Below are 114,041 nucleotides of genomic sequence, written 5' to 3'. Positions count from 1 at the left end.
TGGGTGGATCACCTGAGGTCAGGAGTTTGAGACCAGCCTGGAAAGCATGATGAAACCTCATCTATACTAAAAATACAAAAATTCACTGGGCATGGTGGTGGCGGGTGCCTGTGATCACAACTACTTGGGAGGCTGAGTCAGAAGGATCACTTGAACCTGGGAGACAGAGGTTGCAGTAAGCCAAGATTGCCCCACTGCACTCCAGCCTGGGTGACAGAGCAAGCCTCTGTCTCAAAAAAAGAAAAAAACAAGCACATATGAATTTTCCTTTGAACCAGCTAATAATTCCTGCTGTGAATAAACTTGTAAATATATGCAAAGATGTGAGTAAAATGTCTGCAGTATTGTTTATGATAGCAAAAACTGGAAACACTCATCCACCATCCATAGGGACTAGTTAGATAGATGAAGTTATGCTATACTGTAATCTATAAATTGCTATTTGATCTTTAAGGAGGTAGATACATTTGTGCTCATGTAAAAAACAAACTTCAGGATAAAAAGAGGAAGCAAAGACGGCGCGCAGTGGCTCACTCCTGTAATCCCAGCACTTTGGGAGGCCGAGGCGGGTGGATCACCGGAGGTCAGGAGTTCAAGACCAGCCCCTGGCCAACATGGTGAGATGCCGTCTCTACTAAAAATACAAAAAATATATATTGGCCGGGCGCGGTGGCTCAAGCCTGTAATCCCAGCACTTAGGGAGGCCGAGATGGGCGGATCACGAGGTCAGGAGATCGAGACCATCCTGGCTAACACGGTGAAACCCCGTCTCTACTAAAAAATACAAAAAAAAAAAAAACTAGCCGGGCGAGGTGGCGGGCGTCTGTAGTCCCAGCTACTTGGGAGGCTGAGGCAGGAGAATGGCGTGAACCCGGCAGGCGGAGCTTGCAGTGAGCTGAGATCTGGCCACTGCACTCCGGCCTGGGCGACAGAGCGAGACTCCGTCTCCAAAAAAAAAAAAATATATATATATATATATATATATCTGGCCGTGGTGGTGGGTGCCTGTAATCCCAGCTACTCGGGAGGCTGAGGCAGGAGAATCACCACTGCACTCCAGCCTGGGCGACACAGCGAGACTTCATCTCAAAAAAAAAAAAAAAGAGGAAGCAATATATAAAATGGCATATATTGTAGGAACCAATTTGTGTACATCTTTAATAGCACATAGATATGCAGATATATGCAAATCATTTCCTGGAAAGAAAGAATCAGAAACTGTTAATGAGGAATGCTTTGGAAAGAAGGCACCAAGAAAGGAAAGATTATTTTTGGACATGAATTAATATATAATATGCATTTATGTAATATATGTGAGATGTAACATATAAATATATTTCTTGGCTGGGCACTGTGGCTCATGCCTATAATCCCAGCACTTTGGGAGGCCAAGGCAGAAGAGTTTCTTGAGCCTAGGAGTTCAAGACCAGACGAGGCAACGTCATTGAGACCCCATCACTACACACAAAAAATTGCTGGGTGTGGTAATGTACGCCTGTAGTCCCAGCTACCTGGGAGGCTGAGGTGGGAGGATTGCCTGAGCCCAGGAGGTAAGGCTGCAGTGAGCTATGATTGTACCATTCCACTCTGGCCTGGGTGACAGAGCAAAAACCCTGTCTCTGAAAAAGAAAGAGGCTGGGCACAGTGGCTCACGTCTGTAATCCCAGCACTTTGGGAGGCTGGAAGGCAGCAGATGGCTCCGAGGCTGAGTACTAAGATTGCTTTAATGAGCTGGGAGCTTGCTGTTTGGGGTTTGGGAGGCCGAGACGGGCAGATCAGAGGTCAGAACGGTGACCATCCTGCTAACACGGTGAAACCCCGCTCTACTAAAAATAATGGAAAAATCCAGTCGGGCGAGGTGAGGCACCTGTAGTCCTGAAGTACTGGAGGCTGAGACAGAGAATGGCGTGAACTGGGAAAGGAGCTTGCAGTGAGCTGATCCAGCCACTGCACTCCATCCAGCCTGGGCGACACAGAGCGAGACTGCTCAAAGCAGCATCAGCCTGGCAAACATGGTGAAAAACCCATCTCTATTAAAATACAAAAATTACGGTATATACATGGGGTCTGTAATCCCAGCTACTCAGGAGGCTGAGGTGGGGAGAGAAACTTTGGGAGCCCGAGGTGGAGGCTGCAATGAGCAAAGTGTGTGTGCTGGGTTCAGGGCAGGTGTGAGCCACTATGTCTCGCCACACTGGAACAGTTTGGGTACAAGAGTACATCTGGTTATAGATTACAGAAGCATAATACCCTAACCCCATTAGATGTTATTTTATATGTAGGAAAAGGCTTAGGCCAGGTCCTTTTTTTTTTTTTTTTTTTTTTTTCCCGAGATGGGGTCTTGCTCTGTCACCCAGGCTGGAGTGCAGTGGCGCAATCTTAGCTCACTGCAACCTCTGCCTCCGGGGTTCAAGCAATTCTCCCACCTCAGCCTCCTGAGTAGCTGGGATTACAGTCATGCGCCACCATGCCCAGCTAATTTTGTGTTTTTAGTAGAGACAGGGTTTCTCCATATTGGTCAGGCTGATCTCGAACTCCTGACTTCAGGTGATCCACCCGCCTCGGCCTCCCAAAGTGCTGGGATTACAGGCGTGAGCCACCGCGCCCGGCACACCTCTTTTTTTTTCCTTTTTTTTTTGGGACAGGGTCTTGCTCTATCACCCAGGCTGGAGTGCAGTGGCGCGATCACAGCTCACTGCAGCCTCAACCTCCCCAGGCTAAGGTGATACTCTTGCCCTAGTCTCCCAAAATGCTGGGATCACAGGCATGAGCCACTGTGCCCAGACTCACTTAAGGAATATAGTGATTTGGGCAAGAGACATGGGGTGCCCTGTGCTCTATACTGTTTTGTCTTCAAAGCCTCATTCTGTAGAGCTGTGCAGACATGTCCCAGAGTCAGGGGCTTTGTGAAGTTATGCCAGAAAACAGAAATGAGCAAACCCAGCTTAACATTAGTTACTTTCTCTCATATTGCCACGACGAAATACCACAGACTGGGGGGCTTAAACAGCACACATTTATTTTCTCAATTCTGGAGGCTGGAAGTCCAAGATCACAGTGTCAGCAGGGTTGGTTTCTTCTGAGGTGGTGGCACCTTCTCCGTATGTCCTCACATGGCCTCCTCTGTGTGTATCTATGTCCCAATCTCTTCTTCTAAGGACATCAGTCTTACTGGATTAGGGCCCACCTTAATGACCTCATTTAAACTTAATTCTTTTTTTTTTAAATTGTTTTTTTAAGGTGAAGTCTTACTCTGTAGCCCAGGCTGGAGTGCAGTGGTGCAATCTCAGCTAATGGCAACCTCCGCCTCCTGGGTTCCAGTGATTCTCCTGCCTCAGCCTCCTGAGTAGCTGTGACTACAGGCATGTGCCACCACACCCAGCTAATGTTTGTATTTCTAGTAGAGACAGGGTTTCACCAAGTTGGCAAGGCTGGTCTTGAACTCCTGACCTCATGATCTGCCTGCCTCGGCCTCCCAACATGCTGGGATTAAAGGCATGAGCCACCGCGCTTGGCCTTAATTTTCTCTCTAAAGGCCCTATTTCTGCTGGGCGCAGTGGATCACGTCTGTAATCCCAGCACGTTGGGAGACCCAGACAGGCAGATCCCCTGAGGTCAGGAGTTCGAGACCAGCCTGGCCAACATAGCGAAACCCCATGTCTACTAAAAATACAAAAATTAGCCAGGTGTGGTGGCAGGCATCTGTAATCCCAGCTACTCGGGAGGCTGAGGCATGACAATCTCTTGAACCCGAGAGGCGGAGGTTGCCGTGAACCGATATCGTACCACATCCTCCAGCCTGGGTGATGGAGAGAGACTCCTTTTTTTTTTTTTTTTTGGAGATGGAGTTTTGCTCTTGTTGTCCAGGCTGGAGTGCAATGGCATGATCTCGGCTCACCACAACCTCTACCTCCCGGGTTTAGGCTATTCTGCCTCAGCTTCCCTAGTAGCTGGGATTACAGGCATGCTCCACCATGCCCATCTAATTTTGTATTTTTAGTAGAGACAGGGTTTCTCCATGTTGGCCAGGCTAGTCTTGAACTCCAAACTCAGGTGATCTGCCTGCCTTGGCCTCCGAAAGTGCTGGGATTATAGGCGTGAGCCGCCATGCCCGGCCAAGACTCTTTCTAAAAAGAAATAAAAATAGGCCATGTGCGGTGGCTCACATCTGTAATCCCAGCACTTTGGAAGGTCGAAGTGGGAGGATCACTTGAGGTCAAGAGTTCGAGACAAGCCTGGCCAACATGATGAAACCCCATCTCTACTAAAAATACAAAAATCAGCTGGGTATGGCCAGGAGTTGGAGACCAGCCTGGCCAACATGGTGAGCTGAGATCCTGCCATTGCACTCCAGCCTGGGCAACAAGAAGGTAACTCTGTTTCAAAAAAAAAAAAATCAGCTGGGTGTGGTGGTGCATGCCTGTTATTCAGGAGGCTGAGGCAGGAGAATCACTTGAACCCAGGAGGCAGAGGTTGCTGTTGCAATGAACCAAGATTGCACCACTGCACTCCAGCCTGGGTGACAGACTCCATCTCAAAAAAAAAAAAAAAAAAAAAGTAAATAGAAATAAAAAGAAGGAAATACTACATTGATGGGACATGCAGATGTGGTAACAGTCAAAAAATAGGGCAGAAAGGAGACATGGCAATGTCCTTACTGTGGTTTTTCTAGGGAAGTAGATGGGCACGTCAGCAGTGCCTTACATGTTTATTTCATTAAAATAAAACAGCCTTCCACTATGAACTATGGTATGGTGGTTCCTCAAAAAATTAAAAATAGAACTACCAAATGACCCAGCGCTTCCACATCTGCTTTATACTTACAAGAATGGAAATCACTGGAGACCAGCCTGGGCAATACAGCAAGACCCCATCTTTACAAAAAATAATAATACATTAAAAGGAAAAAAAAAAAGAAGCCAGGCACGGTGGCTTACACTTGTAATCCCAGCACTTTGGGAGGCTGAGGAGGGAAGATCACTGGAGCCCAGGAGTTTGAAACCAGCCTGGGCAACATGGCAAGAACTCATCTTTACTAAAAATAAAAATAAAAATGAGTTAGGCATACTGGTACATACCTGTAGTCCCAGCTACTCCAGAGACTGAGCGGGGAGGATCTCTGGAGCCAAGGAGTTCGAGGCTGCAGTGAGCTATGATCGCATCACTGCAGTCCAGTCTGGGTGAAAGAATAAGACCCTGTCTCTCAAAAGACAAGACAATGGCTTCTAATTCTTACACCAAAGTACATCCTCAAGTTGTCTTTGGTGAAGGATTGTATACTTCAGACTGTGACAACTGAAAAAGTGGGATTAAAAACAAGGAAATTCAGGCCAGGTGTGATGGCTCACACCTGTAATCCCAGCACTTTGGGAGGCTGAGGTGGGCGGATCACCTGAGGTCAGGAGTTGGAGACCAGCCTGGCCAACATGGTGAAACCCCTTCTCTACTAAAAATACAAAAATTCGCTGGGCGTGATGGCCTATGCCTGTAATCCCAGCTACTCAGAAGGCTGAGGCAGGAGAATCCCTTGAACCTGAAGGTGGAGGTTGCAGTGAGCAGAGATCACGCCACTGCACTGGGTGACAGAGCGAGACTCCATCTCCAAAAAAAAAAGGAATTCAACAAGTTGGTTAGGTTCAAAAACCAATTTACAAAATCACAGCCAATACAAATGGAGCATCTCTCCATAGGCAAAGGACCACAGTTTAGAAAACAAGAAAACATCCCCGTTTATATTAGTAATGAAGGGACTAAATACTTAGGAATCCAGTTATGAAGTCTGCAAGATCTGGATGAAAAGCTGTGGACACAAAGGAATTCCTGAACAAACAGGACAAACCCTGTTCTTAGAAAGGAAGGCTTGGCCGGGCGCGGTGGCTCACGCCTGTAATCCCAGCACTTTGGGAGGCCAAGGCGGGCGGATCACGAGGTCAGGAGATCGAGACCATTCTGGCGAACACGGTGAAACCCTGTCTCTACTAAAAATACAAAAAAATTAGCCGGGTGTGGTGGCGGGTGCCTGTAGTCCCAGCTTCTAGGGAGGCTGAGGCAGGAGAATGGCATGAACCTGGGAGGCGGCGGAGCTTACAGTGAGTGGAGATCATGCCACTACACTCCAACCTGGGCGACAGAGCGAGATTCCGTCTCAAAAAAAAAAAAAAAAAAAAAAAAGGAAGGCTTGTCATTAACATGTCAATTCTTCCAGAAGTCTGCAAAGTTAATGCAATCCCTATAAAACACCTGCTCGATTTTTAGCAGATGTGCCAGTTCTAAAGTTTCAACCCAGTCATTCAACTCCTAGAAAAGTAGACTATATGTGGATACACATATGTATACAAATCTACGTCCAGCCATCTCTCAGTATCCCCAGGGGACTGGTTCTAGGATCCCATGTGGTACCAAAATCAGAATGTGCTCAAATCCCTGATAGAAAATAGCATAGGCTGGGCGTGGTGGCTCACACCTGTAGTTCCAGCACTTTGGGAGGCCAAGACGGGTGGATCATTTGAGGCCAGGAGTTCAAGACCACCCTGACCAACATGGCGAAACCCCGTCTCTACTAAAAATACAAAAAAATTAGCCGGGTGTGGTGGCGCATGCCTGTAATCTCAGTTACTTGGGAGGCTGAGGCAGAAGAATCGCTTGACCCCGGGAAGCAGAGGTTGCAGTGAGCCGAAATTGTGCTACTGTATTCCAGCCTGGGCGACAGAGTGAGACTCTGTCTCAAATATAAAATAAAATAAAATAAAATGGCATAGTATTTGCATATACACTACACACATTCCCCTGTGTACATTATTTTTTTTTTTTTTTTGAGACGGAGTTTCGCTCTATCGCCCAGGCTGGAGTGCAGTGGCCAGATCTCAGCTCACTACAAGCTCTGCCTCCCGGGTTCACGCCATTCTCCTGCCTCAGCCTCCCAAGTAGCTGGGACTACAGGCGCCCGCCACCTTGCCCGGCTAGTTTTTTTTTTGTACTTTTTAGTAGAGACGGGGTTTCACCATATTAACCAGGATGGTCTCGATCTCCTGACCTCGTGATCCGCCCGTCTCGGCCTCCCAAAGTGCTGGGATTACAGGCTTGAGCCACCGCGCCCGGCCTGTACATTACTTTTTGACAGAGTCTTGCTTTGTCACCCAGGCTAGCGCAATCTCAGCTCAATGTAACCTCCACCTGCTGGGCTCAAGTGATCCTTCCATCGCAGCCTCTGGAGTAGCTGGGACTACAGGTGTGTGCCACCATGCTCAGCACATTTTTGTATTTTTTGTAGAGAGGGTGTTTCGCCATGTTGGCCAGGCTGGTCTTGAACTCTGGCCTCCAGTGTTCCTCCTGCCTTGGCCTCCCAAAGTGCTGGGATTACAGGCGTGAGCCACTGCACCCAGCCTCTCTTATGTACTTTATATCATCTCTAGATTACTTGTAATACCTGACATAATGTCTACACATTGCTTTCTTCTTATGGATTCCATGTAGCACTTCATGAGCAGCAAATACAAGTTTCGCTTTTTGGAACTTTATGGACTTTTTCTGGATATTTTATTTTATTTTATTTATTTATTTTTTTTTTTTGAGACGGAGTCTCGCTCTGTCGCCCAGGCTGGAGTGCAGTGGCGGATCTACCGGCTCACTGCAAGCTCCGCGCCTCCCGGAGTTCCGCGCCATTCTCCTGCCTCAGCCTCGGTAGCTGGGACTACAGGCACCACGCCACCTGCAGTTTTTGTATTTTTACTAGTAGAGATGGGGTTTCACACGTGTTAGCATGCGGATGGTCGATCTCTGACCTGCGTGATCCACCCATCTCGGCCTCCCAAAGTGCTGGGATTACAGGCTTGAGCCACCGCGCCCGGCCTTACTGGATATTTTAAATCCGTGGTTGGTTGAATGGCAGAGGTGGAATCCTTGGATATGGAGGGCTGACCTGCATCACAATTCAATCTACTGCTCTTGAGACTGTAGTTGTTTCCAAACAATATAAAGAAAAAAAGTTCAAATAAAGGCATTCTAAGATACTTATTGTATAACATAGTGAGTATAGTTAATATATTATATTCTTGTCCAGGCGCAGTGGCTAATGCCTATAATCCCAGCATTTGGGGACGCCAAGGCAGGCAGATCGCTTGAGCCCAGGAGTGTGAGACCAGCCTGGGCAACAAAGCGAGACCCCGTCTCTACAGAAAATATAAAAATCAGCTGCCGGGCACGGTAGCTCGTGTCTGTAATCCAAGCACTTTGGAAGGCTGAGGCAGGCAGATCACTTGAGACCAGGAGATCGAGACCAGCCTGGCCAACATGGGGAAACCCCGTCTCTACTAAAAACATAAAAATTAGCCGGGCCTGGTGGCGGGCCTGTAATCCCAGCTACTCGGGAGGCTGAGGCATGAGAATAGCTTGAACCCAGGAGGCAGAGGTTGCAGTGAGCCGAGATCGCACCACTGCACTCCAGCCTGGAGACAGAGTGAGACTCTGTCTCAAAAATAAAGAAATAAAATAAATAAATAAATAATAATTAATAAATAATAATATATTTATAATAATAAATAATAATTAGAAATAAAATAAATAAATAAATAAATAATAATGTGGCGGCACATACCTGTGGTCCCAGCTACTACAGAAGCTGAGGTGGGAGGATCACGTGAGGCCAGGAGTTTTAGACCACCCTGAGCAACACAGTGAGACCCCATCTCCATAAAAAAAATGTAAAACTTAGCTGGGCATGGTGGCATGCGCCTATAGCTCCAGCTACTCAGGAGGCTGAGGCAGGAGGATCACTTGAGCCCAGGAGATCAAGGCTGCAGTAGAGCATCACTGCACTCCAGCCTGGGCAACAGAGCAAGATCCTGCCTCTAAAATATATATATATATATATATATATATGGACAAAACTGATACACATATTAATGGCATGGATGAATCCCAAAGGCATTTATGCTGAAAGATCCCAAACACAAGAGCTCATGCTGGCCTGAACAGGCAAATGTCATCTGTGGAGACAAAACTGGATGGGAGGCTGCCCAGGGACCGGGAAGGGGAAGATCAAGTGGGAAGAGGTACGAGGTGACCTGAGGTGACAGAGACATTCTCTATCTCGATAAGGACGTAGTCTACAGTGCTATATTCACTTCTCGAAATTTAAGCTGAACATTTAGGAGTTGCATATTTTATATTCTACCCCAATTTTCAAAAACAGAGGAACAAGCGAGATTCCTAGGTAAGACAACCTTCGAGGTGCGAGACAGTTTTTTTTTTTGTTTTTTTTTTTTTGAGACAGTCTCACTTTGTCGCCCAGGCTGGAGTGTAGTGGTGTGATCGTGGCTCACTGCAGCCACCGCCTCCCAGGTTCAAGTGATTCTGCCTCAATCTCCCGAGTAGCTGGGATTACAGGCATATTCCACCATGCCTAGTTGATTTTTGTATCTATACTAGAGATGGGGTTTCACCCTATTGGCCAGGGTGGTCTTGAACTCCTGACCTCAGGTGATCCACCTGCCTGGGCCTCCCAAAGTGCTGGAATTACAGGCGTGAGCCACCGCACCTGGCCCAAAGCAGTTTATTTTTGAGACAGGGTGTCGCTGTGTTACCCAGGCTGGAGTGCAATGGCACAATCTCGGTTGCAGTAAGCCGAGATTGCTACTGCAAACTCCACCTCCTGGGCTCAAGCGATTCTCCTGCTTCATTCTCCTGAGTAACTGGGACTACAGGCATGTGCCACCATGTCCCACTAAGTTTTGTAAAGGCAGTCTTAATAGACACTATCATAGGGCGCGGTGGCTCACGCCTGTAATCCCAACACTTTTAGAGGCCAAGGTGGGTGGATCACCTGAGGTCAGGGGTTCAAGACCAGCCTGGCCAACATGGTGAAACCCCGTCTCTACTAAAATATGAAAATTAGCTGGGCGTGGTGGTAGGCGCCTGTAATCTCAGCTACTCGGGAGGCTGAGGCAGGAGAATCACTTGAACCCAGGAGGCGGAGGTTGCAGTGAGCCAAGATCATGCCATTGCATTCCAGCCTGGGCAACAAGACCAAAACTCCGTCTCATTAAAAAAAAAAAAAAAAAAGACACTATTGGCTGGGTATGGTGGCACATACCTGTAATCTAGCACTTTAGGAGGCCAAGTGGGAGGATCGCTTGAGGCCAGGAGTTTGAGACCAGCCTGGGCAACACAGTGAGACTGCATCTCTACAAAAGCAAAAATTAGGCCTGGTGTGGTGGCTCACGCCTGTAATCCTGACACTTTGGGAGGCTGAGGTGGGCTGATCACTTGAGATCACTTGAGGTCATGGGCAACATGGTGAAACTCTGTCTCTACCAAAAATACAAAAATTAGCTGGGCACATGCCTTTAATCCCAGCTACTTGGGAGGCTGGGGCAGGAGGATCCATGAACCTGGGAGGTAGAGGCTGCAGTGAGCTGAGATTGTGCCATTGCACTCCAGCCTGGGCAACAAGAGTGAAACTCCATCTTAAAAAAACAAACAAAAAATTAGCCACATGTGATGATATACTCCTGTAGTCCCAGTTACATGGAAGCAGGGGATCACTTGAACCCAGGAGGTGGAGGTTGCCATGCGCCGAGATCAGGCCACTGCACTCCAGCCTGGGTGACAGACCGAGATCCTGTCTCAAAAAAATAGAAAATAGGCCAGGCGCGGTGGCTCACGCCTGTAATCCCAGCACTTTGGGAGGCCGAGATGGGCGGATCACGAGGTCAGGAGATCGAGACCATCCTGGCTAACACGGTGAAACCCCGTCTCTTCTAAAAAATACAAAAAAAAATTAGCCGGGCGAGGTGGCAGGCACCTGTAGTCCCAGCTACTCGAGAGGCTGAGGCAGGAGAATGGCATGAACCCGGGAGGCAGAGCTTGCAGTGAGCTGAGATCCGGCCACTGCACTCCAGCCTGGGTGACAGAGCGAGACTCTGTCTCAAAAAAAAAAAAAAAAAAAGAAAATAAAAGATCATAGGTACATGGGCAAAATGCATAGTGTGACCTTGTGAGAAAACAAGGATTCGGTTGTCTTGCTCAAGGTGCCTCGGAATCCAGAAAAAGAAAACTCATTATACTCATTATATACTTTAAAATGATTTTTTTTTTTAGCTCAAAATAGCAGCAGAAAGTATATTAAAAAAAAATCTTGGATGGGGGAACTTTACCATATGTCAGGCTGAGCTGTTGTACTTTGCTGTGTGCATTTGCTATCAGTCTTATTCAAAAAATAAGCTGAGATTCCCATTTTTAGTCCTTACAAAAGTGATTCATGTGTTAAAATGGGAATGTCAGAAATGTGGAAGAAGATACATGTTTAAGATCTCTTGGTGGAGGGAGGGAAGGCATTTCTAAATAGGCTACAAAGGCCGGGTGTGGTGGCTTATGCTTGTAATGCCAGCACTTTGGGAGGCCAAGGCGGGAGGATCACTTGAGGTTAGGAGTTTGAGACTAGCCTGGCCAACATAGCAAAACCCTGTCTCTACTAAATTAACAAAAATTAGTCGGATGTGGTGGCAGGCGCCTGTAATCCCAGCTACTCAATCCTCGCTACTTGGGAGGCTGAGGAAGGAGGGTTAAACCCGGGAGGTGGAGGTTGCAGTGAGCCGAGATCATGCCACTGCACTCCAGCCTGGGCGACAGAGTGAGAATCCATCTCAAAAATAAACAGGCTACAAAAAACTAAGAATGACAAATATAAATAAATTGACTTCCTAAAACTGGGAGGTCTCTGTATGGCACAGACACGAACCAGGATGACTGAGCAGGGGCAGTCATCCCAAACGCCCGGGGATCTCCCAGCAAAGACGGTCATGTGGCCACCACAGAGAAGGGGTACTTCCAGTGGCCACTGGACACACAGAAGTGTTATGTCACTATTAAAAAATGCTGGCCAGGCACGGTGGCTCACACCTACAATCACAGCACTTTGGGAGGCCGAGGCAGGCAGATCACCTGAGGTCGGGAGTTTGAGATCACCCTGACCAACATGGAGAAATCCTATCTCTACCAAAAATATAAAATTAGCTGGGTGTGGTGGCGCACACCTGTAACCCCAGCTACTTGGGAGGCTGAGGCAGGAGAATCATGAACCTGGGAGGTGGAGGTTGCAGTGAGCAGAGATCGTGCCACCGCACTCCAGCCTAGGTAACAAGAATGAAACTGTCTCAAAAAAAAAAAAAAAAAAAAAAGCTGCCAGGCGCGGTGGCTCATGCCTATAATCCCAGCACTTTGGGAGGCCGAGGCTGGTGGATCACGAGGTCAGGAGATCGAGACCATCATGGCTAACATGGTGAAACCCCGTCTCTACTGAAAATACAAAAAAATTAGCCAGGCGTGGTGGTGGGCGCCTGTAGTCCCAGCTACTCGGGAGGCTGAGGCAGGAGAATGGCGTGAACCCGGGAGGCAGAGCTTGCAGTGAGCCAAGATCTGGCCACTGCACTCCAGCCTGGGCGACAGAGCAAGACTCCGTCTCCAAAAAAAAAAAAAAAAAAAAAAAAAAAAAAAGCTAATGGGAGGCTGGGTGCAGTGGGTCACACCTGTAACACAGCACTTTAGGAGGCCCAGGTGGGCGGATCATATCAGGATTTCAAGACCAGCCTGGCCAACATGGTGAAACATCATCTCTACTAAAAGTACAAAAATTAGCTGGGCGTGGTGATGGGCGGCTGCAACCCCAGCTACTCAGGAGGCTGAGGCAAGACAATTTCTTGAATCCAGGAGGCAGAGGTTACGCTGAACCAAGACTGCCCCACTACACTACAGTCTGAGCAACAGAGCAAGACCCTGTCTCAAAAAAAAAAAAAAGAAAAAAGAAAAAAAAACCTTTGAAAAGAAAAAAACCCAACTAAAGAAGGGGTTTTGCTTCGGGATAGGGAGGCCGGAGCTCCAAGGGCAGCTCAGTGGTGACTTCTCTCTCCTTGTTCCACCAGTCGCTGCACAGAGCTCTGCCTCATGGTCACAGGATGGCTGCTCTACTGCCAGGCATCACAACCTACTCCAGACCAAAGAAGGGCTACCAGCCATGGGGAAGGCTAGCCAAGACTTCCGTCAAAAGGCTTTCCTGGAAGCTACACTAGCAAGTTCCATTTGCATGTCATGGGGATCAACTCATGTGACTCAGTTCTGAACAAACAGACACACGGAGTGTCTAGCTTCAAACATGTGCTAGCTTCAAACTCCATGTGGGTCGTCTTCAGTGTGGAGGAGCTTGTTCCTGTCTGGCCTCAGCCAGAAGCCCCGTGCAAATCACGAGTCCCCACCCAGGGTGGTTTATAGGAGAGATTTATTTGAAGAAATATTACAACATATAAAAACTACATAAAGTCTTAATTTCCACTCATACAGTGGCAGATTTGATATAATGCATAATAAAAAACTTTTAAAATCCAGAATGCACAAAGTACTGCACAATTTGATCACTAAATCATTAGTTGATAAGCGAACCTCACACAACAGCTTCATGTCAGCCAAGGCCACAAACACCATGTACCACACATGTGAACGGACAGATTGACATGTTAAAAACACAACATCAGTGCATGTTGGGGATTCCTGGTGCCAGAAACAGGGGTGACGGGAGGGCAGAACTAGTCCTTAGCAGCTTCCTCCTCCTTTATTTTAGCTGAAGGGAAATAAAAGGAGAAGTCACTCTGGGGAACACGCACGGTATCACGCTACATGACAGGTGAGGAACAGACATGGACCATCAGGAAATGTTAACGTACTGATGTAACAGCTGACCCAGTAAGCGGCAGAGTGCTAAAGGAACATTCATGGAGACTGAACACTCCTCAAAAGGTCCCAGGGGGTTCTAGACCCAGAGGCTCGAGTGAACAGCTGAGGCAGGCGCCTGCTGAGCCAGACTCACTGAACAGGAGTGAGGGAAATGGCCCCAGGGCCAGCCCAGCAGCCAACCTGACCAAAGGCCTGCTGTGTGCAGTGCGCCTGCTCTAAGCACTCGACACGTGCAACTCAATCCTCACAGCAGCCCCTTCAGAAAGATGGGTGACCCACATGAGGCCCAGAGTCCAGAGCGGTGGCCGGCAGCTGCCCCTGCATGTACCCCCAGAGGGTGCTCAGGCCCCAGAGGAAGCCCAGCCCACCCCACCATACCTGAGGCACTCTCTCGGGCTTTGGCCAACATACAGAGCTTGATCTCCAAGCCAATGGCTTTGGCCAGGGGCGGCGGCACAGCATTGCCCACCTGCGGGAGGGGAGAAGGGCAATGCCTGGTGTGGATGGCCAGGCCTGAGGCCCGGGGTCAGGTGTACTGCCGCCCCTGCTCAGACGGAGGACACCCTGGGCATCGCGCCCCTTGGGGAGGGGTTCTGGTCCTGCTCACATGGGCCCAAAGCCCTTCCAGCACAAGGTCCTCGGATCCTCCAACTGGCCCATCGTCCCACCCCACAGCCATAGTTCACTGGGCCTTTGAAGAGCTTCAGAAAGACTTGAGACAAAGACACATGGGGCTGGGCGCGGTGGCTCACGCCTGTAATCCCAGCACTTTGGGAAGCCAAGGCAGGTGGGTTAGCTGAGGCCAGGAGTTCAAGACCAGCCTGGCCAACATGGCGAAACCTCGTCTACTAAAAGTACAAAAACTAGCCGGGCATGGTGGCACATGTCTGTAATCCCAGCTACTCGGGAGGCTGAGACAGCAGAATGGCTTGAACCCGGGAGGTGGAGGTTGCAGTGAGCAGAGATGATGTCACTGCACTCCAGCCTGGGTGACAGAGTGAGACTGTCTCAGGAAAAAAAAAAGACAAATGGGCTACCTAGACACGTTTCGCTCCCAGCTAAGAGTGGCTGCTTCCCTGGCCGGCGCGGAGGCGCATGCCTATAATCCCAGCACTTTGGGAGGCCGAGGCAGGTGGATCACCTGAGGTCAAGAGTTCGGGACCAGCCTGGCCAACATGGTGAAACCCCGTCTCTACTAAAAATACAAAAATTAGCCCGGTGTGTTGGCACACAACTGTAATCCCAGCTACTCGGGAGTCTGAGGCAGGAGAATCACTTGAAACCAGGGGGGTGTAGGTTGTGGTGAGCTGAGATCATGCCACTTCACTCCAGCATGGGCGAAAGAGCAAAGCTTCATCTTAAAAAAAAAAAAAAAAGTGGCTGCTTCCTGAGAACCAGATTCGGCGGGAGGGGCGAAACATGGTTTTTCACAAGAACCCTGGACACTGGTTTTTAAGCTATGCATGTGCCCTGTGTTGATGAAAATACACTTAACTAAGACTAACTTATAGACTAACTCGTCAAGTCAACCTGACACCTGAGAAGCAGGTAGGAATTAAGGTGCTAGTTCATTTGAACCTACAGTGAGTGAGCTGTCGCCACCGTGGGTTTTAGCCTGCTCCCTTAGTGTGACGGACTGTCCTTCTGGCTCAGTCTCTGACTCAAAGACAAACAGTAAGGAACCAGCGTAGGGATACAGCCTGACTCGGATGTCTCAGCCCTGTCCCTCCTGTGGGCCATCGTCCTACTGCGAGTGCTGGGGCTACCCGGCAGCCAACAGGTGTCCTCTCGGAAGTGACTGTGCTGGCCTCAGTCCCACCCAATGACAGGCACAGAAGCCTCCTTCCTGTCCAGACCCAGTGGGCGCCGCCCCACTGACCTGCCGGTGCTTGTCCAGGATGTTGCCGAAGAGCCGGTAGGTGTCGGGGAAGCCCTGGGAGCGGGCGCACTCCCGCACGCTCACCACGCGGTGCTGCTCGGGGTGGAGCACGCGGCCCTGGGGCAAGAGGCGCAGTGGGTGAGGGTAGTAGCACCCAGGCCAGGTCACCGTGGGGGACAGGGAGGGAAATGGCAACCTGGCAGCGTCCGGCCGTGGCCTTGGCCTTGGCCTACGAGCCTGTCCCATGGACACGGAGCGGGCAGGAGGCAGAGGAGGCCAGGTGCCTGGGGTCCTGGGGTGCTGTCCTCCAGTTGGCTAAGCCCACACCTCCACCCAGTTAGGCCTCCAAGTACAGGGCCTGACACAGGCCCTTGGACACCCCCTCCCCACCTACCTGCTTGCCCATGGGCTCGGGGTTGGTGACGGTTGTGCTGAAGAAGCCATCCCACTCGAGCCTTCCATAGAGGCCAGCCCAGTGGTTGTGCCGGTTCCCGGTGTGGGGCAGGCACCAGGGGATGAGGGTGTTGAACTGCCTGGCTGCGGGGTCGCAGGCTTTGCCGGCTGGAAGAGAGGACAGTGATGAGGCTGCAGTTACGGGATGGGGTATAGGCTTGGGACGGGGGACAGTGGCTCTTAGAGCTTTGGGAGGCAGAGATGGCACCTCCTGTGCAAGGGGACCCCTGGGGTGGAACAGCCAACAATCCTCATTCTCTGGGCACTGTGTTTGTTATTATTACTATATATTTTTTTGAGACAGAGTCTGGCTCTGTTGCCCAGGCTGGAGTGCAATGGCATGATCTTGGCTCACTGCAACCTCTGCCTATGGAGTTCAAGCGATTCTCCTGCCTCAGCCTCCCAAATAGCTGGGATTACAGGCGTGTGATACCACGCCCAGCTAATTTGTGTAATTTTAGTAAAGATGGGGTTTCACCATGTTGGCCAGGCTGATCTCGAGCTCCTGACCTCAACTGATCTGCCTGCCTCGGCCTCCCAAAGTGCTGGGATTACAGAGGTTGAGCCACTGTGCCTGACCTGTTTTATTTATTTTATTATTTTATCTATCTATCCATTCATTCATTCATTCATTCATTCATTTTAGAGACAAGGTCTCACTCTGTCTCCCAGGCTGGAGTGCAATGGCACAATCACAGCTCTCTACAGCCTCAACCTCCCAGGCTCAAGTGATCCTCCCGCCTTAAAGTGCTTCCCAAAGTGCTGGGATTACAGGTGTGGCCACCAACCCAGCCTGCTTTTACTACTTAACATGGTCAGCAGCTACCTTCTCTGGGACACCCAGGTTTGGTGTGTCTGTGCCCTGCCCTGGCCTCCAGGTTCACAGGTCAAAGCCCCAGGGCTCTGCCTTCCTTCCCCTCGGCCCATCGGGAACCACGACCTACAGGCCCCACCTTCCACGCAGGAGCAGACCCCACGGAGGGCCCCAGAGCTGCTGCGGCCGTTCTTCCTGTCATGGTGGGTATACCGCAGCTTCCTGGCCATGGTGCCGTCCGAGAGCCGCACCTCGATGTTCGGCAGATCGCGCCAGTCTGAGCCAGGGGCCAAGGGGATGTGCCGCATGCGGGCGGCCACCAATGCACTCATGTCCTGAAAGAGTGTGGGGGACCCAGCTGTCACCTCGTGTAAGCAGCATCCGAGCATCCATGGTGGGCTGGGTGCTGGGAACACCATGGTGACCAGGAAGCCCCCTGGGGCTCACGCCCATCGGGAAAGAGACAGTCGGGGATGTTGTACTTGGCTCAAGGCCATAGCAGAGACCTGAGGCAGCGCAGGGGCGGGACAGCGTGGGAATCTAAGCTGAGTCTTTAGGGTGGGGGAAGGGGAGGGGTGCCAGGGGATGGTGAAAGGGCTGGTCTTGGCATCCTGGGAAAATATGCAGGAAGAGGCAGCGAGGGGGAAGGCAGTGGTGGGTGGGCAGTGGCTTGACACCATTCCAGACCGAGTCTGAGTCCAGGAGTGCGGGAGCTCTGACACTTCCCATGACCATGGGAGAGAGACCAGGGGTCACGCAAGGGCTGAGGACTCAGGAAGAGGAGCCTGGGATCAGATTCCATGTCCCCCCTGAGCCTTGGGCAGCCTCTGACTGTTCCCATGAGGCTGCTAGGCTGGGCCTCCGGGGGAGCTGCTCTGTCAGGGTGACGTTACCTTACAGATGTGGTCCCTGAGGATGGGCTGGTACTGTGCGCCCCGGAGCTGCCTCTGGAACCAGGACTGAGGCTCCCCATTGTAGGAGATCTCCAGTGCTGAAGCTCCATTCCGCACCTCTGGCAGGTCGGACATTGTGTCTCGCACCGTGATGGTCCGAAAAGGACCTGAGCTCAACCTGCAACAGGAGGTCGACACCTCTGGGCATGCACGCAGCAGCTGTCCCCTCGTCACAGGTGCTGCCCCCTGCCTGCTCACATGGCCTTCTCGAGAGGTCACAGCACACTGCCTGAGGTCACATGAGTGGCAGTGTGCCTGGATGCCATCTGGAAGAGGGGATGGGGTTATGGCATGGACTTTGTGGATGACCACAGCCAAGCATGCGGCCAGCCGCTCTACATGCGCTATCTACTAGGGAAGCAGATGACGCGGGGTCAGAATTGGAGAAGGGGGGTGACAGAGCGCTGTGTTGCAGGCTGGATGCCGTACCATCCTCTCCTCCCTAAATCTCACCAGGGAGCACTCACGGGCCCTAGGAGCTACTGAGGCCCGCTCTGCAGTGTGTGGAGGAGTGACCGGGGCCACCTACCTGGTTATGTTGCTCACGAACTTCTTGTCGTCCACCACCACACTCAGCTGGCAGGCCCGGGGTGCAAACACGTGCAGCGGCTCCGGGAACAGGGGAAGTTTCTCTCCAGGGGCTGCGGCCAGGATGATGGCCCGCCTCCGCGTCTGGGCCACGCCGTACTGACCAGCCTGTGGGGGAGAAGGACAGACACCCCCATCAGTGGGACACTCCCAACTGGACAGGCCAGACCCAGGCCTGGGGTCAGCAGCCTGACTTGGGAGCAGCTGGCCGATGCAGAGTGCACTTGCAGAATCCCCAGTTACCCCAGCAGGCACGCTCCTGGTCAGAGGAGGTTGGAGCAGATAAAGAACAAAAGCAGCTGAGCGCAGGGGACAACCACTGGGGAAGGTGGGAGCGAACCTTGTGGGCAAGTCCAGCCAGCTCTGAAAGCACTGCAAGGGCCCCGAGGTCTTAGCACTCAGGGAGAACAACACTGGAGACCAGGAGCCCTGCCACTTCCCTAATGGCTGTGGTTACAAGGACAGAGAACGTGGCTGTGACAAGTCTTGCCTGCTGAGCCTGAGTCACCCTGAGGCTGAACTAGGGGACCGGGTAGCCAAGTGCTTGCCCACTTAGGCAGACATCCTGTGCTAGCATCTGAATAGCTGCTTCATTTTTAGTTATACCCTCAATCGCTGAGCTGATAGAGGACGAGGGATGCTTTTCAGATAAGGCCTGGGCCCCACAGACCATGTCCATCCCTGTCCCTGCAGACACAGCCACCTGGAGTGCAACCCTCGGCCATCTGTGGGGGTTTGTATGCGCAGTTACCCAGAGCAAAACTGTCTTTTAAATCGATCGAACAGCAGCTGCCTACACATGTCTCTGCACACCTCACTTCCCCTCCCTCATGCAGACTCAACCGCTCCGTGGTGCTCCGTGGTGGGCTGCTCACCCTTCTCCATCGAGGGAAAGGAACCGGGAGCTACCTGGTGAGAAGCCCCTGGTAGCCAGCCCTCCCGGGCATGTTCGAGAACACAGCTCAAGAGACGCTAGAGGTGGACTTGCTGGGGGCTGGCTGAGCATGCATCTCCCCTGACCCCACCAGTGGGACAGAGCACCACGCCAGCCTCTGCCGCCTGAATGGCAGGCCTGTGCCATTGAACCCTGCTTTCAGTAAGGGACGGTTGGCTGCTGGCCGGGTCATGTGCTGGCCACATCCATCTGCCCGCCCCGGCCCCGGGGCCCACCTGCAGCACGCCGAAGGTGCACTGATAGCCCATGCGGACCAGGCAGCGGAGGGTGAGCTTCAGGACCATGGAACGCTTGAAGGAGACAAAGTTCCTGACATTCTCCAGGAGGAAGAACCGGGGCCGGTAGTAGTCGCAGTAGCTGTAGGGGGCAGGAGAGACTGCAGGAGTCACCTCCACAGACAGAGGGGAGAAACGACCCACTGTGCCAGAAGCCCCTCGTGAATGTTATCAAAGTCTCTCCCTACTGAAAGCTGAGCTGTGAGTTTCCAGCGGGCAGAAGCCTCAGTGCAGGGTGAATGACCACTGCTGACACGCGGCACAGCCCCAGGCCATCTGTCAACATGGGGGGGCTTCTACCTGTTTACCTGAGGAAGGAGACCACCAGCGAGTTTTTGAACTTGGAGTAGGTGCGTGAGTTGAAGCGGTTCATGCCACTGAAGCCCTGGCAGGGTGGCCCACCGCACAGCATCTCCACGTCTCCCTTCTGGGGCAGCCGCTGGCCGCGGGAGTTGGTGGTCTCCCCGGCCATGACCAGCTTCAGCAGTATGTTGCAGTCCTCTGTGAACACCGTGGAGCCAGGGTTGTTCAGTCGGAACGCCTGGGCCGCGGGGTCCCACATCTCGATGGCCCACAGCGTGTCAGAGATGCCTGGCGGATCAAGAAGGAAGCCATGCTTTCAACTCCCCAGAAGGAGATTTTTTTTTTTTTTTTTTGAGATGGAGTCTCGCTCTGTCACCTAGGCTGGAGTGCAGTGGCACGATCTCGGCTCACTGCAAGCCTCCCAGGTTCAAGCGATTCTCCCACCTCAGCCTCCCGAGAAGCTGGGACACTACAGGTGCCCGCCACCACGCCCGGCTAATTTTTGTATTCTTATTAGAGACAGGGTTTCACCATGTTGGTCAGGATGGTCTCGAACTCCTGACCTCGTGATCCTCCCACCTTGGCCTCCCAAAGTGCTGGGATTACAGGCGTGCGCCACCGTGCCTGGCCTCGGAAGGAGATTCTTGAGTCAGGAAGGTGACCTGGGTTGGAAGTCGTTTCAGGTAGCACCTGCCCAGTCTGGGCTCACCAGGTGTTCAGAGATGGAGCCTACGGGCACTCACCTGCTTGGTGGAATCCCTCCGACAACCCCCCGCAGCCAGAAAACACATCCAGGGTCCGCAGCTTGGGCAGCTTGATCTCCTTCTCTGGCTCGCTCGGCTCACAGGCTTGGGACTTGGGCTTGCCCTTCCCTGGGGGAGAGAGGCCAGAGGCTAAACCTGATCCTCAGAGTCCAAGCCCCACCTTGCTCTCAAGCACCTTGTTAATTCAGGCAGCCTCGCTATCCCAGAGTTGGTAACACCAAAGGTGGTTTTACACTGAGGGATTCACAGGCAGCCTCCAAGTTACAGAAGAATGACTTGAAAAGAAACTCATACAATGACGTACCTTTTCCCTTGCCCTTCCCTTTGTTTCCAGGGCTACGGGCATGGTTGGGAGGATCTTCAAAGCTTTTACTCTTCGCATTATAGGCCTGAAAAGGAGAGAACTGCCATCGTTTGGGAGAGAAGCGCACTGGTCCCCTCTCTAACACAGACTAGTAAGAAGGCAATTTCATAGCCACTTAATTTCTCCCTCAGTGGGGCATGGTCAGTTAGCCACCAATAAGAGTAGTGTGACTTTGCTACAATGGAAACTTAAAACAATCCATCTTATTAATACTAACATTTGATCTGGCTGACACTGAAATGCCTATTATAAGCACTTGGGAGTACTCATTCTAGAACAGGAAAAAGTGCTATACAGAATCTGCTGTCCAATTGAGCTATCCTCATCCAAGCCTGGGAAAACGTGGATGTATCGTTTTAAGATAACAACACGGAAAGGCCAAGCCCCAACAATTTACAAGTCATGAGCTTGATCAGCTGACTACCGGGCCCTCTCCATAACCAGGGCCACCTGCACGGGCATGTGGGCTGGGCCTGGACGTGGGTGCCTGGCCCAAGGGACCCAGGAGCAGGGGTACCTTCTCCAACTCATACTAAGACACCAGTCAGGCTGGTGGAGGCTGCCTCACGGTCCTCAACGTTCAGTTGCACCAAGACACTAAAATGTTATGTTCTCTAATGACACGCTTTTTAAAAACCAGGAGTGTTAAACTCCGGAACTACTTGAATCTCATACAACTTGTGCTCCGGAGAACCCTGCCCAGACCCCCGTAAAGCTCCTGCAGAACAGCTTCACGTCAGCCAACCACCCACTTCTTACAAAAGCTGAAACCCTGCAGCCAAGCCGCCTTGTGCATAACCCGACATCAGACTCCTTCTGGACAACTTTGACCCCGAAGCCTTCCCTCTAGCAAGCAGGGGCACCACCTCGAGGAAGTAGAAGCGGTTGGGGCCGCCCATGGAGTACACCTGGACGCACTCGGGCAGGTCCTCCCCATACTCCACGGTGCAGCGGCCCTGCACGGCCTTGAAGTCCACCACAGCCTCCTCGTCGCTCCAGTAGAGCAGGTTGATGTCTGCGTGGTAGCTCGCCGGGGTGGACTTGTGGGTGTTCTCAGGCCTGCGAGCGGGAGAGGCCTCGTTAGGAGCTCTCCTTCGTGGTGAGCTTATGCAGAATTAAACAGCACCATGTTCCTGGGGTGCTCAGGGAACTGCTGGGTAAAGACCACCCCCCGCCAGTAGGCAACCACCAGGTAAAGACACCCCCAGTTAGGGAGACCAGGTAAAGACCCCCCGAGTTAGGGAACCGCAGGGTAAGGAACCCCTGCCAATTAGGGAACCGCAGGGTAAAGATATCCCCTCCCCACACTGGGGAACTGCAAGGTAGACAGACTCCCCCCATTTAGGGAACCGCAGGGTAAAGACCTACTCCCAGTTAGGGAACCGCAGGGTAAAGACCCACCCCCAGTTAGGGAACCGCAGGGCAAAGACCCACCCCCAGTTAGGGAACAACAGGGTAAAGACCCACCCCCAGTTAGGGAACAACAGGGTAAAGACCCACCCCCAGTTAGGGAACAACAGGGTAAAGACCTACCCCCAGTTAGGGAACTGTAGGGTAAAGATATCCCCTTCCCACATTAGGGAACTGCAAGGTAGACTCCCCCACAATTAGGGAACCGCCGGATAATGACCCCCCACCCCAATTAGGGAACCACAGGGTAAAGGCCCCCTCAGTTAGGGAATCATAGGGTAAAGACCCCCCCCCAATATTTAGGGAACCGCAGGTAAAGATATCCCCTCCCCACATGAGGGAACTGTAAGGTAGACTCGCCCCCAATTAGGGAACTGCCAGGTAAAGACTCCCCAACCGTTAGGTCAGGTTGGCTGCTTGCTCTGCACACCTGGCCCTGCCCTGTGTGGCCACCTGCCGGTAGCAGCCTCTCCAGAGTGTGTTTCTCTCACCTGTACCCCTCAGAACCCTTGTTTTATTTCCCGTTATTACAAAGGCTTCAGGAAATCTTTGATCTATGTTAGCTAAGAGGTGAGGCAAGTGTATACCTTCCTGTACAGGCTAGTTTCAGGTTAATGCCCAATCACCAGTTACTGGTCTTGTGAAAGAAGGAGGCTGGAAGTTCAAGTCAAAGATTTTGGGAGTGTCGGCGGCGAACAGGAGACAGAGACTATCCTAACATGAGAACCCTGCTCAGCCAGGTCAGGGCACTCAGGCCGGCGCGGAGGCGAGTGCCAGTCCCAGTTATTGGGGAGGCTGAGGCGGAGACTGGTGAACTGGCGTTGCAGTGAGCCGAGATCGCCACTGCACTCCAGCCTGGAGACAGGAGACCGCCTCAAAAAAAAAAAGAAAAGAAAAGAAAAAGAAAAACTTAATAGGCCAAAAAGCTTAGGAAAGAGAAAACTCAGAGACAGAAAAGGAGGACCTGGGAAGAGGTGGGGACAGTGGGACAGAACCTGGACAGTCATAGATGCAGCTCTGGGATGCGGGTGCCCAGACACTCTAAATTTTTTTCTTTTTTTGAGACGGACCACTCTGTCGCCTTCAGACTGGAGTGCAGTGGCCGGATCTCAGCTCACTGCAAGCCTCACCCGGCTTCACGCTTATTCTCCTGCCTCAGCCTCCCAGTAGCTGGGACTACAGGCGCCAGCCACCTCACTCGCTAGTTTTTTGTATTTTTAGTAGAGACGGGTTTCACCGTTAGGCCAGGATGGTCTCGATCTCCTGACCTCGCGGATCCCGCCTGGGCCTCGCCTCCCAAAGTGCTAGGATTACAGGCTTGAGCCACCACGCCCGGCCCCTTTTTTTCTTTTGAGACAGGGTTTGGCTGTCACCCAGGCTGGAGTGCAGTGGTGGGATCATGGCTCACCACAGCCTCAAATTCCTGGGTTTGAATGATCCCTCCAGCCTCAGCCTCCCAAGTACCTGGGACTACAGGCATGTGCCACCACACCCAGCTGGTCTTTTTTTTTTTTTTTGGTAGGGTCAGGGTCTCACTACATTTCCTCAGGCTGGTCTCGAACTCCTGGACTCAAGTGATCTTCCTGCCTCAGCCTCCCGAAGTGCTAGGATTAGAGGCGTGAGCTACAGCGCCCAGACAGCTTAAGGATTTCTTTTGGAAAAAGGGCTCTGCAACATTAAAATAAGGACCTAAAAGTGAGGGCTGGGAACTTGGAAAAACAGCTAACTCAACCTAACTCTTAGAACAACCGTGGGTGCTATGTCATAACCCTGTTTCAGGCAGAGCCTTCTAGAAGAGTCTGCGGCCTCGTGGAAGAATAGAGGCCTCCACTGACCTGTAGAACTTGTTGACCCGGATCTTGATATCAGTCTCGTTGGGCCTGCCGTTGCTCTTCTTGGGACAGAAGATCTCTTTGATCCGGCCAATTCGGTAGGGCTCAGGGGCATCCAGGTTGCTGCCTTTGATGTAGTCGGAGTATTTCCGGTAGTGCTCTGGGTACAGGTCCTCGTCCACAGGCTCCTTCCGTGGGCGTTTCACGGGACTGGACAGCTTGATGCTGCAGAGAAGCACCCACTTAGCATCAATGAACTTTCCACCTTGCAGTGGTCAGTCAGACATGACTGACCCGTGACAATAGCCATTTAAAGTCAAACACCTGATAAATTAAGGTAGGTGTGTACCTTAAGAAATGATTTAGGCTGGGCATTGTGGCTCACGCCTGTAATCCCAGCACTTTGGGAGATCGAGGCAGGTAGACTACAAGGTCAGAAGTTCGAGACCAGCCTGGCCAACATAGTGAAACCCTGTCTCTACTAAAAATACAAAAATTGGCTGGGCGCGGTGGTACACGCCTGTAATTCCAGCTACTCAGGAGGCTGAGGCAGGAGAATTGCTTGAACCCAGGAGGCAGAGGTGGCAGTGAGCTGACATTGTGCCACTGCACTGAAGCCTGGGTGACAGAGCAAGACTCCATCTTGAAGAATAAAAAAATATTTAGCTGGAAATTCAGTCTCACGGTTTGAAGCAGGCATTCACCCTCTGTGCGTTACTGGCTACGGTGGTGGCCAGCACTGCTTAAATACCCCAGGCTCCTGCCTCCCGACCACTTGGCATCTTGTGTTTCCTGGCCTGTGACGTGAGCAGAAATGACCTAAGAGCACGTCACTGCCTGGGGAATGTCCTGTGTGCTTTCCCTTGGGCTCAGAGACTGGCAACTTCTGACTCCAGCAGCCCAGATATCCAAGGGACACAACAGGTGGAGTTCTCTGCTGACCTGTGATGGGCACCTCGTATGAGCAAGACAGTGGCTACTGTGGTTTTTGTTGAGACACTTTCACTCTGTCACCCAGGTTAGAGTGCAGTGGCATGATCTCGGCTCACTGCAACTCCTCCTCCCGGGTTCAAGCGATTCTCGTGCCTCGGCCTCCCAAGTAGCTGGGATTACAGGCACCCGCCACCACGCCCAGCTAACCGTGGCTAATTTATTTTTAGTAGAGACAGGTATGTTGGCCAGGCTGGTCTTGAACTCCTGACAGGCACGAGCCACCATGCCCAGTCCAGTTTCTGTGGTTTTAAGTCACTGTGATTTGGGGTTGTTGCTATGATACAACCTACACTACCCTGACTAAGGCTCTGATCTAGAAGAGACACTGGAGAAGGCCAATCTAAGGCGACACGGGGGCCTGGGGCAATGGGAATGAGGTCTGACTAGTGGGGAAAAGCTGTTCTTTGGAGAGGGCCTGCCGTTAGGGAAGGCGGCTGCCATGTTCTCCCCACTAGGCCCCCCAGGAGTCTGACAGGCTCCAAAGGCACCTCTGTGCTGAGTCTCCCACTCTGCCAGGAGCACCTGGCAGAAAATACTACAGGGAGGTGTCCCCTTCCAATCAAGGACAACCAGAGGGGGCAATGCACCCTAACTGTGCCAAGGCTGGAGGGACCCTATTTCTCCAGGTCTCATAATTCACAGTAACTGAACTAAGGGAGCTGGGGCTCTAGGGAAATGGAACTGTGAGCTGGGAAAGCATCTGGAAAATGTGGGCTGTAAATCCAACCACGCACTTATTCTTAGCAAAAACACAGAATGCATCAGTGTGGAAACGATCTGTGGCTTTAGGTTTTTCCTGAAAGAGCCTCGATCCTCCGACACAGATAAGTCATCTGATGTAATTCCCTCTTACCAAGAAGTAATTCATGTTCATTAAGCCTTTACTTTAAGCCAGGTACTGTACGGAGCACTTTCAACTCACTCAACCCTTCGAGCCCCAGCAGCCAAGATCCCACTCTCCCACTTCACAGCAGGGGACGGAGAGGAGGTGTCCTTGGGCAGAGGCAGAACTGGGGAGGGCCCCCAGCTGTCCCTCGCGCTTTAGCCAGTAAGCTCCTTTTTGCTTTTTTTATTTTGAGACGGAGTCACACTCTGTCGCCCAGGCTGGAGTGCAGTGGCATGATCTTGGCTCACTGCAACCTCTGCCTCCCAGGTTCAAGTGATTCTCCTGTCTCTGCCTCCCGAGTAGCTGGGACTACAGGTGTGGTGGCACACCCGGCTAATTTTTGTATTTTTAGTAGAGACGAGGTTTCACCATGTTGGCCAGGCTGGTTTCGGACTCCTGACCTCAGATGATTCCCCACTGCCTCAGCCTCCCAAAGCGCTGGGATTACAGGTGTGAGAAATCACACCCAGCCAAACCAGCGAGTTCTGACTTTTACAGTCAGCTTTGCTCTGCAATAGCATCACAGTCAGTCTACACTCCATGCTTTATGTTGTCTGTTTGCCACCTATGCCAAAGTGACGGCTGGGATAACAGCTGGTGCAGAGGGGTTGGGGATGTCTGTGAGGAGGGGGACACCACAAAGCCAGCCTGGCTCGGCCTGGAGCGCCCTGGCCCCGGCTGCTCCAAAGGGGGCACTCACTTGAACGTGAAGGCCTCAGGGGGCAGGTAAACGCCATCACCGACTCGGTATGGGATGCCGTTCTTGGTGGCTGAGTAGTAGAGGACCCGGCTGTCCAGGTCCTCGAGCTGCTCCAGGACCCTGGGGATTTCTTTTTGCCTCATCTCAGCCAGACGGGCACAGCTCGCACAGAACCTGAAGGAAACAAAGGGACAGAAGCGTAAGGCCCTGAGGTGGCCGGCGGTGGCCGCAGCAGCTACTGCCAGCTTAATCCAGAGACTCTGGCGACCAAGAGAAAACATTTGCAGATGATAGAAGGAAGGAAGTGGCTTTCTTGTGCTTTGTGTTCACATTTTGAAGGCACTTATTTGAGACCAAAGTCCAGAGAGAATATAGCAAGAAAATCAAGCCACTTTTGAGTCATTGATACAAAACCCCTAAGATATCAATGAAGAGAGTCTAGAATGCGGTTAAGAACACACCACCAGCAAGAGTCCCGAGCGGCTCAGTGAGGAACTCAATCCAGCAGAGACTCTTACTGTTCTCTCTATAAAGGCCCAACAGGTATTTGAGGAAATTCAACATTATTCTTGACTAGTAAGCCCTTAAAGGAGACCTGAAGACAGCCTTAAAAATAGAGATCAAGGCCCAGCATGGTGGCTCATGTCTGTAATCCCAGCCCTTTGGGAGGCCAAGGCAGGAGGATCACTTGAGTCCAGAAGTTTGAGACTAGCCTGGTCAACACGGTGAGACCCCGTCTCTACAAAAAAAAATTTTTTTAATTAACCAGGCAGAGTGGTGCACGCCTGCAGTCCCAGGTACTCAGGAGGCTGAGGCAGGAAGATCACTTGAGCCCAGCAGGTCGAGGCTGCAGTGAGCTGTGACCACACAACTGCACTCCAGCCTGGGTGACAGAGTGAGATCCTGTCTCAAATAAATAAATAAATAAATAAATGGGGTTGGGTGATAATAAATAAATAAATGGGGTTGGGTGCGGTAGCTCACGCCTGTAATCCCAGCACTTTGGGAGCCTGAAGGGAGCAGATCGCCTAAGGTCAGGAGTTCCAGACCAGCCTGGCCAACATGGTGAAACCCTGTCTCTACTAAAAATACAAAAATTAGTCGGGCATGGTAGCAGGCACCTGTAGTCTCAGCTACTTGGGAAGCTGAGGCAGGAGAATTGCTTGAACCCAGGAGGCAGAGGTTGTAATGAGCCAAGATCGTGCACTCCAGCCTGGGTGACAAGAGTGAAACTCCATCTCGAACAAATAAAAATAAAATAAATAAAAAATAAAATGAAAATAGAGATCAAGCTGAAGTCAGCATGAGACTTATGGGAGAAGCACAGATACCCCCAGGGGAGCCCTCTTGGCCTCCCTGGGTCTCCCTGGTTGCCACCTGCTCCTCTGGGGGTGCTGGCTGCTGCTTTTAGTTGAAAAAAGTGAGGTACGGAGGTTAAAAAGAAGGCATGTGGCATTGGACATTAACAAATAAAAGCTGGTCAGGCACAGTGGCTCACGCCTGTAATCTCAGCACTCTGGGAGGTCAAGGCGGGCGGATCACCTGAGGTCGGGAGTTCGAGACTAGCCTGACCAACATGGAGAAACCCCGTTTCTACTAAAAATACAAAAAAATTAGCCGGGCATGGTGGCACATGCTTGTAGTCCCAGCTACTCGGGAGGCTGAGGCAGGAGAATCACCTGAACCCAGGAGGCGGCGGTTGCGGTGGGCCAAGATTGAGCCGTTGTACTCCAGCCTGGGCAACAAAAGTGAAACTCTGTCTCAAAAACAAAATAAAAAATAAAAGCTTCCCTAAAAGCAGTCACCCAGTTAGAAAAGAATCCAATAAAGGTCTCATTTACAGGAAAAAAATATCTAAGAAACAGCCAAAAACATGCCAGAGCTGGGCACACACTGAAGAACACACGGGAAGTCTTGAAATGGGAAGACGAACCCTGATCCTGGGTAGAGAACCCTCTTACAAAGCCAATGCCAGGTCATCCACACACTTAAAGCAACTCCAGGCCATCTATACCCTTGAGCATCATCCATCGTCAGGCTGGCCTTTGGTGAGCAAGAAACACAAACTGGGGGGCCACTGGGGGAAGCCAACCAGACAGAAGCACACAGGAAACGGGAGCGATGTGGGCTGAAAGTGCCTGTTGACCCCGAGCCTGGCCCCAATGCTCACTTGAACTTGTTGTCCTCCGTTGGCTGGGTTTTTGGAGGGGACTCGAATCTCGCGTAGTCTTGATCGTACCACAGCTGGTAGAAGTAGGTCTTCCCGTCGTCCCCCTCCAGCAGAGACTCGGGATCCATGCCTCCCTTGGGAGATAAGAATACGTTGTCAGGCCAGGCGTGGTGGCTCATGCCTGTAATCCCAGCACTATGGGAGGCCGAGGCGGGTGGATCACCTGGCCTTCCAGGCTGGTCAGGAGTTCGAGACCAGCCTGGCCAACATGGTGAAATCCTGTGTCTACTAAAAATACAAAAAAAAATTAGCCAGGCGTGGTGGCGGGTGCCTATAATCCCAGCTACTCAGGAGACTGAGGCAGGAGAATCACTTGAACCTGGGAGGCAGAGGTTGCAGTGAGCTGAGATCATGCCATTGCACTCCAGCCTAGGCAACAAGAGTGAAATTCTGTCTCAAAACACACACACACACACACACACACACACACACACACACACAAGATAATACAAATAAAAACAAAACAGAACACATGTCAGCAGTTGACCCTCCATGGCAAGGCGGGGGCTCGCGAGGGGCACCAGGCACTCACCTCCATGGCCCAGTTTTCGGATGGGGATTTGTAGATGACTTTCACTTTGCTGTGGATATATGAAAGCTGCATGTCCTCACATTCATCCACCAAGAACAACTCCAGAGGGTCCGACGTGGCCCCGAGGACTGTGTCTGTCCCAGCGCAGAACCAGTGGGCGTGAAACATCTGCCCGTTGATGCTGTCCTCCCACAGCGCCGTGACCCTGGAATCAAGACGGGCATGGGGAGAAGTTCTGACCTGGCCAGCAGATATGTGACCGAGTCTGGGCAGCGGCACTCGTCCTTTTCGGTTTTCATCTAGGGCAAAAAGCTGCTGGTGCTATTTTGGCAAAACAGGCATCTCCTACTTGATGAGAAAGTACGTGCAGAAGTCAAGCAAAAAGAAAGATGCAAACCTTGCTAGATACAGCGGTTTTGAGGAATCATCTGGAATAACAGAGACACAATCCCCAACTTCCAGGGTTTCCGCATCAATGCACACCTTCTTATAGTAACTCTTCTTCCCGTCAGTCTGAAAATGAGAGCAGATGTTCAGGGAGGATCATTTTGAGGGTCTTTGCTGGCCTTGACCTGCATGGTTCTCTGTTACTTAATGTAAGACATGACTCCATTTCATCAAGAAGTCAATGAAGAGTTGCTGCTAAAGAGAACATCCTGTTCTACAAGGGCTTCAATAATAAAAAAGAAGAGAACATCCACCCTCCTCGGCCGGATGCTGTAACCAAGGGAACTCGCGTCCCTCCCACTTCCGCTCTGCCACTCGGGTCCCAGGATTTGATTTTAACAGCATAGCTCCCAACACCTCACCATTGTCTGTAAGGCCACAGCCTGAACCCTGGCCCCTGTCCTGCCTGTCACCCCCTGGCTCAAGCCAATCCAACTGCAGGGGCCTCCTTCCTTTTCTCCACCAAGGTAAGCTGACTGCCACCTCAGTGCAGCTCTCCCCCAGGTCTTGGTGTGGCTAGGTCCTACCTGACCTTCTCCATCTCAGCCCACGTGTCACCTCTGCAAGGCCTCGCGGCCCTAGCCTCCTCCCAGCCCCCTACCCTGCAGAGGTACTCATGCCATGCAACAGTACCCATGTCTGTCCTCCTGCAGGGGCTCAGCCACGGCCCAGGCAGCCAGCAGGCGGCAAGCCTCATGCTTAAGTGAACTGATTGCATCTTTAATTTACGGACATCAGAGAGGCAACACAGAGGATACTCACTCCTTTCTCTCATACTGTGGTAAAGGAACTGACCCTCAGTGAAGCCGATGACCACAGAACAACTGGGAGGCCATCTGTTGGTGCCCCCAAAAGACCCACCCCACGCCAGAGGGGGCTGTGACGGCTCTCTTGAAAACAAGCTATGAGGGGCCAGGCGCGGTGGCTCCCGCCTGTAATCCCAGCACTTTGGGAGGCTGAGGTAGGTGGATCACTTGAGGCTAGGAGTTTGAGAATGGTCTGGGCAACATGATGAAACCCCGTCTCTACTAAAAACACAAAAAAAGTTAGCCTGGCATGGTGGTGCATGCCTGTAATCTCAGCTACTCAGGAGGCTGGGGTAGGAGAACTGCTTGAACCTGGGAGGCAGAGGTTGCAGCGAGCTGAGATCATGTCACCACACTCCAGCCTGGGTGACAGAGCAAGACTCTGTCCCAAACAAAACAAAACAGAAAAACAAGCTATGAGGGCTCACCTGCCTGACGCCCCTAGAACTGTGTCAAATGCCCATTTTGGGACATTAGGAGAACTGAGCCTTGTGGCCACACAAAAATGCCTTGCTGGTACTGAGCCACAGAACATGGTCTCTCGGCCAGTCCTGCTCCTCTCAGGGGCAAACAGGCAGGTTTCTTGGTGCTGGGGCTCAGGTTGACCAAGAGGTCAGGTTGGCAAGATACTAGGGGAACCTGCTTATCGGGAACATGGCAGTGAGCCGAACGAGGGGCTCCAAGGGTTACCTTGACGGCTTCTCCAACCCAAGAGATGCGATTCTTGTTCTGTTTCTTTTTCTTCCCCTGGTGCATTTTTTTGGGTGACGGCATCTCTGGGATGTTATCATCGACTTCCTCATCGTCATCTGCCTCCTTCATGGCCATATTGGGACACCTGCAATGTCACTGGTTATACCTAAGGCCCCTTTTCTAAGTAAGACCAACCAAGGCTGTTTTCGTCCTAACAGGGACAGGCCCTGAGACAATGCCTAACGAAGGAATCCTGGTGCTATCCCACACACATGGGCCCTTCTCCACAGTGCATCCGCCACCAGCTGGCAAGTCCTTTGCCACAGGAGGAGGACTCGGCCCGACCTACCTCCGCTCTTGGCAAGCCTGCTTGCTCCGTCCACTGCCACCAAATTTAACCATGTCCTTGCAGGCTTTACATTTCCCACACTCAGGCTGCTGACACACCTAAAAAATGGTATTAAAAAGGCATATCAGGGCCGGGCACAGTGGCTCATGCCTGTAATCCCAGCATTTCAGAAGGCCAAGGCAGGCAGATCACTTAAGGTCAGGAATTCCAGACCAGCCTGGCCAACGTGGTGAAACCCCGTCTCTACTAAAAATACAAAGATTAGCCAGGCATGGTAGGGTGTGCCTGTAATCACAGCTACTTGGGAGGCTGAGGCAGGAGAATTGCTTGAACCTGGGAGGTGGAGATTGCAGCGAGCCAAGATCACACCACTGCATTCCAATCTGGACAAGAGTGAAACTCCATCTCTCTTTTTTTTTTTTTTTCTTTTTGAGACGGAGTCTCGCTCTGTCGCCCAGGCTGGAGTGCAGTGGCCGGATCTCAGCTCACTGCAAGCTCCACCTCCCGGGTCTACACCATTCTCCTGCCTCAGCCTCCCGAGTAGCTGGGACTACAGGTGCCTGCCACCTCGCCCGGCTAGTTTTTTGTATTTTTTTAGTAGAGACGGGGTTTCACTGTGTTAGCCAGGTTGGTCTCCATCTCCTGACCTCATGATCTGCCTGTCTCGGCCTCCCAAAGTGCTGGGATTACAGGCTTGAGCTACCGTGCCCGGCCGAAACTCCATCTCAAAGAAAAAAAAAAGGGGAAATCATACAGCCCTTAGTAACAATGAGACAAATGATGAATTAAGACTTTTAGGTCTCAAAAAATTTAAAAAATAAACAAAAAAGGTGAATCGTGGCCGGGCACGGTGGCTCATGCCTGTAATCCCAGCACTTTGGGAGGCCAAGGTGGGCAGATCATGAGGTCAGGAGATTGAGACCATCCTGGCTAACATGGTGAAACCCCGTCTCTACTAAAAATACAAAAAAAAATTAGCTGGGCGTGGTGGCGGGCGCCTGTAGTCCCAGCTACTAGGGAGGCTGAGGCCAGAGAATGGCATGAACCCAGGAGGCAGAGCTTGCAGTGAGCCGAGGTCACGCCACTGCACTCCAGCCTGGGCGACTGGGCAAGATTCCATCTCAAAAAAAAAAAAGGTGAATCACAAGCCCTTAGTGACAATCAAACAGTGAATTAAGACTTTTAGGCTAGGCATGGTGGCTCATGCCTGAACCGGTATATTGGGAGGCTGAAGCATATGTAGATGGATCACTTGAGTCCAAGAGTTCAAGACCAGCCTGGGCAACATATTAAGACCCCCATCTCTACAAAAAATTAAAAATTCACCAGGCGTGGTGACAAATTCCTGCAGTCCCAGCAATTCAGGATGCTAAGGAGGGAGGACTGCTTAAGTTCAGGCATTTAAGACCAGCCTAGGCAACATGGCAAAATCCCATCTACAATATGTTTTTTTTTTTTTTAATTAGCTGGGCATGGTGGCATATACCTGTGGTCCCAGCTACTTGGGAGGCTAAGGTGGGAGGATCACTTGAGCCCAGGAGGTTGAGAATGTAGTGAGCTGCAGCCATGCCACTGCACTCCAGACTGGGTGACAGAGCAAGACCCATCTCAACAACAACAATAACAAACAAGAAGACTTTTAAAAATGTGCCTGTTTGGCCAGGTGCAGTGCCTCATGCCTCTAATCCCGGCAGTTTGGGAGGCTGAGACAGGAGGACCACTTGAAGCCAGGAGTTTGAGACCAGACAAGGCAACACAGCAGGGCCCTGTCTCTACAAAAAAAAAAAAAAAAAAAAAAAAAAAATCAACCTTATTAGAAGTACGGTAAGTGAGAGAAAAAGTTCCCTTCCCATTCTCCAGATGGGTAAAGGTTAAGAAGCCAGAGAGGTGGTGTGAGGAAACAAGAACGCACACTACTCAAATAAGTTGATAGAACCATTTTGGAGCGCAATCTTCTAGATCAAACTTAAGAATACACACCCACAGCCTGGCAACGCTATTTCTAAGCAGATACACTTGCAAGAAGCTTTGCTCAAGGATGCTGCCTTATATTTATAATACTGAAGAGGTGCCTATCATTGAGAAGTTAGGATGTTCATTTAATGAAATACTACAGAATATTTAAAATGAAATTACTAGATCTACCTGTATCAACATATAACAGTTGCATAAATAAAAACAAAAGATTTTAGGGCTAGGCACAGCAGCTCACACCTGTAATCCCAGCACTTTGGGAGGCCAAGGTGGGCAGATCACTTGAGGTCAGAAATTCAAGACAAGCATGGCCAACATGGTGCAACCCCGTTTCTACTAAAAATACAAAAAAATTAGCTGGGTATGGTGGCAGGTGCCTATAATCCCAGCCACTCGGGAGGCTGAGGCAGGAGAACTGCTTCAACCCGGGAGGCAGAGATTATGGAGAGCTGAGATCGTGCCACTGAACTCTAGCCTGGGTGACAGAGCGAGACTGTCTCAAAAAAATTAAAATTTTTTTTAGAAATTATAAAACATTGGACACACGTGTGTTAACCAAGAAAAATAAAATAAAACCAAAGTAACAATGGTGACGACATGCAGGCTCCTGTTAAGGGATGCCAGTGGGGATCAAAGACAAAGCCCTGAAGCCAGTGTTTATCCAAAAGAAAGTCAGGTAATAGGTATCAAAATATACCTGGTCTTTGGGTCATAGAACGAGGAGGTTGGTTCCTCCTGAGTGAAGTAAACATGTATTTTCAAAACCCACAGAAAGGAAGGCCTCCTAAGGGCCTCAAATCTAAGTTGGACAAAGTGCCCACTTAGATGTGAATACTCCCTTAGCACTCCAACGGGGGCCTCCAGACAGTGAGATGCAGGCAGAGCAGAGTCACCCAGAAGCCAGGTTCGTCAGTTAAGGACTGTGGCATTATCAGCAAAGCACCCAAGCACGCCTCTGTGGACATCTGTCCTATTGATGTTCAATGAAGCATGCAGGGTCCTCCTAGAACACTAACTAATTTCTGTCTCAGGGGTCACATTTGAGCAGCCAGAGTCTTAAGCCATAGAGAGAAAGATGGAGCAGTCCTCAGATCAGGCCAGAAGCTGGGCCACCTCAGGGGAGTGGGAGCCCCTACAGGCGAGGTTACCTCGCACACGCCACATCGCCGGCGCTTAAAGGCGTTCTCCTTGTCTTCTCTGTCATCCTTTTCAATTTGCTCTGCGAAGAAAGTGTCGAAGATCTGGTAGACCAACTTGGTGGTGGTGGCTTTCGTGGGTCCCCTGTCCTTCTCCCTGGTAGAATGCCTGATGGCCTGCCGCCTCGCCTGGGCTCGCCTACGGGAGAGGGTCCAGCATCTCAGAGGACTGGCACAGAGGATGTGCACCATGCTCTAACCTCCTCAGTCTCCAGTCTTCACTCTCGTCTCCGCCGCATCCTTACCTCTGTCCCAGCGTGACCCCGGCCAGCTTGATCAGGTCCCGCATGCAGGGCGTCAGGAAGATGGGCTGCTCGTCACTGTCCCCGGCCTCGTCATAACTCTCCACCTGCTCCACCACAAACTGCGCGTGTCGCAGGAGGGAGTCCTCCGTGAAGCGGTTCAAGTTGAGGCCAGAAGGAGGAACTGTGGTCTTGAAAGAGAACAGGTTTCTCTCATGCTTAAGCCAAACTGGCCTAAATTCAACTGAAGAACAATGTCTGCTGGTTCTGAAGGCAAGTTTCCGGTGGAAATCCCAGATGCTGAGGCCCCTCGATCTCTTACCTCGATCTTGTTGATCAGGTCCTCGTAGGTCGAGTCGGAATTGCTCTGCAGGAACTCCACCACAATCTTGCTGATGTAGATCTTCTCCTGCATCAGCCCAAATATGGGCGCATACTCCGGGCTAGGATCCATCAGAATGTATTCGGCAAACGCTGGGGTGAACAGAGCAGGTGTGAAAAAGGGGTTGGAATCTGATGGCACCTACGGTGGCCACAGGGCAGGGAGGAGTCTAGCAAACTCACCCAACAGTCTAAAAGTCATCCTGTACCCAAATGTCAGAAACACAGGGCACAACACATCATAGCTGGCTTGTTCTGAAGAAGCCTGTCTGAGTCAGCCAGAGAGCGAAGACTAGCTGAGTAGGCCTTCATTGAGCTCATCTCTGGTTTTTGGAATTCAGTCTGGGTTTGGGTTGCAAGAATAAGACCTGCTTTTTTTTTTTTTGTGGAGGAGGATGGAGTCTTGCTCCATCGCCCAGGCTGGAGTGCAGTGGCATGATCTCGGCTCACTGCAACCTCTGCCTCCTGGGTTCACGTGATTCTCCTGCCATAGCCTCCCACGTAGCTGGGATTACAGGTGTGCACCATCACACGTGGCTATTGTTTGCGTTTTTGGTAGATGGGGTTTCACCATGTTGGCCAGGCTCAGCAAATTCCTGGCCTCAAGTGATCCCCCGACCTCGGCCTCCCAAAGTGCTGGGATTACAGGTGTGAGCCACCACATCCGGCCAAGACCTGCTCTTACAACTGGAGAGTCAGTTCCAGAGCCGGTCATAACTAACACAACAGGCTACCCCAACTGAACCTGCTAAGCTTCCCACAGTCACATGGCCTTCTGCAAGCCTGCTGAGAATTCCCACCAGAGCCCCACCAGCCCCCAGGAAGGAGAACATGAAGGCCCCCTTTCAGACCCCCGGCCAGCCTTTGATGGGCCACACACTTACAGGTGCTGAAGCCGATGAGGGCCTTTTCACCTCCGTCAAAGCCAGTGATCCACCATTCATTTATGGGGCCAAGATTTTTGCCATTAACACCACCTAGAGCAGAAAAAGGAAATGGACTAAGGGCTCTGACTCATATCCCAAACCCAGGAGGGCTAAGAGGTGCTCCAAGCGCCCAGCTCAGCAGACATCCCATCAGCCAGGTCGGGTGCTCCTCAGTCACCACAGTGACTTGGCCTACAGCTGTTCCCAACACAAAATCTCATGCCCTAACTTTAAGAGGCAGCAGCTCCAGTTGAATATTGCTTTATAAGTATATTTCTATTTATACGTATATATAAGTATGTGTGCGTATGTGTATATATAAATATATGTGTATACATGTGTATATGTATATGTGTATATATACATATATATACACACACATATTTATAATTTTTTAAATAGAAGCAGGCTCTTGCTATGTTGCCCAGGCTGGCCTCAAACTCCTGAGCTCAGGTGATCCTCTGGCCTCAGACCCCCAAAGTGCTAGGATTATAGATGTGAACCACCCTGCCTGGCTGTTTTTAAAGTGTGCCCCAAACAATCCTGGACTCCTCCTTACCTTCAAGAGATGGGTCATCATCATAGATTGGTTTTGCTGAACCAGAAAAGAAGAGTTCGATATTCTTCTCGATGAGGCCGGTGTCGATGGGACACAGGTGGCCATGTTTACAGTACACGCTGGACAGGAAACAAAGCATACGCTTACCAGCTAAGCCATGAAGGTGGGTCTTGGTGCAGACTTCAGATCAGGCACGAAGCAATGAGACAATGTACAAGTCCAACACTCTTTTTTTGTTTTTGAAACAGTCTTGCTCTGTCCCCTAGGCTGGAGTGCAATGGCGTGATCTCGGCTCACTGCAACCTATCCGCCTCCCGGGTTCAAGTAATTCTCCTGCCTCAGTCTCCCGAGTAGCTGGGATTACAGGCCTGCACCACCATGCCGAGCTAATTTTTGTATTTTTAGTAGGGACGGTGTTTCACTACATTGGCCAGGCTAGTCTTGAACTCCTGACCTCCAGTGATCTACCTGCCTCGGCCTCCCAAAATGCTGGGATTACAGACTGAGCCACCACGCCCAGCCCCAACATTCATTTTTTTGGTTGCGGGAACACTAAATTAAGACAGTGTTCTATCACCCGGAGTGTCTACCTTATTCTCCCACCTAAGCATCAAGAGTATGTGTGTCTGCAAGAGCAACACCAAAAGATCAGTCAGACTTACAGTGTGGGAAATACCGGTTTCTAGAACAGTTTCCACTATGCAGTGTAGCCACCATATCTATTCAGCTGTAGAACATTTCCATCACTCAAATGTTAATAAAGCCTCATTCCCATCAAGTAGCAGTCACTCTCCAGTCTCCTCCCAACCGGCCCTCAGCCCCCGCAACCACCTGCTTTCTATATCTATGAATTCACCTATTCAAATACCTCATATGGTTAATTTTATATTACACGAGTCAGACCTCAATTTAAAAAAGTAATAAAGCAGGTTATAGAACAGTGTGAAAAGGGATGTGGGAGAGAAGGACTTCTGCCTCCTTTTGGGCATAAATCTCAAACACAGGGAGGGCACCTGTGACCCCACTGTCCAGATGCCCCTTGACATTTGGGAGCAGGTTCCTTATTGAAGACAGAGAGGCAAGATGTCAAACTTAAGGAAAAAGACATGAACTAGGGGTTCTGCTTATGAACCTGCTCATCTAGGCACAAGGATCACCCTTCCCCGGCCAGAGGTGCTGGGCTATCCTCAGAGCCCCCATATGGAGCCTGCACAGGTCTCTGGAGAGCACCCCTCCACCACACTCACCAGGCTTAGTGCCTTGAAAACCAGAAATGCTCAAACAAAAAACTGAACACCTCCTGCGGAGCTCCCCTACCGCGTGCCAGGCATGGCAGACAGAATAGGTGGCAGCCCTGCCCTCAGGATGTAAGGCCCAGAAGAAGAGACAGATAGATGAAGACAGCGTGGATCAAGGGAGATCAAGGGAGGGCCTACAGAAGAGGGGGTCCCGCTCCCCGCTGCACAGGTGAGCTGGAGGCTCTCTCCATGGGGAGACATGGGAGAGAAGTTCTAAGTCCTAGGCAGTGGCAGGACCCACTGATTCGCAGGCCAGACCCCACCCATGAGTGGCTTCTATCCGCCACTTTCAGGCCAAGTACAGCAGCATGGAGAGTCCCTAAATAACCCAGGCAGCCCAGCTCCAGTGGACAGAAGGCATGCGACTCCTGTAAAGTGTCCTCCAGGCCACCATCCCACGCTCCAGGAACAAATCTATGATAGATCTCAATTCAGGGAGGAAGCTGAGACATCAGGACTCTGGCAGCCCCAGCCCCAGGCTCCCCTGAGCCTTTGTCCTGATGAAGGCCAGAGTGAGGCCCTGGGGCATGGTAGCCAGCTCTGCCCACCACAGCACACCTCACTCACACCAGCAGGCAGAGGTGTGTGGCCCTGCTTTGGGCAAGGCCTGGGGGGCTAGCAGTTGCTGGTGGGTGCAACAGCATCTTGGTCTGGATCGGGATCCCATAGAAGGAGAGGGAGGGGAACAACCATCAGCCAAGCACAGGGAGCATGTGGGTGCCCTCCCAGTGGGCGCAGGAACCGTGCCTGTGGGTGTTTCCAACAGGGGTCCCCAAGGCACTTCCCCCTCCTCTTCACAGAGAGGGAAAACACCACCCAGGCCTAAAAGGAGGCAGGGCTGTTCCTGGAGCTGAGGCATTTCCCACGAAGAACAAGGTGAAGCCCTGTAGGGTGATTGCACCCGCAGGGAGAGGGAGCAAAATGGGGCTGGGGATGCCTGAGAGCACGGGCCCTCTGCCCACTCAAGAGCTGACGTAAGCCTCGGTGAAGGTAGAGGCCGGACGCCAGGCACGTTCCCTCAGAGGACACGAGAGTCAATGCTGAGGTCTGCAAGGCCCTGTGTGGCCCAGCCCCAACCCACCACCACATCAGGCTCGCCATTCACCTTCCACAGCTGGCACAGGCCCCTCCGAGCCCTGGTAATCACGCCCCCTTCTACCTAGGGTGCCCCACCCTGGCCATCCCCTTGGCCTCTTCTCTCGCAAGGTCTTTACTGAAATCATTGCCTCTCGCATCTTCACAGACCTTCCTCCTCACACTCTTTCTCTCTACATGCAACCAGGCTTTTTAAAAATCTGTCATGGCTGTGACTACCCGACAGGTATCACCCATTTTTGGCTCCGTGAAGGCAGGATCTGAGCAGCTACATCGACACCCAGATCACTGGTACCTAGCACAGAGCAGGCCTTCATCTAAGCGTGTGACTCTCAGGATGTAGGCAGAATGGAGCAGCAATATGTGCAGTGTAAAAACCCAAAACCCAAACCAAAAATCAGCAAAGCTCTACTGTCCCTTCACCGGTTTTCCATGGTGGCTCTTTGAGATGGAGTCTTGCTCTGTCGCCCAGGCTGGAGTGCAGTGGCACCATCTCAGCTCACTGCAACCTCTGCCTCCAGAGTTCAAGAAATTCTCCTGCCTAAGCCTCTCGAGTAGTTGGGATTACAGTCGCGTACCACCACACCTGGCTACTTTTTGTATTTTCAGTAGGTTTCGCCATGTTGGCCAGGCTGGTCTCAAACTCCTGACCTGAAGTGATCTGCTCACCTTGGCCTCCCAAAATGCTAGGATTACAGGCATGAGCCACCGCGCCCAGCCCTCCAAGGTGGCTCTTATCCACGAAGTGTTAGCTTAAGACATGTTGCAGGTCAGGCCCTAAAAACCATAATCTTGAGCCTGTAGACGCCTCTGGGGAAGCGCCTCCTTCCACGAAACACACACACACACACAAAAGTACACTTACCTGAAGCAAGTCAGTTTGTGCTGGGGAAGCGCCTCATAGCTCTCAAAGCCAGACTCGTTGGCATCAAAGATGGACAGCTTCTCATTTGTCAGCATCTGTGGCTCATCCACCTGAAGGACACGGGGCCGGTGAGCAGAGGGACGAGGGACGAGCAGAGGAAGGCTGGGAAGAGAGCTGCACGTACCGCGTCTGGTGGGTGCTGCCCATATTTGAGGTCGGGGTCGTCCAGGTACTGCCCGCACTGAATGCACTTGGGAGGGTGGGTCTGTGGGAGCAAGAACACAGATGATGGCGCTCAGAGAGCCGCTCCCAGCCGCCTCATGAGCACCGCCACCAGCTTTATTCCCAGCAGACATTTACCTTGGAGTTCACGACTGTTTTGGCGCGAGCCATTTTTTTCTCCGTTCTGGGGGGAAAAGCACAGCATCGTTTAATTGTTTCAGAAAATATCAAAATTGCCCCTGTGAGGTTTCTGCCTGAGGCGCCTGTGGCACATGGAGGCACCGGTTGCGGCAGTGAGGCCCAGGCGCGAGGTCACAGTGGCTCTTCACCGCAGGGGCGTCCTGCCTGACGCATCTTGGTCCTATGTTCACCAACCCAATCCAAAATGAGCCTAAGGTTGCTCTGGCAATTACTAAAACCTTTCCCTTTTGTTCTAGAACCATCATTTTAACATTAGCATCTGCTTTGGATAATGCCAAGAATAAATTCTTACGGTTCTTTGGGGGTCGTTTTCCGTCTCTTCTCCTCCTACACAGGGAAAACAAAAGAGGATTAAAGGGTAAGAGTGTTTCACACCCAGATAGTGCTTCGGTGTTAAGAACTTTGTATAAGTGATTATCATAAAACAGAAGGGGGAGGGAGGGAATGAGAGGGCCAGCAGGTGAGTTCTGATTCACTCTATCATCTAAAGTCATATAATCAAAAATCTAGGCCGGGTGCGGTGGCTCAAGCCTGTAATCCCAGCACTTTGGGAGGCCGAGGCAGACAGATCACTGGAGGTCAGGAGTTCCAGACTAGCCTGGCCAAAGCGGCGAAATCATTTCTCTACTAAAAATACTAAGATTGACCAGGCGCGGTGGCTCAAGCCTGTAATCCCAGCACTTTGGGAGGCTGAGGCAGGAGAATGGCATAAACCTGGGAGGCAGAGTTGCAGTGAGCTGAGATCCGGCCACTGCACTCCAGCCTGAGTGACAGAGCGAGACTCCGTCTCAAAAAAAAAAAAAAAAAAAAATCTTATAGCCAGGCCCGGTACAGTGGCTCATGCCTGTAATCCCAGCACTTTGGGAGGCCAAGGCACACAGATCACTGGAGGTCAGGAGTTCCAGACTAGCCTGGCCAAAGCGGCGAAATCATTTCTCTACTAAAAATACTAAGATTGACCAGGCGCGGTGGCTCAAGCCTGTAATCCCAGCACTTTGGGAGGCCGAGACGGGCGGATCACGAGGTCAGGAGATCAAGACCATCCTGGCTAACACGGTGAAACCCCGTCTCTACTAAAAAATACAAAAAACCTAGCCAGGCGAGGTGGCAGGCGCCTGTAGTCCCAGCTACTCGGGAGGCTGAGGCAGGAGAATGGCATAAACCCGGGAGGCGGAGCTTGTAGTGAGCCGAGATCCGGCCACTGCACTCCAGCCTCAGTGACAAAGACTCCGTCTCAAAAAAAAAAAAAAAGAAAAAAAAAATACTAAGATTAAGCCAGGCGGGCACTTGTAATTCCAGATACTCAGGAGGCTGAGGCAGAAGAATTGCTTGAACCCGGGACATAGAGGTTGCAGTGAGCAGAGATCACGCCAGTGCACTCCAGCCTGGGCGACAGTGAGAGTTCATCTCAAAATAAATGAATAAATAAATCTCATAACCAAAAACTTCCTGAAAAGATTCAGAGGGGAAGCCAATTTTTTAAAACCTGAGCTTTCCTGTATAAGTGACACCTCAAGGTAAACAAGTAACTGGCCAGGCACAGGACCAGGCATGGTGGCTCACGCCTGTAATCCCAGCACTTTGGGAGGCCAAGGCAGATGGATCACGAGGTCAAGAGATTGAGACCATCCTGGCCAAGATGGTGAAACCCCGTCTCTACTAAAATTACAAAAATTAGCTGGGTGTGGTGGCGAGTGCCTGTAGTCCCAGCTACTCGGGCGGCTGAGGCAAGAGAATTGCTTGAACCAGGGTGACGGAGGTTGCAGTGAGCCGAGATCGCACCACTGCACTCCAGTCTGGTGACAGAGCGAGACTCTGTCTCAATAAATAAATAAATAAATAAATAACTGGCCAGGCACAGTGGCCCATGCCTGTAATCCTAGCACTTTAAGTAGCCCAGGTGGGAGGACTGCTTGAGCCCAGGAGCTCAAGACCAGCCTGGGCAACACAGTAAAACCCTGTCTCCACAAAAATAGAAAGTTAGCTGGGTGTAGTGGCATCGCCTATAGTCCCAGCTACCTTGAAGGCCCAGGTGGGAGGATTGCTTCAGCCCAGGAGTCCGAGGCTATGGTAGCTATAACTGTACCACTGCACTCTAGCCTCGACAACAGAATGAGACCCTGTCTCAAAAATAAATACTAAAATGTAAAGGTAAGCAAACAATTGATGAGGGGGTATACAGACTGAGTCATGTCCCCTACAAAATTCATACATTAAGACTAACCTGCTATGTGACTGTATTTGGATATAGAATCTTTAAGGAGACAATTATGGTTAAAAGAGGTAATAAAGGTGGGGCCTCACCCAATAAGACCAATGTCCTTGTATTTTTTGTTGTTGTTTTTGAGAAGGAGTCTTGCTGTGTCCCCAGCCTGGAGTGCAATGGCATGATCTTGGCTCACTGCAACCTCTGCCTCCTGGGTTCAAGCGATTCTCCTGCCTCAGCTTTCCAAGTAGCTGAGAGATTACAGGCCCCTACCACCACAACTGACTAACTTTTGTATTTTTAGCAGAGATGGGGTTTCACCATGTTGTCCAGGCTGGTTTCAAACTCCTGACTTCAGGTGATGCGCCTGCCTTGGCCTCCCAAAGTGCTGGGAAGACAGGCGTGAGCCACTGTACCCAGCCCTTTTTTTTTTTTTTTTTGAGACAGTCTTGCTCTGTTGTCCAGGCAGGAGTACAGTGGCACAATCTCAGCTCACAGCAACCTCCACCTCCTGGGTGCAAGCAATTCTCGTGCCTTCCAAGCAGCTGGGACTACAGGCATATGCCACTGCACCCAGCTAATTTTGCTGTGTCCCCAGCCTACAGTGCAATGGTGAGATCTCGCTTACTGCAACCTCCACCTCCCGTGCTCAAGTGATTCTCCTGTCTCAGCCTCCCGAGTAGCTGGGACTATGGGTGCGCACCACAGCCTGCTAATTTTTCTATTTTTAGTAGAGACAGGGTTTCACCATATTGGTCAGGCTGGTCTTGAACTCCTGATTCACCTGCCTCAGCCTCTTAAAGTGCTGGGATTACAGGCGTGAGCCACCACGCCCAGTCTTCTTTTTCCCAAGACCAGTCTGGGCAACATGGCGAAATCCCGTCTTGAAAAAAAAAAAAAAGAAAGAAAAGTGAGACCTTTACCTTTTCATCCTCGTCTTTTTCATCAGAAATCTGTGGATTTGCTTTTTCAGGTTCTTTTTCTTCAGGCCTCCGTTTGGCAGCTCTGCAGGGTGAACAGATACATAGCAAGTAGCAGCTTAGGAACACCACATCGCCAACTCGCACGGAAAATGACAAACTAATGCCTCCCCAGGGGAAAGCAAGATACCCGTGGGAGCTTTACAGTTACACTGCCAGCTTGTCATCCTGAGACGAGGCCTTCAGAGGCCCCAGGGACCCCACACATGTCTACATCACCACAGGTTTCTAGAACAGGCTTGCTTTCTTTATTTTTTTGAGACAGTTTTACTCTTGTTGTCCAGGCTGGAGAGTAGTGGCGCGATCTTGGCTCACCGCAACCTCCACCTCCTGGCTTCTAACAATTCTGCCTCAGCCTCCTGAGTAGCTGGGATTATAGGCACCTGCCAGTACAGCCAGCTAATTTTTGTATTTTTGGTAGAGATGGGTTTCCACCATATTGGCCAGGCTGGCCTCAAACTCCTGACCTCACGTGATTCACCCACCTCAGCCTCCCAAAGTGCTGGGATTACTGGTGCAAGCCACCGCACCTGGCCTAGAACAGGTTTTCTCCTGGTTCAGAAAACACAAAAGCACAAGCATTTTAAACACTTACAGATCTTTGGGTTGACTTCTGTGCTTCTTCTCATCCTGAGAGAAAAACAGGGGGGAGGTAGAGAGAGAAAGAGGGGAAAAAAATTAGTTTCTGAGCCAGAGTGAGATAAAATGCAAACACCAAAGTTACAGGTTAGGGATCCTCACTGTGGAGCTGGAAGACAGGCAGGCCTGGGCAGATCTACCTGGTAGACACAAGGCTTCACTTTCCCTCCCTTAATTCCCCACCTGAAACTAACAAGAGGGCACTAAACAACCTCCTACACCAGGGCTTCGCAAACTGTTTTTGTCAGAGCCAGAGGATCAGTATTTTCAGCTTTGCTGACCACGTGGTCTGTGTCAGGATGATCATCTCTGCCATGGTAGCACAAAAGCACCCACAGGCAAAATGTAAATGAAAAAGTATGGCTCTGCTCCAATAAAACTTTATTTACAGGCTGTGTGCAGTGGCATGTGCCTGTAAGTCCAGCACTTTGGGAGGCTAAGGCAGGAGGTTGCTTGAGGCCAGGAATTCGAGGCTAGCCTGGGTAACACAGTGAGACCCTGTCTCTACAAAAATCTCTCTCTCTCTCTCTCTCTCTCTCTCGAAACTCGAGAGAGAGAGAGAGAGAGAGAGAGAGATGGAGTTTCACTCTTGTTGCCCAGGCTCACTCATCTATCTACCTACCTACCTACCTATCTATCTGAGAGACAGTTTCACTCTTGTTGCCTATCTATCTATCTATCTATCTATCTATCTATCTAAGAGAGGCAGAGTTTCACTCCTGTTGCCTATCTATCTATCTATCTATCTATCTATCTATCTATCTGAGAGAGAGACAGAGTTTCATTCTTGTTGCCCAGGCTAGAGTGCAATGGTGTGATCTTGGCTCACTGCAACCTCTGCCTCTCGGGTTCAAACGATTCTCCTGCCTCAGTCTCCCTAGTAGCTGGGATTATAGGCATGCACCACCATACCAGCTAATTTTGTATTTTTAGTAGAGGCGGGGTTTCACCATATAGTCAGACTGATTTCGAACTCCTGACCTCAGGTGATCCGCCCACCTCAGCCTCCCAAAATGCTGGGATTATAGGTGTGAGCCACCACAGCTGGCCTACAAAAAATAAATTTAAAAAGTAGTGCATGCCTATAGTGCCAGCTACTTGGGAGGATGAGGTGGGAGGATCACTTGAGCCCAGGAGACTACAGTGAGCTATGATAGCACCACTGCACTCCTGCACTCTAGCCTGGGAAACAGAACAAGGTCCTGTCTCAAAAAAACAGGCCGGGTGTGGTGCCTCACACATGTAATCCCAGCACCTTTGGAGGCTGAGGCAGGTGGATTGTTTGAGGTCAGGAGTTAGAGACCAGCCTGGCCAACATGGTAAATCCCCATCTCTACTAAAAATATAAAAATTAGCCAGGCATGGTAGCACATGCCTGTAATCCCAGTCACTCAAGAGGTTGAGACAGGAGAATCACTTAAACCTAGGAGGTGGAAGTTGCAGTGAGTCAACCAGTGCATGACAGCGGGAGACTGTCTTTAAAAAAAAAAAAAAAGAACGAACCAAACAGACTGAACACAATGGTTCGTGCCTGTAATCCTACCACTCTGCCACTTTGGGAGACTGAGGTAGGTGGAGAGCTTGAGTCCAGGAGTTTGACTGAGACCAGCCTAGGCAACATGGCAAAACCTTATCTCTACAAACACTTTATTATTATTATTTTTTTTGAGACGGAGTCTTGCTCTGTCCCCCAGGCTGGAGTGCAGTGGCGCGATCTCGGCTCACTGCAAGCTCCGCCTCCCGGGTTTACGCCATTCTCCTGCCTCAGCCTCCTGAGTAGCTGGGACTACAGGCGCCCGCCACCTCGCCCGGCTAGTTTTTTGTATTTTTAGTAGAGACGGGGTTTCACCGTGTTAGCCAGGATGGTCTCGATCTCCTGACCTTGTGATCCGCCCGCCTCGGCCTCCCAAAGTGCTGGGATTACAGGCTTGAGCCACCGCGCCCGGCTCTACAAACACTTTAAAAAAAAATTAGCTGGACATGGTGGTGCCTGCCTATAGTCCCAGCTACCTGGGAGGCTGAGGTGGAAAGATCACCTGAGCCTGGGAGGTCGAGGATGCAGTGAACTGTGATGGCACCATTGCACTCCAGCCTAGGTGACAGAGCAAGACCCTGTCTCTCGGGATAGGGGACAGTGGTGCTTAGAGCTTTGGGAGGCAGAGACGGCACCTCCTGTGCAAGGGGCCCCCTGGGGTGAAGCAGCCCACAATCCTTGTTCTCTGGGCACTGCTTTTATTATTATTACTATATATATATTTTTGAGAGTCTCACACTCTGTTGCCCAGGCTGGACTGCAGCGGCATAATCTTGGCTCACTGCAACCTCTGCCATCTGGGTTCAAGTGATTCTCATACCTCAGCCTCCCAAGTAGCTGGGATTATAGGCATGTACCATAAAGCCGACCTAATTTTTGTATTTTTAGGTGACATGGGGTTTCACCCTGTTGGCCAGGCTGGTCTTAAACTCCTGACCTCAAGTGATCCACCCACCTCAGCCTCCCAAAGTGCTGGAATTACAGTAGTGAGCCACCGTGCGCAGCCCTCACATCCTTTTCTACCATGAGGCAAAAGTGTTGGCGGTGTGAGCTCAGGCCCCTGCCAGTTTCCAATAGAGGGCAGGGAGTAATGTGACTACTCCAGGGATCCCAGGCAAGTGCTGACAGTAAGGTGCCCAACATTTGGACAGAAGAGGTGAGGGACAGGAGGCAATACCAAAGGCTCTCCTGCTACAGGGTGAGGACGGAAGCCTATCGGCGACCAGGTCAGAAGTGAGGGTGCTCGTCACCCAGCAAGCCCGTGACTTTGGGCTCCACTCTCTAGATCGCAACAGGCAGAAACCCAGAGACTCTCTTGGGGTCTTCGGCGTCTCTTAGATAGGGACTCGCTGTCCCACACCGATGACCTAGCTCCCTTCCCTGGAGTTCATGCAGGAGGGCCTGCAGGCAACCTGGCCATCCTGTACTTTGACAGAGGCCCAGCAGTGCTCCACATGATGGTTTAGGGTTTAAACATATGCACTTGGCTGAATTAGACTGGGGAGGCTGGCAGGGGGAGAGCTAGACTCAGAAGAACGTAGGAGGCTGGGAAAGAAATCGAGGTGTGGCTGACATGTGTGTCGGAGCTGACTGTGTATCAAGGCTTCTCAGCAGTGAGGCCTCAGGAGAGGATGCTTCACGCACATCTCAGCTCAGGTGCACACAGACCCTCTCTAGTGTGAAAGACAAGAGGACAACTGAGTGTTCACTAGGCATTGGGCACAGGCATCCAGCCACAAATCCCGGCCCCCAAGAGGAGGAAAAGGTGACCTTCCCAGAGTCTGGATGACCCCGTGGAGCCTGGGTGGATAGGACTGGACTTGAACCCAGATCCCCACCCTGCACTCTCCCGCCCAAGCAAACAGGAGCAGAAGAACAAGGGGGAGGTCAGAAACAAAGATCCCGCCTTTACTTTCTCATCTCCGTCTTCGTCCTCGTCAGCGTGCACACCTGCCCTGGCTTCTCTGTCCGGCTCCTCCTTCAGTTTCTGTTTGGGTGTTCTATCACAGAAGACAACACACACATAGGCTGGTCAGCTCGGCAGGGGGCGCCCTGCACCAGGGCCAACAGCTCCTAAGGGTTGACACAAGCTCCCCAGGTTCAGAGGACAGGCTGCCTCTCCAGTTTTCACTGCAGGAAGCCCAGAGGGCATTTACTACTTCAGGACTCAAGGTCTTCAGGAACACCATCAATACCCCATCTGAACGTTGGTCAGAGATGCCAGTGGTTTAATACAAAAAGTAGACAAAGGGACGCCATGATTTCTGTGGCCTGATGGGAATCCAGACTGCAGTAGAGGAAGACCCGTGTCTGGCCTGCCCGGGCTGAGGAGAGCTGCGCTGATGTGCGATCTGCGTCAGTCAGTGACCGTGGACAGCTAACTGCACACAGGGGTCTGAGTCTTCACCTACCTCTCTGCCAGGGCCCTGACGCTGAGGTGGGGTATTCTGCCCATCTCTGGATTCAGGCTCACTCTCAACATTTGCTTCAGCTAATTGTTTTTTCTTTTTCTTTTTTTCTTGAGGCAGAGTCTCGCTCTGTCACCCAGGCTGGAGTGCAGTGATGTGATCTCGGTTCACTGCAACCTCCGCCTCCCAGGTTCAAGTGATTTTCCTGCCTCAGTCTCCCAAGTAGCTGGGACCACAGGCATGCACCACCACGCCCAGCTAATTTTTTGTATTTTTAATTAGAGACGGGGTTTCACCACGTTGGCCAGGTTGATCTTGAACTCCTGACCTCAAGTGATCCAACCACCTCAGCCTCTCAAAGTGCTGAGATTATAGGCGCGAGCTACTGCACCTGGCCCAACTTTTTTCAAGAAAGGTTTGAAAAAGTGCTACTTTTCATTTCTACCCTTGTGATCTGGCACAGCCACAAGTGTGTACCCAGGTTGGCCAAATTGTGGAGGCAGAGCTGGGTCAGCCCAGCTGTCCCCACTAAGCCAGCTCAAGATCAGCTGACAGCCACCAAGCTGTAGACAAGTGAGCTTGAAAAATGCTCGCTGTTCTAGGCCTCTGGCCTTGGAGTCATTTGTCACACAGCATTTTCACGGCAAAAGGTAGTGACACAGCTGCTCACTCGACGGCCTTTCACTACTACACAACACACAGCTGTGTGACCAACCCTGAGGAGGGCCCTGGGGTTGGGAAGAGAAATTGAAGCTAACTTCACCCTGTAATCCCAGCACTTTGGGAGGCTGAGGCAGGTGGGTCACCTGAGGTCAGGAGTTCAAGACCAGCCTGACCAATATGGTGAAACCCTGTCTCCACTAAAAATACAAAAATTCGCTGGGCATGGTGATGCACGCCTGAAGTCTCAGCTACTCAGGAGGCTGAGACAGGAGAATCGCTTGAGCCTGGGAGTTGGGGGTGGCAGTGAGCCGGGATTGCACCACTGCACTCCAGCCTGGCTGACAAAGGGAGACTCCGTCTCTAAATTAAATTAAATTAAAATTTATAAAAGTTAACTTCAGGGCCAGGCGCAGTGGCTCACGCCTGTAATCCCAGCACTTTGGGAGGCCGAGACGGGTGGAGCACGAGGTCAGGAGATCGAGACCATCCTGGCTAACACGGTGAAACCCCGTCTCTACTAAAAAATACAAAAAACTAGCCAGGCAAGGTGGCGGGCGCCTGTAGTCCCAGCTACTCAGGAGGCTGAGGCAGGAGAATGGCATAAACCCGGGAGGCGGAGCTTGCAGTGAGCTGAGATCCGGCCACTGCACTCCAGCCTGGGCAACAGAGCAAGACTCTGTCTCAAAAAAAAAAAAAAAGTTAACTTCAGCCTTCACTTCAGGGTGTCCTCACCTTTCACAAGCAGAACTCGCCCACTTAGGAGACATACGATTAGTGCCCAGGGTTCCACACCAACCCGTTATTTTACCAGGATACTTATGTTAGCAATTCAGTTTCACAACATAAAGCACAAACAACTTACGGTTCTTTGGTTTGACTTCGGAGTCTCTTTTCTTCCTAAAGTTGCGGGGAAAAAAGACAAGTTAGTTTTTTTTATTTGGTTTGGATCTTTCTGATCCTAGAGTCCAGTGGTGGGAGTGAAGACTGTCTACTGGCGGGCATGGTGGCTCACGCCTGTAATCTCAGAACTTTGGAAGGCTGAAGTTGGAGGATCACTTGCGCCAGGTGTTCAAGACAGCAATTTTCCTTTCTTCTTCAGTGGGGTAAGTAGACAGGAAATGAAACTCTTAGAAAGGAGATACTACAACACTGCAGTTTAAGTATTTTTACTTCAAAATTCCTCTACCACTTGTCATCAGTAAGTGTTGATAGCCTCACAGAAAGTAACTTTATTATAAATCTCCACTTCCGATATAAAGGAATGAAATACGATGGTGCAATCTGGAAAGGAGCTCCAACTGAGACACAACACCACATCCTCTGAGACTGCATTTATTCATTTATTTATTTATGAGACGGAGTCTCACTCTGTCACCCAGGCTGGAGTGCAGTGGTGTCATCTTTTTACAGAGATTTTTTAGTAGAGACAGGGTTTCATCACGTTGGCCAGACTGGTCTTGAATTCAAGTGATCCGTCCGCCTTGGTCTCCCAAAGTGCTGGTATTACAGGTGTGAGCCACCATGCCCAGCCTGAGGTTGCATTTAAAGAACTAGATACTTCTTGACAGAGAATCAGGCAAGTCAAATCCAACCCTCAGAAACTCCACATGTGGTAGTTTGTGAAGAGATCACAACGGTCAGCGATTTTAAGAAACGCTTTGCAGCCGGGCGCGGTGGCTCAAGCCTGTAATCCCAGCACTTTGGGAGGCCAAGGCGGGCGGATCACGAGGTCAGGAGATCGAGACCATCCTGACTAACACAGTGAAACCCCGTCTCTACTAAAAATACAAAAAATTAGCCGGGCGTGGTGGTGGGCGCCTGTAGACTCAGATTTTACAAAGAATATGAGAGACTGGGGAAAGAGCTAGTCTGACTTCACAGAGGAGAATACAACTTTATGTCTGGATGATGCTAAGGAATTTTAGCACCTCCTACGTCTGAAAATTAGATCTTCACCAAGATCCCATCAGCCAGAGAAGGAAGTGGGCGAGGTGACAGACTGAAACTCTGTGACTAGTCGATTAAGTAGCATAGGTTGGCCAGTGTGGTGGCTCATGCCTATAATCCCAGCACTTTGATGGCTGAGGCAGGTGGACCATTTGAGGTCAGGAGTTTGAGACCAGCCTGGCCAATATGGTAAAACCCTGTCTCTACTAAAAACACAAAAATTAGCCAGGTGTGCTGGCAGGCGCCTGTAGTCCCAGCTACTTGGGAGGCTCTGACACGAGAATTACTTGAACCCGGGAGGCAGAGGTTGCAATAAGCCAAGATCGCATCTCTGTACTCTAGCCTGGGTGACAGAGCAGGAGACTGTCTCAAAATAAATAAACTAATTAAATTAAATAAATACCACAAATAAGTAGCAAAGGTCCTCACTATGACAACCTCATACCCTACCTTCCATGTAGAGAACCACAAAAAAATAAGTTTATAAAGTATTTTAGGCCAGGTGTGGTAGCTCATGCCTATAATCCCAGCACTTTGGGAGGCCAAGGCAGGCAGATCACCTGAGGTTGGGAGTTTAAGACCAGCCTGACCAACATGGAGAAACCCTGTCTTTACTAAAAATACAAAATTAGCTAGGTGTGGTGGCAGGCACCTGTAATCCCAGCTACTCAAGAAGCTGAGGCACGAGAATCACTTGAACCCAGGAGGCGGAGGTTGCCGTGAGACAAGATCACACCACTGCACTCCAGCCTGGGCAACAGAGCAAGACTGTCTCAAAAAAAAAAAAAGAATTTTAGCACCTCCTATGTCTGAAAATTAGATCTTCACAAAGATTTCATTAGCCAGAGAAGCAAGAGGGCAAGGTGACAAACTGAAGCTCTGTGACTAGTTGATTAAGTAGCATAGGTTGGCTGGTGTGGTGGCTCATGCCTGTAATCCCAGCACTTTGGTGGCGAGGCAGATGGATCATTCGAGGTGAGGAGTCAGACCAGCCAGGCCAACACAGTGAAACCCCATCTCCACTAAAATTAGCCGAGTGTGGTGGCGGGCGCCTGTAGCCCCAGGGACTCAGGAGGTTGGGACATGAGAATCACCTGAACCTGGGAGGCAGAGGTTGCAATGAGCCAGGATCGCACCTTTGTACTCCAGCCTGGGTGACTGGCTCCACAGCGGGAGACTGTCTCAATAAATTAATTAATTAAATAAAATGAAATTTTGAAAATCACAAATAAGTAACAAGGGTCCTCACTATCACAACCTCATAACCCACCTTCCATGTACAGAACCATGAAAAAACAAGTTTGAAAAGTGTTTAGCCAAAGTCAAAGGCACTTCGATCACTGGCAAAAGCCATCTCGTTCTTCCACGTTCCCCACCCGCTGTCCCCATGTCCTGGAAGGAAACTGGGACCATATAGGATTAGGGGAGAATTAAACTTAGAGGTGATAGAGCTTTACTTTTTCATCTCTTTCTTCTTCCTTTTCAGAGCGTGTTCCTGGTTTTGCTCTTTCAGGTTCTTCTGCAGGAAGCGGTCTAGCAACTCTGTCAAGCAAAATAACACAGACCCCAAGTGTGAGTGCCAGGAGCCTCCCCAAAGAAGCAGTTTTCATAAAGCTCCTCTTTCCTACCCCCAAAAGCAACCTTCATTATCTCAGGAGCCCGGACAGATACACACTCATTTAACCTGTAGTATCTGATACGACTTTTACATCTGGTTCGAATGCCAGCTGCCCTCAATTCATTCTTTCCAAGGAAAGAGGAGAATTGTACTTGAATCTAAACATCAATGATCTGACCCCAAATTCAGATCCTTCATAAGGATATGGCTGCCTTGGAAACTCACAATAAAGTTCTTCTTTTTAAACTTTTTTTTTTTTTTTTTTTTTCTGTCGCTCAGGCTGGACTGCAGTGATATGATCTCAGATCACTGTAGCCTCCACCTCCTGGGTTCAAGCAATCCTACTGAGTAGCTGGGATTAGAAGCACGTGCCACCACACCCAGCTAAGTTTTATATTTTTAGTAGAGACGGGGTTTCACCATGTTGGTCAGGCTGGTCTTGAACTCTTGACCTCAAGTGATTCACCCATCTCGGCCTCCCAAAGTGCTGGGATTACAGGCATGAATCACCTTGCCCGGCCTTAAACTTTCTGAAAAAGTAGTTTTGTGATCAAGATTACATAACTCGTAGAACAAAAAGAAAGGCATAGTAACTATTCTTACCGTTCTTTGGATGTAACTCTACGTCTCTTCTCATCCTGTGTGGAGGGAAGGGAGGAAGAACAAAAAAGATTAGAATACTGGTTTCAAGGGAAGATCAACACCAAAAGTGTGAGTTGAAATATTAACACATTTGACATGGTTACAACAAGAGTAGGAAAGGAGGGGGCCTGGGTTTTTTGGGAGAAGATCTGAGAAACTCTTACTCTCGTATTAATCCCCACCAATCCCAAAACAAAGGCAGGTCTGAGAAGTAGGCAGGCACACTGCCCATCAATAGAGATCGCCTAGTGATGCTACGCAAGAGAATCAAAGATTCCCCATCTTGCGTCAGGAATCTGTTTAGTTTATGTATTAGAGACCAGTCTGGGCAACATGGGAAACCTCATCTCTACAAAAAATACAAAAATTAGCTGATTAGCATGTGCCTGTAGTCCCAGCTGCTTGGGAGGGTGAGGTGGGAGGATCGCTTGAATCCAGGAGGTTGAGGCTGCAGTGAGCCATAACTGTGCCACTGCACCCCAGCCTGATGACAGAATGAGATCTGTATCAAAAAAAAAAAAAAAAAAAAAGAAAAGTCAACTGTAATCCCAGCACTTTGGGAGGCTGAGGCAGGTGAATCACTTGAGGTCAGGAGTTCAAGACCAGCCTGGACAACACAGTGAAATCCCATCTCTACTAAAAATATAAAAATTAGCTGGGTATAGTGGCACATGCCTGTAGTCCCAGCTACTCAGGAGACTGAGGATGGAGAGTCACTTGAACCCAGGAGGCAGAGGTTGCAATGAGCCAAGATTGTGCCATTGCACTCCATCCTGAGTGAAAGAGTGAGACTCTGTCTAAAAAAAGTTAAGAAAAAAAAAATTGGCTGGGCACGGTGGCTCACGCCTATAATCCCAGCACTTTTGGAGGCCGAGGCGGGAGCATTGCCTGAGCTCAAGGAGTTCGAGACCAGACTAGGCAACATGGTGAAACCCTATCTCTACTAAAATACAAAAATTAGCCGGGCGTGGTGGCACACGCCTGTAGTCCCAGCTACTCGGGAGGCTGAGGCAGGAGAATCGCTTAAACCCGGAAGGCTGAGGTTGCAGTGAACCAAGATGGCGCCATTGCACTCTAGCCTAGGCAACAAGAGCAAAGCTCTGTCTCCAAAAAAAAAAAAGTCCAAACACATCCATACATATATACACACACACACACACACATATATATAACAGGTATGTTTATAAGACTGCCTTCCCACTTGAGCTATGATGTCATTTCTCCCCTGGGCCTCCAGCCTGCCCTGCAGATTTCAAATTTGCCAGCTTTCTTTTTTTTTTTTTTTTTTTGAGATGGAGTCTCGCTGTGTCTCCCAGGCTGGAGTGCAGTGGCGTGATCTCGGCTCACTGCAAGCTCCGCCTCCCGGGTTCACGCCATTCTCCCGCCTCAGCCTCCCAAGTAGCTGAGACTACAGGCACCCGCCACCACGCCCGGCTAGTTTTTTGTATTTTTAGTAGAGACGGGGTTTCACCATGTTAGCCAGGATAGTCTTGATCTCCTGACCTCGTGATCCACCCGCCTCGGCCTCCCAAAGTGCTGGGATTACAGGCTTGAGCCACCGCGCCCAGCCTAAATTTGCCAGCTTTCACAATCTTGTGAGCCAATTTCTCAAAATAAAGTCTCTCCCCATAAATATATATTCCAACGAAAACAAGAAAATAAAACAAATTATATACACATACACGTGCATACGTGTCTATCTGTATACACACATATACATTCTATTGGTCCTGTCTCTCTGGAGAGCCCTAACTAGACAGGGTTTTTATTTACTTGGACAGACCACATATGAAGTCACAATCATCAAATACCAAGTTAAGGTAGAGTCAGGAAATGAAAGCACCGGCCCTACCTGGTCTTTGTCTTCTTCCTTGATGCACTCATCCAATTTGGCTCTTTCAGACTCTTCCTGAGGTTTCCGTTTGGCAGGGCTGTCACACAGTGAGGCTGACCGTTAGTGGAACAAGACCCTAGGCCTCCAGCGGGCCTGGAGTGGACCCTCATTCCCCAGGATGTCGAAAGAGGCTTTAAGTTTAATGTTTCTCTGAATGACAGGTTTAGAATGCTGTCTTGCCACCTTGTAAGTCCTAAGAAATCATGGGTCTAAACACTGATCAACAGCTGCTAGTGTCAGATGTTACGCACCTTTCTGATGGAGGAACACAGCACCATCCATAAAGTCAGCCCCAGACCAAGTACAGTGGCTCACGCCTGTAATCCCAGCACTTTGAGAGGCCAAGGCATGAGGATCACCTGAGTTCAGGAGTTTCAGACCAGCCTGGCCAACATGGTAAAACCCTGTCTCTACCAAAAATACAAACATTAGCCAAGGATTGTGGCAGGCACTTGTAATGCCAGTTACTCAGGAAGCTGAGGCAGGAGAATCGCTTGAACCTGGGAGGTGGAGGTTGCAGTGAGCCAAAATCATGCCACTGCACTCCAGCCTGGGTGACAGAGCAAGACTCTATATCAAAAAAAAATGAAGTCAGCCTCAAAAAATAAAAAGTTGGAATCTGATCAGGCCTGTAATCCTAACTATCAGTTTATAGGGAACAGAAGACAAGGGGACCTGTGGAACACTACAAAGATGCAATCGGCCCAATCTAGGAACTGCTGGACAAATGAATTTCTTCAAGTAAAGGGCAAGAAGATAAGAGGAATTTAAAATCTGTGAGGAATTTTAAGTAAAATAGGAGGGAAGGAATCTATAACTTTAAGGAACAAGTCAACCAAACGCTGTCTGTTTGCCACACGGCTTGTTCACCACAAAGGGAAAAATGTAAATACCAACTACATATCTGATAGTAGGGAATTCTTACATTTTGTAAAGACATCAGAACAGTATTATTTATACTTTGGTTTGTTAAAAAGACTGTTTTGGCTGGGCACGGTGGCTCACGCCTGTAATCTAGCACTTTGGGAGGTCAAGGTGGGCAGATCACCTGAGGTCAGGAGTTTGAGACCAGTCTGGCCAACATGGTGAAACCCCATCTCTACTACAAATACAAAAATTAGCCAGGCATGGTGGCATGCGCCTGTAATCCCAGCTACTCAGGAGGCTGAGGCAGGATAATCACTTGAACCCAGGAGGCGGAGGTTGCAGTGAGCCGAGATTGTGCCACTGTACTCCAGCCTGGGTGACAGAGCCAGACGCTGTCTCAGAAAAAAAGAAGACTGTGGGCCGGGCGCGGTGGCTCAAGCCTGTAATCCCAGCACTTTGGGAGGCCGAGACGGGCGGATCACGAGGTCAGGAGATCGAGACCATCCTGGCTAACAAGGTGAAACCTCGTCTCTACTAAAAAATACAAAACACTAGCCGGGCGAGGTGGCAGGCGCCTGTAGTCCCAGCTACTCGGGAGGCTGAGGCAGGAGAATGGCATAAACCCGGGAGGCGGAGCTTGCAGTGAGCTGAGATCCGGCCACAGCACTCCAGCCTGGGCGACAGAGCGAGACTCTGTCTCAAAAAAAAAAAAAAAAGAAAAAAAAAAGAAGACTGCTAAATGTTAGCAATTATTGTAAACTATAAGTAATTTAAAAAAAGTTGTCAAAAGAGATCTCACTATCTAGAAATATACTAAAATATTTATGGACAAAGTAATCCAGGCGGGGCGGGGACACACAATACAGGGGTATAGATGAAACAATGGCTGTAACTTGATAACTGTTGGCACTAGATGGGTATTTCAGGGTTCATTATACAAAACTCATAATTGTGTGTACATTTCACCTTTCCTATATGAGTAAAAACAGGTAACGCTTTCAGAAATGCTATTCATAAACGTCTAGTGAACAGAACCGCAAGATGAAAACCTATATAACATGGAAGACAGAATTGCCACGTGACCCCCTACCAATTCCATCCCAAAATGGCCGACCCCTAAAAAAATGCAGCTGCCAATTTATCATATACTGACCCCTTTGTGAAATGAGATGTGATGGTGGTTTGTCTGGTGCTTTTCCTTGTAATCCTGGGGCTAGGTGAAGGTTCAGCTGTTTAAAGAAAAAAATGTATTAAAAAAAAAAGCCACTGTAAATAGAAAGCCCACAGCAATAATGCAGTTCAACATTACTAAGCTATTGCAGGAAGCCAGGTTCTAAGGACTAAGCATCTTTGCATTTTTATTCTAGTCAATAACCAGCTCGCTAATGTCAGCAGTTAGCACCTGCCAGTTTGCTGAGCCATATCATGTCAGTTATTTGAGGAGCCAAATGCTAAAGAAGGCCAGGAAACAGAACCTCTTGTTAAAATACCAAAGGATGAAGTGGGCCAGGCACAGTGGCGCACGTCTATAATCCCAAAACTTTGAGAGGCCGAGGTAGGAAAATAATCCAAGCTCAGGTATTCGAGAACAGCCTGGACAACATGGCAAATCTCTACTAAAAATACAAAAAAATTAGCTAGGCGTGGTGGTACACACCTATAATCCCAGCTATTCAAGAGGCTAAGGCATGAGAATCACTTGAACCCAGGAGATGAAGGTTGCTGTGAGCCAAGATCACACCACTGCATACAGCCTTGGCGACAGAGCAAGACCCTGTCTCTTAAAAATAAAAATGCCGGGCGCGGTGGGTCAAGCCTGTAATCCTAGCACTTTGGGAGGCTGAGACGGGCGGATCACGAGGTCAGGAGATCGAGACCATCCGGGCTAACACGGTGAAACCCCGTCTCTACTAAAAAATACAAAAAACTAGCCGGGCAAGGTGGTGGGTGCCTATAGTCCCAGCTACTCGGGAGGCTGAGGCAGGAGAATGGCGTAAACCCGGGAGGCGGAGCTTGCAGTGAGCTGAGATCCGGCCACTGCATTCCAGCCTGGGCTACAGAGCCAGACTCCGTCTCAAAAAATAAATAAATAAATAAATAAAAATAAAAATAAAAAAAAGAAGGTCGAGCATGGTGGCTCAAGCCTCCTGCAATCCCACAACTTTGGGAGGCCGCCAAGATGGCTGATCACAAGGTCAGGAGATCGAGACCATCCTGGCTAACACTCTGTGAAACCCCCTCTACTAAAAATACAAAAAACTAGCCGGGCGAGGTGGCAGGTGCCTGTAGTCCCAGCTACTCGGGAGGCTGAGGCAGGAGAATGGCATAAACCCAGGAGGTGGAGCTTGCAGTGAGCTGAGATCGTACCACTGCACTCCAGCCTGGGGGACAGAGCGAGACGCCGTCTCAAAAAAAAATTTTTTTTAAATTAAAAAAAAGAAAAGGAAGAAAAGAAATAGCCCTGGTGCAGTGGCTCATGCCTGTAATCCCAGCACTTTGGGAGACAAGATGGGCAGATCACAAGGTCAAGAGATTGAGACTATCCTGGCCAACATGGTGAAACCCGTCTCCAATAAAAATACAAAAATTAGCTGGGCGTGGTGGCACCTGCCTGTAGTCCCAGCTACTCAGGAGACTAAGGCAGGAAAATCACTTGAACCCAGGAAGTGGAGGTTGTGGTGAGCTGAGATCGCGCCACTGTACTCCAGCCTGGCAACAGAGTGAGACTCCATCTCAAAAAAAATAAAATAAAATAAAGAGCTGGGTGCAGTGGCTTACGCCTGTAATCTCAACACTTTGGGAGGCCAAGGCAGGTGGATCACCTGAGGTCAGGAGGTCGAGACCACCTTAGCCAACATGGTGAAACTCCGTCTCTATTAAAAGTACAAAAATTAACTGGGCGTGGTAGTGCGTGCCTCCATCTCAAAAAATAAAATAAAAATAAAAAATAAAATAAAATAAGGCCAGGCACAGTGGCTCACACCTGTAATCCCAACACTTTGGGAGGCCGAGGCGGGCAGATCATGAGGTCAGGAGATTGAGACCATCCTGGCTACCATGGTGAAATCCCATCCTACTAAAAATACAAAAAATTAGCCAGCCAGGCGTGGTGGCAGACACCTGTAGTCCCAGCTACTTGGGAGGCTGAGGCAGGAGAATGGCATGAACCTGGGAGGCGGAGCTTGCAGTGAACCGAGATTATACCACTGGGCAACAGAGCAAGACTCTGTCTCAAAAAAAATAAAATTAAAAATAAAATAAAATAAAAATGAAGTGGCTGAGAACCAGACCTGAGCTCAAGTACTATCCTCTTGTTTGTTTTTTTAAAAATTCCAGGAGAGTTCCTTTGCCTACAAACTAGACAGGAGTCTGAGAATAAATGTTTAGTTTAACCAGGCATATAAGGTCTTAGAAGGAGTTAAGTATTTTTAGCACTTGTCATCTGCAACCTCTCACACATGTAGCCATGTTTTGGAATCTAATGCTGTAACTTGGTCAAAAACAAATTTTTTTTTTTTTTTTTGAGACAATGTCTCTCTTGTTGCCCAGGCTGGAATTACAGGTGCCTGCCACCACGCCCAGCTAATTTTTTGTATTTTTAGTAGAGATGGGGTTTCACCAAGTTGGGCAGGCTGGTCTCGAACTCCTGACCTCAGGTGATCCAGCCACCTTGGGCTCCCAAAGTGCAGGGATTACAGGCATGAGCCACCGCACCCCTGGCTAAGACAAAATTTAAAGATGTACACATCTTAGTTAGGAAGTGTCTAGTAATTACTAGTGAGGATGTGTATACAAGAAAGGAACCTGGAAACACTGACCCAGGGTCCAAGTTTAACTGCCCGCTTATACGCTACCAAAGCCTCCTTCTAGGTTGAAAATGAGCCAAGTGGTGCCAGGCTCAGTGGCCCATGCCTGTAATCCCAGCACTTTGGGAGGCTAAGGCAGGTGGATCACTTGAGGTCAGGAGTCCAGACCAGTCTGGCCAACATGGTGAAATCCTGTCTCTACTAAAAATACAAAAATTAGCTGGGGGTGGTGCTGCCCGCGTGTAATACTAGCTACTTGGGAGGCTGAGGCAGGAGAATCGCTTGAAACTGGGAGGCAGAGGTTGCAGTGAGCCGAGATGGCGCCATTGCACTCTAGCCTGGGCAATAGAGCAAGACTCTGTCATAAAAAAAAAAAAAAAAAAAAAAAAAGAGTCAAGCTGGGCCAGGCGTGGTGGCTCATGCCTATAATCCTAGCACTCGGGAGGATTCTTGAACCTGGGAGGCAGAGGTTACAGTGAGCCGAGGTTACACCACCGTGTTCCAGCCTGGGCAACAGAGTGAGACTCCATCTCAAAAACAATTAAAAGGAATCATCTGCTCTTACGCTTAGTCTCTCCATCGGACTTGCTCCTCCTGGGCGTGCGAGGTTTGGAAAGGGGTTTGGGAGGGCTGTTGGCATCTGCCATTCCCACTCTATGGTCTTCACCTCTTGCTTGGTTCCCGTTTTCTAGACATCCATTCACTTCCCGGTTGCAAGCATGAGCACCGTTCTCCAAGGACAAATCTTTATTTAAAAGGGATTTGACTTTAGCCAGGTAGCCCTCCTATAGCAGGAAAGGATAATTTAAGTAGCAGTGAATGTAAACAAGTGTCAGAGAACAAGGAAACACATGTGTTTCCATCATCATCATCATCATCATCATCATCATCATCAGGCAATGAGGACAGCTGGGGATCTTGCTGCCTCCGTGGTCACAGACAAGTTACTGGGAGGAGACATTTTTCTAGAGGCTGGGATGCTGAGAACTGACTTACCTCAGATAATTCTTCTTTACGTAATTTGGTTTCCAAGTCACATAACTGATTCTTTATTTCTGTTTGCAGAAATTCATGCAAGAGATTCAATTTCTCCTTCACACATTCCTGAGGGAAGGATATAGGTTTAGCGGTCCCCAGATTCCCAAGCTATTCACTAATGGACTAACACACAAATTACTGAGCTGCCTGGTCACATCACAATGACTGAACGACAGGCAATGCTGTCTCGGCCAAAACACAGTCATGAAATGTGTTCAGGGAATTTCCATTAGGATCATTTCACTCCTGTCTCCAAAGTGGTGAAAAATGGAAAAGCTGGAGGTGAGATGGAGACTTATGGTTTACAAGAACAATACTGTGCTTCTGTAAAGTGTTGGCCAGGCACAGTGGCTCACACTTGTAATCCCAGCACTTTGGGAGGCTGAGGCAAGTGGATTGCTTTGAGCCCCAGAGTTCAAGACCAGCCTGGGGTGACATGACAAAATCCCATCTTTACAAAAAATACTAAAAAACTGGCCGGGCGCAGTGGCTCACACCTGTAATCCCAGCACTTTGGGAGGCTGAGGTGGGTGGATCACGAGGTCAGGAGATCAAGACCATCCTGGCTAACATGGTGAAACCCTGTCTCTACTAAAAAAAAATGCAAAAAGATTAGCCGGGCGTGGTGGCGGGTACCTGTAGTCCCAGCTACTTGGGAGGCTGAGGCAGGAGAATGGCGTGAACCTGGGGGGCAGAGCTCGCAGTGAGCCAAGATCGCGCCACTGAACTCCAGCCTGGGCAACAGAGCCAGACTCCGTCTCAAAAAAAAAAAAAATTAGCTGGGCATGGTGGCTTGAGCCTGTAGTTAGAGCTACTCGGGAGGCTGAGTGGGAGGATCACTTGAGCCTGGGAGGCGAAGGTTGCAGTGAGCCAAAATTGTGTCACTGCACTCCAGCCTGGGCTACAGAATGAGACCCTATCTCAAAATAACAACAACAAAAACACAATAAAACAGTGTTACCAGAACCAGTTACAATCCAGAGTAGATTGTTTAGGAACTGAGATTGGTTAAAAAAAAAAAAAACACAGGCCAGGCGCAGTGGCTCATGCCTGTAATTCCAGTACTTTGAGAGGCCAAGGTGAGCAGATCACGAGGTCAGGAGTTCAAGATCAGCCTGGCCAACATGGTGAAACACCATCTGTACCATTAATATAAAAATTAGCTGGGCGTGGTGGCAGGCACCTGTAGTCCCAGCTACTCAGGAGGCCGAGGCAGGAGAACTGCTTGAACCCAGGAGGTCGCAGTGAGCCGAGATCGTGCCATTGCACTCTAGCCTGGGCCACAGAGAAAAACTCCGTCCAAAAAAAAAAAAAAAAAAAAAAACCAAACAAACAAAAAAAACCACCCAACTATTAGCAGCAAATTAGTGCTGACATTCACCAAGAGTATCCAAATTATCTTTGAAATCATGGGAAAAAGTGCGAAATCCATTTAAAGAAAACAAACCTCTTTTCATGATCCACAAAGTATGTCAGTCACATTTGGTAGCAAGAAAAATTTTAAGGTGGAGATTACCTTTTCTGTTAAGCTGTCTCTTTCCAAATCTTTGAGCCTGGGAGGAAGAAATAGGGGAGAAAATACAAATACTTGTTAAGCAACTTCATTTGCCTGTAAGAATATCACAGTTCTAAACAAGTTTTGGACAGAAGCAAGTTTAACGTATGAGTGTTAGAAAAACCAAAGCTGGCTTTTGTCTCCCCACAAGAGTCTAGAGTGTCCTACTGGAATGCCTAATGCTAAGAAGTCATCTGATCTGAACAAGCTTCCCCTTTTGGGGGCCATTTTTCTGATGACTGTGAGATTACACAGCAGCTCTGTAACAGAATATGTATATGTGTGTGTGTATACATATATATGTGTGTATATATATGTCTATACACATATACATATGTGTGTATGGAGTGCAGTGGTGCGATCTCAGCTCACTGCAACCCTTGCCTTCTGGGTTCAAGTGATTCTCACGCAGTCTCCCAAGTAGCTGGGATTACAGGTGCCACCAGCCTGGTTAATTTTTTGTATTTTTAGTAGAGACAGGGTTTCACCATGTTGGCCAAGCTGGTCTTGAATTTCTGACCTCAAGTGATCCGCCTGCCTCCATCTCCTGAAGTGCTAGGATTACAGGCGTGAGCCACAGTGCCTGGCATGCATATATACATATAATTTTTTTTTTTTTTTTTTTTTTGAGACAGTCTCCTTCTGTCAACCAGGCTGGAGTGCAGTGGTGCAATCTCGGCTCACTGCAACCTCTGCCTCCCAGGTTCAAGCTATTCTCCTGTCTCAGCCTCCCAAGTAGCTGGGACTACAGGCGCCCGCCACCACGCCCAGCTAATTTTTGTGTTTTTAGTAGAGACAAGGTTTCACCATATTGGTCAGGCTGGTCTTGAACTCCTGACCTTATGATCTGCCCGCCTTGGCCTCCCAAAGTGCTGGGATTACAGGCGTGAGCCACCACGCCCGGTCTAATTTTTTTTTTTTTTTTTTTGAGATGGGGTTTCACTCTTGTTGCCCCGGCTGGAGTGCAATGGTGCGATCTCAGCTCACCACAACCTTCACCTCCCGGGTTCAAGCGATTCTCCTGGCTCAGTCTCCCGAGTAGCTGGGATTACAGGCATGCACCACCATACCCAGCTAATTTTACATTTTTAGTAGAGACAGGGTTTCTCCATGTTGGTCAGGCTGGTCTCGAACTCCAGAGACCATGCCCAGCCTATATATTTTAAAAGGTACCAGGGACCGGGCATGGTGGCTCACACTTATAATCCCAGAACTTTGGGAGGCCAAGGCAGGCGGATCACTTGAGCCCAGGTGTTCAGACTAGCCTGGGCAACATGGCAAAACCCTGTCTCTACAAAAATTAGTGGCTGGGTGTGGTGGTTAATGCCTGTAATCCCAACACTTTCGGAGGCCAAGGTGGGTAAATTACCTGAGGTCAAGGGTTTGAGACCAGCCTGGCCAACATGGCAAAACCCCGTCTCTACTAAAAATACGAAAATTAGCTGGGTGTGATGGTGGGTGGCTGTAATCCCAGCAACTCGGGAGGCTGAGGCAGGAGAATCGCTTGAACCCAGGAGACAGAGGTTGCAGTGAGCCGGTCACGTTGCCCAGGCAAGAGTGCAATGGCAAGAGTGAAACTCCATCTCAAAAAAAAAAAAAAGCTGGGTTGGTGGTACGTGCTTGTGGTCCCAGTTAGTTAGCTGGGAGGCTAAGGAAGGAAGATCACCTGAGCCCGGGAGGTCGAGGCCACAGTGAGCCATGATTGCATCACTGCACTCCAGTCTAGGCAACAGAGTGACACCCTGACTCAAAAAGATACCAGGAAAGGAGGGGCAGGTCATACAGTTGGGGCCCTTTACGTAAGGGAAATGACCTACAGCTGGTCTTTCTCCAGTTGGGTCTGACCACAGCCCATAACAAGGTGTGCCACAGTATGGCCAGTGTCAGAATGAGTAGCCCAGGGCCACAGGACACTGGGGGAACAGCCAGTTAATATTCCTAAAGGCCTGGTGGGGGGTGGTGGCATTTTAATGAGGATGAAATGGGGGAGTGAAGCATCCAGGGAAGCAAGGGGTACCCACACACAGGGCGGATAGAGGTGAAATTAGAGGAGGTGGCTGGCGCCTCCCCAAATAACTCATTCTTCAGGATGTCTCTAACTAATCATTCCTAAATGTAGAACTGCCAGGAGTTTCCCTGGGAAATCGTGGTCTGATTTGATTACTGACAATTAGTGGCTTGACTCTTTCGGGGACAAAAAGGGAAAACATAAAAGAACAATAGCTGGGTGCGGTGCTGTGGTGCTGAGTGCCCGCAACCCCAGCTACTCAGGCGGCTGAGGTGGGAGGACGGCTTGAGGCCAGGAGTTCGAGTCCAGCCTGGGCAACATAGGGAGATCCTATCTCTTCAGAAAAAAATAAAGGAACAATAAGAGAAGGTACCAAGGAAAGGGAAGGGAACACAGAGGCTGTTGTTCCCAGCCTGGATGCTAACTGCAGACGTGGAATGAGAACAGGTCTAACCAGCTGGGTAAGTGTCTGTTGGTGGAGAGAAGGTGCCCCAGGCAGGGACCAGGCCACTGCCATCTCTGGACCTTCCCACCCAGCACCCGCACAGACAGGTGCTCAGTTATCATTTGCCTGAAAGGCAGAAGTGGCTCCTCCAGGCTGGCCTTCCTAGAGGGCAAGTACAGGCAGTAGCATGAGGAATGCTTTGCTGGACCGATGTCTTACAGCGGCTGCTCTGGGTCATGCGGGCCCTGATTCCCCACCAGCGCTGCTCACATCTGAGCACCTGCTGAATGCCAAACCCTGCTCCAGGCAATGAGTTAAGTGATTAAATGTAGGTGCCACTAGGCAGGGACTTCCTGACTTGCTGCATGGTTAGGAAAGACTGCTCTGTAGGGCCAGGTGCAGTGGCTCACGCCTGTTATCCCAGCACTTTGGGAGGCCGAGGCAGGCGGATCACAAGATCAGGAGATCAAGACCATCCTGGCTAACACAGCGAAATCCCGTCTCTACTAAAAATACAAAAAAGTGGGCAGGCGCAGTGGCTCAAGCCTGTAATCCCAGCACTTTGGGAGGCTGAGACGGGCGGATCACGAGGTCAGGAGATCAAGACCATCCTGGCTAACACGGTGAAACCCCGTCTCTACTAAAAAATACAAAAAACTAGCTGGGCGAGGTGGCGGGCGCCTGTAGTCCCAGCTACTTGGGAGGCTGAGGCAGGAGAATGGTGTAAACCCGGGAGGCGGAGCTTGCAGTGAGCTGAGATCCGGCCACTGCACTCCAGCCTGGGCGAGAGAGCGAGACTCTATCTCAAAAAAAAAAAAAAAACAAAAAAAAAACACTCTGTAAAAGAGACACTTCGCACCCTGCAAACACAGTGGTAACATAGACTGCATATTATATATACTGCATCAGTTGGACTCAAGGTGCTATGAGGTGAGACACAGTAGCTCACACCTGTAATCCCAGCACTTTGGGAGGCCAAGGCAGGAGGATCATTTGAGGTCAGGAGTTTTGAGACCAGCCTGGGCTACATTGAGAGATCCAGTCTCTCCAAAAAAAAAAAAAAATGTAAAAATTAGCCGAGTGTGGTTAGTCTGCACCTGTGGTACCAGCTACTTGGGAGGCTGAGGTGGTAGGACCGCTTGAGCCTGGGATGTTGAAGCTGCAGTGAGTTATGATGGCACCGCTGCACTCCAGCCTGTTCAGCCTGGGCAACAGAGCAAGACCCTGTCTCACAAGGAAAAAAAAAAAAGATGCTTTGACATCAGGATTTCCAGGAGCACAGGGAACCTCTTCCGGGCAAAAGTCATTCTACCCTTGTAGCAACTGGGGTCCGAGGAGAGCCTTAAGTCAGGAGGGCTACAGAAACTGGTACTTCCAGCCAGAGGCACACAAGCTGTGGTAACAGCATTACACTCGATTTCTCAGTCACTCTGCTGAGAAAACTGGAAGGACATGGCTTGTACCTCTACCAAGCTAGCCAGTCTCCCGATCCCGAGGTTGCCTGGGGTGTGAAGGACAAGGTTCAACTGACTGCGGAGAATGGGTCTGCTTTCTTTCAACCCCTCCTATGAACTGGGATATTTAGCCTGGCAAAGAGAAGAATAGAGAAACCTTCAAAATCCCTAGAATGTCTCATCCAGTGGAGACTGGATTTAACCTGCCTGGCCCCAGAGTGGCAGGTGGGATCCCAGGCAGGCACCCAGGAGCTGGCAGGAGGGTCACTGTAAAGACACCCTTCCCTGGTAAAACTGTGATGACACCAATCACACCTGCTGAAGCCAGGAGGGTCGCGGACGGCCAAGAAGGAAGTAGCAGAAGACTCAGAATGCCGGCTTAGCGCATAGCCTGAGACCCTATGATTCCTTCCTAGTGTTTCCCTCGGAGATGAGCCCTCTTCAGAGGGAAGATAAGATATATATATATAAACAGTTGGCTGGGCACAGCAGCTCACGCCTGCAATCCCAGCACTTTGGGAGGCTGAGGTGGGCAGTTCACCTGAGGTCAGGAGCTCGAGACCAGCCTGGCCAACACAAAGAAACTCTGTCTCTACTAAAAATACAAAATTAGCTGGGTATCTTGGCGCATGCCTATAATCCCAGCTACTTGGGAGGCTGAGGCAGAATCGCTTGAACCCGGGTGGCGGAGGTTGTGGTTAGCCAAGATCACGCCATTGCACTCCAGCCTGGGCAACAAGAGTAAAACTCCATCTCAATAAATAAATAAATAAATATATAAACAGCCACAGAAGAATAAGGCAAATATGGCTCACGCCTGCGGGCTTCCCAAGATAAAGGGTGTAACAGCCTCAGGAAGGAATTGAGAGCTCTGTGCGAACCGGGCACAGGAAGCTGCTTAAATAGGCGGACCATCGAGAAATGGCTGCCTCTGGAAACACCCAAGAAACAAACGCCAGACTGGTCACACACAGAGAGGGAAAGGCACCTCCAGAGAGGAGGCTGGCGATAGTCGGAGGGAGAGCAGAAGCATCACACTTATCAATCTTATTCCATAGTTAACGAACCACCAAAGCAGTCAAGGGGAAGTAGAACCCGTGATATCAGAGCCATGTTAAGAAAACTAACCCAGCAGAGGTATCTAGTATAGATTGGATAGGAAGAAGTTATAAAATGTTAGATTACTCTAACACCTCTATGCCAGAAATGCTGGTCTGAAATATAGCAGACCATGGCTGGGCACAGCGGCTCATGCCTGTAATCTCTATACTCGGGAAGCCAGAGCAGGAGGATCACTTGAGCCTAGGAATTCGAGAGTAGCCTGGGCAACAGAGCGAGACCCTGTCTACAAGAAAAAATAATTAGCTGGGTGTGGTAGAATGCACCTATAGTCCTAGCTACTCGGGAGGCAGAGGCGGGAGGATCACTAGAGCTCAGGAATTTGTGACCAGCCTGGGCAATACAGTGAGACCCTGTCTCTACAAAAAAATAGTAATTAGCTGGGTGTGATAGCATGTACCTGTACTCCTAGCTGCTCAGGAGGCCAAGGCGGAAGGATCACTAGAGCCCAGGAATTTGAGACCAGCCTGGGCAACATAGTGAGACTCTGTCTTTACAAAAAATAGTAGTTAGCTGGGTGTGGTGGCATGCACCCATAGTCCTAACTACTCAGGAGGCTGAGGCGGGAGGATCACTAGAGCCCAGGAATCCACGACTAGCCTGGGCAACACAGTGAGACTCTGTCTCTACAAAAAATAGTAATTAGTAATTAGCTGGGTGTGCTAGCATGTACCTATAGGCCTAGCTACTCGGGAAGCTGAGGCGGGAGGATCAATACAGCCCAGGAATTTGAGACCAGCCTGGGCAACACAGCAGAGACCCTGCCTGCCTAAACAAAAAATAGTAATTAGCTGGCTGTGGTAGCATGCACCTGTGTTCCTAGCTACTCAGGAGACTGAGGCAGGAGGATCACTAGAGCCTAGTGAGCTATAATTGTGCTGCTGCATTCCAGCCTGGGTGACAGAGCAAGACCTTGTCTCTAAAAATATAGTGGACCATGCAAGACAAGTTACAAGTCTGTCAACCCAGCTTCTTCAGGCTGGCTGCATGGCAGCTGAAGCAGGGCTGCCCAAGACAGCATCTGCAGTAGGCAAAAGAGTAGACCCACTGGGCACGGTGGCTCATGCCTGTAATCCCAGCACTTTGGGAGGCTGAGGCGGGCAGATCACCCGAGCTCAGGAGTTCAAGAGCAGCCTGGGCAACATGGCAAAACCCCATCTCTACTAAAAATACAAAAATTAACCGGGCTTGGCCCGGCACGGTGGCTCACGCCTGTAATCCCAGCACTTTGGGAGGCCAATGCAGGCGGATCACGAGGTCAGGAGATCAAGACCATCCTGGCTAACACAGTGAAACCCCGTCTCTCCTAAAAATACAAAAAATTAGCCAGGCGTGGTGGTGGGCACCTGTGGTCCCAGCTACTCGGGAGGCTGAGGCAGGAGAATGGCGTGAACCTGCGAGGCGGAGCTTGCAGTGAGCCGAGATCAGGCCACTGCATTCCAGTCTGGGCGACAGAGTGAGACTCTGCCTCGAAAAAAAAAGACTCATAGTATAATAATTTTTTTTTTTTTTTTTGAGACAGGGTCTCGCTCTGTCGCCCATGCTGGAGTACAGTGGCATAATCATGGCTCACTGCAGCTTCGACCTCATGGGTTCAAGTGATCCTCTCACCTCTGCTTCCTGAGTAGCTGGGACCCCAGGAGCATGCCACCATTTTTGGCTTTTTTTTTTTTTTTTTTTGAGACGGGGGTGGGGGTCTTCCTATGTTGCCCAGGCTAGTCTTGAACTCCTTGGCTCAAGCGATCCTTCTGCCTCGCCTCCCAAAGTCCTGGGATTACAGGCATGAGCCACTGCACACGGCCTAGTCTAATAACTTTTACACATACTGGGACCAAAATGCGTGTGTGACTCACTTTCTTGCTAGATTCACTTTACTGCGGTAATCTGGAACCAAACCCACAGCATCCCCACTGTATACACAGGACCACAAAATTAACAGGTGACGAAGGGCTTTGGACAGCTGCTGCTCTCAACACATCTATACCGATGAGCTCAGTCTTCCTAACACCCCTGTGGAGCAGGTAGCCCCACCCCCTTTTTATAGATGAAACACCAAGGCACCAAGAAGTTCAATAACTTAGCCATACAGCTGGCAAGTAGGGCGGGATGTGAACCCCAGCAGTCTGCACCCCTAGAATTCTACCACAGGGGAGCAAAACAAAAAGAGGTAAGTCAATTTTGCCTTATTCAGTATGTACTAGTAGTAGCCAAGGAACTGGAGTTAAGGAGTTCAAGACCTAGCTTAATCCAATCACAGAATGACTAGCAGATAAGAAAGCTGTAGTAGTTACAAAAGCTAATCAGTTGTGCGAAGGAGGCTGCTAGCATTAATGTGTTAATCCAGGCTGTACAGGTGAAAAGCTAGCATGCAAGCATTCGAGTCTATTGTGCTCCAAGCTACAGATAGAGTGAATATGGCAGACATGCTCTGGTAACAGACTCTGAAATAATCACTAATTTCAGTGTTATAATGGCACCATGTGGGGTACACCGACAAGATTCAACACTCTTATTGTGGGGAAGCAAGCCTAGCTGTCTGAGAGCAGGCTTAAGAATCAATTAATAGGCCAGGCACGGTGGCTCACGCCTGTAATCCCAACACTTTGTGGGGCTGAGACGGGCGGATCACTCGAGGCCAGGAGTTCAACACCAGCCTGGCCAACACAGTAAACCCTGGTTTCTACTAACAATAAAAAAAAATTAGCTGGGTATGTTGGCGCATGCCTGTAATCGCAGCTACTCGGGAGGCTGAGGCAGGAGAATTGTTTGAACCCGGGAGGCGGAGGTTGCAGTGAGCCAAGATTTCACCACTGCACTCCAGCCTCGACAACAGAGCGAGAGTCCGTCAAAAAAAAAAAAAAAAAAAAAACATCAAACAATGAACCAGCTGGACACCATGGCTCATACCTGTAATCCCAGCATTTTGGGAGGCTAAGTCGAGTAGATCACTTAAGGTCAAGAGTTTCAAACCAGTCTGGTCAACATAGCAAAACCCAGTCTCTAATAAAAATACAAAAATTACCTGGACTTGGTGGCGGGCGCCTGTAATTCCAGATACTTGGGACGCTGAGGCAGATTTGCTTGAACTCAGGAGGCGGAGGTTGCAGTGAGCCGAGATCATGGCCACTGCACTCCAGCCTGGGAGACACAGCAAGACTCAGCCTCAAGGGGGAAAAAAAAAATTAGCTGGGCGTGGTGGTGCACACCTGTAATCCCAACTACTTGGGAAGCTGGGACAGGAGAATTGCTTAAACCCGGGAGGCGGAGGCTGCAGTGAGCTGAGATCACACCATTGCACTCCAGCCTGGGTCACATAGCAAGACCCTGCCTCAATTTAAAAAAAAAAAAATCTAAGTTTCAGGTACTGTTGGATGCCATGTTTGTTTATTTTTCATATAATGAAATATTTTCAAAATGTTAAAAAAAAAATCTGTGGAGTGAGTCATATAAACTGCAGTTTCAATGTCTACCACATGGTCAAAAGCAGTCCTCCAAAACTCCAATGCCTACAGTGAAGCAATCTGAGTTCAAAGAAATGTGGAACCTAGGGTCAATGGTGGATTGTAAGGCTCACCTAATGGTATTCCAATTCAGCCAAACAAAATATTTGCACAGGGCCAACAGAGCCCCTGAGCCAGTGGCCTATTGGCAACCCCAGTTGAAGGGAAAGGCTTTGGCAAGCAGCAGACCTTAGCAGGAATTCCTGCTTCCTGGCAGTTAACTCCTCCAGCATCCACTTTTAAGAACTCTTGAGGAATAATGGCCGGGCCCAGTGGCTCACGCCTGTAATATCAGCCCTTTGGGAGGCCAAAGCAGAGGATCACTTGAGCCCAGGAGTTCAAGACCAGCCTGGGCAACAAAGCAAGACCCTCATCTCTAAAAAAAAAAAATTTTTTTTTTTTTTGAGACAGAGTTTTGCTCCTGTTGCCCAGGCTGGAGTGCAATGGCACAATCTCGGCTCGCTGCAACCTCCACCTCCTGCGTTCAAGCCTCCTGGGTTCAAGCGATTATCCTGCCTCAGCCTCCTGAGTAGCTGGGTTTACAGGTGCCCGCCACCATACCTGGCTAATTTTTTTTTTTAGTACAGATGGGGATTCACCACGTTGGCCAGGCTAGTCTCAAATTCCTGACCTCAGGTGATCCACCCATCTTGACCTCCCAAAGTGCGGGGATTACAGGCGTGAGCCACTGAGCCCGGCCTTCTAAAAATTTTTTTAAGGATTAGCTGGGCATGGTGGCATGTGCCAGCTACTCAGGAGGCTAAGGCAAGAGGACTGCTTGAGCTCATGGGTTTGAGGCTGCAGTAAGCCATGACTGTGCCACTGCATTCCAGCCTGGGTGACACAATGAGATCCCGTGTCTTAAAAGAAAAAACTTAAAAAACAAGCTAAGTTAGCCACTAGCATATGAACCTTTATGTGCCATGCATATTCTCATTTAACCAATACCACCTGAAAACACATGTCATTATTCCTAGACTATGGATATAGAGGTGGCATATGCTTGTTTAAGATCATCGAGCCAGTGGAGGCCATGTTTTCAAGAAGGCTGGGCAGGCCAGGTATAGTGGCTCACACCTGTAATCCCAGCACTTTGGGAAGCTGAGGCAGGAGGATCGCTTGAGGCCAGGAATCGAAGACCAGCCTGAGCAACATGGCAAGACTCCGTCTCTACAAAATTAAAAAAGGGAATAAAAAAGGAAGGCCAGGCCCAAACTTCTCTGAATTGGGTCTAACATCATGAAGCCAGGTACTTTTGTAACTTCACTTCCATTCCATTTTAAATCAAGTTTTATCTTGGGAGGATACTGGCACAGATGATTCAAGAAGGTATATACCCACTAACTGGTTAAGAAGTGGTTTGACTATAATCCCAGCACTTTGGGAGGCTGAGGCGGGTGGATTACTTGAGGTCAGGAGTTCGAGACCAGCCTGGCCAACATGGAGAAACCCCAACTCTACTGAAAACACAAAAATTAGCCAGGCATGGTGGTGGGCACCTGTAATCCCAGCTACTCAGGAGGCTGAGGCAGGAGAATCACTTGAACCCCGGAAGTGGAGGTTGCAATGAGCTGAGATCACGCCACTGCATTCCAGCCTGGGTGACAGAGCAAGACTCCATCTCAAAATAAAAAAGTTGTAGTTAAGGCATGGTGGCTCATACCTGTAACCCTAACCTTTGGGACACAGAGGCAGGAGGACTGCTTAAGGGCAGGGGTTTAAGACCCACCTGGGCAATATGGTGAAACCTCATGTATACAGAAAAAACTAAGAAAGTCAGTTGGGCATGGTGGTGGTCGCCTATGGTCCCAGCTACTCAGGAGGCTGAGGATCCCTTGAGCCCAGGAGTTCAAGGCTACAGTGTGTTATAATTGTGCCAGGGCACTCCAGCCTGGACAACAGAGTGAGACTCATCTCTAAAAATAAAATTGTTGTTGTTGTTTTTTTTGTTTGTTTGTTTGTTTTGAGACAGGGTCTCACTCTGTCACCCAGGCTGGAGTGCAGTAGCACGATCTCGGCTCACTATATACAGCCTCAATCTCTGGGGCTCAAGTGATACTCCCACTTTAGTCTTTTGAGTAGCTGGGACTACAGGTACATGGCACTACTCCTGGCTAATTTTTGTATTTTTAGTAGAGATGGGGTTTTGCCATGTTGCCCAGGCTGGTCTCAAACCCCTGGTTCAAGAGATTCATCCGCCACTGCCTCCCAAATTGCTGGGATTACAGGCGTAAGCCACAGCACCCAGCCTTCAAAAAAAAAAGTAGGGGGTCGAACCAAATATCCATCCCTCCCCAAAGACCCAAATCAGAACTGGCCTGGCCCAACCAGGCCAGTTAACAAGCCCAAGGAAATAGAAAAATGGCAAAGAGTGCTTTCACAGATTCAGCTGGAAGTGTCCAGGCCTGGTGAGGGTTCCTATGCCTCATGCACACCTCCCTTGAACAAGTTGTCAGGAATGAATAGATGGCGTTCATGGACAAGGGGCTGGGACCACTGCTCCCACTGATCCTGTGCACGGAAGTCGGACAGAGGCATGAATTGCTAAAGCCAGGGCCTCCAACATTAGACACACACACTAAAGAACACACCCATGAACACACGCAAACACACACGAAAGTGTAGCCAGTTCTCAATAGCAAGACTTCCCTGATGCCCACGGCTCACAGGCACAGATTTATAGGAAAAGACCAACCATGGAGCCTTCACGCTTCCCGGGCCCTGCGCGGCATTGCACGGTTCAAGTTCCTGCCAAAACACAGACTTTCCCAAGGAGCAAGGAACACACAGTCCCAAGTGACAGAATGAGTCCCCCCTACGGAAGGCTGGGCTCTCAAACATGAGCCAGCCCAGCCCGGGCCCCGACCGGTGACGTCCGTCTCTGGAGGCCGCCATCGGGATGCACAGCTTTGGGGGAAAGGCACTGAACTGAGGGACCCCCCACCAGAGAAGCGCCACCGGGGACCGGGCCGGACACCGGAAGTGGAGGCCGAAGTGCCGGTGCCCGAGGGGTGTCCGTTGGCCGCGGGCTGCCCACTTCCTGTGCTACCAAGCTGGAGGCAGGAGCCCGGCCCACCGCTGCTTAGAGAAGGGGACCCCGGAGACGAACCCAAAGCTTACTGTATTTGGGGATCAAAAGAGAACCCCCACCCCGCCCAGTTTCTAGCCACCAGGGAGCTACGGGAGAATCCACAGCCCATTTTGGCGCCAAACAGCCCGGGCACGCGCGACCGGAAGTGCCACTCTGCCCGCGCCAACTGCCGCTGCGCGCCGCACCACCCCACGCATGCGCGCCCGTCTGTCAGCAGCGGCCACTGGCCACCCCGAGGGGAAGCGACCCCCCACCCAGCGCCCTGCCTGGCCCCCCGAGTCCGCGTTCCCCCCACGGTACCTACCGCCTGCGGACATCGTCGGGCAGTGAGATGGCCGGGACGGCCAGTGTGGGCACCCGGGCTGGGGCGGTACGCGCCGGCATCTCGGAGGCTGCAGCAGACGCGACGGCGGCAGCGCAGGCGCCCAGGCTTTTCGCGCGGAAACCGATGGGGAGGGGCGATGAGCGGAGGCGGCGTCTACCACCCCAGTCCGGGCGCGGGGAGGGGGGAGCGGATGTACCAAAAGGAAAGAGGCGATACCCTGTGCAGAAGGATGGAACGGAGCAGGCCATGCCCAGGGACCACGCATGCGCGAGGCGGTCACGCACCCCCGCGCGGAGCAGTGGGCTCGTCCAAGCTCCGCGGTTTGCTGGGAGGTGGGCACGGTGCCCGAGGCATTCATTCATTCATTCTTTCAGGTGTGATGGGGATAAAGCAGCAAGAAGCCCCCAAGGGCTTGTGAGAGCCCTTGAGTAAAGTCCTCAGTTCCAATTCAACCTCCATCTATTTGCTGGCTGTACGACCTTGGATGGGTCACTAGGACTCAGCCTCTGTGTCCTCGTCTGTAAAACGGGGTAATTGCACCTACTCTAGAAAATCTTGAGTATGCACAGAATTTGTAGCTAGTACCAAGAATCTCACAGTGTATAGAGACCCGTGCCACTTCTATACCCAGTGTGTGTGGGGTTTTTTGTTCCCCTTTTTAAGCACCACGTGGCTTATGCCTGTCATCCCAGTACTTTGGAAGGCCAGGGCAGGAGGATAGCCTCCTGATTTAAGAGAAACCACATCTCTTAAAAGAAAAAAAGGAAAACAAAAATTAGCTAGGCGTAGTGGCGTGTGCCTGTAGTATAACTACTCCAGAGGTTGAGGCAGGAAGATCGCTTGAACCAGTGAGGCAGAGGTTATAGTGAGCCATGATTGCGCCACTGCATTCCAGCCTGGGAGACAGAGCAAGACCTTGTCTCAAAAAAATAAAAATAAAAAGTAAAAATAAATTAAGAAGCACTATACCAGGCGCAGTGGCTCATGCGTGTAATCCCAGTGCTTTGAGAGGCCCAGGTGGGAGGATCGCTTGAGGTTAGGAGTTCAAGACCAGCCTGAGCAACATAGGGATACCCCATCTCTACAAAAAATACAAAGATTCGCTGGGCATGGTGACATACACCTGTAATCGTACCTACTCAGGAGGCTGAGGTGGGAGGATGGCTTGAGCCCTGGCAGTATAGGCTGCAGTGAGCTATGATTGGGCCACTGGACTCCTGCCTGGGCGACAGGGTAAGACCCTGTCTCACTCTGTCACGCCGGCTGGAGTGCAGTGGTGAGATCTCGGCTCACTGCAACCTCTGCCTGCCAGGTTCAAGCGATTCTCATGCCTCAGCCTCCCTAGTAGGCTGGGATTACGGGCGTACTCCACCACGCCTGGCCAATTTCTGTATTTTTAGTGGGAGAGACAGGGTTTCACCATGTTGGCCAGGGTAGTCTGGAACTCCTTACCTCAAGCAATCCACTTGCTTCAGCCTCCCAAAGTGCTGGGATTATAGGCCTAAGCCACCGCAACTGGCCGGAATTTTTTTTTTTTTTTTAAGCACCAGAACACGGGGGAAAGATTGTGTCTTTAACAAATGGTGCTGAGATAACTGTATAACCACATATAAAAGAATGAAGTTGGACCCTTACCTTACACCATATACAAAAAACACAAAATTGATTAAAGACTTAAACATAAGACCTGAAACTATAGTGCTCCTAGAAGAAAACATGGGGAAAAGTTTCATGACATTGGATTTGGCAATGATTTCTTGGATATGACAGCAAAATACAGCCAACAAGAGAGAAGATAGACAATTGAGTTGGCATCAAACTTAAGGATAGCTATGCAGCAAAAGAAATGACCAACACAGTGAAAAGGCAACCTATAGGATGGGAAAAAAAAAAAAAAAGTTTGCAAACTATATTATCTGGTAAAGGGTTAATATCCAGAATATAGGAAAAATTACAGCCAGGCACGGTGGTTCATGCCTGTGATCCCTGTACTTTGGGAGGCCCAGGCAGGCAGATCGCTTGAGCCCGGTAGTTTTAGACCAGCCTGAGCAACATGGCAAAACCTCATCTCTACCAAGAAAAGAAAAAAAAATTATATAAAAAATAAATTACTACTGGTCAGGCTCGGTGTCTTACGCCTGTAATCCCAGCACTTTGAGAGGCCAAGGCAGGTGGATCACCTGAGGTCAGGAGTTTGAGACCAGCCTGGCCAACATGGTGAAACACTGTCTCTCCTCAAAATATAAAAATTTGCTGGGCGTGGTGGCACACACCTATAATCCCAGCTACTCAGAAGGCTGGGGCAGGAGAATTGCTTGAACCCAGGATATGGAGGCTGCAGTGAGCCGAGATCGCACCATTGCACTCCAGCCTGGGAGACAAGAGAGAAACTCTGTCTCAAATAAATAAATAAAAATTTAAAAAATAGGCCGGGCGCGGTGGCTCAAGCCTGTAATCCCAGCACTTTGGGAGGCCGAGGCGGGTGGATCACGAGGTCAGGAGATCGAGACCATCCTGGCTAACATGGTGAAACCCCGTCTCTACTAAAAATACAAAAAAACTAGCCGGGCGTGGTGGCGGGCGCCTGTAGTCCCAGCTACTTGGAGGCTGAGGCGGGAGAATGGCGTGAACCCGGGAGGTGGAGCTTGCAGTGAGCCGAGATCGCGCCACTGCACTCCAGCCTGGGCGACAGAGCGAGACTCCGTCTCAAAAAAAAAAAAAAAAAAAAAAATTTAAAAAATAAAAAATAAATTACTACAACGCAACAACAAAAACTCGATTTAAAAATGAGCAGATGGGTTGGGTGCGGTAGCTCATGCCTGTGATCCCAGCACTTTGGGAGGCCAAGGCAGACAGATCATGAGGTCAGGAGATCAAGACCATCCTGGCTAACATGGTGAAACCCCATCTACTAAAAATCCAAAAAATTCGCTGGGCGTGGTGGCAATCGCCTGTAGTCTCAGCTAGTCAAGAGGCTGAGGCAGGAGAATGGCGTGAACCGGGAGGCGGAGCTTGCAGTGAGCCAAGATCATGCCACTGCACTCCATCCAGCCTGGGCAACAGAGCGAGACTCCATCTCAAAAACAAACAAAAAGAGCAAACGACTTCAATACATACTTTCCCAAAGAAGATATGCGAATAGAAAACAAGCATATTAAAAGATGCTCAACATCACTGGTCATCGGGGAAGTGCAAATCAAAACCACAATGAAATATCCCTAAGACCCCTTAGAATGGCTACTGTCAAATAATAAGTGTTGGTGAAAATGTGGAGAAATTGGAACCCTTATGCACGGTTGAGAGTCAAATAAAATGGTGGAGCTGCTATGAGAAACAGTGTGGAAGTTCCTCAAAAAATTAAAAATAGAATTATCATATGATCCAGCAATCCCATTTCTGGATATAAATTCAAAAGAATTGAAAAGAGGATCTTAAAGAGATATTTGCATACCCATCTTCATTGCAGCATTAGTCACAACAGCCAAGAGATAGAAAAAAAAAAAAAAAAAGGAAGATCATATTGCTTCTAAGAGATGGAGTCTTGCTTGCCCAGGCAGGTCTCAAACTCCTGGGCTCAAGGCATCCTCCTACCTCAGCTTCTCAAGTAGCTGGGACTACAGGTATGTGCCACCATAATGGGCTAATTTTTTATATTTTTTGTAGAGACAGGATTTTTCCATGTTGCCCAGGCTGGTCTCGAACTCCTGAGCTCAAGCAATCTGCCGGCCTTGGCCTCCCAAAGCACTGGGATTACAGGTGTGAGCCACTGCACCCAGCCTAATTCAGTCTTTAAAAAAGAAAAAATGGCCACGTGTAGTGGCTCATACCTGTAATCCCAACACTTAGGGAAGCCAAGGCAGGCAAATCACCTGAGGTCAGGAGTTCGAGACCAGCCTGACCAACATGGAGAAACTCCATCTCTACTAAAAACACAAAATTAGCCAGACGTGGTGGCTCATGCCTGTAATCCCAGCTACTCCGGAGGTTGAGGCAGGAGAATTGCTTGAACCCAGGAGGTGGAGGTGAAGGTAAGCCAAGATTGCACCATTGCACTCCAGCCTGGACAACGAAAGAAACTGTCTCAAAATAAATAAATAAATAATATAAAAGTAAAAATACAAAATTAGCTAGGTGTGGTGGCACACACCTGTAATCCCAGCTACTCAAGAGGCTAAGGCAAGGCAATCGCTTGAACCTGAGAGGTGGAGGTTGCAGTGAGCCGAGATCCCGCCATTGCACTCCAGCCTGGGTGACAAAAGTGACACTCCGTCTCAAAAAAGAAAAAAAGAAAATTATCTTTCTCAGAAAAGAAAAAATAAAAATATCTTTTTTTTTTTTTTTTTTTTTGAGACGGAGTCTTGCTCAGTCGCCCAGGCTGGAGTGCAGTGGCGCAATCTCGGCTCACTGCAAGCTCCGCCTCCCGGGTTCACGCCATTCTCCTGCCTCAGCCTCCAGAGTAGCTGGGACTACAGGCGCCCGCCGCCATGCTTGGCTAAGTTTTTGCATTTTTAGTAGAGACAGGGTTTCACTGTGTTAGCCAGGATGGTCTCGATCTCCTGACCTCGTGATCCGCCTACCTTGGCCTCCCAAACTGCTGGGATTACAGGTGTGAGCCACCACGCCTGGCCTGAAAAAATATATTATATGCTACAACATGGATGAACCTTCAGGATATTACGCTCAGTGAGAACTTAATCACACAAACATAAAATACCGTAGGATTCCACTTATGCAGCATCTAAAGTAATCAAAATCTTAGAAACAGAAAGTAGAATAGTGGTTACCAAGGACGGGGGAAGGAGGAAAAGGAGTCACTGTTCAAGAGTTTCAGTTTTACAAAATGATTCCAGACATCTGTTGCACAACAATGTGTATATACTAAACTGCACACTGAAAAATTTATAAGATGGTAAATAAAATACTATTAGTAAACGGGGCTAAGGTTTTTTTTTTTTTGAGACCGAGTCTCGCTCTATCACCCAAGCTGGAGTGCAGTGGCACAATCTCAGCTCACTGCAACCTCCGCCTCCTGGGTTCAAGCGATTCTCCTCCCTCAGCCTCCTGAGTAGCTGGGATTACAGGTGTGCACCAGCACCACACCCGGCTAATCTTTGTATATTTAGCAGAGAGTGTTTTGCCATGTTGGCCAGGCTTGTCTTGAACTCCTGACCTCAAGTGACCCGCCCACCTCGGCTTCCCAAAGGGCTGGGATTATAGGCATGAGCCATGACACCCAGCCCTAAAAAGTACTTTCCCTTCAACAATAAGAAGCACCAAAAAGGAGTTTAAAATTCGGGCATATTTTTACATTTTTGTATTACAAAATATTTGTATTATAAAATTCACAGTGAATGTGTTTATATGCATGTACACACTCACGCACACACAGTTCCCCCAACAGCTGGTGGGGAAGGGTCATTCTGGCCAGAAGTGAACCCTCACACAGACCCCCCCGTTTGCTATGAATTACTCACACATGGCAGGACCCAGGAAGACTGAATAATAAGACAAATTCCCAGTGGTTAATATTGAATCAGCACTGATGTATTCTACCAGGTTCTTTAGATAACTTTTTTTTCTTTTCCAATTTTTTTTTTTTTAAATAGAGACAGGGTCTCGCTATGTTGCCCAGGCCAGGCCAGTCTTGAACTCTTGAGCTCAGTTACAGGCATGAGCCACTGTGCCTGGGGCTTTTTGGTGTTTTTTTTTTTTGAAATGGAGTTTCGCTCTGTCACCGAGGCTGGAGTGCAGTGGTGCGATCTCAGCTCACTACAAGCTCCGCCTCCTGGGTTCACGCAATTGTCCTGCCTCAGTCTCCCGAGTAGCTGAGATTACAGGTGCACACCACCACGCTTAGCTAATTAGCTAATTTTTTGTGTGTTTTTAGTAGAGACGGGGTTTCACTATGTTGGCCAGACTGGTCTCCAACTCCTGACCTCGTGATCTGCCCACCTCAGCCTCCCAAAGTGCTGGGATTACAGTTGTGAGCCACTGTGCCAGGCCATTTTGTTTTGTTTTGTCTTTTTGAGATAGGGTTTCACTTCCGTGTCTCAGACTGGAATGGAATGGTGTGCAATCTCAGCTCACTACCACCTCCACCTCCCAGGCTCAAGCAATTCTTTTGCCTCGGCCTCCCGAGTAGCCAGGAATACAGGCACACACCACCACACCTGGTTAATTTTTGTATTTTTTTGTAGAGACGAGGTTTTGCCATGTTGCCCAGGCTAGTCTCTAACTCCTGAACTCAAGCGATCCTCCTGCCTCGGCCTCCCAAGGTGCTGCAATTACAGGCCTGAGCTACTGTGCCCAGCCTTCTTTTATTTTGAGACAGGGTCTCACTCTGTCACCCAGGCTGGAATGCAGTGGCACGATCACCATTCACTGCAACCTCAGCCTCCCAGGCTCAAGCAATCCTCTCATCTCAGCCTCCCAAGTAGCTGGGACCCACAGGGACACACTACCGGGCTTGAGACGGAGTCTCGCTCTGTCGCCCAGGCTGGAGTGCAGTGGCCAGATCTCAGCTCACTGCAAGCTCCGCCCCCCGGGTTCACGCCATTCTCCTGCCTCAGCCTCCCGAGTAGCTGGGACTACAGGCGCCCGCCACCTCGCCCAGCTGGTTTTTTGTACTTTTTAGTAGAGACGGGGTTTCACTGGGTTAGCCAGGATGGTCTCGATCTCCTGACCTCGTGATCCGCCCGCCTCAGCCTCCCAAAGTGCTGGGATTACAGGCTTGAGCCACCGCGCCTGGCCTTTTTTAATATATTTTTGTAGAGACAGAGTGTTCCATGTTGCCCAGGCTGGGAATTATTTAATTTAATCCTTAACAACCATAAAGGTAGGTAGCAGGACCCTGCTTGCCATGGCCTGAAATATTCGTCACATAGGACTCTCAGACACCACTTACCCAAGATCATAGACTCACTCAGCAGTAAGGACCATGAATCCAGCTGTCTTTCATCCAGAACCTGAGGGCAAAACAGTGGCCCCAGGGATGGCCAGCTGTCCAGGCCATGGGAGACCAAAGAGATAGCACTTGAAAGAAGCTGGACTAGGATAGGATCAGAACGGGAATAATAGAAGTCATTCTTACCAGAGTGGACCTTAGGCCCATAAACCTGTCAGAACTCGTGATCAGGACCCCTAACCCACCTTAGAGCCAGGGGAGGAGATAGAAGAAGGGACAGATGAACAGACTTCCCACTCAGGGACTTCAAGGCAAGGAGAACAGTTGCATTTATTGGGGACTTCCTCTAAGCTAGATTTCCTTTGTAACAGCATTGTCAACCTTGTCAGGAAGAGATGGCTTGACCCATCTTCCAGATACGGGTAAAAAAACACAGAGATATGGAAACGATTTGCCTTAAGGGCACCCTGCAAGTTGGAATTTGCTTCCAAGTTGGGCGAAAAATCCAGGCATCTCCTTTCATGCCTCTCCTCGCCTCAGATACTAAACATTAGCAAGCTCTGCTGGTTCTTCCTCTGGAATACAAGCCAAGTCTTTCTACTTATCCACGCTCCTGCTACCCTAGCCCAAACTGCCATCATCACGCACCTGGACTTCATTCTAGAAGCTTCCTCCCTGACCTCCCAGCTGCCCTGGAGAATCCCTTCCAAATGCTTCAGCTAGAAAGCTTTATTTTATGTATTTATTTATATTATTATTATTATTATTATTATTATTTTGAGACGGAGTCTTATTCTGTCGCCCAGGCTGGAGTGCAGTGGCACAATCTCAGCCCACTACAACCTCTGCCTCCCGGATTCAAGCAGTTCTCCTGCCTCAGCCTCCCTAGTAGCTGGGATTACAGGCACTCGCCACCACGCCTGGCTGATTTTTGTATTTTTAGTTAATACGGGGTTTCAACATGTTAGCCAGGCCAACTCCTGACCTGTGATACACCCACCTTGGCCTCTCAAAGTGCTGGGATTACAGGTGTAAGCCACCCCACCAGGCCTTCTTTTTTTTTTTTTTTTTTTTGAGATGGAGTCTCACTCTGTTGCCCAGGCTGGAGTGCAATGGTGCAATCTTGGCTCACTGTGACCTCCATCTCCCAGGTTCAAGCAATTCTCCTGCCTCAGCCTTCCAAGTAGCTGGGACTACAGGAACGAGCCACCATGTCCAGCTAATTTTTTGTATTTTTAGTAGAGATGGGGTTTCACCATGTTGGCCAGGCTGGTCTCAAACACCTGACCTCAAGTGATCCACCCGCCTCAGCCTCCCAAAGTGCTGGAATTACAGGCGTGAGCTATGTGTCCGGCCTTTTTTTAAAAAACAACAACAACAACAACAACAACCACCCAGCTGGGGTCTCACTGTCACTGCAGGCTGGAGTACAGTGACATGATCATAGCTCACTACAGCCTCAAACTCCTGGGCTCAAGCAATCCTCCCACCTTAGCCTCCCAAAGCACTGGGAATTACAGGCATAAGCCCCTACACCTGGCTCTGAGAAATGTTTACAAAAATAAACTGGAACATGCCATCCCCTTCTTTGCCGCTAAAACCTTCCAGAACTTCCCATTGTTCTTGAAATAAAATCTAAGCATTTTGTTATTTTTATGGGGTCCTGCTCGGTGAGTTTTATTCCTCCCTTCACTGAGCACCAGTTTTGGGTTTTTTTCGTTGTTTTTTGAGACGGAGTTTCACTCTTCTTCCCCTGGCTGGAATGCAGTGGTGTCATCTTGGCTCACTGCAGCCTCTGCCTACTGGGTTCCAGCGATTCTCCTACCCCAGACTCCTGAGTAGCTGGGATTACAGGCACGTACCACCACGCCCGGTTAATTTTTGTATTTTTAGTGGAGACAGAGTTTCACCATGTTAGCCAGGCTGGTCTCGAACTCCCAACCTCAAGTGATCCGCCTACCTCGGCCTCCCAAAGTGCTAGGATTACAGGCATGAGCCACTGTACCCAGCCTAGCTTTATTTTAATTTTGTATTTTTGAGACAGGGTCTCATTCTGTTGCCCATGCTGGAGTGTAGTGGTGCAATCACAGCTCACTGCAGCCTCCAACTCCTGGGCTCAAGCAATCATCCCCCCTCAGCCTCCCAAGTAGCTGGGACTACAGGAACACATCACCATGTCTGACTAGTTTTTTTTTGTTTATTTTTGTTTTTGGTAGAGACACTATGTTGCCCAGGCTGGTCTTGAACTCCTGGGCACAAGCGATTCTCCTGCCTCAGCCTCCCAAAGTGTTGGGATTACAAGTATGAGCCACTGCCCCTGGCCTCTCAAGTTCTTAAGTGCCCCAAAGCCTTTGTTTTTGCTGCTACTTCTGCCCAAATCAGCCTTCTGGAAGATTCACACAGCTCAACATTGCCTCAAAACAGAGGCTTCCCCAGACCACTGGAGAGTAACCTTTACCCGCCGAGTCATGCTTTACTATTACTGTTTCTTCGTAGCATTTACCACTGTCAAAGATTCTTTTTTTTTTCCTTAAAGTCTTGCTCTGTCACCCAGGCTGGAGTGCAGTGGCACAACCTTGGCTCACTGTGACCTCTATCTTCCAGGTTCAAGCGATTCTCCTGCCTCGCCTCCAGAGTAGCTGGGACTACAGGCGCCCACCACCACAGCTGGCTAACTTTTTTTATTTTTTTAGTAGAGATGGGGTTTCACCATGTTGGCCAGGCAGGTCTCGAACTCCTGACCTCAGGTGATCTGCCCGCCTCCACCTCCCATAGTGTTGGGATTACAGGCGTGAGCCACTGTGCCCAGCCTGAGATTTTCTTATTTACTATCTATTGTAATCTGTCTGCCCCACAAGAACAAAGCAGGGGTTGGCACACGTTTTCTGTAAAGAACCAGATAAATATTTCAGGTTTCATGAGCCACACATTCTATGCCCCAACTACTCAACCCTGCCATCATCAAAGTGCAGAAACAGCCATCATCAATATATAAATGAGTAGGTATGACTGTGTTCCAGTAAAACTTTATAAAAACAGATGGCCAGCCAAATTTGGCCTTCAGGCCTTAGTATGCTGACCCCTCCACAGACTACAAGCTCCAGAGGAATGCAAATATAGGTTGAATTAACATATAGAACACGAGGCCAGGCGTGGTGGCTTGACACCTGTAATCCCAGCAGTTTGTGAGGCCAAGGCAGATGGATCACCTGAGGTCAGGAGTTCGAGACCAGCCTGGCCAACATGGTGAAACTCCACCTCTACTAAAAACACAAAAATTAGGCCAGGCATGGTGGTTCACACCTGTAATCCCAGCACTTTGGGAGGCTGAGGTGGACAGATCACCTGAGGTTAGCCGTCAAGACCAGCCTGGTCAACATGGTGAAACCTTGTCTCTACTAAAAATACGAAAATTAGCCAGGCATGGTGGCGTGCACCTGTAGTCTCAGCTACCCACAAGACTGAGGCAGGAAAATTGATTGAACCCAGGAGGCGGAGGTTGCAGTGAGCCAAGATCATGCCACTGCACTCCAGCCTGGGCGACAGAGGCAAATTCTGTCTCAAAAAAAAAAAAACCTCAAAAATTGTCGTAACCTGGGAGGTGGAGGTTGCAGTGAGCTGAGATCACATCACTGCACTCCAACCTGGGCGACAGAGCGAGACCCTGTCTCAAAACAAAAAAAGTAAAGTTGTTTTCCCCACAACAACAGTGTCATTTCCATTTTATAAACAGAAACCCAAACCAGATCAAGTTACAAACCTAGGTTTGTCTCCAATTCCTGGATCATTTGCTTTGTTCACTTGAACACTAGAAATCTCAAACAAAGGATCAGGTGCGGTGGCTCATGGCTGTAAACCCAGCACTTTGGGAGGACGAGGCAGGTAGATCAATTGAGGTCAAGTTTGAGACCAGCCTGGCCAAAATGGTTAAACCTCATCTCTGCTAAAAATATGAAAATTAGCTGGGTGTGGTGGTGCACACCTGTAATCCCAGCTACTTGGGAGGCTGAGGCAGGAGAATCGCTTGAACTCGGGAGGCAGAGGTTGCAGTGAGCTGAGATTGTGCCACTGTACTCCAGCCTGGGCAACAGAGTGACACTCTATCAAGAAAGAGAAAGAGAGAGAGAGAGAGAGAGACAGAGACACAGAGAAAGACAGAGACATAGAGAGAGACACACACACACAGAGACACACACAGAGAGAGACACACACAGAGAGAGAGACACACACAGAGAGAGAGACACACACAGAGAGAAAGAGACAGAGAGACACAGAAAGACACAGAAAGAGACACAGAAAGAGACACAGAAAGAGACACAGAGACACAGAGAGACACAGAGAGACACAGAGACAGAAAGAAAGAGAGAGACAGAGAAAGAGAGAGACAGAGAAAGAGAGAGACAGAGAAAGAGAGAGAGACAGACAGAGAAAGAGAGACAGAGACAGAGAGAGACAGAAAGAGACAGAGAGACAGAGACAGAGAGACAGAGACAGAGACAGACAGAGACAGAGAGACAGAGAGAAAGAGAAAGAGAAAAAGAAAGAAAGAGAAAGAAAAAGAAAAAGAGAAAGAGAAAGAGAAAGAGAGAGAAAAAAAGAGAAAAAGAGATCTCAAAGAGAGAAAGATCTCAGAGAGAGAAAGATCTCAGAGAAAGAAAGAGAAAAGAAAGGAAGGAGAAAAGAAAAGAAAGACCAAAGGCCGGGTGCAGTGGCTCACGCCTTACCTGAGAGAAGGAAGTGGAACCTCTAGAAGAAAATACGTACCGATTTTGTGGGCATTCACTCTGCCTCCACCTCTCAGCCTCCAAAGTCACATTCACTAACATGCCACAAGACAGACTTGCCAGGCCAGGCATGGTGGCTCATGCCTGTGATCCCGGCGCTTTGGGAAGCTGAGGCAGGATTGCTTAAGGACAGGAGTTTGAGGCTGCAGTGAGCTATAATCGTGCTACTGCACTCCAGCCTGGGCGACAGAGCAAGACCACATCTCTAAAAAACAAAAAAATAAATCTAGGCCGGTCATGGTGGCTCATACCTATAATCCCAGCACCTTGGGAGGCCAACACAAGTGGATCACTTGAGGTCAGGTGTTCGAGACCAGCCTGGCCACCACGGTGAACCCTCGTCTCTACTAAAAATACAAAAATGAGCTGGGCATGGTAGCAGGCGCCTGTAATTCCAGCTACTCAGGAGGCTGAGGTGCAAGAATCGCTTGAACCTGGGAGGTGGAGGTTGCAGTGAGCCAAGATCAGGCCACTGCACTCCACCTTGGGCGACAGAACAAGACTCTGTCCCCACCAAAAAGAAAAAAATTAAATGAAAAGGAAAGATCTGCCAGGTCGTAGCTCCTTGCTTCCCAGGCCACATTCCAGGAAGGCTAGGAGAGGCCCAGAGATCAGTCTAACCGAGGTCCAGGCAGCCCCGAGCACAAGGACTGGTGGAGAGCTGGCCACATGTCCTGAGCCACGGTCAGTCAGAAGGCTGAAGCTGAGTCATCCCAGACACCGTGCTCAGTGCTAGGCCCATCAGAGGCCCTGGGCAGGAACAGCAGCACTCAGTAACAATGGGGACACTTTACCACCCTCACCCCGGAAGGGCCTCAGAAGTACTCTCTCCAGGCTCAAGTGACTTGCCCAAGCCAGGAACCAGATCTGCAGAAACCCAAGTCCCATAGTGTGTGCTGGGTAGAGCCGCCTACTCCTCATGGAGCCTTTGAGCAGGCGGACAGCTCTCTGTTGGGATCACAAGAGGCTTGCTGCCAAGCCCTGCGGGTTTTTCCTTCAAAGAGCCCTCGAGTCAACTGATCTGCTCCTCCTGGGCCCCTGGCCCAGGTCACCCTCACCTTTCTCCTGGATGCCTGCCCAGCCTTGTTCCTGGGCTGCTACTTGGCCCCTTCACCATCCATTCACCATGGAGGAAGTTCGTCAGAATCCAGATCTGATCATGTTAGCTCCTCCCTACCTCACTGAATGCCCCTGAATGACTTCTCAGGGATCTTAGGATAAACCCAAGACCACCCTCTCCACTGCAGCCCACAAGGCCTCAGTGCCCAGCCCCGTCCTGTCCTTTCATCTCCTGCCACCCACCTATTAACCCACTCCAGCTGAGCCACATTATGGACAGTCCCAGCCTCTTTCTGCCTAAGACCTGTGGTGGCCAGCCTCCAAGAAGGCCCTCGATGTCTCTTGCCTCTGGGTATTCATACCCTGCCAAGCCTTCTCCCTTCTTCCATAGTCATGGTCAGTTTATGTGGCCAAGGGAAGGTGAGTGACTTCCAAGGCTAGATCATAAAAGGCACTGCAGCACTACCTTTCATTCCCTGGGAAACCAGCTGCCATATTGTAAGGATGCTCAAGCAGCCCTACTGGGAGGCCCATAGGAAGAGAAACCAATTTATCAGCCAGGTGAGTAAGCCACATTGGAGGTAGCTGCACTCCAGCCCCCATCAGACCTGCAGATGAGTGGAACCCTGGATGATATCTGACTGTAACCTCATAAAAGACCCCTAAGAGAGCTGCTCCCAAATTCCCAGCCCGCAGAAACCACAGGATATAATGCCTGGGTGTTGTTCTGAGCCACTGAGGTTTGAGGCTTGTTGTTAATGCAGCCAGAGATATGTATTGCAAGGCTTCTGCATGTGCTGTTTCCTTAGCTTGGAAAGTCCTATTCTACATGCTCGGTTCTCCTGCTTGGATAATCTACAATTATCCTCCCTATTGTGGCTCAGCCGTGACCTCCCTCAAGGAGCCTTTCCTAACCTCCCCTGGCCCTTTCAGGTCTCTGTTCCATAGTCTTTTAGAAGCCAAGCCCTTTCCTTCAGAGCCTTTACCCCAGCTGTTGATCATATATTTTGAGATTTATGTCAGCCATACCCCCACCAATGCCCAGTGCCTAGCAAAGCACCCAGGATGTAGTTAGCACCCAATAAAGCATTATGGAGCCCTACACAGATGAGAGAGGGTATGACGCCCGTTCTCCCCACATTAAATGCTCAGTTTACAAATATCCATCAAAATTACCAACAGGTGGCCGGGCACGGTGGCTCAAGCCTGTAATCCCAGCACTTTGGGAGGCCGAGGCAGGCGGATCACAAGGTCAGGAGATCGAGACCATCCTGGCTAACACGGTGAAACCCCGTCTCTACTAAAAAATACAAAAAAATAGCCAGGCGTGGTGGAAGGCGTCTGTAGTCCCAGCTACTCGGGAGGCTGAGGCAGGAGAATGGCGTGAACCCGGGAGGCGGAGCTTGCAGTGAGCTGAGATCCGGCCACTGCACTCCAGCCTGGGCGACAGCACGAGACTCTGTCTCAAAAAAAAAAAAAAAAAAAAATTACCAACAGGCTGGGCAGTGGCTCACACCTGTAATCCCAGCAATCTGGGAGGATGAGGCAGGCAGATTTGCTTGAGTCCAGGAGTTCAAGACCAGCCTGGGCAACATGGCAAGACTCTGTCTCTACAAAAAAAATATAAAAATTAGACGAGCTAGATCGCCTGAGGTCAGGAGTTCAAGACCAGCCCGACCAACATGGTGAAACCCCTTCTCCACTAAAAATACAAAATTAGCTGGGCATGGTGGCGCATGCCTGTAATCCCAGCTACTTGGGAGGCTGAGGTAGGAGAATCGCTTGAACCTGAGAGGCAGAGGTTGCAGTGAGCTGAGATCTGAGATCACGCCATTGCACTCCAGCCTGGGCAACAAGAGCAAAACTCCCTCTCAAAAAAAAAAAAAAAAAAAAAAATTAGCTGGACACGGCGGCAGGCACCTGTAGTCCCAGCTACTCTGGAGGCTGAGGTGGGAGGATCACCTGAGCCCAAAGAGGTTGAGGCTGCAATGAGCTGTGATCACACCACTGTGCTCCCACCTGGGTGACAGTAAGACCCTGTCTCAAACAAAAACAAAAACAAAACACACAACTCAGACACCTTGCATATCTAAATACAAAAGCAAAGTCAAGAAAGCTTTTGAAATAAAACACAGAACAGCTATGTGACTTGTGGACAGGCAAGCGTTTCTTCAGCAGGACACAAAGTACATTAGTCATAAAAGAAAATATGCTGGACTCTATGAAAAGGAGTTTTTGGGTTTTGTTTTGTTTTTTGAGAGAGGGTCTGTCTCCCAGCTTGGAGTGTAGTGGCACAATCACAGCTTACTGCAATCTTGAACTCCTGGGCTCAAGTGATCCTCTCACCTCAGCCTCCAGAGTAGCTAGTAGCTGGGGCTATAGGTATGCACCACCATACCCGGCTAATTTTTTTTTTTTTTTTTTTTTTTTTGTCGACACAGGGTCTCACTATGTTGCCCAAGCAGGTCTCGACCTCCTGGCCTCAAGTGACTCTTCCACCTTGGCCTCCCAAAGTGCTGGGATAACAGGTGTGAGCCACCACTCCCAGCTGAAGATGAGTTTTGGTTCATCAAAAGATGCCTTTGAAAAGGAGGCCACAGATGGCCAGGCATGGTGGCTTACACCTGTAATCACAGCACTTTGGGAGGCCGAGGCGGGTGGATCACGAGGTCAAGAGTTTGAGACCAGCCTGGCCAACATGGTGAAACCCTGCCTCTACTAAAAATACAGAAATTAGCCAGGCACAGTAGCGGGTGCCAGTAATCCCAGCAACTTGGGAGGCTGAGGCGGGAGAATTGCTTGACCCAGGAGGCGGAGGTTGCAGTGAGCCGAGATCGTGCCACGGAACTCCAGCCTGGATGACAGAGCAAGACTCCATCTCAAAAAAAAAAAAAAAAAGCCACAGACATACGTCATACCTATAATACATATAGAACTCCTTCAATTTAATGACAGACAATCACTTTTTTACTTAGTGGCTAAAAGAGCTAAACAGGCACTTCACAAAAGAGGATGCCCAGATGGCCAAGGCTAACGTGGGAAGCTGCTCAACTTCATTAGTCATCAGGGAAATGCAAACTCAAACCTCAATACAGTATCACCCTCACACGCACACGCAAATGAAACACATTTTTTTTTCCCGGGGTTGGCAAAACCAGAACTCTTCTATGTTGCTGGAGGAAGTCTCAAATGGTATGGCCACTTTGGAAAATGATTTGGCAACATTTGCTAAAGCCATGTCTACTGCTGACCAGGACCCTCCAATCCCATGCCTGGAATGAGTGTATATATCTACCAATTGACACGAACAAGAAATGTTCATAGTAGTTTACTCACAGTAGCCAAAAGCTGAAGACCGCATGATCAATAGTAGAACAGATAGTTACTTATTCACATGGAATATTATACACAGGGGTCATCAACTTTCTTTTGTAAAGGCAGGGTCTTGTTCTCACACCCAGGCTGGTATGCAGGGGTGCGATCGTAGCTCACCGCAGCCTCAACCTCCAGGCTCAAGCAATCCTCCCGCCTCAGGCTCCCAAGTAGTAGCTGAGACTACAGGTATGCACCACCACACCCAGCTATTTTTTTTTTGGTAATCTCAAAGTGTTGAGATTACAGAAATGAGCCACTGCACCCAGCAAAAAATAGAAATCAAAATTTAAGTTAGCTGGGCATGGTGGCACATGCCTGTGGTCTCAGTTACTCGGGAAGCTGAGGTGGGAGGAATGCTTGAGCCCTGGAGATAAAGGCTGCGGTGAGCTATGATTATGCCACTGTACTCCAGCCTGGGCAACACAGCAAGACCCTATCTCAGAAAAAAACAAACAAACAAATGTGAATTTCAAAAACATTACATTGCACGAAAGAAACCAGTCATAGGAGAGTACATACTGTGCAATTCTGTTTATAGAAATTACCAAGGCACTTATCTTCATTTTTCTCACCCACTTCAAACTTAGGCTTCCTTCCTTCTTTCCAGGCCACTTACACCCTGCCTTCCTCCCTCAACTCTTCCCAGCCCCCTTCAGCCTGCCATTGTCCATGACAGCCACAAGCCCTAGAGAAAAAAAAATGCCAGTCACAGGCCAGAGACTTGCCCACCTCCTGGAGAATGATGTGAAAACACACAGTGTCCGCTCCTGAACTGCAAAGAAAGTTTCCCTCTCTACCCCGTGGTGAGCAGGAATAAAAGCTAGGCCTGCCCTGGCCTTAAATTAAGCCAGAGGGATGTCACATGAGGAGACCCCTTTCTGGAGGGAAAAAAAAAAAAAAAACCACCAATTAAGCACAGCTGATTCTCCAGAAGCAATTGGCAAGTTGGGGATCATTAGTTGGTGCAGAGGTAATTGCGATCTTTGCTACTAAAGTAATGAGCCGGGTGCAGTGGCTCACGCCTGTAATCTCAGCACTTTGGGAGGCGAAGGCGGGCGGATCACGAGGCAGGTGAATCACTTGAAGCCAGGAGTTTGAGACCAGCATGGCTACATGATGAAACCCCGTCTCTACTAAAAATACAAAAAAAATAGCTGGACGTGGTGGTGGGCACCTGTAATCGCAGCTCCTGGGGAGGCAGAGGCTGGAGAATCGCTTGAACCTGAGAGGCGGAGGTTGCAGTGAGCCGAGATCGCACCACTGCACTCTAGCCTGGGACACAGAGTGAGACTCCATCTCAAAAAAAAAAAAAAAAAAGGTAACGTACTTATTTAACAGATGAGGCTAGCTGACAGTTGTCATGTGCCATCCCCAAAGTCTACTTGGGTTGTTGAGTGTTGGATGTGAGATTCAAATCTGCTTTTCCTAACTTGATAGTATGCACTTTTAACAGCTATGCCACCACAATTGCCGACAAAAATGAATCACATCCGACCCACTTCATTTTCCTTTTTTTGGACAGACCTGACTATTCCTGGATGAGACATTCAAGGAAGGGTGGTGGCATTGGTTTCTTTGAATGTCTTATCTGAGAATAGTTAAATCTGTCCAATAAAAGGGGGAAGATGGCAGTATCGGGTGTCCAAATTTTGGGCAAGTATGTCAGCTTTGTAGACAAATGGGAAAAAATGGCTAGATATGAGGATGGAGAGATGGTTTAGAAAGTGTTTGTAGGCGTGGTGGCTTATGCCTGTAATCCCAGCACTTTGGGAGGCCGAGCCGGGCGGGTCACGAGGTCAGGAGATCGAGACTATCCTGGCTAACATGGTGAAATCCCGTCTCTACTAAAAAAAATACAAAAAATTAGCCGGGCATGGTGGTGGGCGCCTGTAGTCCCAGCTACTCGGGAGGCTGAGGCAGGAGAATGGCGTGACCCCGGGAGGCGGAGCTTGCAGTGAGCTGAGATCGCGCCACTGCACTCCAGCCTGGGCGACAGAGCGAGACTCCTTCTCAACAAAAAAAAAAAAAAAAAGAAAAGAAACTGTTTGTAGGTTTTTGTTTGTTTGTTTGTTTGTTTTTAGAGAGGCAGTCTCACTCTGTTGCCCAGGCTGGAGTGCAGTGGTGCAATCATAGCTCACTGCATCCTCCAGCTCCTGGGTTCAAGTGATCCTCCTGCTTCGCCTTCCTGAGTAGCTGGGACTATAGGTGCATGCTACCATGCCCAACTAATTTTTAAGATTTTTTTATAGAGCTGGGGGTGTCTCACTGTGTTGCCCAGGCTAGTCTTGAATTCCTGGCCTCAAGCGATCTTCCCGCCTGAGCATCCTAGAGTGCTGGAATTACAGACGTGGGCCACACCACGCCCAGCCAGAAACCCTTTGAAGACTGCTAATGAAACAACACTTCCAGGCAATGGTTATCCATGGGTGATCAAACCTTTAGGGAAACGCCAGATGGGGAATTTACAAAGGCAGGGTCAGGCGGATGGCATCCGAACCCCTGGATCATTCTTAGCTATCAGTGAAAAGCGGAAAGACAGGCCAGGCACAGTGACTCATGCCTGTAATCCTAGCACTTTGGGAGGCTGAGGCAGGAGGATCGCTTGAGCCCAGGAGTTCCAGACCAGCCTGGGCAACATAGTGGGACCTTGGTTCTACAGAAAGGTTTTTTGGTTTTTGTTTTGTTTTGCTTTTAAGATGGGGGTCTCACTCTGTCACCCAGGCTGGAGTGCAGGGGTGCAATCTCTGCTCACTGCAGCCTCCACCTCCTGGGCTCAAGCAATCCTCCCCACTCAGCCTCCCAAGCAGCTAGGACTACAGGCGCATGCCACCATGCCCAGCATGCCCAGCTTTTTTTTTTTTTTTTTTTTTTGGTAGACACAGGGTTTCACCATGTTGCCCAGACTGGCCTCCAACCTCTGTGCTCAAGCTATTTGCCCACCTCAGCCACCCAAAGTGTTGGGATTACAGGAGTGAGCCACCACGCCCTGCCCAAAAAAGGTATTGCAACATTTTTTTAAAAAGTGTTGCTACATTTTAGAGATAAAAAATGGAGTATGTACAAATGAAATTATTTGAGGTCTCAGATTTGCTACAAAATATCCGGTGAGGCTGGCTGGGTGTGGTGGCTGACACCCATAATCCCATAATTTGGGGAGGCCAAGGTAGGTGGATTACTTGAGCCCAAGAATTGGAGACCAGCCTAGGCAACATGGCGAAACCAACCCTTCTTTACAAAAATTAGCCAGACATGGCGGCTTGCACCTGTAGCCCCAGCTACTTGAGAGGCTGAGGCAGGAGGATTGCTTGGGCCTGGGAGGTCGAGGCTGTAGTGAGCTGTGATCACACCACTGCACCCTAGCCTGGGTGACAGAGTGAGACACTGTCTCAAAAACAAAACAAAACAAAACAAAACAAACATTGAATAATAATTGATTCAGGCAAGAATGAATCCTGAAAGAGTGAAAGTCTGATGAATAACAGGATATTTATAGAATCTCAAAGTACCTCCCCACAAGAAACTTAATAATTACAAATCGGAAAGCAGTAACTTTGTAGCAGAGATACCTGGCAGATACCACTTAACCAAGTGGTCAAAATTAACATCACCAGTAATGGGACCAATTGATGTCAGGCTGGGGTCTTCCTGCCAAAAAGGCACAACCTGAATCTAATCATAAGGAAACGGCAGACAAACCCAAGTTGAAAGCCATTCTGCCTAATAACTGACCTACACTTTGTTAAAACGTCAAGGTCACAAAAGACAAAAAGGCTCAGAAATTGATCTCAGTGAAAGAAACTAAAAAGACAACTGGAAACAACAAGTGATCTGGGATTTTCTTTTGCTATAAAGGTCAGCGATGTGACAATGGGGAAATCTAATTAGGTTTGCAGATTTCCTGCTTTTGATCATTTTACTGAGGTTATGTTAGAGAATGCCTTGTTTTGGCCAGGTGCAGTGGCTCACGCCTGTAATCCCAGTAGTTTGAGAGGCTGAGGCAGGCGGATCCCCTGAGGTCAGGAGTTCGAGATCACTCTAGCCAAATGGTGAAACCCTGTCTCTACTAGAAATACAAAATTGTGGCGTGTGCCTATGATCCCAGCTACTTGGGAGGCTGAGTCAGGAGAATCACCTGAACCCAGGAGGTGGAGGTTGCAGTGAGCTGAGATCTGCCATTGCACTCCAACCCAGGCGACAGTGTGAGACTCCATCTCAAAAAAAAAAAGAAAGAAAGAAAGAAAAATTGTTGAGATAGTAATCAAAAATCAAAACAGCTCAGTTGCTCAGAGGCTGCAGAAACTAGAAATATGAAACCTAGAATTGTGCTGTCCAGTATTATAGCTAATGATTTCTGTTAATTAAAATTCAGTAATATGTAAAATTCAGTCCCTGCCTGCCTCACAGTAGTCCTATTTGTAATGCTTATGACAGTGCTGCTCCGAATTATGGAGCCAAGAATGCTTCTTAGAATATGGTGCAAGGGCCAGGCACAGTGACTCACACCTGTAATCCCAGCACTTTGGGAAGCCAAGGTGGGAGAATGGCTTGAGCCCAGGAGTTTGAGTCTAGCTTAGGGAATACAGCAAAAGCCCATGTCTACAAATAAAAAATTTAAAAAGTAGCCAAGCTTGGTGGCAAGTGCCTACAGTCCTAGCTTCTCGGGAGGCTGAGGCAAGAGAATCACTTGAGCCTGGAACGTTGAGGCTGCAGTGAGCCGAGATGGCACCACTGCACTCCAGCCTGGGTGACAGAGTAAGACCCTGTCTCCAAAACAACAACAAAACAGAATATAGTGCAAGGCCTACTTTTTATTTTATTTTATTTTATTTTTTGAGATGGAGTTTCGCTCTTGTTGCCCAGGCTGGAGTGCAATGACGGGATCTCAGCTCACCGCAACCTTTTCTGTATTTTTTTTTTTTTTTTGTATTTTGTATTTTATATTTTGTACTTTTGTATTTTTAGTAGAGACAGGGTTTCTCCATGTCAGTCAGGCTGGTCTCGAACTCCCGACCTCAGGTGATCCACCCGCCACGGCTTCCTAAAGTGCTGGGATTACAGGCGTGAGCCACTGTGCCCGGCCAAGGACTACATATTTTTAAATTACCAGGGGTTCCTGGTAAAAAAAACCCCACACATTTCTAGGTTCATTCCAGACCTGTTTTGTCAGAATCTCTGACCACAGAGGTTGAGAATTTGCATTTAAGCAGGTTCTTCCAGGTCATTCCTTTGTTGGTCCCTGTTAGGTAATAGCCTCCCTGAGGAAAAAAGGAGGTGAAAGTCATCTTGTGTTTCCTGCTGGAAGGACCACTTTAATTTGGGCCCCAAGATTTGAGAGCTATCAACAAACAGGATCCTCAGATCCGGATATTGAGGAGGATCAGATGTGACCATGGGCCGGGCGCGGTGGCTCATGCCTGTAATCCCAGCACTTTGGGAGGCTGAGGCGGGTTTATCATGAGGTCAGGAGTTCAAGACCAGCCTGGCCAACATGGTGAAACCCTGTCTCTACTAAAAATACAAAAAAAAAAAAAAAATAGCCAGGCGTGGTTGCGGGCGCCTGCAATCCCAGCTACTTGAGAGGCTGAGACAAGGAGAATCTCTTGAACCTGGGAGGCAGAGGTTGCAGTGAGCCGAGATCGGGCTATTGCACTCCAGCCTGGGCAACAGTGCAAGACTCCATCTCACTGGGTGTGAGTGTGCACCCAGTGTACTGAGTGTGGTGGTGCACACCTGTAATCCCAGCTACTCGGAAGGCTGACGTGGGAGAAGCGCTTGAACCTGGGAGGCAGAGGTTGCAGTGAGCCAAGACCGCGCCACTGTACTCCAGCCTGGGCGACAAGAGCGAAACTCTGCCTCAAAAAAAAAAAAAAAAAAATTAGCTAGGCGTGGTGGCACATGCCTGTAATCGCTGCTACTAGAGAAGCTGAGGCAGGAGAGACTCTTGAACCTGGGAGGTGGAGGTTGCAGTGAGCTGAGATTGCGCCACTGCACTCCAGCCTGGGCAACAGAGTGAGACTCCATCTCCAAAAATAAATACATACATAATTTTTTTTGAGACGGAGTTTCGCTCTTGTTGCCCTAGCTGGAGTGCAATGGTGCAATCTCCAGCTCACCACAATCTCCGCCTCCTGGGTTCAAGCGATTCTCCTGCCTAAGCCTCCTGAGTAGCTAGGATTACAGGCATGTGCCAGCTAATTTTGTATTTTTAGTAAAGATGGGGTTTCTCCATGTTGGTCAGTGTGGTCTCGAACTCCCAACCTCAGGTGATTTGCCCACCTCAGCCTCCCAAAGTGCTGGGATTACAGGCATGAGCCACCATGCCAGGCTGAAAAATTTTTTTAAAAGATGTGATTGTGGGCCAGGCGCCGTGGCTCACGTCTATAATCCCATCACTTTGGGAGGCCGAGGCAGGCGGATCATGAAGTCAGGAGATCGAGACCATCCTGGCTAACATGGTGAAACCCCGTCTCTACTAAAAATACAAAAAATTAGCCAGGCATGGTGGTGGGCACCTGTAGTCCCAGCTACTCGGGAGGCTGAGGCAGGAGAATGGCGTGAACCCAGGAGGCGGAGCTTGCAGTGAGCCGAGATCGCGCCACTGCACTCCAGCCTGGGCGACAGAGCCAGACTCTGTCTCAAAAACAAACAATCAAAAAGATATGATTGTGGTGTTCAATCACTGCCTGAGTTCCAATCCTGGCCCCTTGACTCCCATGCTACTTGACCTTGGGTGAATTACTTAACCTCTCTGTGCCTCAGTTTCTGTATCTGTCAAAAAGCCATTAATAGCACCTACTCTATAGGATTATTGTGAGGATTCCAGAAGTTTGCAGATGTCAAATGATTCTAACAGTGCCCAGCACACGAGCACACGTTAGACTTTATTTTTTGAGACAGGGTCTCACTCTGTTGCCCAGGCTGGAGTGCAGTGGCATGCCCATAGCTCACTGCAGCCTCAGTCGCCTGGGCTCAAAGAATCCTCCCACCTCCGCCTCCAGAGTGGCCAGGACTATAGACACATACCACCACACCAGGGTATATATGTATGTATTTACTTATTTTCACAGATGGGGTCTCACTATGTTGCCCAGACTCATCTCAAACTCCTGGCCCCAAGTGAGCCTCCTGCCTTGGCCTTCCAAAGGGCTGGGATTACAGGCATGAGTCATCATGCCTGGCCCTATTTTATTTCCTTCTCTTTTTTTTTTTTTTCTTTTGAGACGGAGTCTGGTTCTGTCGCCCAGGCTGGAGTGCAGTGTCACAATCTCAGCTCACTGCAAGCTCCGCCTCCCAGGTTCACCCCATTCTCCTGCCTCAGCCTCCTGAGCAGCTGGGACTACAGGCGCCTGCCACCACGCCCAGCTAATTTTTTGTATTTTTAGTAGAGACGGGGTTTCACAGTGTTAGCCAGGACGGTCTCAATCTCCTGGTCTGGTGATCCGCCTGCCTCGGCCTCCCAAAGTGCTGGGATTACAGGCATGAGCCACAGCGCCCGCCTATTTCTTTTTCTTTTCTTTTTTTTTTTTTTTTGAGACGGAGTTTCACTTTTGTTGCCTAGGCTGGACTGGAGTGCAATGGTGTGATCTTGGCTCACTGCATCTTCCACCTCCCGGGTTCAAGCAATTCTCCTGCCTCAGCCTCCCAAGTAGCTGGGATTACAGGCACCCACCACCACGCCTGGCTAATTTTGTATTTTTAGTAGAGATGGGGTTTCGCCATGCGGCCAGACTGATTTCAAACTCCTCACCTCAGGTGATCCGCTCACCTCAGCATTCCAAAGTGCTGGGATTATGGGCATGAGCTACAGCACCTGGCACTATTTTCTTTTCTTTTTTTCCTTTGTTTTTTGTTTGTTTGTTTGTTTTGTTTTCATTTGTTTTTGTGGTCTAAAATAAACTCTTTTAATTGCACATTTGTGTCTTGGGTTATCTGTGGGGTGAGAAACCTCCTCCTCACTTCCAATCCCAGCTATCCAGGTACAATCTGGTGTTGTGGTCCGGCTGTGGGCGAGGGGTAGAGGTGGGTGCAGGGCTGGCCCCCGAGTCTGCACCGACATCTTCAGGGCAGGGAGCTCAGACCATGGTTGTACTTGCACTGCTTCGAGGCCTCAGTGAAGCCCTCACACATGGACAGGTCATTCTCAGTGGTCGGACAGTCCAGGAACTGCCTGATCTTGTAGGCGCAGGGCCCCATCTGCAGGGGCTGTGGGGCAGCACGGGTGGGGGTCTGGCTGGCCTGTCGGCTGCAGCTGCGCTGCGGCTTCCCCAAGGCCTGGTGGCGGTGGTGAGACCTGGGCAATATTAGTCAGAGATGGTGACAGCGGCAGCAGTTCTGTCCAGGGGACAAATGCCACCTTTTTTTTGGGGGGGGTGGGGGATGGAGTTTCGCTCCTGTTGCCCAGGCTGGAGTGCAAAGGCACGATCTTGGCTCACTGCAACCTCCACCTCCCGGGTTCAAGCAATTCTCCAGCCTCAGCCTCCAGGCTAGCTGTGATTACAGGCGCCCACCACCACACCCAGCTAAGTTTTTTTTTTGAGACAGAGTCTCACTCTGTTGCCCAGGCTGGAGTGCAGTGGCATGATCTTGGCTCACTGCAACCTCTGCCTCCCAGGTTCAAGCAATTCTCCTGCCTCAGCCTCCCAAGTAGCTGGGACTACAGGCGCGTGCCACCACGCCCGGCTAATTTTTGTATTTTTAGTACAGACAGGGTTTCACCATGTTGGCCAGGCTGGTCTTGAACTCCTGACTTCATGATCTACCCGCCTTGACCTCCCAAAGTGCTGGAATTATAGGCATAATCCCAAAATTAGGCACATGGCCTAATTTTGTATTTTTGGTAGAGAGAGGGTTTCACCATGCTGGCCAGGCTGGTTTCAAACTCTTGACCTTGGCTGGGCACAGTGGCTCACGCCCGTAATCCCAGCACTTTGGGAGGCCAAGGTGAGTGGATCACTTGAGACCGGGAGTTTGACACCAGACTGACCAACATGGTGAAAACCCCGTCTCTACTCCAAATACAAAAATTAGCCAGACTTGGTGGCACCTGCCTGTAATGCCAGCTACTTGGGAGGCTGAGGCAGGAGAATCTCTTGAACTCAGGAGGTGGAGGTTGCGGTGAGTAGATTGCACTTCAGCCTGGGTGACAGAACAAGACTCTGTCTCAAACAAACAAACAAACAAACAAAAAACTCCTGACCTCAGGTGATCCGCCCGCCTCGGCCTCCCAAAGTGCTGGGATTACAGGCATGAGTCACCATGCCTGTAATTTTTTTTAGTTCTTTTCTTTTCTTTTTGTTAGACGGGGTTTCACTTTTGTTGCCCAGGCTGGAGTGCAAAGGCGTGATCTCGGCTCACTGCAAACTCCAGCACCCAGGTTTAAGCAATTCTCCAGCCTCAGCCTCTGGAGTCGCTGGGATTACAGATGCCCACTACCACACCTGGCTAATTTTGTATTTTTAGTAGAGATGAGGTTTCACCATGCTGGCCAGGCTGGTTTCAAACTCCTGACCTCAGGTGATCCGCTCGCCTCGGCCTCCCAAAATGCTGGAATTACAGGCATGAGCCACCGCGTCTGGCCCTATTTTATTTTCTTCCTAGCACTTAACACTCACTGACATGACCATCATTTGCTTTTGCTTTATTTATTCAACAAGCATTTATTGAGGACCTACTGTGTGTAGGCATTCCAGGCAGAGGGAACAGCAGGTGCAAAGGCCCTGGGGTGGGAACATGCTAAATAGTGTTTAAGATGTTACAGATAGCCAGGCGTGGTGACTCATGCCTGTAATCCCAGCACTTTGGAAGGCTGAGGTGGGCGGAGCACTGAGCCCAGGAGTTTGAGACCAACCTGTGCAACATGGTAAAACCCTGTCTCTACAAACAATACAAAAAAGTAGGCCAGTGTGTTGGCACATATGTGTAGTTCCACCTACTTGGGAGATTGAGGTGGGAGGATGGCTTGAGCCCAGGAGGTCAAGGCTGCAGTGAGCTGTGATTACGCCACTGAACTCCAGCCTGAGTGACAGAGCCAGACCCTGCATCAAAAAAAAAAAAAAAAGATGCTAGAGAGCTATAAATAGCCAGGCAAGGAGGTTCACACCTGTAATCTCAGCACTTTGGGAGGTTGAGGCGGGGAGATCTCTTAAGCCCAGGAATTCAAGACCAGCCTGGGCAACACGGCAGAACCATGTCTCTACAAAAGAAGAAAATTAGCAGGCTTATAATGCCAGCTACTAGGAAGCCTGAGGTGGAAGGATCATCTGAGCCCATGAGCCCATGAGGTTGAGGCTGCAGTGAGCTGTGATTGCACCGCTGCACTCAAGCCTGGGTAACAGAGTGAGACCTTCTCTCAAAAAAAAACAAAACGCTGGAGATACATTAGTAAATAAGGCAGGTACAGTCCTATATTCATGGTGCTTGTATTTTAATGGGGGTAGACACAGATAAATTGATATATATTGGGTTGGTGCTAAAGTCATTGCAGTTTTTGCCATTAAAAGTCATTGCATAGGCTGGGTGCAGTGGCTCAAGCCTGTAATCCCAGCACTTTGGGAGGCTGAGACGGTGGATCACGAGGTCAGGAGATCGAGACCATCCTGGCTAACACGGTGAAACCCCGTCTCTACTAAAAAATACAAAAAAGTAGCCAGGCGAGGTGGCGGGTGGCCTGTAGTCCCAGCTACTCGGGAGGCTGAGGCAGGAGAATGGCGAAACCCGGGAGGCAGAGCGCCAGTGAGCTGAGATCCGGCCACTGCACTCTAGCCTGGATGACAGAGCGAGACTCCCATCTCAAAAAAAAAAAGTCATTGCAGGTCGGGCGCGGTGGCTTATGCCTGTAATCCCAACACTTTGAGAGGCCGAGGCGGGTGGATCACGAGGTCAGGAGATCGGTGACCATCCTGGCTAACACGGTAAACCCCGCTCTGCTAAAAACTACAAAAAAAATCAAAGGGACATGCTGGTGGGCATCTGTAGTCCCAGCTACTCGAGGCTGGGAGGCAGAGAATGGCGCGAACCCAGGGAGGCGGAGTTTGCAGTGAGCCGATATCGTGCCACTGCACTCCAGCCTGGACGACAGAGCGAGACTCCGTCTCAAAAAAAAAAAAAAAAGTCAATGTGGCTTTTGCCATTAAAAGAAATGGCAAAAGTCATTGCGATTTTTGCCATTAAAGGTAATGGCAAAAACTGCAATGACTTTTGCACCAACTTAATCATATACTGATAAGCAAGTGAGGAGGAAGGAGGTGGCCAGGGAGGGCCTCTCTGAGGAGGTGGCATTTGAACAGAGTCCTGAAGGGGGAGATAGAGAACCCTGTGGGTACCTGGGGAAAATCTACTGGCTCCAGCCTGGTCTGTGCCTTTTTCCCCCACCCCACCCCCCATCCCATCTAGGGTTCAGGTTTCCAAACAGAGGTTGTTGTCTCAACTGCTAGAGAAGGGGAATTCCGATGGGGGTTGCAGGCCCTCGGCCTCTGTGGTCTGCCTTCTCTCTCACTGGCTGTCCTAGTCTTAGAGCTGGTGTTGCCGTGTGGGGCTCCAGCTGGGGGATCTAGGGTCCCCCATCTGTTCATGCCTGAAATCCCAGCACTTTGGGAGGCCAAGGTGGAGGCAGGAGGATCACTGGAGTCCAGGATTTCCAGACCAGCCTGGGCAACATAGGGAGACCCCCCCTCTACAAAAAAAATAAATAAATAAAAATTCAAAAATTAGCCGGGCACGGTGGTGCATGTCTGTGGTCCCAGCTACTTGGAAGGCTGAAGTGAACCATGGTGGCACCAACCGCACTACAGCCTAGGCAACAGAGCAAGACCTTGTCTCAAAAACAAAAACAAAACCAAAAACTCTAGATCTGTCTTCGAAGGAGTCACTGAGCCGGCTGCCTGCAGACAAAAGAGGAGGATGTCACCAGTGAGCCCACTGAGGGACCCACTCCAGGCTGCATCCTGTCTTGGCTTCTCCTGGTTCTTGATGAACTTCGTGACTCCTCCTTCCATGGCAAAGAGGGGGCTGAGTGGCCTCTCTCTCTCTCTCTCTTTTTGTTCTGCTCTGTCCCCCAGGCTGGAGTGCAGTGCCGTGATCTCAGCTCACTGCAACCTCCACCTCCCCGGTTCAAGCAATTCTCTTGCCTCAGCCTCCCGAGTAGCTGGGACTACAGGCACCCACCACCACACCCAGCTAATTTTTGTATTTTTTGCAGATCCGGGGTTTCACCATGTTGGCCAGGCTGGTCTCAAACTCCTGATCTCAAGTGATCTGCCCACCTCAGCCTCCCAAAGTGCTGGAATTATAGGAGTGAGCCACTGCACTCAGCTGAGTGGCCTCTCTCTAGCCCAGTGGTGGATCCAGTGTGGTCTGGAGTCAGCCTGCTTGGGTTCAAACTCAGACAGGCGCTACCCCAACTAGTGCTGTGTGACTCTGAGCAGTTTGCTTGATCTCTCTGAACTCACACCTCCATGAGAGTTTATAGTAACTTCTACCTCCTGAGCAGTCAAGTCTTTACACCTGGAAAGTGCTCGGTGGAGATCAGCCATTACTTTTGGGAACACCGAGTCTAAGGGTGGGTATCTGGGTTCTTTGTACCCTCCTCAAACCATCTCTCCAGCTCCCCGGGAGGCACATACAACTGGGAGGATGTAAGAGCCTCCCACCACCCGCCAGGCTGTCTCTTTCAGGGAAAGCAGGGAGATCCCAGGCCTAGTTAATCCCCGGGAGGGGCAGGAGAGTTGCCCCTGAGAAAGATCCCGGTTGACCTCTGTTTTCTCCTGGCTCAGGCCAGGTTAAGGGTGTCAGGGGCACAGAATGGGAAGGTTGGCAAAGGATGAGTTACTCAGGCAGCAGCCCCCCTCCCGTTCCATCCAGCCCAGCCATGGGGCACTCCTGGGGGAAAGTGCTCCCTGAAAAGACACACCAACCACCAGAAAGAGAAACTGAACCGTTTATTAGCCTAGGTCTGGGTTTCAGGCATTGCGGGGGCATGTCTGGGGAGCTCTATGAGAGGAAACAAGCCCCTGACTGGCTCCTTGCCCCCCAAAGACCCGCTCCCCCAGGCTTCGCATTCACAAGAAATTACTCTGAGGCATGAGGTTTCCTTCCCCAAGGTGAGCTGCACCCCAGCTCTCCAGTGGGGGGAGGGGCCAGCAATTCCAAAGGGGTCTGGGCAGGACCAGAGCTCCCTGACTTTGGCAGCTTCAACACAGACATGAGAAGACAGGACAGCATTCATTCTGGGGAAATGTAATGGGGAGAGGGGGGTCACAGACATCACGCCTATGCGCGCACCCACACACACACACACACACACATAAATATACGTTTGTACCGTAACATCCCTTCCATTATCCACAGGTTTTTGTGAAATCCTTCTGGGGCAGGTTAGGGGAGAGTGTCCCTAGGAAATGTCCCTAGCCACTGCCACTCCCATGCTCCATTCAATATAAGTTGAAAGATGAAGGCTGGGCACAGTGGCTCATACCTGTAATCCCAGCACTTTGGGAGGCCAAGGCGGGCAGATCACTTGAGGTCAGGAGTTTGAAACCAGCCTGGCCAACATAGTGAAACCCTGTCTCTACTAAAAATACAAAAATTAGCCAGGCGTGATGGCAGGTGCCTATAGTCCCAGCTACTCGGGAGGCTAAAGCAGGAGAATTGCTTGAACCCGGGAGGTGGAGGTGGCAGCGAATGGAGATTGAACCACTGCCCCACTCCGGCCTGGGTGACAGAGTAGACTCCATCTGAAAAACAAAACAAAACAAAAATCTTGAAACCATGTCAAAACAAAAAAAATCTTGGGCCGGGCGCGGTGGCTCAAGCCTGTAATCCCAGCACTTTGGGAGGCCGAGACGGGCGGATCACGAGGTCAGGAGATCGAGACCATCCCGGCCTACACGGTGAAACCCCGTCTCTACTAAAAAATACAAAAAACTAGCCAGGCGAGGTGGCAGGCGCCTGTAGTCCCAGCTACTCGGGAGGCTGAGGCAGGAGAATGGCATGAACCCAGGAGGCGGAGCTTGCAGTGAGCTGAGATCCGGTCACTGCACTCCAGCCTGGGCAACAGAGTGAGACTCCATCTCAAAAAAAAAAAAAAAAAAAAAAAAAAAATCTTGAAAGAAGACACAGCAGGGTTCAGGCTCAAGGCTTCTCTCTGCCTTGCTCGGGAGACCTGGTACTTTAGCTGGGGCTGCAGGTGTGGACCCAAAAATAGCCTGGGGGTGGCTGTTTTTGAAAGGAGGGTGTCTGTGCAAACATCGCCCCCAGAATTTTCTCAAGTTGCGCCCTACCCCACATCAAGAGTCCCAAAGCCCTCCCCAGCCACCCACACTGGTTTTTCCCACTTGTGCCCCAAATAGTGCAATTGACCAATGAGGTCTGAGAATGAGGAATGGACCTCAGTCGCCATCCCCTCCCCACCTCCAGCCGTGGTTTCCGGGCCTCAGAGAGAAGAGGAGAAGTCATCAAGTGGCAGCTGATAAAATTTGGGGAAGCTGTGGATTTGGGCTCTGGAGGGTCAGAGAGGAGGCCTCTAGCTCCTCGGGACAGTGGTTCCGAAGTGGCACGAAGTTGCCCAGAGAAAGTGGCAGGAGGAATACATTCGAAAAGGAGAAATCGGTGCAGGAATAGGGGCCAGAAGAAAATGCAGAAATTCTTTGTACCGCTAGGTGCAGTGGCTCACACCTGTAATCCCACACTTCGGAAGGCCAAGGCGGGTGGATCATGAGGTCAGGAGTTCGAGACCAGCCTGGCCCACATGGTGAAACCCCGTCTCTACTAAAAATACAAAAAAAAAAAAAAATTAACCGGGCGTGGTGGTAGGCACCTGTAATCCCAGCTACTCAGGAGGCTCAGGCAGGAGAGTCACTTGAACCCCGGAGGTGGAGGTTGCAGTGAGCTGAGACTGTACCACTGCACTCCAGCCTGGGCAACAGAGCGAGACTTCACCTCAAAAAAAAAAAAAAAAAAAAAAGGGCCCGGACGGGGGGCCCCCCCCCTGAAACCCCAGCACTTTGGGAGGCCAAGGCGGGCGGATCATGAGGTCAGGAGATCGAGACCATCCTGGCTAACACGGTGAAACCCTGTTTCTACTAAAAGTACAAAAAATTAGCCAGGTGTGGTGGTGGGCACCTGTAGTCCCAGCTACTCGGAAGGCTGAGGCAGGAGAATGGCGTGAACCCGGGAGGCAGAGCTTGCAGTGAGCCGAGATCATGCCGCTGCACTCCAGCCCGGGAAACAGTGCAAGGCTCCGTCTCAAAAAAAAAAAAAAAAAAATCCTTTGTACCAGGTAGTAAAGCGCTCCTGCCCTGAAGTCCCCTTAAATGCTGCCTGCCCTCACCCTGGCTCTTCACAGGTCCCCTGCCCTGGACTCCCCAGGATCCAGTTCTAAAGGGGTCACACCAGTCACCGGACTGGCCCTCAGGACCCCACTGCAACACTGCTATGTGACTAGTCACTGCCTTATCTGGCCTTTCCAGGTGTGAAATATTTGCAACATCACCCAGGTCTGTGGGGCAGGGGCATCTGGCTCGGCAGCCCCACGTCTCTGTCTGGGGTCACCCAGTGGCCTCTCCATGAACCCCTCTGCCTTGGCCTGGTTGTTGGTCCACCCCCACCTCAGACCACCGTGTTGCCCTCCAGAAACGTGGGCGACGTGGGCATGTGCATGCCCCTCTCCAGGGAGCTGGAGCTGCGGAGTGGCAGGAGGTGGTGGCCCGGGGTCCCGTCCCGCCTCCGTCCTTGCACCCCCACCCCCGGCCGCCAGCACTGCAGCGGCCGAAGCACCTCCCGACGCAGGTCCCGGCTGCGCCACGTGTAGATGACAGGGTTGAGCAGCGAATTCAGGGTGGCGAAGGCGAAAAAGTAGTGGGCTTTGTAGAGGATTGGGCAGGAGTGGACGGGACAGGCATAGTCCAGAAGGAGGATGCTGAAGGCGGGCAGCCAGCAGACGATAAAGACACCTAGCACGATGGTGACCGTCTTGAGCAGGGCTAGGGTCTGCGGGCCAGCCACGTCAGCGTGGCTTGAGCGGACCACGCAGTAGATGCGCACATACAGCGCCACGATGGCCAACAGGATGATGGAGAAGATGGTCACCACGCACAGCACATAATGCTTCGCGTAGAGAGGCAGGACAGTGGAGCAGGCCTCAAGGTGGCCCAGGCAGTTCCAGCCAAGGATGGGCAGGCCACCGAGGACCAGAGAGATGAGCCACGAGGCCCCGATGAGCAGGAGCATGCGGCAGCTCTTGTCGCTGCCGTACAGCTTGACCTTGGCAATGGCCACGTGGCGCTCGATGGCAATGGCCAGGAGGCTGAAGACAGAGGCGGAGAGTGTGATGAAGGCAGAGCCCTCCCGGGCAAACCACTGCACGGGCGTCAGCCTCAGCGTGACAGAGCCAGAGAGCAAGGTATTGGCTACGAAGGCCACGCCTGCCAGCAGATCAGAGGCAGCCAGGTTACCCAGAAACAGGTACATTGCCGAGTGGAACTTGCTGTTTCGAGCCACTGCAATGAGTACCAGAAGGTTTTCCACCACGATGGCGCAACAGAGGATGACGATGAAGGCCGAGGCCACCTGGCGGGAGGTCGTCTCCTGCGTTTCCAGCGTCTCTTTGGTATAATTATAGTGTTCCTGGACCTTGTTGGGGTTCAGGTACTCCGAGTACAAGCTGCCCATGGTGGGGCTCAGAGGCCTGCTGGGGCCATGGGGCTGTCAGAACTGCAGAGAAGACAAACAGACAACAGGTCAGAGCTATGGGTGCTACCTGGGCTCTGGCCTCGGATGCGCTGAGATTCAATTTCTTGCTCTGTTACTCTTCGAGGAAGGGCCACATGAATTCAGAATCATCATCATCCCCGTTTACAGACAGGAAACCCAGAGAGGTTAATTCACTTTCCTAAAGTCTCAAATTTAACCAGCGGCAGGGCCAGAGAGGCTGGCTCTGTGGCCTCTTATAAGCCCTAGGCTACACTCTTTCTTATTTATTTTATTTATCTATATTTTAAAGACAAGGTCTTGCTCTGCCTCAGGCTGGAGTGCAGTGGCGTAATCATAACTCCCTGCAGCCTTGAACTCCTGGGCTCAAGTGATCCCCCCACCTCAGCCCCCTACCTCAGCTTTAGCTACAAGCACATGCCACCATGCCTGGCTAATTTTTTTTTTTGAGACAGAGTCTCGCTCTGTTGCCCAGGCTGGAGTGCTGTGGCGCACTTGGCTCACTGCAACCTCCTCCTCCTGGGTTCAAGTGATTCTCCTGCCTCAGCTTCCTAAGTAGCTGGGATTACAGGCACCTACCGCCACACCCAGCTAATTTTTTTTATTTTTAATAGAAACGGGATTTCACCTGTTGGCCAGGATGGTCTCGAATTTTTGACCTCGTGATCCACCTGCCTCGGCCTCTCAAAGTGCTGGGATTACCAGTGTGAGCCACCGGGCCCGGCCGCCTGGCTAATTTTTTTTTTTTCTTTTGTAGAGATTGGGTCTCACTGTGTTGTCCAGGCTGGTCCCGAACTCCTGGCCTCAAGCAATTCTCCTTGGCCTCTCAAAGCAATGAGATTACAGGCATGAACCAAGACATCTTGCCTATTTTAATTTTCATTATTATTTTCTAGAGATACGGTCTTGCTCTGCCACCCAGGCTGGAGTGCAGTGGCATGATCATAGCTCACAGTCGACTCAACTCCTGGGCTCAAGTGATCCTCCTACTTCAGCCTCCTGAGTAGCTACACGCTTTCAAAGGGACAGAAGCTCCCCCAAATAGCATGAAAAATATAATGTGGACTTCCAGAAACCTTGTCCACCTGCCCAGAGAGCAAGCCCTAGGCAGGGCCTGGAGGGTTTGTCTCTTCTCTGGAACACACAGGCGCCTTCGGCCTCATGCTGACCTGGGTCAGGGAGAATCTCACCACTGATAGCTCCATGCCCTGCTCATTCATTACCACGCACTAACGCTGGATTTCAGGCTGGGTCTAAGTCTTAAGGCCACGGGTGTTCCCATGATAAGGTCTTGGGGAGACACCAGGGCGGCCCTGAGGTTCAAACATCCCAGAGGTCATACCATTTTCAAGGACACAGACTTTGGAGACAATCCAGAGTTTGCTCCCATTCCACCTCTGAAACACTGGGCAAGTTCCTAGACGCTGTCTCAGCCTGAACCTCCTTATCCGTGCAATGGAGAGAAGAAAGCCCACTTCATGGGGGTGATGGGAAAATCCTTTTAAATGACACATGAGGCACGTTAACTCATAGTAAGCACTCAACAAATACCGCCGAATGTTACTAGCTCCCCTCTTTCCTCCAATCCTTTGGAAAGGGAAGGGATGTAAGCCAACCAGATGAGATCTCCAACAGCCTGTTCTCATCAGCACCATCTAGCTCTGCCCTGGGACAGAAGGTCCTGCGGGGATGGGCAGGGCGCTGGCACCCCCTCCCCAGCCAGGATGAAATCCAGATGTGAGGCCCCTGGAACAAACAGGGTGGAGTCCTCACTCTGCAGTCACATCCGGTGTGAGGAAGGCGGGATGTGGGGGGAGTCAGGATGGGAGAGACCCCATCTGGGAGGTCCTGGCTGGGAGGATGGGGCAGCTTTGCTGAAGTCATGTGAGTGGTGGAGGGGTGTGCAGCCCTGCCGGGAGGGGGTAAGGCATTTGTTCCATGAAAGCCTGAGTCACCCCCCCACCCCCTCCCATCCCTCCACCTCAACCCCTCCCATCCCCCCCCACCGCCACCCACCAAGGAAAACTGAGCCGTGGGGGGAGGGGGCGGAACCACCACCCACCAAAGAAAACTGAGCCGTGGGGGGAGGGGGTGGGGAGAGGCGCTCTTGGGCAGAGAGGATGAGAGGCAGACACCACGGCCTTCCCCCTGCTTGGGCGTAGGGTTAGGCGGGTGTCAGAGGAGCCAGTGCAGTGTATGCCTTTTATGAAGGGAGAGGAAGTTCCAGCTCGTAGCCAAACGGGAGGAAGCGGGGAGAGTAAGGGGAGTCCTCCCCAGGTCCCTAGAAACACGTCTGGCAAAGACTGTGTGTACCATTCCAGAAAAGTCTGGTTAGGCCAGTTCTCCTGAGCCCAGGAGTGATGGAGGCTTCCGGAGTCACCCAGCCATCTCAGTTCCTGGCCACCCCCTCCAAGGGGCATCCTGACCCCTGGCTGGACAGAGGCAGCTGCTCCCCCAGGGCGGAGGGACATCCGTCCTAGTTTGGGAACAGACAAGGGCTTGTGCACGTCCCCGGGGACTGCTGCCCCTCCCAGATAGCCACACAGAGGCCCCTTGTTCCTTTGCTGGACGGAGCCCCAGGCATCTTGATGCCCTCTGCACACTGCAGCCAGTCCCAGGCAGGCTTGGGCCCAGGCTGCGGCGGGATCACACACAGCTGACGGGCCGGCAACAGCCCATGCCCTGATTGGCTCATTTTCAATCCAAGGGCACTGAGCGATTTGCCTATTGGCCCGCGCTTTCCATCTTCAGCCTCTGATTGGTCCAGTTGGGGGCGCTCTATGGCCAGCCCTACTGATGGGGTCCTTTACAGGAGACGGGAGCTCAGGCTTTCCAAGGATAGAGTTAATGCTATGTGGACGTCCCTAGGGGGAGTTTGAACTGCAGCCTGACCGCTGGGTCACCCTGACCAGACGCCCCCAGGCTGCCCTGGCCTGCTGGGCCCCTCCTGGGGTTCATAAGTGAGAATCAAGGTCCCTTTCCAGGCCTGGGAAGAAGACTGTGCAGTGCAGCCACCCCCTCTGCTGCTCGCCAAGAGATTTACTGTGGCTTCCTGGAGAAATAAGAATATATTCAGGACGGGCGTGGTGGCTCATTCCTGTAATCCCAGCACTCTGGGAAGCCAAGGCGGGCCTATCACCTGAGGTCATGAGTTCGAGACCAGCCTGACCAACATGGTGAAACTCCCCACTCTATTCAAAATACAAAAAAAAAAAAAATTAGCCGGGCGTGGTGGTGTGCGCCTGTAATCCCAGCTACTCGGGGGACTGAAGCAGGAAAACCACGCGAACCTGGGAGACAGAGGTTGCAGTGAGCCGAGATCGCAGCCACTGTACTCCAGCCTGGGTGACAGAGCGAGACTCTGTCTCAAAACAAAACAAAACGAAATGAAATGAAATGTGTTCAGCCCTTGCTTCCCAGGGACTCACCAAACAATCTTTCTTCTTCCCTGAGAGGAAGACTGGGGGCGCTGCGCTCTCACCTTCTGAAGCCTGGGGAGGTTAAGGCGTTCACAGAGGGAGAGGCAGCTCTCCTAGAGAAGGGGAAACTGAGGCCCATATTTTATCCAAGCCTCACTTTAACCACTAGGACTTTACTGAGGCAAGCACTTAGGTGGTTGACACGTCCCAGAAAGAGGAAGCAGGGCACTGAGGTTGGAGCTGGCGGAAGAGTCACCCCCTACCCCTAGGTGGACTGTGGCCTAGCCTGTGTCCCCTCCCTGTGTTAGGTTACCAGGTTTTGAGAAGGACACAGAGCCTGTCTCCTAGTCACCTTCACCAAGTCCTTCCTGACTCCCTCTCAGAAGCTCAGAAAGAGGCCACTGGGCTCACATAGAATGTCCAGGCCTGAAATGGAACAGGAGGGACAAGTGATGGGGTTTGGAAGGAAGGGAAGAGAGATAGACTCAGACGACTGTTTGGCTGGAGATTAGGAGAGGGGAAGGATGGAGGAAGCCTCAGTGGCTTCTAAGCTCCTCTCCACCCACTCCCAGTTCCAGAGAGGCAGGCCCTGTGGTTACAGTTCCCCCTGGTCACCCATGGAGCCCATGGTAGCCACCCTACTTTTTGGTTTCCCTGTGGTTGTCAGGACCCCCTACCCTGCCATTCTCTACCAAGCAGCCAGGGGGAGCTTTTAAACTCATAACTCCATGTCATTCCCCAACTCCAAATCCTCCCATGGCTCCCTATAGCCCAAGTAGCATGGCCCCTGCCCACAAAGCCTCCTCCCATTCTCCCCCAGGGCCATTCCACTCCAACCACACTAAGCCTCCTCCATGCTACCCCCACCCCTACCTGCAAGCCTTTGCCCCTGCTGTTCTTTTTGGGGCACACTTTCCCTCAATTTTTTTTGAGACAGACAGTCAGTCTGCTGCCCAGGTTGGAGTGCAGTGGTGTGATCTCAGCTCACCGCAACCTCTGCCTCCTGAATTCAAGCAATCCTTCTGCCTCAGCCTCCTGAGTAGCTGGGGTTATAGGCACCCATCACCACACCCAGCTAATTTTTGTATTTTTAGTAGAGATGGGGTTTCACCATGTTGGCCAGGCTGGTCTGGAACTTCTGACTTCAGGTGATTCACCTGCCAAAGCCTCCGAAACTGCTGGGATTACAGGCGTGAGCCACCACGTCTGGCCTTTCCCCAAATCTTCGAATGACTGTCTCTCCATCTTTCTGGTTTCTATTTAAAGGTCATTTCCTCACAGGGGACTCCCCTGACCTCTAGTCTACAATAGCAGCTGTCTCCAAGCCTTTTCTAATCACAGAATCTTGTTTTATTATCTGCGCAGCGCTTGCCACTATGGGAAACTATCATGATATTTATCCTTTTCTGTCTGGCTTCCACCTAGACAGTCAATGGGTAAGGCCAGGGAGCAAGTCAGCTATCAGCCCCTACAGGGATACCTGGCACAAAGAAAACACTCAGAAAACGTGTGGAATGGGCAAATGAATGAATGAATGAATGAATGAACCAACGAACAAAGGAGACCCTAGTGGGTTCCCAAGGGTGGAATCTCCTAATTTCAGCCCAGACCCAAACAACAACGAAGGAGCCTGGAGACACCTCTGGTCCCCGGGCAGCGCCCCCACCGCCCACCATCAACCAGGCAAAGCCCAGCGTGTCTCCATGGAGATGGCAGCAGGACCCGCCCCCGCGCTGACCCGCACTCTCGGCTTCCTTATCTGGCCTAGGAATGCGCGGTATCCACACTCGCTTGCGCTGGAGCCACGCCTCCTCTCCCCCCCACCGCTACGAGACCACCCCAACGTCTCCAAGCGGGACTGGAAGGACTCCTCTCCGTCCCGCCAGGGGTCCCGCCTCGAGATTCTGGGAAGACTGGGGGTGGGGGACCAGATCGTAGCAGCAGCTGCACCGCGATTCCGCGCCTGCCCGAGTCGCCCCACGCGGGAGACCGTGGGCTCAGCGCGTGGCGCCCGGAGCATCTAACAAGGACAGAGACAGAGGGGGTGGAAATCCCCGGGTGAGTCAACCCGTGCCGGGGAAGGGGGCGAGTTCCGACGCTCAGCCCGGCCAGGGGCCACGCGGGGTCCGCGCCACGCGCGCCTTCACCCACGACCCATCCCTGAGCCGGAGTTGAAAGAGGAGGCGCCTAAGCCACGCAGTCACTTTTTCTTTCCTTCCAAAACAAAGCCACGCCCCCTCGGGGGAACCGGAGGAGCAAACAACTTGGGGAAACCGAGGCAGACAGCCCGACATGCGACCGCCCTCCCCGTGGGTGCCGCCCCTTGGCTTGGAGGCTCCACGGCGCGCACATCCTTTTGCCCTCGCTCAGCAGGAGTCAGCCAGGAGGGGTGCTGCACCCCTCCCCCAAACACACTCCCCAAGACCCTGGTCCCCGGGCACAGCGTCCAGCCTCCCAAAGACTCCAGTCGAAAGCGCTCGGATTCCGCCTTCTCCCCGGCGCCAACTTCCTGCCGCTGAGAAAGGCGGGGAGCACAGTCTGGGGGTTCGCGGCCGAGGCAGTGGGGGCCGCCTGGACTCTTGGAGAGGGCGCACGGTGACCACCCGCTCCGTGCAGCAGGAACCCAGGCGGCGCGTGCGCGCCCCAGCCTCCCGATCGGGGCCCCCTAGCTCGGATCCCGAGACCTCAGGGGACCAGGGCCCGCCCTTTCTGCTTCCTTGTCTTCACGCGCGCTCACCTGGCTAGGCCGGCCCGGCTCCCGGCCCTGGCCGGAGGGGCCTTGGCGTCTGCGTCCCCAGGGCGGCCGCGGCTGGGGCTGGGGTTGCCCGCCGGGCTCGGCTACGTCCCGGGGCTGGGACGAGGGACAGTGGGGGGGCGGGGTGAGCCGCCACCGCCTCTGCCCCCCGCTCGCCCCGCCCTCCTCTCCTCCCCTTTCCGGCGGCGGCTGCAATGAATTCCAGATGTGGCCTGCCGGCTGGCCGGGACGCACGCGGGGGCAGACAGGAGCTGCACGGAGGGCCCCTTTGTCCGCCCCCCCCCCCCTTGCTTTGCCCCTCCCAGCCCCCACCCGTGAGAACCGGCCAGCGGGAAACGTCACGCAGCCTAGTGACGTCACAGTACTCTTGGCCAGGTGGCCTCAACCTGAAACAG

General features: G+C 50.5%; 2 protein-coding genes across 5 annotated transcripts; both read right to left on the bottom strand.

Annotated features, from left to right (window-relative positions):
- Positions 1-13,253: 13,253 nt before the first annotated feature.
- Positions 13,254-74,936, bottom strand: DNMT1 (DNA methyltransferase 1). Of its 4 annotated transcripts, none has more exons than XM_031659939.1 (40): positions 74,626-74,936; positions 62,666-62,702; positions 61,108-61,215; positions 60,677-60,896; positions 57,459-57,534; positions 55,397-55,475; positions 53,506-53,540; positions 52,742-52,826; positions 50,200-50,234; positions 48,179-48,266; positions 44,689-44,723; positions 44,037-44,118; positions 41,200-41,234; positions 40,845-40,890; positions 40,669-40,749; positions 40,485-40,594; positions 37,227-37,345; positions 36,626-36,718; positions 35,683-35,834; positions 35,364-35,551; positions 35,071-35,257; positions 31,949-32,046; positions 31,597-31,744; positions 30,051-30,166; positions 29,654-29,858; positions 29,062-29,195; positions 26,892-27,065; positions 24,316-24,537; positions 21,937-22,129; positions 21,011-21,095; positions 20,686-20,814; positions 19,948-20,230; positions 19,580-19,721; positions 18,351-18,517; positions 17,762-17,939; positions 17,008-17,203; positions 15,996-16,162; positions 15,602-15,718; positions 14,101-14,191; positions 13,254-13,609 (listed from the first exon to the last, which is right to left on the bottom strand). In XM_031659939.1, the coding sequence occupies exons 1-40, from the start codon at positions 74,892-74,894 to the stop codon at positions 13,575-13,577; spliced, it is 5,040 nt and encodes a 1,679-aa protein (XP_031515799.1). In that variant the 5' UTR covers positions 74,895-74,936; the 3' UTR covers positions 13,254-13,574. The 4 variants fall into 4 exon arrangements, with proteins under 4 accessions (XP_031515799.1, XP_031515798.1, XP_031515797.1 ...); XM_031659938.1 differs by having other exon boundaries at positions 14,101-14,216; positions 16,999-17,203; positions 74,626-74,875; XM_031659937.1 differs by having other exon boundaries at positions 16,999-17,203; positions 74,626-74,873.
- A 31,284-nt stretch (positions 74,937-106,220) lies between these two features.
- On the bottom strand, positions 106,221-113,788 carry S1PR2 (sphingosine-1-phosphate receptor 2). Its single transcript, XM_003914861.5, has 2 exons — positions 113,629-113,788; positions 106,221-107,475 (listed from the first exon to the last, which is right to left on the bottom strand). The coding sequence occupies exon 2, from the start codon at positions 107,431-107,433 to the stop codon at positions 106,372-106,374; it is 1,062 nt and encodes a 353-aa protein (XP_003914910.1). The 5' UTR covers positions 107,434-107,475; positions 113,629-113,788; the 3' UTR covers positions 106,221-106,371.
- Between the last annotated feature and the right edge of the window lie 253 nt (positions 113,789-114,041).

Source organism: Papio anubis, chromosome 20, assembly GCF_008728515.1.
Source record: "Papio anubis isolate 15944 chromosome 20, Panubis1.0, whole genome shotgun sequence".
NCBI classification, from domain to species: domain Eukaryota; kingdom Metazoa; phylum Chordata; class Mammalia; order Primates; family Cercopithecidae; genus Papio; species Papio anubis.
Note: the sequence above shows the minus strand (reverse complement) of the source record. Positions and strands in the feature narration are given on the sequence as shown.

Excerpts from the sequence above, each read along its gene's own strand:
- DNMT1 (XM_031659939.1), bottom strand. The coding sequence starts at position 74,894 with ATGGCCTGCTCCGTTCCATCCTTCTGCACAGGGTATCGCCTCTTTCCT. Across the intron at positions 31,745-31,948 it reads CAGGCTTGCCAAGAGCGGAG|GTGTCCCAATATGGCCATGA; the intron begins GTAGGTCGGGCC and ends GTGACATTGCAG. Across the intron at positions 27,066-29,061 it reads ACGGAGGACAACAAGTTCAA|GTTCTGTGCGAGCTGTGCCC; the intron begins GTGAGCATTGGG and ends TGTTTCCTTCAG.
- S1PR2 (XM_003914861.5), bottom strand. The coding sequence starts at position 107,433 with ATGGGCAGCTTGTACTCGGAGTACCTGAACCCCAACAAGGTCCAGGAA.